Raw genomic sequence first — 123143 nt, 5'->3', positions numbered from 1 at the left:
TGGGAAAGTCCTTCTCACTCCACTCCAAGGTCAATTTGGCCAATCTTTCCAGGTTACCTGAGGCCAGCATGGTCATCTAGGGTGATGTGCTCTGCTCAGGCCTTCCTTCTCTTGGGTGTGGGCCAGTGGCAGTGGATGGGACGCAATGTAGCCAATGTCTCCTGGGACTGCTGCCGTCTGGCTCCTGATACTCTCGCATCAGGGCCTTTGGGGGGCCTGCTGTGTGTGGTGAGACAATGAAGTGAGGCCACATGAGAGGGAGGGGGGAAGAGACAGAAAGATGATAGAGACACACAGAGAGAAACAGAGAGAGGAGAGAAACAGAGAAAAGAAAGAGACACACAGAGAGAGACATAGAGAAAGAGATGGGAAGAGAGACAGAGAGATGAAAGAAACAGAGGGAGACAGAGAGAAACAGAGAGAAGAGAGAAACAGAAAGAGACAGGGAAAGAGAGAGGAGAGAGAGAAACAGAGAAAGAGATGGGAAGAGAGATGAAAGAGACAGAGGGAAACAGAAAAAAGGGAGAGAGGAGAGAATCAGAAAAAGAGACAAAGAGAGGAGAGAAACAGACAGAAATGGGGAGAAAAGATTAAAAAGACAGAAAGGGAGACAGAGAAAGAAAGAGAAGAGAAAACAGAAAGAGACAGAGACAGAAAGAGAGGAGAGGGAGAAAGAGAAGATAGAGACAGAGAAACAGAGAGGAAAGAAACAGAGATGTAGAGAGAAAGAGACAGTGAAAGAAAGAAGAGAAAGAGATGGGGAGACAGAGAGATGAAAGAGGCAGAGGGAGACAAAGAAACAGAGAGGAGAGAAACAGAAAAAGAGACAGAGAGACAGCAAAAGGGAGGGGAGGAAGAGAGAGACATAGAGAAAGAGATGGGAAAAGAGAGAGAAATGAAAAAGAGAGAAACAGAGAAACATAGAGAGAAAGAGATGGGGAGAGAGAAAGATGAAAGAGACAAAGAAAGACAGACGGGGGAGGAAAGAAACAAAGAGAGACAAAGATGACAGAGATGGAGAGACAGAGACAGAGACAGAAAGATGAAAGAGACGGGGTGGGGGAGACGAGAGAGGGGAGAGAGAGAGAAACAGAGACACACAGAGAGACAGAGACAGACCCTGGCTAGGTAAGGTAGCAAGAGCTGTGTCCCAGCATAGGAGTGGCCAGGAGCAATATGCTCTTTGGAGAGTTCTGGAAAAGCAGAGCCAGTTAATGAGAAACTAGGGATTTTATGCATGAGAAGAATATCTGCTGTGGCCATGCTCGCTGAGGGGCTTCGGTGCCAAATCCTGGCCCAGCATTTTGTCAGGCTTCGGCTAAATCTCGGGCAAAGGGATGTTGATTAGCTAATGTCCAATTGTTATGCTTGCCCTGGGATTCAAGGGCACTGCCTGGGACCTCCAGACTCTCTCTTCCCCGTGGCTTCTCTTCTGGTACTGCAGCAACAAAGTGAGTGGGGTGGAGGCTGCTGGGGGGCCTCTGCCTCCTCCGCCCTTGCCACTTTGGGCCTGGCTCTGCCCTTACTTCCCTGAGAGTACTCTTGTTTCCGTAACCAGTACAGGGTCCGGCATATTGTAGGTGCTTAATAAAAACTTCCTAATTAATTCCTCTGACTGGACCTTGGATAAGGCATAATAAAATTCTAGGCTCTCTTCCCACTGCTGGAGAAAAATATTCAGCCATTTACAGCGGTGGCGCAGACTTGGAGAAAAGCACTGGCTTCAGAGCCATACTTTGATGCTTCCTCTATGTGTGACCTTTCTCACTTCAGTCATTTCACTTCCTTGAGCTTGGTTTCCCCCTCACTCATTGTGACTGCTACTCTTAGAGAAGGATATGCCCTGGACTGTGCCTTAGCAACATGACCCAGGCTAGGGCTGAGGAGCAGGACTGGAGAAAGGAGGTCGAAGAGGTGGCTTCTGGGGGTTCACTAGCTAGAGAATCCCTTGTGGCCAGCTCCTGTGGTGTGCCGGCCGATCTGCCCCCATGAATCCTGCAGGCCTTCTCCCTATCTCCTTGGCTTTCTCTGTCTTTCTATTGGGATAAGACTCCTCGATGATTCATGTGGACATCAGGCTGAGCCTTGCCAAGAGAGAGAAGATGCAAATGAAGCCCGCAGCGGCTCCCTGAGACTCCAGGGAAGCCCAAACACTCCTCTGCAGAGGGCTGCTCTCGGCACTTCTGCTGCAATGCACGGCCAAGGTGGCTGTTCCCGAGCTAGCCGAAGGGTGGGCAGCTCTCGGCCCCGGGAGGGTCTGGGCGCCCTGAGCCGATGGCTTCATTTCCAAGCTGCCGGCAAACTTCCCAAATCCTGCCAACAGGGAGACAGATATCATGTGTCCAGGCCCTCCCTGGGAGCACCCGGCACGGATGTGGAGCCACGTCCCTGCCTTCTACTCACTTTTGTCTCCCAAGGTCCCATCAGCACAGTGGAGAGACAGGGCTGGACCAGAGTTGAATCCAGAAGACCTAGATTTGAATTCCAGTTCAGATGCTTCGTAGCCATGTGATTGTGGGGTCACCGGTTTAGCAATGGTAGGAATTATTGTCCATCTTTTCTAGCTGAAGAAGCTGAAAATCAAGAGGCCAGTGACTTAGCTGAGGTCATGCTGCAGGTTTATGAGCAAATCCACAAACCAGGCCTCTTGGCCCTTGGTTTAGGCCTGAAGTTCTTTACTTGGGGGGCTGGGAAGTTGTTTCTTTAAAATAAAAAACAACCCAGTATGTGACACATACACATATGAATGGGTGTGGGTGTGCCTATGTGTGGGGTGTGTGTGTGTGTGTGTGTGTGTGTGTGTGTGTGTATAGTTTGAAAACACTCCTAGAAGGGATGCTCCATCTTCACTAGAATATCCAGGGGGGGAGGGAACAGGTCACTGACACAGAAAAGGTTAAGAACAAGCTAGAGATTGTTCAACTCTGCTCTAGCTTGTTGCCCCGAGGCTTGAAAGGTGGTACTGGGTTGGAGGGTTACTTTGAGTGGAGTGGAAGGGTAGGGTGCCGAGGCTACTTTGACTCCGTCTATCCTCCTGGTCTTCCCATTGAACGTCGCTCATTTGCTCCACGGAGCCTCAGGAGACTTGACAGGCTCATGATCTGCCTGTCTCCAGGCTCAAAAAAGGCAGAATTGGCAGCTGCCACCTCGTGCCCTCCCTTGTCTCCTGTGGCTGCAGTTGAACTGCAGCTAAATGCTGACTGGTGCCTTGTGAATGATGGAATGAGCATTTAGGCAGTTAGCTGGCTGGCTGGCAGGGGTTCATACCATTCAGAGAAGCATAAAAAGGGGAGCCTGCATGTGAGTCAGGGCCCTTGCTGGGAGAAGGACCTCAGATTTCCCTGCGTGCCATTTCCAAAAAGACCCAAAGCATTCACTTAAATGCTTCCAGTTATCATAGCCATTAAATTAATCAGAGCCAGAGGTAGGCAACCACAGGAGGCAGAAGGGGTTCCAAGACACTTACAAAGGACTCATAGGCCCAGATATGTCTACCTACTAGTCTTCCAAGATGTTTGCTAGTGCCATCTTCTTCAGCATCGTTCCCGAGCTTCACGGCTCCTTTTGCAGAGCTCTGGGCTATCAGCATGTGAGAGCAAAAAGACCCCCGAATGATGAATTTCACTTTACAGCTTACCTGGGAGTTCTTGATTAGATATTGCTTATTTCTTTTGAAAACTTCCTGTTAATATCCTTTGGCCACTTATCTGTTGCAGACTAGACCTTGCTCTTCATTTATTTGAATTAATTCCCCATATGTCTTGGATATCAGACCTTTATCAGATAATTTTTCTGCTAATATGTTTCCCAGTTCCCTGTCTTTTAATTCTAACCGTATTGATTTTGCTTGTATAAAAGCTTTTCAATTTGATGTTATTGGGAGGGTCTAGTTTATCTTGTATGATGATCTGTGACCACGTTAAGAATTTTCCATGTTCAGAGATCTGAAAGGTGTTTTTTTTTCTTACTCCTCTAATTTATTTCTGATGTGACCGTTCGTGTCTAGGCCGCATATCCACGTAGAGGTCATCCCGGTATGTGGTGTTGCTTTAAACCTAATTTCTGCCGAAATACCATGCAGTGTTTCCAACTGTTTTTATTGAAAGGGACCCCTCACCCCAGTAGTTGCTATACCCAAGTACACTGAACACTGCTATTATGTTCACTTGTTTCTGATCTTGGTTACCTAATCTGTTCTATTGATTAACTTTTCTCTGTTTAATCAATATCAAAGAGTTTTTCTGATTACTGTTATTGTTGGAGATGTAGTACTTACAGACACCTTTTATTCTTCATTATCCCCCTATCATTTTCCTCAAGATTCTTAACCTTTTTCTCCCACCAGGAGAATTGTTGTTTTATCTAGTTCTGTAAAATAACCCTGTGGTACTTTAGTATGGCACTAAATCTGTAAATTAGTTTTAGGTAGCGGTGTCATTTTGATTATAGTAGCAGGGCCTACACATGAACAATCGATATCTCTTTGGTTATTTCAGTCTTGTTTTGTTTCTCTGCAGTGTCCTGAGTATGTCTTGCTAAGTGGACTCCTGGATGTTTTCTATATTTTGCAGTACTTTTGAATTGCATTTCTTTTTCTAATTCTTCCTGCTGGGTTTTCATAAGGCAGCTAAGTGATGTGGTGAATAGAATGCCGGACTTGGAAGCTGGAAGACCCCAGTTTAAAATTCCCATCTGGGACACTTACTTAGCTATATAATCCCAGGCAAGTCACTTTTACCTCTCTTCACCTCAGTTTCCTTATTTGTGAAATGAGGATAACTGTAGTCTCCCAGGATTGCTGTGAGGATCAAGTTGAGATTGCTATAGAAATGCTAACCTTAAAGCCCGATTTAAATGCTAGCTCTTTTTCTATACAGAAAAGCCCATCTTTTTGTGGGCTTATTTTTTTGTCCCGGTACTTGTTTCCACAAGAAAAATATGCGACGTGTCATATTTCTGAGAAATGTAGGTAACCTATATCTACCACATTTCCTCCATTCTACCAGTTTAGTAACCCTGTCAAAAAAGGAAATGAGGTTAGTCTGGCATGACCTGCTTCTGATGAAGCCAGACTGGCACTTGGTAATCCTTATTTCCTTTTCTAGATGTTCACTAGTCATCCCTTTAGTAATAAGTTGGAGAATTTTGCTCATGATTGAAACTCCAAGTCAGTGACTGGTAAGTTACAGACTCTATTCTCTTCCTTTAAAAAAAATCAGCCCTGTTTCAAACCCATGGGTCCTCTTTCATTCTCTGAGTACCAGATCACTTGATTAAAACTTAAGAGATAAAATTAGTTATAAAAGAGACTTGCATTGATTTTTTTAAAAGTTAGTTTTGTTTGTTTATTGGACCAGGTTTATGGTTCCACTGGTATTGGGAACTCCCAGGGAACAAACTCCCTTGACTAAAGCAGATATGCACCTGGGCACTTTAGAGACTTTAGAAAGTAGCCTGAGGTGCACTGGCTAAGGTTGTACAAGCAAGTATATCAGGGGCTGATCTCCAACTTAAGTCTTCCTCACTCTGTGGCTAGCTCTCTGGATCAATTCACTATCTTAAACTGCCTCTTGTTTTTATTATCTTGTTTTAAAATGGAATAAAAGCATATATGTATTTAAGGGTGAGATGCTTAGAAATTTTTTAATCCCTAAATGAGTATTTGGCCTAAATGAGATCGGCTAAGTTAACTGGTTTACAAATGCAATTGTTTTGATATGAAGCTCCAGATAGAAACACTTGGTAAGTACCTGGCACTCGGAGGCATTTAATAAATGCTTGTCGATTGAATGATTGAATGGATCTGTTTGGTTTCAAGGGATAATGTCGAGAGGAACAATATTTATCTCCTTATGAACAGGAGTCCTGCTTCTAGTCAGTTCCCTCTGGTTTATTCAGAGGCTCAGGATGCAAAGCCAAGAAGGGCCCAGACTGAGACCAACAGTCTTTTGTTCCCTGGACTTTTCAGCAGCCTGCTGAGTGGGATCGATGGCATTGAGGGGTGGGGTATAGAGATGACAACTGGTCCTGGGGCAATCTGATTCAGGATGGTAGGTTATGGTAGCTTGCGGCATTGCCCTACTGGACAGCCTCCTGCTGTAGGAGATGATACAGTAATAGCGACTATTACCTCAATAGCATCATCATATATATGCACTGGCCCCCCACTCCTCCAGAGCATATGATGATGCTATTGAGGTAATAGTCGCTACTAGCCAGCAAATGCTGGCTATGTTCCCAGGGGCAGCTAGGTGGTGCCATGGATAGATTGCCCATGCTGGAGTCAGGAAGATACAAGTTCAAATTTGGCCTCAGACACTCTCTACTTAAGCACCCTGAAGAGGTCACTTGATCCTGTTTGCCTCAGTTTTCTCATCTGACAAATGAAATGAAGGAAATGGCGAACCATTCCAGGATCTCTGCCAAGAAAACCCCAAATGTGTTCACGGAGTATCATACACGACTGAAACAACTGAACAGCAACAACTATGTTGCAATGGATTTTGTTTAAATAATCTCATTTGATCTTCACAAGGTTGGAAAACTAAGGCTGAGAGGTTCAGTGACTTGCTCGGGGTCATATAGCTTAGGAAGTGACTAAGGTCACATTTGAACTCAGGCTCCTTACAGAGGGCCCCTTGTTCAAAATAACCTAACAACATGATTTAGTGAAGAGAACATCATCACAGTTGGAGGCCCAGAATTTGAATCTCACATCTGCCATTTACTACTTCCCTGGATCTCAGTTTCCTCCTCTGCAAAATGGGAGAGTTGAATTTGATGGTCTTTGAGAGCCCTTCTAGCTAGCCATCACCCTATGGGAGACCTTGGACAAGTCATCCCTCAGCCTCAGTTTCCTACTCTGAAAAATTCAGGGTTGGACTAGATGAGTCTTTGAGATCACTTTTACCTCTAACTTCATATTCCTGCAATTCACAGGCTTAGAAAACTGTTGGATTTTGAATCAATGACTGTGCTTTTTGTCTTTCCTTACTTTTTGATTTCTTTGGTTTGGGGTGTGTGTGTGTGTGTGTGTGTGTGTGTGTGTGTGTGTGTGTGTGGTTTTCCATCAGTTTCCATTGATTCCTTAGAAACAGACTAAGCAAAGTAGTTTTGGGGGGAAAAGAAGGAGGAAGAAAATCTAAAAGGTGATTTAATGGAAGCCCAGGGTGTTCTGTTTGGTGGAGCCATGATTGTTTTTCTTTCAGGCCAAACATCAAAATGACCCAGGGTAGCCATTTTGCATTCAGATTTCATAAGCCATTTTATCAGAAAATTGGCATTTTTTTGCCTTTAAATGCATATTCTTCAAGTGTGTTTTTAAATTGTGTTCAGAAATTATATCTCGAGGCCAGGATTTTTCGCAGAAAAACAGTTTCTGCTTTTATCGTTAAAGGGAATAGAGAAAATAGTTTGTTCCTCAGAAATCTGAGTTCTAGAAAATGGTTCTAGAACCCATCTGTACCATCACCAAAGCTCAGAACTGGATTGAGGACTTGGAGGGTATCCTCAGTGACTGGAGACCCATGTCCTAGCCAGATTTCCTCAGCTTTCTTTTGGCAGCAGACAGTATTGTCAGAAACCTAATAGTCTACTAGGCAGCTGACAGTTGAGGCAGGGTTAGGCAGTGAGCCCTTCCTCGTGTATATAGCCTCCATCTGCTCTTGGAAGGAAGTAGGATTTAAGCTAAAGGGACCTCAGTTCTCTTTGAGAAACACTGAGATAGCACACCATTTTTTAAAAGAGCACTGATTGGTAGATTTTGTTTATGTGTTACCCAGTATAACCTTCCTCTTCCTTATAACCCAAAATAGAGAATCTGACAATGGATGTAGGATTCTATACCCATAGACCTCCATTTCTACAAAGTGGGATAGGGTGAAGGTAGATTTTCTCTTATCTTTCTTGGGATCAAATTTCTTGGTAATTATGATTAAATGACATTCAATTTTGGGTTTCTGTCATGACCATTGTGGTTTCTGTTTATATTGTTGTACTCATTGCTTGTTTGTTCTTTTTATTTCACAGAATCACAAAATTTCAGTGTTGGAAGAATTTCAGAATTTCAGCGGCCATCTAGTCCAACCCGTACCTGAAGAGAAACCCCACTATCTGTAAGTTTCTATGTTGTTGTTGATCATTCCCTCTCTGATTGTTGAAATGATCGTATATTTTCCCGATTTTGCGTCAGTTCATGAAAGTTTTCCCGAGCTTCTCCGCATTCCTCTTTTTCATCATTTCCTACGGTTTAATGCCATTTTGTGACATTCTAGCACCGTCATTTTTTCCATCATTCCCTAACGGATGAGGTACCCTCACTTAGTTTCCACTTTTTTGTAGGTGTGTCTGGAAATGCGTTTTTGCACTGGCCTGTGCTTTAAGTTGCCCGAGGCCTCGGCCGAGGAGAATTCTGAAGAGGGAGGCCATGATGATGTTGTGTCAAGAGGTTAGCGATTGCTATGCCTGAACAGAATGTCTGAGCCACTCTTTGTTTATTCTCCTACATATGCGTGTGTCCCAGGCCCGAAGCCTCTTGTGTTCTGATGGAGAAGGGGTCTTTGCCAGCCTGTCCGCAGCGTTTCCCTAGCCAGGCCGTCTCCTCCAGGGAGGTGTTGGCTTTTGTGTGTCCCCTTTTTCTGTGAAGGGGGCACGGCCTGGACTAGCAACAGATGCCAGGCAAGACTGGTACAGCAAGTGTTTCTGTAGTCCAGGTGTACCAGGCAATTAATAGGTGTTTGTTGAATTTAGTGGAATTAATTGAAGGCTGCCCAGGAGATAAACTCAAGAGAGGTATTGCAGAGAAATAGCCTAAGTATCAAGCATCCTCTCCAACCTAATGGCTGTGAGATGAAGCCAAAGAATTGCCTTAGTTTCCATTTTTCTAATTATCAGTGACTTGGAACTTTTTTTTTCCTGTAGGGGTATAGATTGCTTGGATTTCTTCCTGGAGAACCATCTGTTCATATCATTTAACCATGTGTAAACTGGGGAATGGCTCTTATTATAAATTTGAATCAGTACCTTATATATCTTGGAAATGAAGCTTTTATCAGAGAAATTTGCTGCAAGAATTTCTCCCCCGGCCCTAGTTTTTAATTGTTCTCTTCTAATATTAACTGCCTTGATTTGGAGCTGCAGTCATTATTATTCATTTTATGTCGTGTAATCCTGTTTATCCCTAAACTTCTCCTCAACCTAGAGGTGAAAGAGAATTTCTTTCTTGCACCTCTAATTTGAACCTTTTCTGTCTAGATCATGTATTAATTTGAATATATGGTGTGAAATGTTGGTCTGAATCCACTTTCTGCCAGACTCATGTCCATTTTTAGGAGAGATTTTTGGCAACGCATGAGTTCTTAACCCAGTAAGTGGAGTCCTTTGGGATATCAAACACTAGGCTACCGGTTCTTTTGCTTGGATGTGTTGTGTATTTAACCACTGAGGAACTTCTTGCTTTTTAAAATTGTTCTGATAATCGTTGCTTTGTAGAATAGTCTGAGATCCGGTGCTGCTGGAAACCCCTTGATTTCATAAATGTGGACATTTAGGCCCAGAGCTAGTAAAGGGCTCATCCAACTTCCCCTAATCTTTGGTTAAGGCCGGATGAAGGTCTCCCAAGGCCTATTGCATGATTTTTCCTCCTTTTCGGAAAAAGCTGGTCCATCCCACTCGGACTCCATTCCAGTTAACTGGCAGGAGGACTGTTTGTAAATGTCCATTCCCTTTCCTGGCCTAATGTTGATTTCTTCCACTGGGGCCGCATTTGCATAAATAAATGGAGACTGACATCTGTCATCGTTGCTATCTCAAGCCAGTATGTGGAATGGGAAGAGATACCTCTGGGCAAATACAGTGGATCTCCCAGTCTGCGGTGACAGTGTGAAATTGGGGCCAATTTGCCTGAGCTTATCAGGTTAATTACTGCCAGGGACTTGAAAATCCTTAAATTATTATGCAATTGGAATGTTCAGAGTCTCTTGCTATGAAAGTTGGCATGTAAGTTACCATGAATACTGTTAATCTGTTCACTCGGAGGTTAATTTGCAGCTTGGTGGATCCCATGTGGGCCCCCGAGCAAGACAATGGGCAGCAGCTGTGTGGCGGCGGCGTGTGGACATACATGTGGGGGGCAGGGCTTGGGGTTAGCCCTTCCAAGGGCTCCTGGGATTTTACTTTTGTCTCCTGGAAGATCCTGACACTTAGGGTGGGGGTTAACAGAACCGGAGAGAAGGCCAGTGATTCAATCATTTTCTGGCAAAGCTCCAGCTTAGGGCAGGAAGTGCTTGCTCTCCTGAGACACAGGAGTTGCTTGGGAATAGTCTGCCAGGCTTTTCTGACAGTCTCACTTGGCCTTGGAATGGCAATTAAATGGCATCATGGACAGAGGTTGGACTTGAAATCAGGAAGAGTACAGTTTGAATCTTGCCTCCTGTGCTCACTAGCTGTGTGATCCTGGGCGAGTCATTTGACAATGCTACCTAAATTTTCATCATCTGAAAAATGGGGATAACAATAGCTACATCACCATGTGATAATTCCATGTAAAATGCTTTGCAAACCTGAAAGGGGGGACCTCAGCCTGCGAAAGACCTAATGGAAAAGGACTTGAGCAGAGGAGAGGGGAGATCATTTGGATTATTGCAGCCCCTAAAAGAAGATCGCAAAATTTCCAGTTGGGGAGGCACTCAGTGGCCATCAAATTCTAAACATCTTGTACTTATGGTTGTCTAGCTTTTGCTTGGAAGCCACCAGTGTAGGAGACCCACTACCTAGGAGTGACCTGGAGGACCTGGATTCCAATTACATCTGGAACTTATTGCTTGTGTTTGACCCTAGGCCTCAGTTTCTTCCTCTGTAAAATGAGAGAATTGGAATCCCTCTATTTTTTTCCGCCTGCATTTTGGATTTCCTTCACAGGTTAATTGTACACTATTTCAAAGTCCAATTCTTTTTGTGCAGCAAAATAACTGTTTGGACATGTATACATATATTGTATTTAATTTCTACTTTAACATATTTAACATGTATTGGTCAACCTGCCATCTGGGGGAGGGGGTGGGGAGAAGGAGGGGAAAAATCAGAACAAAAGGTTTGGCAATTGTCAATGCTGTAAAATTACCTGTGGATATAACTTGTGAATAAAAAGCTATAATAAAAATAAAAAAATGAGAGGCTTGGGCTAGATAAGCTCTGATGTGATTCTTCACTCCTGGGTGAGTCACCTCAATTGCCAGGGAGTCGGGTCGCTTGATGTAAAATGCAGGGATCGGTTTAGATGGTCCTGAGGTCTCGCATACTGGTGCCCCTTTCATTTGGATTAGAGAAATCCTTTGCATTTAGGAAATGACCTTACATGTGTTTTGAATTGAATTTTCCATGTACCTGTTTGTCTTCGATAGAATATAAGTTTCTCGAGGGGAAGTGTTGCAGCCCGGCCCCATAGGTTGCAGAGTCAGAATCGAATCATTCCTTGCTGAATTGAATTGAATTGAGTTAGCTTTGGCCTGGCCTCGAATAGGAAAATGGGTGGGAAACTGTCGGAATCTTCCATTTGGGATTGTAGGACCTCTCAGTCAATCAGCAGCATTTATTGGGGACATTCTATGGGCCAGGCACGCTCTAGGTGAGTGGGGTTATTGAATCAAACTGGAAAGCCAGCATCACTCCAGTTCTCATTGTACAGAGATCTCTTATTCTTCAGAGAGATTAGATTTGAGGTTTGCCCGGCATCGCTGACCAGTGGGCTTCCGATCCCAGGACTCTTTCATTTTTGCAAATGTTCTCTGGCCCTCCCCATAATTTCATTCATTAGCCACCTACTATGTGCCAAGCACTGTGTAAAAATCAGACCCATACCCAGAAGCACATAAACCCTAAAAGTCAGTCAACTTTGCAACATGAGGTAAGGGCCTCAAGAGAACCAGCACCTTTACCCTTTGAAAATTTGGCCAAAAGGGGGCGCTGTTTCAGGGAAATCAGAAGTGTTGATGCCCGGGTATAGCCATTTGGACCTGTCACTGACCTTGGCAAAGCACCCGCCCTCCCACCCTGGGGTAGATACCTGCCCTGCTTCCTAAAGTGCTACTGGGGGAGGAAGCAAACTCATGTAGCTTTAGTTCAGAGCATTAGGAAAAGGCACAAAACACTCTACAAATCCAAAGCATTCTTCTTGTCGAGTTAAGGGGAGAGGGAGTGGGTGGTGAGAAAGTAGAAGCAGCGGGAAAGATATACACACAAAAAGCAAAGCCCAAATATTATAAAGCAACATTTTACAAACACCTGCAAGTTAATACACTCAGGGCTCAGGGAATCACAGCATGTTCTGGTTCCGCTTGGCCTTCCTCCCCCTTGCCAAGATCTGAGCCGCTTTAAAGCACAGAGTTGAAAGGAGCTCGGAGAGCCCACCTCTTCTCACCTCCTCATTTGCCATTTGAAATCGATGCCCTCGGAGTTGCAAATAGCAGAGCAGAAGGGCTGTGTAGCCCGGCCTTATCATGGAGAACTCGGGGAGGGAGTGAGGATGGCTCAGAGCTGTCTCTGCTCCATTTTATAGATGGAGAAGGTGAAATAGTTTGTTCAAGATCACACGACTGGTAGATCTGAGGTTTGAACCCAGAATTCTTTGAGTTCAAGTTTGCTGTTTTTGTGCCACAATTCGGCTTTCAGGTGTTTACAGTAAGGAACAAGCAGATCCTCATCATAAAGATTGAAGGCAAGCCGGGAGCCATGTGTGCCCGACTTCAGATTTCAGGGCCTCTGCTCAGTAGCTATGTGACTTTGGACAAGTCAGTCAATCACTTGATCAAAAAGTATTTATTAAGTGCTTACTGTATGCCAGGCACCATGCTAGGCACTGATGCTATAGATCCGGATGGTTAAATAATCCCTGCTCAATAGGAACAGACTTGTCTGAACTTCATTTTCCTTATGCATCAAAAGGCTTAGACTAGGTGATTCTGAAGGTGTCTTCTACTCTAAAATCCTGTGCCCCTAAGGGAGAGTGTCATCCATCCCGAATACTGAGTATTCCTGCTTCCATCTTGAGAATTCTTTGATTGATAGGGACACAGCTTGGTAATTGGGTCGCCATGTTTTATGTGAACTTGTGGCAGTGAGTTGGAAAGAGCTGAGTACAAGTGACCAATGCAATGTAAGCCATGGGAAATGGAAGTAGGGGACTTATACTAGCTGGCCACTAGGTAGCGCTGCAGTGAATAGAGCTCCAGGTATGGAGTCAGGAAGACTACTTATTTTGAGTTCCAATCTGGGCTCAGACATTAACCTAGGCAAGTTATTTAGCTTTGTTCGCCTCCGTTTCCTCACCTGTAAAATGAGGTAGAGAAAGAAATGGCAAAGCACTCCAGCATCTCTGCCCAAAAAAACCCCAATGGGGTCACTAACAGTAGGACATGATTGAAAAACAACTGAACATCAACTTTTGTCTGGAATGTACTCCGTGCTCACCTCTACCTCTTGTAATCTTTAGTTTCTTAAAGACTTCGTTCATGTGCCGCTTCCTTCTTAAACCCTCCCCCTCCCAGGTCTACCACCTATGAGCCACTGGGATAGCCCTTGGGTCTTGACCTTCACCATCACTTTTTTACTCCTTCCAGCTCCAAGTTCTGCCCACGACGGTAGGGCAGGACTGTGGGAGAGAGCAAGGGTCATTTGGAATTTTTTGAAGATGGGTCCCCCGCCCCCAGGTTGTGGCTGTCTTGGTCATGTTGATTCCTAAGCCCCAAAGCCATAACGTTGAAGGGGTGTCCCCTTGAATAGAGCAGTTTTTGCTCAGACAGATGGAGGTCACATCTATTGCTCGGGATTGGGGGTCAACTTCCAAGTTGAGAGTAGGATTTGGGGGAGTAGCCATTCATCACCGCAGAAGTAGAGCCTATCCATATGCTTACCTATGTGCCGTGCTGGGCATTCGGAGGGGGGGGATGCAGGCATAAAAAAGCAAAAATAAAATAGCCTGAAAATTGAATCCTGACTTATTAGCTCAGCCACCTAATACCCTGTCAGTATTTCTTCCGAGCTCTGTCTCCAGGACAAGAGAGAGATCCTCCCAAGTCAGAAAAAATCACTGCCATTTGTTTCATGACTTTGTGCTTTTCAAGGCATCTTCCCATCCATCCTCTTGCTTGATCCTCCCAACAGCCCTAGTATTTGGGCAGGGAGGGGATTATTGTCCCCACTTGAGAAAAAGGAGGCTTAGGAAGATTAGATGATGTACAGTCACAGAGCCAAGGCTAGCTTTCCAGCCAGGGGCTTAATGCCTAGGCAAGGATACCTCCCATTTCTCTAGGGAAGGTCATAGATTTCAAGCTGAAAGAGGCTTGGAAGGAAGGCCAGCTAATCCGCCCTAATTTTATAACGGAGAAAACTGAGGCCCAAGAAGGGGAAGTGAGCTGAAAGGGACCTCGGACGCCAATAAGCCAACCCCTTGTAAAATGGGGTCATTTGACTTAAGGGTGTCTAAGCTATATGATCCTGGGCAAGTCACTTATTCTTGATCGCCTCCAACCCCCTTCCCCATCCCAAACCCCAAATGATCATCCATCCGTGCTACACCTATGGAGACATTTTCCGATCCAAAGCAGCTCCTGTTTTTTTCTGTATTGTTATCATCCTCCTCCTTGTCATTATTATTTTGTAATTTCATCAGCGCAAGGTACTAAAGGCATAGAAATCTTCTCTACGAAGCTGGATCGCCATTTTGCCCGCACCTGGTCTTCGAGGCTTGCCCGGGACTTCTGAGAGGCCGTGACACCCCGGCCTCCACATCCTCCCCAGGTCTCAGTTTCTTATAATGAATTGAAATGTCCCCACATCAACTATCCAGCATCCTGTATCATAGACCAAGTCATCACCTGTCATGTCCATATAACTGAAATATAACAGGGTTTTTTCTGGGGTCTTGCATCTTGCAAAGCTCAAGGTACTTTGTGTGCAGGGCTCAGAAGAGTCTCATGAGGCAGGAGGTAGGAAGAGCATCTCTATTTTACAGATGAGGTGACTGAGGCTTTGAGAAGTGAAGGAGGAGTCCACAAGGGTGGCAGTTGTGTGACTGGAGGGAAGGTGACCAATGTGACATAAAGTGTGGAAGTGGAATGCTCACAGATGAGCCAGGGGGAGGCGTGAAGAATCTAGGGTGATTAAGTTTTGCTTTGAAGAATTACGATCCTTAGCTGACTTGGACAAGGAAACATACATGGGGGATCATGAGCTCTGATTTTGAGTGGATGGGAACCCCAGAGTACCTTGAACCTGGATCTGCTGTCTGGGGGAACTCCTGTGTTAATTGGACACTGGCTCTCAAGCTTTACTTTGAAATTATCCAGCAACAATAGTATGTAACCAGCTCTGTGTTGGGGGTGAGCACAAAGAGACAGATATTATCCCTGCTTAACCCTTAGACCTGCAACTCAAACCCACATTTATTGGTTTCATATACGACTGTTTCCAGATTGAAAATTTGCCATGTATGTAGCAAGATCTCTATTCTGGGAGTTGGTGTTTGGGGCTCTTGAGATAGATGCAGGGCCTGGGTGATGGAGGGAGGGGAGAGAGAGAGAGAGAGAGAGAGAGAGAGAGAGAGAGACAGACACAGAGAGAGAAAAGGAGAGAGGGGGAAAAAAGAAAGAGAGAAGGAGAGGAGGAAGAGAGAAAGAGAGACAGAGAGAAGGAGAAAAAATAAAAAGAGAGAGGAGAGAAGGAGGAAGAGAGAGAGACAGAGTGAGAGAGAAGGAGAGGAGAAAAAAAAGAGAGAGAGAGAGAAAGAGAGAGAGAGAGAGAGAGAGAGAGAGAGAGAGAGAGAGAGAGAGAGAAAGTGACTGCTGCATGTACCTTCCCTCTGCCCTAGCCCCAGCGTTGGGGCTGAGCCAGTCGTCTCCTTCTTTAAGATTCTGGTCACAGCAGATGCTAAATTTTCGAAGACTTAGCATGATCTTTCTCTTCATACACAGACACTGCTGCTGCCGCCGCTGCTGCTGGCAGAGCCCGAGGAGAAGGGTCAAGTGTCCACCCCAGGGCCCCAGCTAGAAGAGGGGACAGACAGTAAGTATTCTCCTCTCTTGTGCAGCTTATAAATAGACCAGTTTCAGGGGTTTGGGTTTGGGTTTGGATGTGAAGAATTCTGTTTCTCCCCCTCCTCCCCCCCACCTCCTGTGGGACAAGTGGAAAGGAGAAGGGAAAGAGTATGAGGAGAGGGGGACCAGAGAAGCTGGATTGGCTCCATCTTGGCCCCAAATCAGTCCCAAGATGACTGGGGTAAAATGAGCTTTGGAATGGCCTCCCTTGGGGTGGGGTGGGAGCTGTGTGTGTGGTAGTGGGAAGGATGCTCTCTGTGCTTATAGACTAGTGTCTAATCTAGTGGAGATGGCAACAACAGAGACAAGGGGGAGGGAGGGGGGAAAGGGAGAAGAAGAGGGAGAGGGAGAGGGAAAAGGGAGGGAGACAGAGACAAGGGAGTGAGGGAAGGAGAGAGACAGAGAGAAGGAGAGGAGAGAGAGGGAGAGGAAGAGGATGGAGGGAGACAGACAGAGAGAAGGGAGGAAGGGAAGGAGAGAGAGAGAGAGAGAGAGAGAGAGAGAACGAGAATGCTGCCATGCCCTGATTTAATGAATTGCTCTTCCAGGCAGCCCGGGGGCTGTGGAGGAACTAGGCTGCTTTAAGACCTTCCACAAAAGTGACCAGATGCTGGAAGTTTTACTGGAGTCTGAGTTGCCACAATACCATAGAGTGGGAGAGGGCTTGAAGGGGAGGGGGCCTGATGCTCATTCGGCCCCAGGCATCTTGTGTCTGACTCTCCCAGCTGTTTTTCCCTTTCCCAAGGCCCGGGCCTTGCCATTCAGTGTACCTGTGCCCCTGCCTCTCAGCCCCAGCCTGCCAGAGCATCTCCAGCTCCGGGACTGGAGGTTTCCTCACTTCAGGTATCTAGGGCTCCCCACGGAGCAGAGGATCAGGCTCCTGGGTCCCGCTCCTCTCCGTGCCAGGAAATGCAGGCAAACACAACCTCAGCACTCAGGAGGCCCAGCTGGGGCTCCTAAGAAATGCCATGTAATGAGAATTTGCATGAATGGGGAAAACATTGGCAGGAAGAATATGCAAACATATGCACATCACCTTTTCTTCTAGTGGCTCCAATTCAGGTGGCTTCTCCAGACAGCAGGGGGGCCCTTAGGCTTGTGTGCTGAGTCATGTGATGCTCCCCTGCCACCTTTGCCAGGTGGGGCTGGCTTTCTTGTCCTCCTCACGCCGACCGGGAGGCTCCCTCCTCACCCACTCCCACATATTCAGAAGCCACTTGTTGGAGCTGGGTATGACCCAACTGTTAGAATGAGTGTGCTGGGCCCCTCCTTTCCCCTTTTCTGCCTTCTCCTCTCCCTCCCCAGATGTTCTGGGACTTCCCGTGGTCCTGGGCCATCCAGACCTTCACTGTGTGCAGCCCTGCCCCGAACCTCAGACCCTTCTTGCTATGGAAAACGAATAGACCTCTGCACCCCCCCCGGATCTCTGAAGGAAAGGGGATTGGGGTGACGGTCTAGATGATGGCGGTGGGGTTATTTCTTCCCTCTTCCATTGTCGGCCCACCTCAGTTGACTCGGGGACAGAGCAGCCTCCCCTTGGGCTCAGGGACGGCGGATATAGAACTCAGACAGTGGGGAATGAATAATCCCGTCTCCAGACCTTGGGGACATGATGGGCTTCCAGGGGATCAAATCTTTTAAGGGCAGGAGATTGTCTGCACCTTGCTTCGTGGGAATTTATTACTCAGAGCAATCCTAAATCTCTCTTCATATTGGTCCTGGCTCTGCTATCACAAGGTCCTGAAAGGCAGGAATAGGCTGTCTGCCTCTCCCCGTGTCTCCTGTCTTCCCTAGAATTACTGCACATGCTTGATCCTCCCTGACAATATCAGCGAAGCAGCCAGAGGCACCCCCCAACTTGCCAGGTATGCCCCACTTCAGGTTCGAGGGACTCTGTGGGCATTTACTCCCCAATCTCCTCCCCTGCAGTGACTCGGACTGGTCAGCCAGAGCCCACCATTATTTCAAAGCAAAGAATTCCACAAAATGCCGTCGTAATAAAAGTAGTGAGAGCCGGGGCTCACTGGCCCATAACTATCGCCAGGGTCGGGGAGAGTACACGCAGGTTGTTATAGAGTCCTGGCTATTTCTCTGGGGTTTTCTTATCCAAATGGTTTTTACCATTTCCTTCTCCAGCTCATTTTACAGATGAGGAAACAGAGGTAACCAAGTGAAGTGACTGGCTTGGGGTCATATAGTTAGTTAATGTCCCAGATCAGATTTGGACTCAGAAAGAGTCTTCCTGACTCCAATCCCGGTGCTCTCGCGACTATAGCACCATAGGGAATATGGACCGCCGGGGCACATATGGAGGGGTCGCTCACACCCCCGACCCTGAAGGGCATACTGAGGGTGCCGGTAGATTGTTTCTGCTGGGCCTGTTCCCGGCCTGTCAGCCGTGTGGATGACGTTTCTTCTTATCAGGTTTTAGTCCCCGCTGCTCTGGTGTGACGGCTGTTTGTCACTCGTGGCTCCACCAGACATGAGCTTGTGGAACATCTGCTTCCATCTCTTCCCTTGGCTGGAGTCTTCGGCTTAGGTGCCGAAAGCCTCTTAAACTTAGAAAAAGGAGTGGGTTCCACCTTCTCTTTGAGCTGAGAGGCCGGGGAATGTCACGTGTTCAGCTTCAGACTGGGGCAAAACCTTTGGCTGCTTTTCTCTCTTTAGGAGAGTCTGACAGTTCCCAGAACCTTGGCTATGACAAGCTTTTCATCTGCAAAAGGAGAATCTTGTTTCTGGGAGACAAGCTTTGGGAATACAGAACAGCTAGTCGGCTCAGGAGCTTCCATAAGCCTTAAGTCTATTTTTAAATTTCTCTTTCTTGATCATCGCCAGGGTCTCTGGTCCAAACCTCTTAGCTGATTTAGGGTTGGAAAGTCTTTGGGGTTGGTCGTTCCTAACTGACAAATGGTGGGACATGATGAAATCTTGTGTCTTATTTTTTGAGAGGCAGCTAGCTGATATAGTGGCTGGATCACTGGATCAGGGGGACCTGAATTCAAATCCAGCCTCAGATACTTACAGCCATGGAACCCTGGGTGAATCATTTAACCTCTGTTTGCCTCAGTTTCCTCACCTGTAAAATGAGAATCATACTAGCACCATCTCTCCAGGTTGCTGTAAAGACAAATTTTGAAAAGTGTCTAGCATGGTAGTTGGGACATAGTAGGTGCTATATAAATGTCAGCTTTTCCCAGGTAACTGGGCTTTAGAAATCTGTCTGTTCCTTTCTCATACCTTCATCAAGGATGCCTGCAATGTGTATAAAGATAGGTAACCAGAGGCCTATGGGTCAATAGCAGTTGCCATTTCTCAGGTGCCTTTGTTGGGTCATCCGAAGGTCAGCAATTTTTCTCAAGTGTTTGATACCTTTCCGGTACCTGGGCGCCTAGACAGATGTCCCCTTTAGCCCAGATATCTTCTGGATAGCCTTGGGTGGGCCCAGTTGCCATCATTTGGGGTTCTTTAGTGGCATTTTTGCTTCCTCGTGCAGTACCACATATCCCAGATCAGGATATCAATTGCATTGGCCCAGTCTCCTGGGAAAACCTTCCCAGCCTATTTCTGTAGACCACTCCCCTTCCTTATCTGCTAAATGGAGATAACAGTAGCATCTGCCCCTCACACTTCTTTTGAGACCAAAATGAGATATTTACAAAACACTTTGGGAGCCTCACTTGAGGTAAGTTTTTAACCCTAAAGTACCATACAATAGGAACTCTTAGAGGATGGTGGATAACAAGTCAGTCTTGGAGTCCAAAAGGCTCCATTCAAAGCCTACCTTTGATCAGTGGATTGGCTGTGTCATCCTGGACAGGTCACTTGATTTTTCAGTGCCCTAGAGACTGTCCAAGACTATACATACATATATATACACACACACATATACATGTATATATATGTATATATATATATATATATATATACACACACACTATATATATGTATATATATATATACATATATATATGTATATATATATATATATATATATATATATATATATATATATATATATATACACACACATCAAGAAGGTACTGGCCTACATTGGTTGAGAACATGTATGGAGCAAGAACTTGTTGAACTGATGAAATCGCAGGCTTAGACCCATTTTTATCTATCTATTTGTATTCCTTCCTTCTGCAATGTACTTCTGGTTATAGACCCTTTTCACATTGCCCTTCTGGCTCCCTCCCTTGCCCTGCTGTCTTTCCTCGCTGCCTTTCTCTGTGTCTCTCTCCTCCTTCCCTATATCTGTCTCTCTTTGCCTCCCCCATAAAGACTCGGAATTGCATGCAGAACGGGGGTGTAGCTCATGTGGCATATGATCTGCATGTGCCTTCTAACTTCTAGAATGATTTCCTCAGCCCCTAATAGGAGGATGGGGTAGGGCCCAACTCCTCTGTTAGCCCTCACGGGCCCTGTGGCAGCCATGGGTGTGTGAAACTGTGTTCCCTTTTGATCTGTAAAATTAACACTCTGAAATTCTGTCCCCTTTGATTCTTGGCCTCCCAGACTCCAAAGAGGCTATGAGAGTATATTTCTCAGGCTGGTCCATTTCTAAGGCAAATCACCCCCACTGATAGCCAGATCCCCATTCAAAATTCAGGCTGAAAAAGCCTTCAAAGTAATTTCAATTGGGAGATCCTGGTCCGATCAGCCCAAACTGCCCCCAGCCCCCTGCCAAGATCTGCTCATAAAATAGGTTTCTGCTCACTCATTCTTTGCAGAATGGCCCAAGTAGTATGCTTTGCCTCTTTGGCATAGCTTCCAGGACCCTGCCCGCTGTAAAAACATTCTCTTCTCAGTGAAAATCCTTTTGTTATTTCTCTGTCAGGACTTTGCCACTGAAGAAGTCAGTCTTTCTAGCAAAGCTGGCTTTTCATCCAACAATAAGTTTCCCTTTTTGCCACCTAAAACTCTTCGGTTTGTGAATTCTTACATGAAGGACTGCGCCGACCAAAGATTCCCACCACTCTCTGGCTGCTACTAGAACCCCAGCAGCAGCAGTCACACCTTGTGACCCGAATGCTGTGAGACATCTGTGTCTCATCCGGCACAGGCCTCCCATCTGTCCCCATGCCGGAAGTCTGGTAATAGGGCTTTAAGAAAGTTTGTCCGCGTCTGTCAAATGTGTCTGGAGGGAAGGGGAAGGGCTAAAAATCTCCCTTGGGAGCGATTATGGATTGGCAGCTTGGTTGGTCCGTTCCTTTGGTGACACTGTGCCTCTGGGTGATTGCCAGAGGGCGTCTGGTTTGGAGACCTTTGCTTAGTTACTCCTCACCTGCTTGGACAGGTGCTTCACTCCTGGGCATTGTGCCTTCTAGGGATCATTCAGACAGTTGGCAAGAGACCAGACTACTGAGGCCTTTCCAGTAGCCACTCCCTCCCCTCTTAGATGAGAGAGTATCCAGGTACTCAGACAGGGGATTACCCCCAGGGAGTTGACAGAAATCTCTATTTCCCAAGATGACAGACACTATTGACAGTTACAGAGAATTTGAGATGTCAGGGGAAGGAAAAGGAGGGGACAAACATTTCTCAGCACCTATTGTGTGTTTGATCCTCACAACTCTGGCAGGTAGGTGCTATTGTGATCCTTATTTTACAGTTGAGGAAACCGAGTCAGACAGAAGTTAAGTGACCAAAGTCACACAGCTAGTAAATGCCTGAGACAGAATTTGAATTCAGTTCTTGACTCCAGACCCAGAAATCAATCCACTGGGCCACCTATCTGCCAGCTCTGGCTAGATCACACCATCAGAGAATTTGAGAGGGTAAAGAAAACAGAAGCAAAATAGATGCCAATAATGTGGCCTTCTGTCATTTCATTCATCTTTGCTCTGCAATTTCTACCCTCCTCTCCTCCCTCTGACTTGCTGAAGGTCACACAGCCATTAACACCCCTTGAAGTTGAGATTGAAACCTTTGTCCTCTAACTCTGAACTTGGGTTCTTCCAAATATAATTCTGAGGGAGAAATTAGCACCTATATTTCAATAGCAAGATTAGGTTAATGTTCTCCTTTGCATATAATGTCCTTTTTGCAAGGCCTGGACATAAACCTCAGAGTAATAAGTCTCTGATGGTGGGATTCAGGCACTGGAGAAGTCTGCCTCTGCCTACCAAGTGTGACTATCCCCCTGCCTCAGTGCTGAATTTTTCATTGCGAGAACCAGTCTGTTTTTGGCTACCAGGTGAGAGCAATCCTGCAGTCAGCAGGATTATTATCCTGGGATGGGCTAGGTTCCCTGATAGGAGTCTCCATTTCTATAGCAACTTGATAGTTCCAAATTTTCCTCTCCTTCCCCCCCCAAATGACAGGTAGTCCAATACATATTAAATATGTTAAAGTATATGTTAACTACAATCTATGTATCCGTATTTATACAGTTACCTTGCTGCACAAGAAAAATATGATCTAGAAAGAAAGAAAACACCTGAGAAGGAAAACAAAAATGCAAGCAAACAATAACAGAAAGAACCACATGTATTTTGAAACCCATTCTATAGAAGAGGCTTAAAACTGAGGCACAGATAGGTTAAACATGAGAAGACTATTCAGGAGCCAAACTCTGTGAAGGTAGTGGAATAAGTCACAAGGCCAGAAGTGGAGGGAAATGATGACTCTCTGACACTTGGGCTGTCACATCTCTGTCTACCTCCCCATAAACACAAAGGGGAATAGTCTTGGGTTGGAACCCAGCCAGCCAGCCTCACCTTGAATCATTGGTCACATCCTGCTTAGCAACAGTTGTTAGGTAGGACGATCTCAGGCTGCCTGTCCCCTCTTTGGGAAGTCACTGGAGCAAGAGAGGTCAAGCTGTAAGAAAAGAGGAGCTAGAGTGCAAAAGGGGAGCCCAGCTGTCTGAAGAGTTGTTCAGGACCTGCGCTTTGGTGGAGCTGTCCAAGGAGCGGGAGGTGCTGAAGAGGGAGGAGGTTCGAGGGTTGGGCCTGGGCTAAGCTGCCAAAGCTGAGGAAGGCAAAGGCCCTGCCCTCAGCCAGCCTAGTCAAGTTGGGCCAGTGACTTAGACTCAGAGAGCTAAAATGGGTAGCAGAATATGGTGGGAACATTACAAGGCGTGGTCCCTAATAAGAACTGCCATTCTTTTACCTACTTAGAGATTTTTAGACAGTGCTTTTCTCACCATATGCAGGGAAGGCGAGTAACACCAGTGTCCTTGTCCTTACATGTGGGAGCATGTAATGGACACTGATGTCAAACACAAGTCTTTTTGCTCCAAGGCAAAAGGCAAAGCGATTCCTAGAAGTGAAAGGGACATACTAAGCTGTGGTGACCTTGAGCAAACAGGTCACTTCTCTGCTGTAGGACTTGGTTTCCTCCTCTGTAAAATGAGGGGCCCGAGTTAGATAACTCCCAGGTCCCTTCTAGCTGTAGGGTACTGTATTAGAAAGAGTATTGAGAGACTTGGAGAGATAATGATAGTAGCACCCACCTTTTAGGGTTTTTTTGAGGATCGAATGAAGCAAGACTTAAAGTGCCATGGAATTGGGAACTCTTCTCACCACTCTCAGGTAGACTTCTTCCCTCCCCAGAGTTGTTTTTTGTGCCTGGTAACTGGCCTGTGCTTTAAGTTGCCCGAGGCCTTGGCCGAGGAGAATTCTGAAGAGGGAGGCCATGATGATGTTGTGTCAAGAGGTTAGCGATTGCTATGCCTGAACAGAATGTCTGAGCCCCTCTTTGTTTATTCTCCCTCCCACATATGCATGTGTCCCAAGCCCCAGGACCTCTGGCAGGGTGTGGTAAGGGAAGCCTCTTGTGTTCTGATGAAGAAGGGGTCTTTGCCAGCCTGTCTGCAGCGTTTCCCTGGCCAGACCGTCTCCTCCAGGGGGGTGTTGGCTTTTTGTGTCCCCCTTTTCTGTGAAGGGGGCACGGCACGGACAAGCAAAAGGTGCCAGGTAAGGCTGATATGGCAAGTTTTTCTTTTTTTTTTCTTTTTTTCTTTACCCCTAATTTTATTTTGAAATCTCCAAGTATCTTTCTTTTTATCTTAATAGTAGTTTTCCAAATACATGTAAAAATAATTTTCAACATTGACTTTTGTAAGACTTTGTGTTCCAGATTTTTCTCTCTTCCTCCCTTACCTTTTCCCTCCCCAAGATAGCAAGCAATACGATATAGCTTAAACATGTGCAATTCTTTTACACATATTTCCATATTTGTCATATTATGCAAGAAAAAATCGGACCAAAAGGGAAAAAACAGGAGAAAGAAAAAGCAAACATAAAAGGGGGGGAAATACTATGCTTTGATCCACATTCAGTCTCCATAGTTCTCTCTCTGAATGCAGATAGCATTTTGCATTCCAAGTCTATTGGAATTGTCTTAATTTGCCGCATTGCTGAGGAGAGCCAAGTCCATCACAGCTGATCATCACATAATGTCAGCAAGTGTTTCTGAAGCCCAGATGTACCAAGTTAAAGTCTTTCTTACCAGTAAATCAGCCCATTCAAACAATTTTTTTATATAGCTTTTTATTTACAAGTTATATGCATGGGTATATTTACAGTCAATTTACAATTACCAAACCTTTTGTTCCAATTTTTCCCCTCCTTCCCCCCACCCCCTCCCCTAGACGGCAGGATGACCAATACTTGTTAAATATGTTAAAATATAAATCAAATGCAATATTAGTTTACATGTCCAAGCAGTTATTTTGCTGTACAAAAAGAATCAGACTTTGAAATAGTGTACAATTAGCCTGTGAAGAAAATCAAAAATGCAGGCGGACAAAAATAGAGGGATTGGGAATTCTATGTAATGGTTCATAGTCATCTCCCAGAGATCTTTTGCTGGGCGTAGCTGGTTCAGTTCATTACTGCTGTATTGGAATTGATTTGGTTCATCTCATTGCTGAAGAGGTCCACGTCCATCAGAATTGATCATCATATAGTATTGTTGTTGAAGTATATAATGATCTCCTGGTCCTGCTCATTTCACTCAGCATCAGTTCCTATAAGTCTCTCCAGGCCTTTCTAAAATCCTCCTGTTGATCATCCAAATAATTTTTTAAAAAGAAAGGGGGGAAAAGTAGTTCTTCAGAAGCAACCAACATACGAGTAGTCTGATAGTGTGTGCAGTGCTCCATACCTATTGTTCCCTACCTCTGCAAAGACTATTCCATACCTAGTCCTTCACACCTTCCGAAAAAAATTTTAAGTTGCATTTTTCTTATCTTTGGGGCCAAACTTGGCCATTAAAATGATACAGAATCTGCTTTCTGTTTGGTTGTTTCTGTTTCTGTTCATTTTACTCTGCAGCAGTTTGTAAGCCTTCCGTGCTTCTCTGAATTCATTAGTTCTTCTGAAGATGTGATCATATTCTATTACGTTCATGTACCCCCATTTACTTGGCCACTTCCTAGTCAATGGGCACCAACTTTGCTTGCAATCCTTGATTACCACAAAAAGTGTTGCTAGGAATATTTTGTAACTTTCCGTCTTTGATCTCCTTGAGGGATATATCTGACAGTGGGATTTCTGTGTTATTGTTTGTCTAAGTTCTCTATATTTCCCTAGTTTTCATATCAGAACCATATTTGTCTCATTAAAGGAGTTTGTTATTGTTTTCTTTCTCAATTTTTAAAGATAATTTTTATAACTTAATTATTAATAGTTCTTGAATAGAATTCCCCTGTAAATCTATCTGGACCAGGGATTTTTTTCTTTGGTAGTTCCTTTATGGCTGTTTAATTTCATTTTCTAATTGGGTTGTTTATGATTTCTGCTTCATGTTTTGTTAATTTGGGAATTTCATATTTTTGTATTTCTTTTAAATTCTCTTTTGCTAGATTCTAATTGTGCTTAATGAGTTCTAATCATTTTTCCCTCTGTTGTGATTTTGCCTTATCCATTTATTATTTGGGTAATTAGATTTTCCTCCCTCTTTTTGATTGGGTCAGCTAAAGGTTTATCAACCTCATTAGTATTTTCCCAAAACCAGCTTTTAATTTTGTTTATCAATTCCACAGTCTTGTTTTTAGTGTTATCTATCTTCTAATTTTCAAGATATCCTTTTCTGTGCTAATTTTGTGGTCATTTATTTCCTAATTGTTCCTTCTAAATGTATACTTAGTTCATTAGTCCTCTCTTTTATTTTATTATTGAATGTTTTCTAAGATAACAATTTGTCTTCTGAAGAATGCTTTAGCCGGATCCCATATATTTTGGTATGTTGTCTCCCAATTATCTTTCAGTAATTAATTGTTTCTCTGATCTATTCTTTGACTCATTATTCAGAATGTCACTATTGGGCCTCCTTTTCAGACCGTATCTTTTGCTTCTGTTTTTAATATTAAATATAATTTTGTTGTATTATGGCCTGTATATTTCTACTTTTTGACATGGATTGATCATTTCTCTTTACTCAAGTACATGATATGTTTTTGTAAAACAATAAGAAATATGCCTATGAATATTCCCATTCTTAAATATAGGCAACTCCCAGCTAAAGAAGCTCTCTCAATATAGGTTGGCACATCCTGTGTCACTGACAATCTCAGCTGTTTATGCACTACAGCGACTTTCCCAAGGCTACACATACAGTATTTTAGACGTGGACTTGGGTCTTCCTGATTTCAAGGCCAGTCTTCTGACTCCTGTACATCTTTATCTGGCTCCCACTTAGAAAATTCCATAAATGATTCTGATTAACTTGTCTAGCACTTCATTCAGCTCTATATTTCCCTTTTTCTTTTCAATTTAATCTAGCTCTGGAAAGAACATTAAATCTCCCCAAGATGTAGTAATAATAATTGACTTTTTTCTGATTGAGTTAAGTTTTCCTTTATGAATTTAGACTCTATATCCATTAGTGGATGGCCACTTACTGTTGATATTATTCTAGTATCTATGGTTTGTTTAGGTGTGGTACATGTGCCCATACTCTCTCAGTGTTGAGAATCAATTTTTTTTGCTCTATACTATAGATAGCATTTTGATGGTCCTGGCTTTTTCTCCCCAACCTCAATTTCCTGCTTCATGGAAAATTTTGTTTCAGCCTCTCATTTCTATTTGGTCTATCTTAGATTTTCAGTTGTTCTCATCTGTGACAGTTTGGGGATCTCTTTCTTATCCGGTTAACTATTTGGGAGCTATCAAATCATTTAACCCATTCACATTTCAAGTTGGGATTTGCAGGCTCATGGCTTCCATATATTTTTATAGATTCATCTTCCTTTTGTACAGGTTTTTATCCATCCCATATTCTTTTCCTTTCTTTTATCTAATCCCTTCCCTCCATTGCTTTTAGAACCCATGCTGTTGTTGGGAGCATAAAGACATTTTTATGTCTTTCAATACCTACAAATTTTATAGGGTTGCATCTATAGCTTCCCCCTGACTCTTACTTCCTTGCTCCCTGTCTGCATTACTTCTCATTTTGATATTCTTATAAGAAATGGAGATTTATTTCGACAAAGCTTCAGGATGCAGTCGTTGGAGTATTAAATCATCCCTTTCTCCCACTCACTTTTCTTTTTTCTGATTATTCAACTTCCCCTTAAATCTTTAAACTTTAGGTCTTTTTTCTTCCTTTGTGATCCTTCTTTGTCCTTTAGTTTACTCTTAAGTTCAGGTCATTCACTGGCATATGTTGAATTTTAATATTTTTCCTTTGCTTCTTTTATGCCCACTTTTCTTTCACTTCTATATTTTTATATTCCAACTATGTCATTTTCTCTTTCAGAGTCTCTGATTCTATGGAAAGAATGTTCATCTTATCCTCTAAGTTTTGTATTCCATTATTGGCTTCTTTGAATTCTGTGTTAAAAGCTCTGGTTTCCCAACTAACTTAATTTTGAATGTTTTTAATATTTTTATTTCTTCTTTGAACCTCTTTTGTTTCACCTTTGAATCTTCTCCATTTCTAGAATGTCTTAGTAGTCTACAATCCCTGGGGAAGCTTCAGAATTCTCTTTTTGATCATGGAATTTTGATTGTTTTTTTTCAGTAAGTGTTTCGGCCTTTCTTTGATTTCTACTCATTCTTCCTTCTATTTTATGAGCATTCTGCTTATGAACTAGAGTTTTAGGGGGGGTTGGTTTTGAGGGTTTTGGGAAGGATCCTTCAGGATTCCTGTATTCCCTATCAATCAATTAAGAATTTATTAGGTTTTTCTTTCCCCTCTTTCCCACCGTTGCTCACATCCCAGAATATTATTAGCCTCTTCTCATTAGGTCCAGCCTGAGGGGAAGAAGACTAGACCCAGCTGGGTTTCCAGTTACCTTTTTCTCAGGCATAGAAGCTTTTTCCCTCTAATTGTCTCTGTATTGCCCTCATCTTTTCATCTCCTCTCCTCTAGTCTCTTACTCTCTTTTTTGTTACTTTTCAGGCATGTATATGCCTGGGTTTGGATTTTTTAAGTTTCTGAAGTTTGAGAAATTCCTAAAAGAATAACTACTCGGCTATCTGGTTAGTTGCAGGTTAAGTTTTGGATCAGCAAGGACACAAGGGATATCTTTCTATCTTGTGTACAGCTATCTATATAGATCTCTCGATAAATATAAGAGCTGTAGGTGGACAGCTAGGTGGTGCTGCAGTGGATCAAGTGCTGGACCTGGAGTCGGGAAGACTCATCTTCCCGATTCAGATTTAGCCTTGGACACTTATTAGCTGAGTGACTGTGAAAATGTCAATTAACCCCATTTGCTTCATTTTCCTCCTCTGTAAAATGAGTTGGAGAAGGAAATGGCAATCCATTCCAGGATCTCTCGAGAGAAAATCCCAAATGGGGTCACAAAGAGTCGGGTATGACAGATAGATCTAGGTATAGATTATTGGTTCAGACAGTCTTTATTCCAACCCACCTATACTTCCATAACCCATTCCTTCAGGACCTTACTCTCCACCAGGGAATGAAGAAACAAAATTGTGAGAACGAATTTATAGCTGTTTCTGGTTAGAGATTTCTACCTCCCAAATAACATTTTTTTATGATCTCACAAGTGAAGTCAGCAAGCATTTATTAAGCACCTACTATGTGCCGGGCATAGTGCTAGGACTGAGGAAACAAAGAAGAGCAAAAAGGTGTTCTCTTTTTGTCTAGATGCCAAGTGGGTGCTGAAGTAATGAATCTTCTAGAAATATATTTTGACCCCAAGAGGTAAGTCTATGACATTAAAAAGACTAGTTGGAGAGGGGATTTTGAACAGTAGCAAAATTCATCAAATAACATCCCAGATATAGTCATCTATTTTATGTTCGACTCTAGTGACAAAGACGCTTCCTCTCCGGGGCTCATTTTATCCCCTTCTACCAAAGGGGAACTTTGATTTCTCTCCAGCCTCATTGGACTCTCTGCAGCCATGGGATGAGGTATTTGTAAGGGCCTAAGGCTCCAGGCTATGCTCTGTCTGTTGAAAAGGCAGCCAGTACTGGGCCTGGTGCATTCAGTTGTTTATAACAGCTTTCGGCTAGCCAAAAGGAGGGTAGTGGGAGCACAAACTGGTGTGGCGGAAATGCCATGCATATATCGGAATCTGGAGGGTTCTAGAAAGTTCTGCCTTTGACCAGAGGGTATGGAGCAGGTCAAGGGAGGGAGAATAGTATTGAAGACAGAAAATCTCAGGTCGTTGTACCATTTTGAGGAGTTGACCCCAAATCTAGAGCTGGGAGAAGCCGTGGGCACCAGCTTGTCCAACCCACCTCATTTTACAGAGGAGGAAACTGAGACCTGGGAAGGAGAAGTGATTGGCTCAAGGTTACATATGTTAGAGCTAGGTAAGACTGTGGGACAGCAGAAAGTGCACAGGCCCAAGAGGCTGGAAGCCTGGGGGCCTTAGCCCCTGAGGAAAAGTTGTTTGACCAAACCCTACTACCCAGTCCCCAGCCTGGGTTCAGAGGGGGAGCAGTAGTATAAAACCCTAACATGGAGGCCTCCTCCACTGGGTTGGGAATGGACAGAAATGGTGAACCCATAGAATCTGTTAAATTCCCTTTGCCTACTGGGGACTCAGTCTTAAGCTTTGGCAGACTGAAGAGAGGGCCAGTTACGAATGAAAGGCCTAGGTGACTTGGGGCACAAATAATAAAGCTCAGACTATCTCCTGTTTGGGTTTAGCTCTACCATGGGAGCCCAAGAATGGACTGTGAGGTTATTTGTTGGAGTGTCCAGGACCAGGTCTCTCTGTTCTTGGCCCAAGGACCTGAAAGGCACTCGGGCTGATCAAACAAACTCCTTACAGAAGTGAAGCCTGAATGAACCATACTGTGTTTCAGGCTGTAGGAAATCTCCCAGAAAAGCAATTATGGTAGAACACGCCACAAAGTCTTCCTTCAAAAGTGGTGCTAAAGGCAAGTCACTGCTTGCGTCAAGGGGCCAGGCCCTGCAAGCAAGAGGGATTGGGGGGTAAACCGGGATACCAAAGGGACTGCTCTCACTCAGACCCCAAATGAGGCAACCTCCACTGGTCCCTGAATAAGGAAATCAGTTGCCTGCTACTAGGAGTCCTAGCACCATACTGGAGAGGACCTGAGAGATCATGTAGTCCATCTGGGCCCCTCATTTTTATAAGGGAGAAAACCGAGGCCAGGGAAGGGTAATTATGTCTTGTCATGTAGGTAACAAGTAGCAGAAGCAGAGTTCAAATCCTCTGACACCAAATCCCCTGTACCCAGGGAGAAGCTGAGTCAGTGCTTATTTGGGACACTGTTGAGGGGAAAATTTGAGAAGTTGGATTAGATGGGGTCCCTTCCCACTCTGAATCTATGATCTGTTCAAAGATTGGCCCCTGCTGTAGTACAGGCAGCCCACTGTTCACTGGTTGATTCTCACCGGGGCGGTGGGGAGGGTGGGGAAAGGCGCAATAACCCTAAGTGTAGCATAACCTCCACAAAGTCTCTGAACTTTCAGAGGAATGGGACAACGTGCATTGGCCTTTTATCTTTTAAGCATTTTTCGAAGTACCATCGCAGCTTTGCATTCAGATCATGTTTCCTTGAAGGGGGAGATGCACAGGTTGGACCCTCCAAAGCTGATGCATACAAGACACTTCTTTCCAGTTTGGGCTTCACAGGAACTGTGCATTAGATGGTTCAATTGAGTTTGAGTTAGTCTGGATCCAAGTTAGAAACCTTAGTAAAGGTTTTTTCCTTGAATGCCCTTGATAAGCATCAGTGACAATCCAACTTTATGACCACCCTATGAATCCATCTCCATTCTTGCTGTTTGTCCCTTTGAAGTATAACTGCCTCTCTAGAGTTGAGTGCTGAGCTAAGGCTGGTCCTCAATAACACTGTCTGATTATTTTCGGATCCCACTGTCCTTACAACTGAAGGACTTGATCTTGTTCTTTTCTCCTATGTCCCTTTCTGGGAATAGGTCTTGTGTCCCACTTCCTTTTCTTTGCTCTTCTTCCCATGAGGCCATTCTGAGCACAAGCTGACCCATGACCATGTTATTTGCTGTTCACAAGGAGGACTCCCAGAAGGAGCTGCACAGAACATGTCGGGTAACTAGAGCCCAATTGCCAGACATCTGTTGGTGCTGTCCACAGCTCCACCCATGGCAGTGAAATCTCTAGTCTCAAGCTGGAGTTCAGGCCCCATTAGTGCTCTCTGGGTTCCAGGGAACCCAATCACCATGGGTAATGACCCAGATAATGGAGCAATCCAACTGGACTTCAAGAGCTCCTGGGAGAGACCCATTCTATGTGTAAGAGCTATCTGGGCAACTCCTTCTTCTCCCATCCTCCCACCCCTGCTGAAAGTATACTTGGCATATGATGAATGCTCCTTGTCTTCTACTCGAGGCTTCACATGCACTCAGAGGCCTGTGATAGGCCTTTCTCAAATTATTAATCTTGAACCCAGAGCCCTAAGATGGATCAGGTTCACAGTGACTTTTTAGTTTGCCTGTGCTCACCTGCCTCCCCTACTGCTTGGAGATGTTTCCCTTAGCCCACAGGGGAGCATTGGGAGCCTTCAATCGATTTGAATCATTGGGAAATCCTAATCAACACTGCCAGCTCTACCCACCTGCCCAAAGAGCAAGCAAGGATCTCCCCTGTCCTTTTTGCTCCAAGTGAGCAGCTTTCCTTTCAAGCAATTGATAAACCCTTGTTGGCTGCCTGCTATGGGCCAGGCAGTTGCTGATGATCCCTAGCCTCAGGTTCCCAAAGAATGGTGGTCTTGGGCTTTCCTTCCTGCCAAAACTCTACGATCTTGGCCCGGCCAAGTAAATACCTCAGTCCCCACATACCAGCGGGAAAGGCCAACACGAGAGCCAAATCCTCTCCTTTGCTTTTGGATCTCTGCCTTTCTGAATGGGTATTCCACTTCCTGTCTAGCCACTGACCTACCTGGTTCTTCCAATTCTTGGCTCTGGCCAATCCTAGACTCCTGCTTAGAAGTCTTTGTTTATGTGTGATTATTTCTTTTGGTTCAAGATTTTCCCGACCAAAGTGAGAATATGAATGCCTTTGGGTTCTACCTGTTGTTACAGAGCTCCTGAGATTGCCAAGCTCTGTGGGCCTTTTGGAGCCCATCATTCCAACCCTTGACTTGACTTGATAGGTTTTTAGCCCACAGATACCGTAGTGTGTCCAAAATGGCCTTTAGCACTGGGAGGTCAGGGAACCCACTGTGTGTACTTGTGAAGTAACTGAGAAAAAGCTTCAGGAAAGCCCAACTCTGAAAACAGCTCTGAAGATGCTGGCTGCCATGATTGCTAAAGAATTGCCAATTTCCCCATTTCTTCCCTAAAGAATTTCCCAATAAATTGTGAAAACATTTTTACATCCAAAGGTTCCGATAAAGGCCTCGTTTCTAAAATGTATAGAAAACTGACTCAAACTCATAATAGTTCAAGCCATTCTCCAAGTGATAAATGGTCAGAGGATATGAACAGACAATTTTCAGATAAAGAAATTGAAAGCGTTTCTAGTCATATGAAAAGATGCTCCAAATCACTATTGATTAGAGAAATGCAAATTAAGACAACTCTGAGATACCACTGCACACCTGTCAGATTGGCTAAGATGAAAGGAAAAGATAATGATGAATATTGGAGGGGATGTGGGAAAATGGGGACATTGATACATTGTTGGTAGAATTGTGAATACATCCAGCCATTCTGGAGACCAATTGGAATTATGCTCAAAAAGTGATCAAACTGTACCCTTTGATCCAGCAGTGCTACTACTGGGCTTATATCCCAAAGAGAGTTTAAAGAAGGGAAAGGGACCTGTATGTGCAAGAATGTTTGTGGCAGCCCTCTTTGTAGTGGCCAGAAACTGGAAACTGAGGGGATGCCCATCAATTGGAGAATGGCTGAATAAATTGTGGTATATGAATATTATGGAATATTACTGTTCTGTAAGAAATGACCCACAGGATGATTTCAGAAAGGCCTGGAGAGACTTACACGAACTGATGCTGAGTGAAATGAGCAGGAATAGGAGATGATTATATACGTCAACAACAATCCTATATGATGATCAATTCTGATGGACCTGGCCATCTTCAACAATTAGAGGATTCAAACCATTTCCAGTTTTCAGTGATGAAGAGAGCCATCTACATCCAGAGAGAGGACTGTGGGAACTGAGTATGGTTCACAACATAGCATTTTCACCCTTTTTGTTGTTGTTTGATTTCATTTTATTTTGCTTCATTTTTTCTCTTGTGCGACATGATAATTGTATAAATATGTATGCATATATTGCATTTAACATATTTCTACCGTGTTTAACATAAAAAAGAATTGCCTTCCCTCTCTGTCAGCCTTCAGAAATTCTAGGCAAGAGGAGTAGAGCTTCCATGTGTCCCTGTGGAGTAAGGCCTGAGGCTGAGAGCAATGGGGAGGCATTTGTCATCCTCACTGTTCTTGACTCGGTAGTTGAACCCCTTCAATTTGACAAGTACCTACTGTGCGTGAGGCCTTGTGGTACGTGCTGGGTGTACAAAGACACAGGTCCCCAGGTCCCCATCCTCAAGATTCTTACTGTTCTCTCTATTCTTCACCTCTCCTTCTGCAGTCAAAACTTACGAGTCCTATGCCCTGTGCTTTCTGGGTTCTGCTAGATACCCCAAGCTAACTGACAGATTCATTATGCCAGCCCTCTCTGAAGAGCCCCCTTTGTGCAAGGTCCCATGTATTGTGGGAGTTCTTCTGAGAATGCAGATGTTAATGGGGTAATGAGATGCTCCTTTAAGGTGATTCTCTTTTGGTAGAAAGTCCCCTCCCTTCCTACAGCAAGATGGTAAGAGAGCAGACATTGAGGGGCATTGCCAGTGCCCCGCTAATTCTTCCCTACAATGTCTCTCTCTTCTGCCTGCATGTGTTCAGAGAAGCCCAAGCCAGGTTCAGTGCCCCCATCCAATAACAGCCCCCTTCAGAGTGCCCAGTTAAAGATCTTGGAGCCCGAGGGAATGGTGGTCCTGGGGGCAAGCCCGGATAAACGAGCCTTGCCAAGCCCAGCATTCAGGTCCCGGGACACTGAGCACAGACGATTGCTCTGAATGAAACTCCAACTTGCTGGTTGGCAGTGCTGAGTCCATATCAGGGACTCAGTTATGATTCCCCAGATTTGGGACATGGGTACGAGACTGGTAATTAACCACTGAACATGTACTGAGTGCACAGAGCATGGCCACCATTGTGCCCAGTGCTGGGCTGGGAAATAGGGAGGATGCAAAGTCAGAGAAACAAGGATGGAGGGACATAGGCATAAGACACCAGACCTGAAACCAGGATCCCAAAAGGGCTGGCTCTCCAAAGAAACAACAGCTGCCTACCTCGGCTCCCCTGGCCGGGAGAGGGAAGGCGGGGGGCAGCTTCACTCATCCACCTGGCTGCTTCCTTGCCTATTGGCTCACAGAGGGGCCCCAGAGGTACTTAGCAATTCCAAACCCCCGCTGCAAGCCAAAATCCATTTCAGCCAGAAAAAGACCTGTCGCCAAGCAGACTGCCAGCTGTTTAGATGAGCCCCATGGCCAGTGAGAGCTTGGGGAAGCCTGATCAATTAATCCATGTTGATGGCCTAGTACAGGCTGATGGCTCACTGGGCTTCTTTCCCTTCCCCAGTCAAATATTTGCTTTTTAATTAGAGCCTTCTGGAGACAGAATATTTTAACACTTTGAAGGCAAGGACCAAGCAGGATACATGACTTTATTTTTACTGACATAACTTGGTTTATCTGTCCCCTTCGTAAATAGAGCCTTTTTGGCCGTCTGACCCAGCCAACTATGTCCAAGGCAAGTTTAAACACACATACACACACACGTGCGCACACATGATACACATGTGTGTGCACACACGACATAGCACACACAGAGAGAAAGGGAAGAGAAAGGGCCTGAGGCTGGTGAAGAAAGCTTAGAGGAGCAAAAGGAGCTGGGCTTTTTTGTGACTGGCGCTGCCTTGGGAGGGAGTATGTATTTGATATGGTGCCAGCGCCAGGATGACCCTGATTTCTGAGGGCCTGCTTAGCCTGGTAGAGAGAGGCGAGACACATTATCACTGGAATGGTCGCTTGGTGATAAATTATTTGACCATGGCAACCCAGGAAACAAAGAAAGAGAGAAAATGGGCCTCGGTGCTCTGCCCCCTTCTGCTAATGCTTTTGTGATGACATTAGCAGGAGAGACAATTTTTAGACTCTTTTTAAGTGTGGATCTTGGTCACCTAAATGTGAGGTTTTTTTTTTTTTTTTTTTTTTTTTTTTTTTTTTTTTTTTTTTTGCAAAGACCTCCAAGCAGACAGAGAAGGCTGGAGGAGCTGCATATTAACCATCTTGAAAAGCTTGTTGTAAACAAAATTGGAAGACAGAAGGCAGTTCTGACTAAATGGAAAGAAGATGGCTTCCAGGTGCCCTTAGAGAGGCAAGCAGGGAGTTGGTGGAGTCGGGCCTAATATGAATCCTGAGGCAACACCAGAAAATCTCTTCCCAGGTTGGCTGGTTATCTCAGCTAGATGAGCACAAAGAGAAATACCCCACCTGGGGGGAGTATCGTTTACACACCAATGGTCGTGGTAGATGGAGAGGGCAGAGAAATTCTAGACTGAACTCAGTAAGACGTTCTCCCTTGACCCCATGAAATCAGCATATGTTTTGAACCACTCAAGTGGCTTTAGTGAAAATGGTGGGAGCAGTTGAGGATGGGGGAAAGTATTGGAAAGCCCAAGTCAGGAAGGAATGAGATCAGAGACTACTCAAAAAGCTCGAGCAGATACAACAGGAAAGCTTTTTCAAGAACAGAGTTGGAAAATGCTGGACGTGGTGAGCACTGAGGTGAAATTGATTCTATTTCAACAGACAAGAAATGGCTTGTTACTGATGTGGAGCCATTTTTGAAGCAGCTGGCTGTGTACAGTCAGACCACTGATATGCTACAGGAAAGATCGAAATCACTGCCAGCCAGGGGGAAGACGGGGAGAGGGGAGGGAAGGAAGGAGAGAGAGACAGAGAAAGCAGGCAGAGACAGAGTGTGTGAAGAGAGAAATGCAGGGAGGGAGAGACACAGAGACAGAGAGATATAGAGAGAGTGTGTGAGGGGAGATCAAAAGGGAGAGAAAGACAGAAGAAAAAGATGCAGGGAGAGAGAGACACAGAGACAGATATAGAGAGAGTGTGTGAGGGGAGATCAAAAGGGAGAGAAAGACAGAGAAGAGAGAGATGCAGGGAAAGAGAGATTTTAAGGGGAGAACAAGGGAGGTAGAAACACACATACACACACATTCACACACACACAGAGGGACAGGGTGGGGGGAGGGCGACGTGCACTTGAAAGAATGGGATGCCACCTGGTCCTAAAGACTAAATGAGAGAAAGCCCTCTTCTCAGATCCTGTGGCAGAAGGGGTTGTTGAGCACATGTATATCCAAACGTGTCGTTAGGCTGTAACAGCAGAAGGGGGAGGATGGGATAGACCAGCCATACCATGGAGTCGAATCTAAACTGTGACAGAGACAAACTAGGCCATGGACAAGTCATTTAACCTCTTGATCCTTGGTTTTGTTATCTGTAAAATGGGCATAATATTGCAGTACTTAGTGGACAGGGTTGGCTTAAGACTCAAGTCAAATAAAAGGCTTTGCAAAATGTCAGATGTGGGCAGGAATGACATCCTGGCTTATTTTTCATCATCCACCCATTTCCAGCTGAAATGTCCTTGAGACGACTCAGTTCAATCCAGTTCAGCCTCATCAATCAACAAGCACTTACCAAGAGCCTACTGTGTGCCAGGTTCCAGCAGGCACCTTGAGGGTTAGTCACGAGCAGCTGGGGGACCAGCAAAGACTTCATGTATAAATGTGACTTTTGAGTTAAGTCTTAATGGAAACCAGGGAATCTATAAGGAAGAGGGGAAGAGGCAAAAGATTTGGTGCACAGGGCAGCCTGTTCAAAGGCCTGGGAAGGGGAGACAAGCTGTCATCCTATCCCGAGTGGCAGGAAAGGCCAGTATGGATCGAGGGAGGGATGTGCAGGAAGATTGGAAATCTGGTATTGGAGGTAATAGAGAACAAGTGGAGAGTGGAGGGGCAACATAGTCAAACTTGGACTTCAGGCTGTTATGTTAAGTAAATATTTAGCAACTACCTCTCCGAGGTTTAATTTTATCCGAGTCATTACCATTTCCTTCATCACTTTCTTAAGTCTAGATAATTCACAAAACAATATGCTGAGCCCCGATTCGTGGTGTTTGCCGATATGTGTCCCCTGAACATTTAACAATCAGAAGGCAGTTTGAGCTGGTTCCAGTCCCTGAATTTTTGGAAACAATCACCGGCAGCTGGATTAAAAGGAGGCCTGGAGGCTAGGAGGCCAAGTGGAAAGCTATTGCAGTAGTCCAGGAGAGAGATAGTGATGGCCCGAATCATCACCTTGGTGGCTGTGGGAGTGGAGAGAAGAGATGGCACTCTGGGCAAGCCACTTCATTCTGTGAGCTCCGGTTTATTCATGTCTAAAATAGGGATTCAATGCTTAAGGGCTTTGTGAACCTTAGAGTACTATGGAAATGCACAGTTGGGGCTGTGGGAACATCTGTCAGTGGGCAAGGGAAAGACCCCGGGAACTTGATCTGACTGTAATATCCCTGAGGGCACTGGTAGTGTAGATGAGGAAGTTTATGGGGGGGCACAATATGCCTTCCCGACTCCTTAATTGAACCCCAGAAGGTACATGGGAAAAGCTTGGGGAAGATTATTGGCTCATTGAGCCTCCAGTTCATTTGGAGGGGTCTGGAGGAAGCCAAACAATCCTATACTGAATCTTTGGCCGTACTGAGACTCTGGCTCAGGGTATCAGAAACTATTCCCACCTCTTACCTGGACTATTCTGTGCCTCTCCCTGTGACTGCTGGCCAGTGCTTTATGCCTCTGAAGGCCATGGTCAGTATCTCGTGACTGCTTCATCCACTGGTGACCATTACAACTCACCCATGCTTTCTTCAGTCTTGTACAATCCGGGTCCATTTCTTCCAGAAGATCTCCCATGGAAGAGCCATTTTGGGCCTTGCAGACTTGGCTCTGTTTTTTCCAAGAGAGAATCGTGGCTGCTCACGCAGCAGTCAGGCTCTACCATCTATCATCGCTCACTTTCCCTAGCTGACCTTTTCGGATCACACATGCTTTTAATCATGTCTTTTTGCACAATCTCTCCTCCTGTGATAGTTGGTAATGTGCTGCAGCCTATGTCCACCCACTGTGCTCATTTCCGTTACCCTTTGGGTCCTGTGTAATTTGGATTCTCCAGGGATGTGGTGTTGTCTGATTTCCAAGCCCAGAATATCAGCAGAAGAATATTGCTGATGTTGTCGGAGGAAAGAAGGGGCCTTCGCGTTAGGGAGACCGATCGGGACTAAAACATTGTCCGGTCACCCCCAGTTTCTATAGCTTCTTTTCTATCCTGAGCCCCGGCTCACTTGTCCATCTGAGGTCTGGCTGCTGTAGGTCTCCTGTTCCCTTTGTACTTGAATGAATTGCTGGGCCGATTTTTCTTTTTAAAAAGCCATTGATATCTATTGACATTTTCTAGGGTTTTTACATCCCCTTTCTTTTTGATTGTTTACCTTCTCCTCCCCTCCTCATGCCAGCCTGCCCTTGTAACAAAGACTATAAAAGGGAAAAAAGTGGAGCAGAGGGAAGCAATTTAGCTAAAGTAGCCATCACATCGACCATGGCTGATAGTATTTTAGGCTAATTGCTTCAAATGGCCATCGATTTTGTTAAGGAGGTCTGGCGGATTATTACGGGGGTAGATTGCCGTCCCCAAACAGGAACATTTGGGGACCTTGCTTATCTCTTTCATTTGGATTCTGTATTTTATTTCCCTCTGATACATCCATCCCACAGCTGCCAAATTTATATTCCTAAAGCACAAGTCTGACCATATCACAGCCTGTTCAGAAGTCTTCAGAGGCTTCCTGTTGCTGCTAGGATTAAATACTAAATCCTCTATTTGGTATTTAAAGCCCTTAACAACTTGTCCCCAACCTACCTTCCAGAGTGATTTGAAATTCCATATACTGTTTTTCTGACCCAATAGTCCAGCTCTGGCCTCCACCTCTGCAGAGTCTGTCCTCCTGGACGGGATTGCTCTTTCTCTTCACTTATGTCCCTCTGTCCTCAGCACCCGTTATGGTGCCCGACACATACTGTGAAATTCATAAAATCTTTGCTTTGACAGGCAACAATAATGTAGAACCTATGTGTATGATGCCTCCCACTCTCTTGTGGTATAACTCAGGAAAAATCATTACCCAAGGCCAGACTTCTTCCACCTCTAAGCTAATATTGGCCCTGTACCTACCTCTCGGAACCAGTAGCGTGTGAAAGATGAATGGGGCAATACCCGGGAACTGCTTTGGTATTATTGCCTCTACACGAAACAAAAACCATCGTACAGATGAGCCAGGGTCTCCCCCCCCCATCCAAATCTAGCAGCAGATGCATTCATCATTGGGAGAGGATATTTGGTGGAGATCTTTGACTTGAGGAATTCGCTCTCATCCATGTGGGAAGAAATGGGATTCTTTGATGAATGGGAAGAAGTCAGAGAGGCGTTACGTTATACAGAACCCGAAAAACAATATACACAATGACTTTGACAATGGAAAGGAGAGCTGTGAACACTAGAAACCGAAGGCCGGGGAATTGCATGGACCCGACTTGGTCTCGGAGAGGATAAGGAAGAATATGTTCCCTCTTTTCTTTTCTCTCCCACCACTCTGCAAAGTGCCACTTGGCTGTGGAGCACTGGGGACGCTTAGTCGATGTGCTGATGACTTTGGCTGGACTGGTTTTAAGGGTTTTTTTTGGTTACAACACTAGGAAGGAGAGAAAAAGATTTATTTGGGGATGCAGGTATTATAACAATAAGCAATTCACACAAATGCTTTTATTCCACCAATCTCTAGTAAGTCACGTTTCCCCCAAGCACACAAAAATCGCTTAAATCTAGCACAGGGCCAGTAAGAGGTGTTCAATAAATACCTGCTGATCGGCCAATTGATTTTAAAAGACAGAATTGTCTCTAAGTCATCTGTGGCACGTGAAGGATATTGACAACCTAACCAATCCCTTGCTCTCTTTTCAGCCTCCGGAATCAGCCTTTCTCTTAGCAGCTGCTAAGAAAGCTGAGCGGAGGTCCAGTCCCGTAAAGGTCCAATTCTCAGAAGGTCACAGCGAGCAAAAAAGACCCAGTAAGTTCCATTTTGATTGAGCATCAGCTGCAGTTGCCTTTGAATGAAGATCGTAGCTTTTTAGCTCTTCCCTTTCCCCAGTCAGCTCTAGCTTGCCTCTGTCCTGTTCTTCCTCCTTTCTCTTCTTTCACCCCAACCCCATTTCTCCCTTGGAAACCTTGCCTCTCCTCTCTTTTCTCTATCCCTTCCCTGCTTTTTTCTCCAGGACATGTTGAAGAAAGAAGCCCTCCTCCTCATCCCCAATGTCTTGAAGGTATTCTTAGAGAATGGCCAGATCAAGTCCTTCACGTTTGATGGCCGAACAACAGTCAAGGTACGGGTTCTCCTTTTGTTTCAAAGCTAAAGGCAACTGGGTTGGGGGAGGGGTTGCAGAGAAAAAGAGGCAGGTCACTCTGGCTGGCTTCTAGGCACCCACTCTTTAGTCATGCCGGGGCAAGGAGTCTGGGATGGGATGGGTATGTGTACAAGGATACATGATGTCCCAGACCTAAAGCTGGAAGAGTGCTCAGAGGCCATCTCAACCAATCTCCTCATTCTACTGAGGGGAAATTGAAGCCCAGGGAAGAGAAGGGACTGGCCCAAGATCTGTTCTCTAACTCCAAATTGTGCCAAGCTGACCTACAAAAGAATGGTGTAGGACACTGTTGCCATGTGTGCACGTTGGGATGAGGGGATGGGCACTAAGCTGCTCCCAACAGAGTATACTTGGTCTCGAAGTCATGCTCATAATAATAATTATTAACAATAGTAGCTAGGATTTATATAATGCCTGGTTTTGTTTTTAAAATGAGAGTTGGGATTGGGACAAAGCAACAGATTAGAAGGATTGGGATGGCTGTTCCAAAGGGATAGCCCGGGGATTGCAGAAAGAATTCCTAGCTCTTACTTGGATTTTGTTTTCTCTGCCAAAGCGAATGACATTTGGATTAGAGAGAACAGCTCAAAGTGGCTAATAGAACATTGGAAACCAGGGTACGTGGGAAGGGAACAAGAGAAAAACTAGCTGCCTTTGCTGAATTTAAGAGTTCAGATGCAGGTAAATGGTGTCCACCATGCTGAAAGGCCTCCAGTCAGTGATGTTTGAAAGATCATAAGGAAAAAGAGGTGCCACAGGAACAGAGAAGGGTAAATGTTCATTGTTTGGATTTTCAAAAAGGGATTTTCTGCAAACTAGACCGGTGAGTTTGATTTTACCTGGCAAAACTGTAGAAAATATTTATTAAGGGAATGGTTGGGATCTGAAAATAAAGAAAGGAAAGGAAGAGTTGTACCCAACTATCCTTGTTTCCTTTTTTTCTTTTTGACCAATCAATGGAATCTTATAAATAGAATTTGCCTAGATTTTAGCATAGCGTTTGACAAGAGTCCTGTTCACAAGTTGGAGATATATGGGCTTAAGTAAACGTATAGCTGGATGGGTTCAAAACTGCTTGGATAAGTGGGACCCAAAGGGTAGTCATTGGTGGTGAAGATCATTTTGGAAAGAAGGCTCCAGGAGAGTGCCGCAGGGATCCGAGCTAATTCCATACAGCATATTTATCAAATTTTCCAGTGATGCAGAGCACAAAGTTAAGGGATAGACTCAGCACCAAAAAAGAGCTCAACAACAATTAGTATCTCGATAGACCAGAGAATTGATTTGAATCAAATAAATTGAAATTTGATGGGGATAAATATAGTTAACATTTTGCTAAGTGTTTTTAAAAGCACATCGTATAGAATGCTGGGCTCAGAGGCAGGAGGATATTAGTTAAACTCTGGCCTTGAACATTTGCTGGCTTTAGGACCCTGAGCAAATTATTTCACCTCTGTCTGCCTCAGTTTCCTCAATTGTAAAAAGATGATTATACTGGCACCTACCTGCCAGTGTTTTTTGTGAGGATCAGGTGAGTTAATATGTGTAAAAGTGCTCTGCACAGTGCCCACCACTTAGTAAGTGCTTTGTAAATAGTATTCTTTTCCCTCCATTTCCTTTTACGTGATTGAACATATGATTATTTGATTTTCACATCAACAGTAGGTGTTCTCATCTGCATTTTACAGATGAGGAAACTGACACCAAGAGAGCTGGTTTTTTGTTGGTTTTAGTGGATCACAAACTAAATAGGGCTCAACAGGATGATGCACATAGATACACACATTTGTGTGTATGTTTATATGTGTGTGTCTACGTGTATCATCCTGTTGAGCCCTATTTAGTTTGTGTGTGCATGTGTGTGTGTGTATATAATTAATATACAAATAACACTAATAATTAGTTTGTGTATATGTATATATGGCGGCAGCTAGGTGGTGCTGTAGTGGATAGAGCAGTGGGCTTGGAATCAGGAAGACTCTTCTTTCTGAGTTCAAATCTGGCCTCAGACATGTACTAGCTGTGTGACTCTGGCCAAGTCACTTCACCCTTTTTGCCTCAGGCTCCTCATCTGTAAAATGGGCTGGAGAAGGGGATGGCAAACCATTCCAGTATCTCTGCCAAGAAAATCTCAAATGGAGTCATGAAGGGTCAAACATGACTGAAATGACTGAATAACAACAATTATATGCATTTATGCATATATATTATATATAATATATACACATGTATAAACATAACTATGAGTTAACAGGATGATATACACATACACAAACACACACATAATATCTATATATTTGCATGTGTGTGTATCATCCTTTTGACATATTAATGTATAAATTAATATATATAAACTAATATTTCATATCTGTATATTAGTTTTTATAAATACAGAAGATTATTTTAAATATTAAGATATTGACTATATTATTATTGTTAATATTAAAATATTCATTTGAGGTTTTAAATTAAATATTAGTTTGTATATATACATAAATATGGATTGACGGTTGATATACACATACATAAACACACACACAATATCTGCATGTTTGCATGTGTGTGTGTCTCATCCTTTTGACTCATGTTAGTATAAAAAATTAATATATATAAGCCTAATATTTCATATTATTAGTTTTTATATATACACAGAAAATTATTTTAAATATTAATATATAGACTATATTATTGTTAATATTTATAAATTCACTTGAGGTTTTAAACGAAATATTAGTTTGTATATATACATAAATATGGATTAACAGGGTCACACACACACACACACACACACACACACACACACATCTTCCTGGATCCCCAGATGGGCACCAGGGCTGCAGTTTTTGTGGCACCCCTCATTGTGACCCGTGGCGGTCCTGCCTATCTGGAGAAACCTGGGGCAAGTGAAGGGATTTCAGGCCCTGTATATGTGAGCTCCTCTAGAACTCGTAACAGACAGATGAAATCAAGAGCAATCCAGAGAGCTTTAGGCCTAATTCTGGAAGCAGTAAAGGGAGGGGCAGTAGCTCCAGAACCAATCTGTGATTTCAGACCGACTCCCCGGCCTTTCCCACATCTAGGGATATGGGATAAAGCCTCCTCCACAGTTTTGTGACATCATTGTGACAGACATTGGATCAGTCTGCAGAAGAGGCCAAATAGTAGACAGCTTATTGAAGGGACACCAGTTCACTCCCAAGGTCAGGGTTCAGTTTGCATTTAATATCAAGTAGGAAGGGTCTCTGAGCTCCTTAGTTTCTGTTGCTTCATTTTCTTCCTCTGGAAAATGAAGAAGTTGACTAAACCCATGTAGAATCTTGAATAAGGACTCAGTTTCCTCCTATGTTAAAACAAGGGGGTTAGGGGCAGTGGATAGAACGCCAGCCCTGAAATCAGGAGGACCTGAGTTCAAATCTGGCCTCAGACACTTAAGACTTCCTAGCTCTGTGACCCTGGGCAAGTCATTTTATCCTAATTGCCTCTGAAAAACAAAACTCCAAGAGGGTTGATTCCATCCAGCTCTAGAGTTCTCAGTGTCGGTGTCTGCAAATATGCTCTTGGGTCTCAGTGGAGTTGGACGTTTCCTCCAGTGGCTGTAAGGCGTGGCCTCTGGCTATGACTCTGGCTCTGGCTCCATGGCGGCTACAGTTGGCGGCTACAGTTGGCTGCTCGTTGGCACTTTGACAGGCTGCCAAGGCACTTGTATCTGAGAGGTGCCTGGGTGAGCTGTGACAGCACGGCCCGGGAGCCATTAAGCTTGTAACTTTCGTTGGCAATGCTTGGCTTGGCTTGGCTTGGCTGTCTAGGTTCCCAGTGCTAAATGGGCTGAAAATCTCATCTGCCCCTGTCTGAGCTCCAGCAGCACCGACTCAGTTGTGATTTACCTGTATAATGATCTGCACCTGCGATTTCTTTGGACTAAGAGAGCTCCCGGTGAAGAAATTCCCTTTAGCAATTCCGAGCAGCACCTGCCCTGCAACCACTAATAGGAGATATTTTCCAGCATCTGCCCCGAGTGTTCAGTCGATTGAACAGCTCTCAGTGGGCAGCAAAGGAGATCTTTCAGCTCTTGGCCCTTTAGCTTGCCCAGAGCTCCTGTTTTTGTCTGGCACCCTCTTCCCAAGCTGCCTTTGTCACGCCTCTGAGTACCGCTCTATCCCTAGGCTTATGTGCTTGTCTAGAGCTCAGAGCACTTAGTGATGGGCAGAATCCTCAGCTGTTACAACCAAACAGCCAGGAGCAGCAGTTACAGCAGATCCCTAGCCAGATCCTGCTCCCTGGGGCCCGCTCTATCAGAGAAGGCCTTTTTGCCCCTCTCTAAAAATGATTGTATCTTTTTCTTGGACTTTTCTTTTCTTCCCTCCCTCCTTCCCTCCATCTTTCTCTCCCTCCCTCCTTTCCTTTTTCCCTTCCTTTCCTTTTTCCTTTCCTTTCCTTTCCTTTCCTTTCCTTTTTCCTTTCCTTTCCTTTTTCCTTTCCTTTTTCCTTTTTCCTTTTTCCTTTCCTTTTTCCTTTCCTTTTTCCTTTCCTTTTTCCTTTCCTTTTTCCTTTCCTTTTTCCTTTCCTTTTTCCTTTCCTTTTTCCTTTCCTTTTTCCTTTCCTTTTTCCTTTCCTTTTTCCTTTCCTTTTTCCTTTCCTTTTTCCTTTCCTTTTTCCTTTCCTTTTTCCTTTCCTTTTTCCTTTCCTTTTTCCTTTCCTTTTTCCTTTCCTTTTTCCTTTCCTTTTTCCTTTCCTTTTTCCTTTCCTTTTTCCTTTCCTTTTTCCTTTCCTTTTTCCTTTCCTTTTTCCTTTCCTTTTTCCTTTCCTTTTTCCTTTCCTTTTTCCTTTCCTTTTCCTTTCCTTTCCTTTTCCTTTCCTTTCCTTTTTCCTTTCCTTTCCTTTTTCCTTTCCTTTCCTTTTTCCTTTCCTTTCCTTTTTCCTTTCCTTTCCTTTTTCCTTTCCTTTCCTTTCCTTTCCTTTCCTTTTTCCTTTCCTTTCTTTTTCCTTTCCTTTTCTTTTCCTTTCCTTTCCTTTTCCTTTCCTTTCTTTTTCCTTTCCTTTTTCCTTTCCTTTTTCCTTTCCTTTTTCCTTTCCTTTTTCCTTTCCTTTTTCCTTTCCTTTTTCCTTTCCTTTTCTTTTTCTTTCCTTTTCTTTTTCCTTTCCTTTTCTTTTTCCTTTCCTTTTCCTTTTCTTTTTCCTTTCCTTTTTCCTTTCCTTTCCTTTTTCCTTTCCTTTTTCCTTTTTCCTTTCCTTTTTCCTTTTTCCTTTCCTTGAAATTTATTAGAATAGCAGAGTGAGTAAAAATCAGCCCCTCAAGTCCTTTATCTCCTCTTCCTCAGGATGTGATGGTGACATTGCAGGACCGCCTCTCCCTAAGATACATCGAACACTTCGCTCTCGTCCTGGAGTACGCAAGCCCAGAAGAGAGCCACAAGTTCCTGCTTCTCCAGGACAAGCAGCCCCTGGCCCATGTAAGTGACTCCTCTTGTGGTTTGATTAGAGTTTCTCCCGCAAAACGGGGCCTGAGGAGGTCAGCCAGGCTTGGAACTTTGTCCCTAAGCTCCATTGAACAGCCCATTGGTATCCCATCTGCCCTTAGAAGACTATAGAAATTCAGATCCCATTTTGGGTAGAGGTTTAGGGTGGATGTGGAAGTGGGATAGGGATGGACCTCAGGTATTCTCAGGGTCACCTAGGGAACCAGATAGGAAAGACTGGCATTTCTCTTATCTACCTACCTATGAAATTCCCTCAGCATGCTATGATATTTAGAATGGAAAAAAAAAAAAAAAACAACAAACTCTCAGTTGGCTCAAATGGCTCAGAAACCATCTAGTGCAGAGGTGACAAATACTTCACCCTCAGGCAACACTCCCTGTTGGGCCCAAGCCAGATTAAAATAGAATTGGAGAATATTTAATAAAATAAATGAAAATGCAATAGAACATAGATAATGTCAGTATGTAGTTTTCTAAGTCAACATGTGGCTACAGGGATGTTTTTCTAGGGTTTGCTATTTGAATTTGACACAACTGATCTAGTTCAGCTTAGAGTTGTACAAAAGTCCCTTCGACAACATTCGTAACAAGTACAAATGATATCAGAGAAGAAGCATTACCATCTGCCTTGCTGCCATATCCTAAGCCTCATGGGGCCTTCCCATATACTCTAGAGCCATGTAGCCCCCAAACTGGGCACAATTCTTGGCACACAATTAGTGCTTGACGAGAGCTTTTTTCATTCATTCAGGTGGTCCTCCAGCCTTTACTTTGAAGCCCACCGAAAGGTGGTCAATAACCTCTTATCCTAATGCAGCTCATTCTATTTCTTTGAATTCAGAAAATAATTTTTGTTGAGATCATTCCTAAATTAGCCTCTCTCAGCATACTCCTGCCACTGTTCCGTGCCCGCTGGGGCTAACCAGATTAAGTCTCATCTCTCCTCCCCTTCAGATACTTGAAGACCGTGATGTTGCCCTAAGTAAGCTTTCTTTTCTCCATGCTGCAATATCTTCTGTTTCTTCATCCTGTCCTGTAATAGCTCTTCACCATCCTTTCCTGTCTACTTCTGGATACTTTCAAGCTTCTCAACATCCTTCCTATTCGTTCTTATTGAGATTATGGCCCACTAGACTTTTTCTGTATGACTCGCTATGTGGCCCAGGATTTCTTAACTTTTTTCTACTTGAGATCCCTTTTCACCTGAGAACTTTTTATACGATCCTGAGTATATAAGTATATAAAATAGAAATAGAAATCAAATATTTACTGATTATAAATCATAATTTGCAACCCCCACATTCAGTTATGACACCCCATAGGAGGTCACAACTCACAGTTTAAGAAGCTTTGATTTAGCCCATATCTCCTCTGTCTGTTTACACATGGGAAATTAATTTTTTGACCCTAAGTATAAGACTTTGCATTTATCTCAGTTGAAGGTCATATTTTTGGTTTGATTCAGTGATCATTATTATTCAGTTTGATTATTTCAAAGACGTCGCCTGACATGTTAGTTATCCCCTGTCCCAGTTTTGGAACTTTTTTTTCAGTGAGCTTCATTGATGACTTTTGCTTTGACATCAGTCATTTTGGTTGTAATCGATTCCTCTCTTAAAGCGGCTCCAAGGCACCCCTGCCTGAGACCCCAAGGAGCTAGGGAAACAGCATGTCAGCTCTCCGGGCCCCCCCCCAGCTGTTCCACTGACTTTTTACTGACTCCTGCCTCCTCCTCACCCCTTTGCTCAGGTGGTTCAGCGGACGCACTACCAAGGTATGAGATGCCTCTTCCGGGTGAGCTTCTTCCCCAAAGACCCTGTGGAGCTTTTGCGCCAAGATCCTGCTGCCTTTGAGTATCTGTATATTCAGGTAAGAGAAGTAGTCTGGGGTCCTGGCAAGGGAGCGGACAGGGGCACAAGCAGAGAGGAAACACATGGACATAAGCAAGCGGGCAACGGCACGCTAGAACCGCACATCGGCCAAACAGGGCTGGCCCTCTCAGGCTTCTCCTCCGGGCATTCAGTGGGGCACAATGAGCTGCTTCAGTCCAAGAGGAGGGAGCTGCCGGTACCCAGGCTGCCTGGCACAAAGGAGGGAGAATCAGAGCTAGCCCATGGGGGAAGAAAGCTGCCCTTGGCTCCAGATTGGCCGCTCTCCTGCCTCCGACCCAGAGTCATTGGGACAGGGATTACAGATTGGTTTCCAAAATGAATGGCCCTGAAGTCTCTCAGTATCCCCCCTTGGATATTCTTGTTCTACGTGATATCCATAGTCTTAATTTAAGGCACCACGCTATTTTCATTATATTAGAAATGAGATAGGACAGAAGAAAAGAAATCTATTGCTCAGATACTGGAGTTTCTCCTCTAACCAAAGCCACTTTCTCCCTTGGATTATCATCAGTGTTGCCATCTCCCAGGCTGCCCCATTTCCTCCTGCGCACATCCTCACACACAGTTTTGCCTGCCCAATCCTGGATTATACTTTTCTGGACTAAAAGTCAGGAAGCCCTAGATTCAAGTTCCACCAGATGGCTCTGGGACCCTGGGCAAGGCCCTTATTCTCTCTGTACCGTGGGCAATGCTCTAAGATGCTTAAGTTGCAAAGGAGATACTAACCTGCAGTGGGAGAGGGAGCCTACTGTCCGGGAGGTTCCTGTGCCCACAAAACCAAAACAAAGCCCCAAAGCCGCCCTAACCAGAAGTGGTCTTTGTTGTGCAGCACTTCTCAAAGTCCCAGTCTTGGCCATTCGGCAGCAACTTCCCCTCTGCTTCCTTCTTTCCTTTTCCTGAGCCAATCCCTTTAGGTTCCAAGGTGGCCTCCTGGGCCCACGTGGGGGATTGGGGCACAGAGGCACAAGTCACAGATTTCAATTCTGTCCCACTTGAGCTTTATCTTTCAAGACGGGCCTTTTGCTGCCTTCCCGGCCCCGTTGTCACCTGAATAAAAAGCAGGAACTAAGCCGGTCAGCAGCTCATTCAGCAAACATCTGCTGCAGGTCCCTCCCTGCCAGGCTCTCTGGTAGGTACCAGGACAAAAATGAAACAAGTGCCCCCTTTCTTACGGTCTATGAGAAGAGGAAGGCTTGGAGCCAATAGGCCTCCTACTGGCTTTGTGCTGGCCTTGCCCTTGTTAAATGGGCAGCCATGAGCCCCCTTCAGGTTGGGGAAGAAGGGTAGTCCCTGCCCCCTCTCCCTATTCTCCACAGACCAGACTCTGGGCCAAGGCTTTTTGGAAAGGGTTTCTTTTCCTCCCAAGGGCTGGGTGGGTGGGTAGTTAGAACAGTTCCCAGGAAAATAGGGATATTGATGTCAGTTGGCAGATGGTCAGAGAGAAGGCCTCCATTTCCCCCGGATAAGAAAACTGGCCATCTAGGAAGGGAGCAATAAGTCGGACAAGATGTCCTTAGTGCGGGCTTTAAGGCTCTAAGGCTGACGTCTCCTAAGGCCTTTTCCCATTGTTCCGGGGGTCCAGTGGCCCTGGGCTGAAAGAGGGCAGTCGTGGCGACAGGACAGACCATCGCCAGCCTCTTCTCTGAGCAATGGATTCTAAAGTAAGAGTAGAAAGAACGTATATATTTGGAGCTAACCAAGTAGCATGAAAGGCAAAAAGGTTGTAACGAGGAGGAGGAGAAGAGCTGAAGGAGGGGAGGGAGCTTCCAGGCTGCCTTTGGTGCTAATCTCTGCAGGCCACAGCCATGGGAACTGAATGCTGAGCAGGAGAGGGGTTTGAGGGTAGAGTAGCCTATTTAGCTGCCAGATGAGATAAGAACACTTTCTGCTAGGAGATGCATGGGTGGAAACGGGAGGGAGGACACGGGCTAGGCTTGCTGAAATGCTGGGTAAAAGGAAACATTTATAAAAAAGTTCAAGAAAAAGCCACAGTTGCCTTGACCACTGGGCCACAATTTTACATCACAATAGATTTCCTCTAACGCTCACCCTTTTTCATTTCTAATACTTTAATAACAATGTGCTGCCTTAACTTGACTCTGAGCAAGCAGCCTTGACACTAGGGAGTCTGGGAAGGGAAAGCAACTTAAGCCAATGTTAGGAAGAGTTTGGAATTGTTTCCACTGGAGGTGGAAGGCTTGGGGTGGGGGGAGGGTAGAGGAACAGGGTTGGGCAAGGGCTTGATTTAAAGACCATCTTCACCTCTCTCCCAGAGCCGAAATGACGTCATCCGAGAACGCTTTGGAATGGACCCCAAGCCCGAGATGCTCTTAGGCCTTGCCGCACTCCACATTTACATCACCGTCTCCGCCGCACGCCCCAGCCAGAAGTTCTCCCTCAAGAATGTGGAGTGAGTTGTCCGGACAGGTCTTCAGGGAGTCGGGGGGGGATGGGATGTTGTATAAGATCAAGCAGGAATAGGGAAACAGCCCTCCAGAGAGCAGACCATCAGGTAGGGTGACTCTGAAAGAAACTAGGTCAACCTGGGCAGACTTTTTTTTCACATTACCTTCATTTCCTGTGCCCTCACCGCCATCATCACCCCCCCACACACCTAGTAATCTTGTAGCAAAGGAAAAAAACACAGCAAAACAATTAAGTGGAAACAATTGCAACAATAAATACAGTGCCCCCAGTATCTCACAGTCCTCCACTTTTAGCCAGAAAGGAGGGAGATGCTTTTTTCTCAACTCCTTTGCCAAGTTTCTCGACCAGAATAATTATCGGTGTTTCAGTACTACTGGTTTGCTGTTGTTTTTCTATTTTTCTACATTATTTTAATCATCCTGGGTCTTGCTTCCTTCCTCTCTTTTTTCATAATTCCCTCTATTTATTTTCCTTTGGGCATGGTAATATTCCATCCAGCTACCATCAGGGTCCCCTTCCCTGTCCCCCGGTGCCAGGGCAACCAGACTCCATTTCTGGGGCAACGTTCCCACTACATGGATGAGCTGGGAGACATCAACCACAATCTTTTCAGTGACATGGAGGACTTCCGGGCCTTGTCATTCGCCATCTGACCTGCCGATGCACCCCTAAAGGAAGCCCCGGACCTTGCCACCTGCCCTATTGCTGCATTAGGGCCTCTGGCCCTTTCCACCCACCCTGCAACTGAACTGATAAGCGATGTCTCCTCCTGTTAGATTGTGAGCTCCTGGAGAGCAGATCGTCCTGCTTTTTCTATCTGTATCCCCAGTGCTCGGCCCAGTACGCAACGCATAACTGTTTAATAAATGCTTTTTCATCCATTCATTTGTTCATTCATTCATTCACGACATTCATTCATTCATCGCATCCATGTCCCACAATTTGTTGCACCATCTATGATTTCTGTGAAATGGTGGGCGGTTGGACTTCCTCCCCTGTCCTGCCAGAGGCCCCCACAGGTATCACGCCACCTGCTAGGGTCAAGAACAAGAAGTGTGTGGAACTGACCCATCTTCAGAGGCTTCTCCCTTCCTGGGGCTCCCCTGCCATCAACTCTTCATTATCTCCCCAACAAAGAGCTTCCAGTCAACAGGAAGTAGCGTGACTGGGACCAAACAGCACTTAATCAGGAGGGAAGTTCCAGAATTTGAGTGAAACTCTAGCCATCACTGCTACCCCATTAACAGGCAGACAGACACTGTGTAAGAAGTCATAGGCTCTGGGTTCAAATCCTACCCTTAACAGCTATGACCTCGGCATATCACCTCATTTCATTGGGCTTCAGTTTTTTCATTTGTAAAATGAGGGAGTGGATGTACCCAACTTCTCCAACCATGAGACCTTGAACAGGTCACTTAGGTTTCTTCATTTGACAAATGCACATCATCATAAAAGGCAGATTAGTGGCTGGCTTTCTTGGGAGTCAAAAGACCATACCAGGCCCACAGTGGCCTTGACCCCGAACGGCCAATTTAAGCTCAGTGACCCAGGTAACCCCCTAAGTTCATAAGGTTCGAATCCAGTTTTGATCATTCTTTGTAAAAGGAGTTTCCTCACACCCACAACCTTCCCTCCCCCGAGGGATTGTTGTCAGTGTCTGGAAGACGGCCAAGTCTTATAAACCACAGAGCACTCAGCCTCACAAGGGGTCACTCTTGTCATTATTACTAATGTAAAGTGCCCATGCAGCGAGTGCCACAGACACTCAATGCTCTGAGTCAGGAGGAGAGTTGAGGGGGACGGGGTGGTGGCGAAGGTTCTGTGCCTGATCTCATCTGCAGCCCAACACTGGGCCTTAGAACATGGCCTTCCTTCTCCCTCTGTGCCCTCTGGCTTCTCTTATCTGTCTTACTTGCAGCCTTCTCCCCTCCCAACTTCTCTCCAGGGCTTTCATCCCACTTTTTTTTTAACCCGTGTGATCTTGGTCAAGTCCCTTCAAGACATCAGTTTCCTCATCTGTAAGATGAGGGGGTTGGACCAGATGATCTCTAGAGTAATGATCTTAAATGATTTCCCTCATGGGGCCTCAGTTTCCCCATCTGGAAAATGAGATTGGATTAGGTATGTGTCACTTTCCTTCCAAATCCTTTCACTTTCCTGGGCATCAGTTTTTTCAGCTGTAAAATGCAGAAGGATGGGTGAGATGGCCTCTGGAGATCCTTGCAGCTCTAGAGCTAGGACCTTATATTCCTCCTTCCTGCCCATCTAGCTTCTCTCTGTGTCTCTCTGTCTCTGTATTTCTCTGTCTCTGTCTCTCCTTTCTCTCTGTTTCTGTGTCTGTCTATCTTTCATCTCTCTGTCTTTCTCTCTCTCTCTGTCTCTGTCTCTTTTTGTCTGTTTTTCTCTCTGTCTCTGTCTCTCTCCCTTTTCTGTCTCATTGTTTTCCTCCTTTTCTGCTTTTAGGAAGGAGTGGGGCCTGGAACCCTTTCTTCCTCCCTCCCTCCTACAGAGCATCAAAGAGAAAAACCTTCGGAAATCACTCTCCCAACAACTGAAGGCACATCAAGCCCATCCCCCCAGCGGCACCAAGGTACCCAGGGCAGGCTGGCCTCAGAGGCCTCTGGGCTGCCAGGTGTGGCTTTGGAGGTGGACTTAGGGATGCTACTTCCCTGGGTGCATTTCCTTCAGGAGACACATTCGTTTGGCACAGTCACTCCAAAAAGCCAGGCCCCTGAAGCAAAGGGAATACCCATTTCTTCGGCGGTCTTGGCACAAAGAGAAGTCCCATAGGGCCTGGACAACTACAGGAAAGTGACCGGCCCTGCACCTGAGGCATATGGGGGAGAGGAGTTGGGTTGGAGGCAGAGAGCCCAGAATCCCGTCTGTTGGATAGCAGTGGCCCTTGGGGCGGGCAGGCCTGGCTGGGATACTCTGGCCATCAGGAAAGCACTGGGCACTAGAAGATGGAGGAGGAGATAGAAAAGCGGGAGAATGGGGCGTCGAGGGGCCGAAGAGACTTGGCCGGTTGCACTCTCTGCTCGGGAGCCTCGCGCCCCGCTTGGGCGAGGCTCATTTGCCCATCCCGCATTAACCTCCTCTTTCCCAAGGCCCAGCAGTCACGGGGCTTGTTATTCTGTAGGGTTCCCAGATGCAGGCAAAGCTTCAATATCTTCGGATTCTGAACGAACTTCCCACCTTCACAGGCGTCCTGTTCAACACTGTGGGCCTGGTGAGTGGGGGGCGAGGCTAGGGGTGGAGGGGGGTGTGTCGGGGGAGATGGCAAAAGGGATTTTCCCTCCCTCGTTCTGGGTGCCTCCATCCAGGCCCCAACAAGTCCGGGGTGGCCCCCTAAGAACGGAGCCCTTGCTGGCTGATGTTATACTACCTTCTATCTCATCTGGCACGCTGGGCTTGGGGGCTTGCCATGTACCCAGAGCGTGCTGGTTAGAGACCATTCAGCAAGGTGTCGACAGGAAGCTGATGATAATATATAGGAAAAGGCAGCAACATAAAGCTAGGCCTCGGTAGGTCCAGGAAGCCTTTAGCCGAAGTGACCTCTCCCAAGGCCGTGGCCCTATGCATCCCCTAAACAAGTGGCTACTGACCCGATCCCTCGCCCCCCAAAACATCCCCTGTACTAGGCTACCCTCAGTCAGTTCCGATTCAAGATACCCATAATTCTTTCAGAGAAGCAAATTTATCTGAGGGGCTGAGGTGGGGGGGGGATGGAACACATTAAGCCATGATCAGCCGTTACCTTCTCAGAACCGAGTTTAGCAGATTAGTTCCCAGCAGGGCCCTGAGGGATTGGGACTCAGGATGGGACAGGTAAGTTTGAATGGGGGGAAGTTCTGGATGGGTGATGCTGCATGGGAGGACGCAACCCCTGCCTAAGGGCACTAACAGGAGGGGGACCGGGTGGGCAGGGTGCCAAAGCAGAGGCGGGAGGGCCTGAAGACAGGCTTTGCCCCCTTCATTATTTGGCTCAGCCAGGCTGGGGGTCACTCCAGGTTTAAATGATTACAATCTCTGGAGCCACATTTCTGAGATCAAGGGAAGGAAGGGGCCAGGGAGACCTGAACGGTCTCGTGGAGAATATGAGGAGGGGCCTGGGACTTACTAGCTAGAATGGTCGAAGCAGCCCTTCTTCCCAGCTACCCCCTGGGCCTGGTAACAGAACCACTAGATTCGTCCCACTCGCCCTTCTCCAGCAGAGCTGCCCCACATCCCCTCTTCATGTCTCCTTCCTCTTCATGTCTTCCCCCTTCCTCCACCCCTTGCTGTGAATTATCTGAATGCATGTGCCTGGGGTCACCCGCCCGGCAGGACGAGAAACATTCTGCCACGACCCTCCTGGTGGGGCCCCGGCATGGGATCAGCCACGTGATTGATCTCAAGACCAACCTCACCACTGTGCTGTCGGAGTTCAGCAAAATCAGCAAGATCCAGCTGTTCCAGGAGAACCAAGGCGTAGCCCGGGTAGAGACCAGCATCTTGGACGCTAAGGTGAGCCCTCGGGAGGCGAAGCCACAAGCGCGTCAGCCTTCCGTTTGAATCAGGCCTTAGGGATCTGGTATCGCTCATAGAGGCAGCCCTAGGATGGCAGTTTCAGACTCCCTCCCCTGCCCTGACGGATGCCCCCACAAGGGTCGCAGCATTTGCTGGGGTCAGGGATGAGAAGCGTGAAATGTAAATGTACCATTTCACTAGGTAAAATGACCCGGTGACCCATCCTCAGAGGTCTCTCCTTTCCTGGGGCTCCCCTGCCATCAGCGCATTGCTCCCCCCACCCCTACATGTTAGGCACCATGTACAAAGAGCTTCCAGTCTCAACCAACTTAATTAGGAGGCACTTAATTAGAAGAGAAGCTTCCAGAACTTGAGTGGAACTCTATCCATCGCTGATTCACCATTGACTCATGGGAGGCAGACAGACACTGTGTTTGGAAGTCCCAGCGCTGTACCCAGATCAGCCTTTACATTCTCTAATACCGAGTCATTCAACAAGTGCCTACTATGTGCCAAGCTTTGTACAAAGGGGTTCAAAGACAAGAGGGAAATCATCCCCACCATTACCTACCATTTGGGGGGGGACACAACATATCCCTAAAAATTAAATATGAAATAGATCTAAAGTGATTTTCAGGGAGACTTCCCATAGGAAGTGAGCTCTGAAAGAAGCTAGTCTCCAATGAGCAAGGGTGAAGATGGAGCACGTTCTAGGCACAGGGGACAGCTTATGCAAAGGCCCTGAGGTGGGAAATGGAAGGTTGAGTCTAGTCTAGTTCTGCTAGCACTTATTAGATGTGAAGTAGATCTCTTTACAATTAGTCTGGAAAGTAAGCAGGAGTGGAAGAGTTACAAAAGTCAACAGGGACGTTGGATTTGATCTAGGAGGCAAGAGGGAGCCCTACAGCAGTTTGGGGGCAGACTCATGATGCAATCAGAGCTAAACTTCAGGAAGATCCCTTTGGGGGCTGGGCAGAGACGGGATTTTGGAGAAAGGACAAACTGGAGCCAGAGACACCTCTTAAGAAACCACTGTAATAACAGTCTGGGAGATAATGAGGTTCTGAACAAAATGGAGGCAGTGTTAGTGGAGAGAAGGGCGTGAATGCAATATGTATCCCGCTATGGGAGATGGGAGAATCCTGCTAAGAAGTGCTTAGCACAGTGCCTGGCACATAGGATGCACTATATAAATGCTAGGGGAAGTTAGGTGGTGTAGTGGTCCTGGAATCTGGAAGATGAGCTCAAAACCATCCTTAGAGCAGCTGTGAAACCCTGGGCAAGTCACTTCCCCTTTGCCTCAGTTTCTTCATCTGTAAAATGGAATCATAATAGTATTTTACCTCCCAAAGTTGTTGTGCAGATAAAATGACATGATAGTTGTAAAGAGCTCCTTTAAAGAAAAGCCACTTGATTTATCAGAGCAGAACACAGACTTAAAGGCTTTAATAAAAGAGACAAGAAGTATCTCCTATGTATAGACAAGATCTTGAGAGATTTCTTGACAAATACCTCAGCTACCATCTATCTGTGTGACTTTAGCTACACATCTGGGTTTGGCCTAGGTGGCTTCTGAAAGCCCTGCCAGCTCAGGATCCGGGATCTTTTGATCCCTTGCAGCCACAGAAATAACTTTGTTTAATGATTTATCAGCATATAGTAAGTGCTTAGTAAATGTCAACTGACTAATTATTCATAATAAGTGAGGCATAGAAACAGACAGACCTGCATGCCCCCCAAATCATGGAGAATGGCAGTATAAGGTCCAATGGAAAAGATTCCCCATAGACGACGAGGTCTTCCAGATGTCCCTTCAATGTTCTCGGCATGCTCGCAAACCCTAAAATCCATCTTGTGACACGTGAGGCCATTGTGTGTTACAAAGCTACCCAAGATATAGATCTGACCATGTGACTCTCCTCAGAAACCTTCAGTGGCTCCCTATTTCCCTAAGATCAAATACAATATCATTTTTGCCTCTAAAGCCCTTCTCAATCTAGCTTCTCCCTATGATTTCAGTCTTATCTCATGACTCCTCTTATTCATTCACTGTTCTAGTTAAACTAGCCTCCCATATCTTCCCTATAAATAACATTATACCTTCCCCCTCCACTCTTTTGCCTCTTAAAACCCCTGCCTTCCATGGTCCCTCCCAGCTGTCGGTCAAAATCACGCCTTTTATGCTCCAGGAGAATGTCAGCTCCTCCAAAACAGGCATTACTTCATCCTTGCACACAGTAGGCACTTACTACGTGTCTGTTCAGTGAGATTAAATGCTATCTCACCAAGAATCATGGAATAAAAATTGCCAGTTGCTGAATTGGATATCACATATCGAGCCTTCTCCCAAGCAGATTTTTTTCTCCACTGCTATTCCCCATCTTCCTGAGATGTTTTACATAGATTATATTCTAAATTGGTGTTTCACTTAAACTGTCATATGTAACTATTTGATAAGGAGATTTGAGTGGGCTCTTTTGGCCTTCTCATTGGCACAATGGCTTTCCGCTGATTAGACTTGTATAGGAAATGGTAACAATTGGAATCAGGTTTTTCTTTATCCATTTCCTATTTTTTCAGCATCAAAACCACAGCCCATTCTGGTTAACCCAAACAGCAATTCAGACACGCTCGGTGACAAGCGAAATTGACTCGTGCTCAAGAAATGACCTGAAGTAGAGCATTCTGGGAATATAGGACGAGGAAAGGAGATGAGTAGCGAGTAAGAATGAGCAAGGAAAAAAAGGAAACAAGCATTTATACAGTGCTTACTATATGCCAGCCACTGTGATAAGCGCTAGGGATACAATATAGGCAAAAAACCAGCCAGTACCTGACCCCGAGGAGCTTAGATTCAAATGGGGGAAAGCAACACACGCTCAAAAAAACCCTGAAAAGTGAGGAAAAGGGAAGAAATAAGGAAGGAAAGTATCTGGCACAGAGACAGAGTTTTGAGGTCCAGAAAGTCAGCTCTTTCTTCAGCCAAGTCACTTTTTCATTCAGTAGACATTGGCCAGGTAAGGCAGGAACACCGGATTTGAAGACAGAAGATCTAGACTTTGTCTTCTGGCAAGTCCACCGGATTCTCCTGGTTTTCACATCCTTGCACAAAGTGCCTCTACACACATAGTATCATCCTTATCTTGGAGATAATTTAGTCTTTTTTATTAAGTTTTTTTATTTTTCAAAACATATGCATTAGCCCTTGCAAAACCCTGTGTTCCAATCCCCCCCCCCCAATTCCTCCTGCCCTCCCCTAGATGGTAAATGGTCCCATACATGTTAAACGTGGTAGAAATAGATGTTAAATCCAATATATGGACATGATTCTATACAATTATCATGTCACACAAGAGAAAAAGTGAAGCAAAATAAAATGCAAGCAAACAACAAAAAGAATCTCTGCTTTTTGGAAGCAGAACAGTTTCCCTAAAGGCTTTTTAAAATAGCTTTTTATTTACAAGATATCTGCATGGGAACTGTCAATGCTGAAAAATTACCTATCCAGATATCTTGTAAATAAAAAGCTATAATAAAAAAAGAAATGGTGAGCAGGCAGATTTCAGAAATACCTGAAAAGATTTACATGAACTGATGCTGAGTGAAATAAGCAGAGCTTGGAGAATAGTAACAAGATTATATGATGATTGATTTGGCTTTTCTCAGCAATATAATGATCCAAGACAATTCCAAAGGAATCGTGATGGAAAATGTTATTCACATTCAGAGAAAGAGCAATAAAGTTTGAATGCAGATCAAAAAAAAAAAAGACATATGCCTGGGTAATTTTGCAGCCTTGACCCTTGCAAAGCCTTCTGTTCCAACTTTTCCCCTCCTTCCCCCCCCCCACCCCCTCCCGTAGATGGCAGGTAGACCCATACATGTTAAATATGTTAAAGTATGTGAATCATTTAGTGTTGGGCTATCTTCTTCCCAGCCTCTGGTACTGCTGATGGAATGGCCCGAAGCCACCAACTTCGCCTGCCTGATTGCGGGGTACTGCCGTCTCCTGTTGGATTCGAGGAAAATGATGTTCTCCAAGACTCCCAGCCAGCCTCCTCCATCTTCAATGAACAAGGCAGGTAGGGCTCAGCCTCCGTTTTACGTGTGCCATGGCGCGGATCCAATGGTATGGGGGCTGTGGCTGCCTCAGCGTCTTATAGTCATCTCCCTTTGTTTCCCACCCGTCAAAGATGGATTGCCCCGGTCCACCTGGACATAGCCTGGTGTCTTTGTTGAATGAAGTAGGCCCGCAGACCCTTTGGCCATCATTCTCTGGGGCTTCTGGGTCATGGTAATCTACATGTTACCTGCTGGGAAAATAGTCATTCAGCAATTGGATGAACCATGTTAAGAATGACATGAACCGATATGGAGTGAAGTGAGGAAACCAGAGGAATAACATATAATAATATACAATGACTACAATACTATTTGCCTAGGTATAAGAGATTATGTGGTGAAGTAGAAAGAGAACTACACTCGGAATCAGTTTCTTCATCTGTAAAATGGGTTAACAATGAGTTACTTACACAATCCACCTTGTGGTCTCGTTATAAATCCAAAACTTGTGATTTGTGATGTGCTATAGAAATTATCATTGCCATGCAACTGTGTGGGATGGGGAGGGATGATTTCTGGGGATGCCACCTTCTCAATCAACACATCAAAAGGAGGGACTGCAGCAAAGCAGCCAGGTTTCTAACCTGCCCATGAATGAGTTTGCTTCTTTGCAGGTGAACCTCCTCTAAACTGGCCGGCATACCCATTGAGCCCCAGCCATGCACACAACAACCCTGTGCAGAACTTAAGGTAGAAAGACATAGTCCTGCCCAGGAAAAGAGCATCTGACATTAACAAACCCACAAAACGCATGGCAAATCAGACAGGTACCAACAACCCCGTCACCCTCGTGAGTCCACTCGAGATAAAACCTTTCAAAGGAAAGTCCACACACCTAATCCGTGCCTCCAAACTGGGCCGGTGAAGCCGAACACTTAGATGAGCAATTGGTGGATTTGATTTGGGCTTTTGGGGATCTGATTCAGATTTCTAACAGGGGCCCAAACCAGGAATCCACACAGTCAGGGCCTGTGGAAAGCTAGGTTGGTGCGGCTAGGAATCGGTCCGACCCTTTTAGAAAACAATGTGGAACCCTACCCCAAAAGTCCCTGAACTCTTGGTAAGTTTGGACCCAGTGTTGCCACTACTGGCACGTATCCCCAAAGAGATCAAAAATGGAAGGGAAAGTTCAATCTACGCCAACATATTCGAAGCAGCACTTTTAAGGTAGTAAATTGAGTGCCCGTCACTGAGGATATCAATGACTGGACAAACTATGGTATATAAATATAGTGGAATATTATTATATAGTGAGAAATGCAGAGGAAGTTTCAGAGCAGGAAGTTCCACCTCCACTGGCTATGTGACCCTGGGTAAGTTATTTAACCCTTCAGTGACAATACATGGCAGAACCCATGCCGCCAGAAGTTCCTTACCCCAATGAAATCACAGATCTAGATCCAAGCAAGAAATGGTGAATGGGGGACTTTGGAGAACCATGTAAGAGTTATATGAACTGATGCAAAGTGAAGTGAGCAGAGCCAGGAGGATGATATATATTAGTATACAATGACAACAATGAGGTACAGAACATTATGGACAGAATATTCAATGGAAGCTGCACTCTGAGTAAGTGAAATTCCATCTTGATCCCAGAGCACAGAGAATGACTCCCTCTCGGTTTTTCTCCTCAGAAAGCTGAGGGATTTCAGGGTCATATGGACACCGTCAGAATCGGAATTGGGCATTAGTTGAATTGGATGTTCTTGCTGAATGTTTTCAATTTGTTCCAAAGTTGGGGTCAGTTCCAGGGAAGAGTTGGGGCATGGGAGGGAGGGCCAGGCTAAGAATCAGAATTGATTGTGATGGTAAAACAGGACATCAGGAAAGATAAGACAATCTTTCAAAAATGTAAGGAAATACACCTCTGAGTAGCCCGTGTCACCTTCTACATAAGCCACTGAAAAGTGGTCCCAAATTACTTAGGATCTGCACCGAATCCGCCTCTGGAGTTGACAAAGCCATCTTTTCCTAATCTTCCTCTGCCATGGAGACACCCACCATGGGGCACGATGCTAAAAATCATCGGCTTCCTTGGAAGTGGTCCATGGTATCTTGGCCTCCAGACAATTGTACTGATCCGTTTTCCTTCTCAAAGCCCAATAGTCTAGGTACAATCAGATATCTCTGGTCTTTTCCCTTTGAGGAAGGCAAGCCGAGCAGGGAACTCTTTGATGATGTTATTGACTGATGGTTGAGTTGGTTTTGAGTCTATAAAGGGCAGTCTCCTGAAGCTTCTCTAGCAAAAGCTGAGCATCTTCTCAGTGGCTTCTCTGTGTTGTTCCATTGGTCTAGCCTATGTCTCACTCATGCTGTGAGGGCCCTCCTGTCCTTGCACTTGGATCTTCTCAAGTTCATTGGAGAATCGTCAATGTTGTCTCTTTGGATCTTCCCTTGTGGTGCTGGGCAGGTTTGGTGCTTCCTCGCCACCTTCCGTACCAAGGTTGTGACGTGTCCCACTCTAATGCCTATGGGCTTTCCTAGGTGACGTCAAGTTCTCATCCATAAAACCCAAATGTGGTTGGGAGTAGGTACTTGTTGGCGCAGTACTCTTGAAGGGAGGAAGACTCAAGGTCAAGATCTGCCTGCGATACTAACGCTGTGAATCTGGGAAAGTTGCTTCTCCTCTCTCAACCTCAGTTTCCCTTCTGTAAAATGAGGTTAATAGTAGCATCCACCTCACATGGTGAGGATTCAATGAGAAATTATGTGTAAAATGTCACATAAAGCACTGTACAGCTGCTATTAGTTATTGTTACACGGGTGACTGTCACTCTACAGAGGCTTTAGACCCTGTACAAGCTATGGAAATACATGTCTCAGATGTCTTTTATAAAATGACTTGAGATACACTTTCCAGCATATCAGGACCCTCGATAGCCTCTATCTTTCCTGTCACTTCCACGTGAATTCCTGTGAATAAGTGGAAAGGCTATTGGCAAGGGATGGCTGAAGTTGTTCGGGGCCCAGCTGATGCGTGACAGCTCTGCCTCTAGTTCTCAATGCTGCTTTAGAAGATGACACTTTCTAATAGACTCAAGGCCAATGCTGCTCCTGTGTGCACTCAGCACATACTAGTCAGAAATCCAGCTAACCCACGTTCATAGTCGCTCGATGAGCATCTATTTGGGGCCTGCTGTATGCCAGGCACTGTGTAAGCACTGTGCTAAGTGCTTGGAACCCAATCCGGTTCAGTTCTCTGAGAGCCCTTTGCTGATGTTTGCTCTCCAACTCTCACCCTCACCCCCACTCGTGCCCCTCTGAGAGAAGCAATCCTGCCCATCGTTTCAGTCCTCGGCAACTGCAGAACTGGAATCTGTTATGCAAAGTAATCTCTCGGTTTCCCCCTGGGCCCTTTCAGAAGAAGCTGTCTCTTAGCCACTAAAGAATCATTTTTCTCTGGTCTCTAACTACCTCTCTCTCCACTGCCCTATCCTCAAAGACATCCACTGTCCTTAATAGTTCGTCATGTCCAAACCACGCTTCTCTCTGCTTAAGCATGCCCACGGATCCTCATTGGCCCCCGGTCTGCTTCGGTCGATTTGTTCATATACAGTCTCCGAGGCAGCTAATTGGCACAGGGGGATGGAGCACTGGACTTAGAGTTCAAATCCTGCCTCATAAGCTGTATGACCTTGGGCAAACTATTTCATCTTTCTTGCTTCAGTTTCCTCACCTGTCAGATGAGGGCATCGTGGCTTCTAAAACAGGTCTACTTAACCTTGGTAGTGTCAGAGCCCCCTTTGGCAGACTGGTGAAACCTGTGAAACATTTGTAAGAATTTTTAAAAATTCATAATTGAAGGAAATACCAAATTTAGATTATAATATAAAATAATAAGAGATTGGCAAAAACTTGGATGTACTTTTTTTCCTTCCCAAGCTCATGAATGCCTTGAAATCTATATACACAGATCTCCCACATTAAGAACCCCTGCCCTACAGGACGTTCCAATTCAAAATCTATGTTGTTGATGCTAGATTTGGAGGCAGGAAGACTGAGATTCAAATACCATCCCAGAGACATCCTAGGCAAATCACTTAAAGTTCCCTGGGCCTCAGTTTTCTCCTCTGGAAAATTGGACTGGATGGCCCCTAAGGTCCATTCCAGCTCTGGGTCTCAGATTCTCTGATCTGATGACGCTTTGGCCACAAGTCTCTGAAGCATCCTTTTCATACACAACTCAAATTCCCAGAAGGCCTCTTCTCCCTCCTGCTGCAAAGTATTGGTCAATTAGACATAAACTTACTGTACCACCTCCACTTTCCTAAATTGGGTACTTGATCATGTCATGATTCTGCAGTTTCAGGACACAAATAAACTCAAATATGGGGCTCCCGAGACTTTTCATTGGCTTCCTCCATTTTTTTATCGTCAGTCCTTTATTACCATCGCTGTATTACTCTAGTCTAGCGATGTGCCATATGCAGGACTCAAACGCTGCTCCCCAAAGAGTTAAGATTGTCCCCCCGAGAAGAATCTTGATTTTCCCTAGTGGATCTCTTGTATTTGCACCGACAGGTCTACAATCTTGTCTCCTTTCATTGATATCACCCATGCAGGTGCTACTCTTTCTCCTAGTCCACACTTTGTGATCTCTTCTGTCTCGGCTGGCTTCCCTCTTTGTTGCTGCATGCTAGGGGTGGAAGAGGAAAGTCAAGTAATTAATCCCCGGACATCTTCAATCTTTAAACTCTTTGAGGATTCTAAAATGTCCCCCTATTCCAAATTGCTAAGTTGGAGCCATTGTTCTGTCGTCCTTCCTGATCACTCTTGACAGTCCTTTTCATTATCTTCATCTCAGTAGCTCATAGATACCCCTAAAATGAAAGGTCCGTTAGCTAGTGCAGACCAATTTTCCAGCGGTTCCAGTGCGTAGCAATGGGTGCTATTTTAGCCCAGTCTCTATTGCCATGTATCATGGACGATCCAATAGTGTTTAACAAGAGCACGCTGCCATGGCAAGAGGGACACTGTGCACACATCATCTGCACTTTATAGCCATTGGATAAAAAGTTTAGGGAAACAGCAATTGGTCTGTTCAGTAAGAGCGCCATTGGGCAACAACCAACACTTGGACCTGTCAGTTGTATCTTAGAGAACAGAAAAAAGACAGAAAAAATCTTCAGGGGACCAGTAATGCCAAATGAACTAGGCTCAGTATGGCCTAATACTCAAATGGGCGATGGAGTAGAGAGAAAGAGACAGACACAGAGAGCGGGAGGGATAGAGAGAGAGACAAACACACATGGACAGAGACACAGAGAGAAAAACACACACAGAGGGATAAAGGGACACAGAGACAAAAAGGCAGAAAGAGAGACAGAGAAAGACAGAGAAACAGAAAGAGGCTGAGAGAGGAGACAGACAGAGGCAAAGACGGAGAGACAGAGAGACCAAAACAGAGACAGAAAGAGACAGAGAAAAAGAGGAGACACACAGAGAGAGACAGATACAGAGAGACAGAGGAGACACAAACACAGGCAGAGACGGAGAGACAAAAAGACAAAGAGGGTGGGGGGGGGGAGAGAGACAGAGACCCAGACAGATAGACATAGAGACTGAGACAGAGAAACAGAAAGAGGCTGAGAGAGGAGACACAGAGACAGAGACAAAGACGGAGAGACACAGAGAGACCAAAACAGAGGTAGAAAGAGACAGAGAAAGAGAGGAGACACACAGAGAGAGACAGATACAGAGAGACAGAGGAGACAAAAACACAGGCAGAGACGGAGAGACAAAAAGACAGAGAGAGAGAGAGAGAGACAGAGAGAGAGAGAGAGAGAGAGAGACAGAGAGAGACAGAGAGAGAGAGAGAGACAGAGAGACAGAGAGAGAGGAGAGAGGAGAGAGACAGAGACCCAGACAGACAGACATAGAGACTGAGACAGAGAAACAGAAAGAGGCTGAGAGAGGAGACACAGAGACAGAGACAAAGACGGAGAGACACAGAGAGACCAAAACAGAGATAGAAAGAGACAGAGAAAGAGAGGAGACACACAGAGAGAGACAGATACAGAGAGACAGAGGAGACACAAACACAGGCAGAGACGGAGAGACAAAAAGACAAAGAGACAAGGTGGGGGGGGAGAGAGACAGAGACCCAGACAGATAGACATAGAGACTGAGACAGAGAAACAGAAAGAGGCTGAGAGAGGAGACACAGAGACAAAGACAAAGACGGAGAGACACAGAGAGACCAAAACAGAGACAGAAAGAGACAGAGAAAGAGAGGAGACACACAGAGACAGATACAGAGAGACAGAGGAGACACACACACACACACACACACACACACACACACACAGACAAACAGAGATTCAGAGTCAGATTACTTTAGAGTCAGTAAAACCTGGCTGTATGTACCCTGGATAATTCACTTACTGGCTCAGTGCCCTAGGAAGCTGAGACTCAGAGTTGCAGGGCAAGTTCTGGCTTATACTGGTAAAGAGAGTTTTCTTCCTAGAAGTTTTCTGCACTAATGAAAAAACAAGGTTAATTTTTAAAGGTGATATATAATCTCCCCAAAATTAAAAAGAAATTATGCTAGATAAAGCCCCTACAAATGTAACATTCTGTAGGAGCTTATGGATAAACTCATTTCCTATTACTTTTAAGGCTACCTGAGGCCTGGATTCAAGATACTCTACATTATTTCAGTATGAAGGAGTAAATGAATGAATGATTTATTATTTACTATGTGCAAAGCATGGGCATATATAAAAAAGGCTCCTTGTCTGAGTTCATCCCACCTGGAAACTCCCTCCATTTGGATCCAGATGTTAATAAATCACCATTATAGCATAGAAACGGTTTAATCTCTCATGAAAAACATGGGAATATTCAGAATTATAAAAATGATACTCTAATATCTGGCCATCATGCCAGCCTCGTCCAGAATGAAGTTCAAAGCTCCTCTCCATTCCCAGCCCCTCAGCCTGCAATGTCATCTCTCCCTGTTTCCCATATCATTTCCTCAGCTCCCTCAAGGGGAAAAGAGCGGCTAGCTAAATGCTCTATGGTGCCCAAAGAACGCAGAGAGATCAACATACCGCAACGCCTGCTGCTAGGAGTTTACTTGGTTACATGAATTCTTTGACTTTCTTTACTATTGTAGATAGGATTGAATGCCTCATTTTCTCCCATTTCCCATATATAATCTTGTGATGACCAAGTATTTTTTTAAATTAATTAATTTATTTTAATAACTTTGTATTGCCAGAACCCATGCCAGGGTAATTTTTTACAACATTATCCCTTGCACTCACTTCTGTTCCTATTTTTCCCCTCCCTCCCTCCACCCCCTCCCCTAGATGGCAAGCAGTCCTATACATGTTAAATAGATTACAGTATATCCTAGATACAATATCTGTGTGCAGAACCAAACAGTTCTCTTGTTGCTCAGGGAGAATTGAATTCAGAAGGTAAAAATAACGCAGGAAGAAAAACCAAAATGCAAACAGTTTCCATTCATTTCCCAGTGTTCTTTCTTTGGCTGTAGCTGCCTCTGTCCATCACTGATCAATTGAAACTGAGTTAGATCTTCTCTTTGTCGAAGAAATCCACTTCCATCAGAATCCATCCTCATACAGTCTCCTGGTTCTGCTCATTTCACTCAGCATCAGTTCATGTCAGGCTCTCCAGGCCTTTCTGAAATCCTCCTGCTGGTCATTTCTTACAGAACAATAATATTCCATAACATTCATATACCACAGTTTACCCAACCATTCTCCAACGGATGGGCATCCATTCATTTTCCAGCTTCTGGCCACTACAAATAGGGCTGCCACAAACATTTTGGCGCATACAGGGATGACCATGTATTTTAAAATCAGCCAGAGTCAGGAATTCAGGTTAAGGGGAAATCGTCGATCTTTATTCTTTGTGGAGATAAAGGGGGATGGCGATAGGAAGTGTGTGCAGCCGCGACACGCACCCGGCCACCCACCAAAATCGTCTCTACGTCATTTCCTACACAACACATCAGGACTTGCACAAAGAGTGGGCGGGGGGGGGCATTCTTTCTCCAAGCATATATTAATAGAGTATCATCCAATTGCTATTTAGCCTCACGTGCTTGGGACCTCAGTGCATCAACTTGAGCTGCAGCCCATTACATAATCTGGTGCTAAGGCTCCTGATTTCCTCTTTGCAGCATCTCTTGGATATCCCCCCTTTTCTCCTCTGATAGTGCCCCCAGTACCACTCTGATCCAGGCCCTCAACATCTCATCCCTGGACTGTTGCAATAGCCTGCTTGGGGGGGAGGGGGGTCTGCCCACCTCAAGGCTCTCCCCACTCTATCCAGTACACTCTCCATTCATTCACCCAAGTGATTTTCCTAAGACCCAAATCTGATCACATTAGCTGCTGCTCTATAGATTCCGGATTTCCCCATTGCCTTCAGGAGCAAAGGCAGAATGCCCTCTTTGGCTTTGAAAGCCCTTTATCGTCCATTCCCCTCCTACCTTTCCGGGCATCTTCTACCTCTCCATCCCATACTCTTCCATCCGACGATCATGGTCTCCTGGACATCCCGCGAACAAGTCCCTCCATCTCTCAGCTCCAGGCTGTCCTCCATGACCGGAATACTCTGCCTCCTCTGTTCCCACTACTGACCTCTCTGACTTCCATTAAATTCCAACTAAAATCCTGCTTTCTACAGGCAACCTTTCCAGTCCCTCAATTCCAGGGCTTTCCCTCTTGTAATCGTTTCCTATCTGTCTTGTGGCTTTGTCGCTATATTTTCTGCATGTCGTCTCTCCCTTAGACCGAAAGCTCCTTGAGCGTGACGCTAAGCATTGAGCACTAAATAAGTGCTCGATAGACGTTTGCTGAATGCGATGGTGGCGGAGGTTGCTCAGAATCATCCTGGTTTTAGACACATCTACAAATATTGGCTCAGTTGTGGGTCCTCTAAACATGGCCAATGGATGGTCATAACTACTGGAGGAATTAATTCCCATGAGGCCTTACATTCCCGCAATAAATGAAATCTGAAAAGAGTCAGAAATGGCAGGGAAATGGAAGGATGGCTCATAGGTTCCCATTGCCATCTTGTGTGCAAAAACCATGAGAAACATTGGCATGGAACATCTGTCTGTTCCATATTGCAGTGCCCGTGGTAAGTATTTGCCCAAAAAACCTCTGAAAATAACGACATCTCACATTTCACCATTGATTGCAGAGGCCCAAGAAGTAGCTAAATTCAGTCAACATATACTTTGGTATGTGACATATACTGACTGAATGATCCTGGATGAGTCATTTCACTCCCCAATGCTCTAGGCAACTTTCCTTTAGATTGTAAGTAGCAGAGAAGGTGCCAGTGTGGATTGATTGAAGGAGTCTCCTCATCCAGCCTTTATTCCTATCCCTGTACTTTGAGACTCAGTGATCTATGCAAAGATTGGCGTAGGGGATGAGGGGAAACATACCAGAAGATGTGATTCAGAAGTAAGGAATGAGAGAAACATGGAGACCACCCAGAAGCCTTATGGCCAAGTGGCACAAATAACTGCTTCGAGAAAAGAATTGGGAGGCACCAGATTTCCAAATACTAAATGATAACGTAAAAAAAGAAAGTTAAAAAGAGAGCGATCGGGTTTTAACAGATATGAAAGGACTCGATAGAGAGGTGAGAATCATTCCTGTAGCAAGTATCTGTGGAGAGCCAGACCGCCAACTTGTCAGAGCCAAGGTAAAAACTAACCCCAAACTAGAACAGAGAATAAACACAGGGGAAGATACAGAATTGTTCTGAGGGGATTCGAGATTTCGCAAGAGAACCAGTTGACACAAATTTAAATGAAAGTAAAAGCGGTATCACTGAGGGAAAGTGGTTCATATAGGGAGGATCATCGGTAAAAAGTGAAAACAAAAGCAAAAGTCATCTTACCTAAAGGGCTAGCAGGGGTCCTCAAACTACGCCCGCGGGCCAGATGCGGCAGCTGAGGATGATTATCCCCCTCCCCCAGGGCTAGGAAGTTTCTTTATTTAAAGGCCCACAAAACAAAGCTTTTGTTTTTACTAGAGTCCGGCCCTCGACAGTCTGAGGGACAGTGAACTGGCCCCCTAGTTAAAAAGTTTGAGGACCCCTGGCCGCTAGAGAATGAAAAGGATATCGGCAAGTAAATGTACACATCACCAGGTCCTTAGGACAAGACCACCATCCGGGTCCTCGACTGGAGGATCTGGATTCTGGGAGATGCAATTGCTATTCTCCAAAAAATATATCACATATGCTGCTACATTGGCCAAGACTGCAGGACAGCCCTCTGTTGAAGGGCTGTTTCCCATTTATTTATACCGTTCCAGGTCTGTCATCTAGGCACTAGGTAATGTTAGACAACATAGACAATATCTAATGGTTTTTTTTTTTGGTTTTTTTTTTTTTTTTACGAGCAATGGTTATAAAAAAAATAGGGCATAACTTATGCGTGAGGCCTTTTTTTTCCTGTATGTACTATTCCAATTTGGTGGCAGATAGACTTGTGCCACTTTCTTGGTGAATATATTGGGATTTTTAACATAATACAGACATACTAGTAAGACAATTGCAAAGTGACCTAATGAGAAATGGATGAAGGAACAGACAGTAACATCGATTATATTACTTTACTATGTTGAATTCAAATAAATCAATGACCACTAACCGTGACACCAAAAGAGCCTGGAAATGACCTCAGCTGACAAACACTGATCTCCTCACTAGAGACAAGCAGAGCAAAGACAGCATTGCTTTAGAATACAAATTCATTTGTAAAATCTCACAGAGGCTGGTGGAAGATTATGAACAGTATCTGGTGGTCTACTGGTAGATGTTTAATCACTGGCTCACTGAAAAAAGTACACTCAATACGCTTTTCATTTTAGTCTACATTATTAACATTTTCTTCATCACTTTTTTAAGTCTAGACAATTAACAAAACAATAAATCAAGACTTGATTTGTAGTATTTGCTAATTTCTGAGCTGTAAAGGCTCATAGGGAAAACTTCACAATTGGTTCCAGAGTCAGTATGAGTTGTCTCCAGCATACTCCTGACACTTTCACTTCATAAAATAGTGAAAAGCAATGGAGGGGAAAACCAGTTTAAAGAAAGTTTGGTGAGAGATCCAAGTAAGCAAAATCATCTTGAGAGTATATGAGGATGAAGATGAAAGGACAATAAAGATAGGAAAGAGGAAAAGATCTGCCAAAAAATTTATAGTGCTTTTCACCATCAAAGACAGCGCAACTATTAGGATTCTAATATCAGCCTTGGATGTGCTTCTTGAGGAAATGACAGTGGCTCTGAACAATGATGCTCAAAGTGGCTGGATTAAATCATGTATAAATAAAGGTGATCCATGCTGAAGATGACACGGTTTTGAGGATCTTGAAGAATTAGTTCTAGGAAGGTACCTAGGGTGTATGTGAGAGGGCTAGGGGGAAGTCAACTGAGATATTATCAATCATCACTAACCAGTATGTACACTTTTCCATGTCTTTCCCTTTCATGTGTGAATAATTTACACTCCTCAACCAAGGGAAGAAAACAGGTAGGTTTCTATAGAAAATGGGCCACACCAAGCAACGTCTTTAGAATCCCTCCGAAGGGGCTAGAAAACATAATATTTCCCCCGTGCTCATTGGACTATAAAAATTGTTTTACTTAATAGGGCAAAACACCATCAAAACTTTCCTACAACAAAGTTTTTCCCATGTGTGTATATCAAAATCGTATAAGATTTCTTGAGAAATGTTACAGAAAATAGAACTTTGTTCCACAACTGATTACTAATACCACATGAGGTATAAAACACAGAATCACATGTTCACCCACAATTGCTCCCCACTGTCACGGAAGAAGTCCCATGCAGAGTCCAAGTAAATAAAGGATTCCCTATGGGTGTCGAGGTCCTGCAATTGCTCCTGTTTGGGATGACATGGTGCTGATTTTACCAGGCCCTGGAACACTTCAGTGCCTCCTACCTATGATCCATAATCACTCAAGAGAGTTTAGCCTAACTATCCAAACAGGGAAAACCAAGTGGATGAAGGATGCTCATGGTCCAGGCTGTGGTATGCAAGTGAACCGGCTACCCATAGAGCTTGTTCACTGGTATGTAGAGCTTGGACAGATGCTGCAAATGGACAAGGAGCTGGACCCAGAACTGAACAGGAAGGAGAGTGGAATGGATTGCTTTGGGGAAACAGCACAGCGCCTTGAATGACCCCCAACTTCTCCCTGAAACAAAGGCCTGTCTTTTTAGCACCCAATATTCTGGTGAGTTCCTATGACTGTGAGTCATCAGGTGACATAGTCTCCAAGGAACTAAAGATGAGGATAATCCAAAGGGCAAAGGAGAGGCACGTGGTGAAGGAGAGCAGGTTGCGACACATTACAAACAAGGACTTAACCAGGGAAAGTAGCATAGAGTCATCAAAGACTCCTATGACTAGAAAAAGCAAGCGTGAAGAATAATCAGTGAGCAGACCATGCACTCCACTGATGCCCATTCAGTGTCAAGAGATCTAGAAGACAACCATCAGCATGGTGAGTGGAGGCTCCATAACAGATTTAGGGGAGGATGTGGATGAGAGTCCCACAGGATAGATAGGTCTGGAGGGATGGTGATCTGAATTGTTGGAAGGAATACCCCCCATCGGTGAGATCACAGACCCACTGGAATTGGGCGGTGGGCGGGGGTGGGGGGGAGAAACAAATGCCCTCGTTTTTTCTATGTCCTATTTTTCAAAGAAAATAGCTTGCTTCTAGATTCATGAAGTATTAGAACTGCACGGGACCCTGGTACAAATTCAGTTCTCTCGTGGGAAGTCTGGGAAGGTTTCCTGGTGGAGATGGGATTCAGGTGATTCCTGAAATGAATGCATTTTCAAAGTGTTGGCTGGGGAAGAGAGAAAGAGAGGACTCTCTAACCACACGGGATAACCTAGGAGGAGGTTTAGAGACACACATGGAAAGAACAATGCAGTGGGTAAGGCAGTGGACCTGGAGTCGTGAAAACTTGGGTTCAAATCCCACCTCAGACACTTACTAGCTGTATGACCTCAGACAAGTCATTTACCCTCTCTCTGATTCTCTTTCGTCATCTGTAAAATGAAGGTACTGACATCTGAGGTTCCTTTCAGCCCTAGACTTATGAGCCAATGGGCACAGGACATCCCCTCATACAGAAGGCTCTCTCGCAGCATTGGCCAGAGAACTCGACCTGTCTTGTATAATTTTCTGCTACCGTCAGCCCTAGGATATGGTAAATTTGGCCAACTCTGCAGTGACCTGTACTTTAGGAGGCCCTGGCTGCTTCAAGAAGCAAGAAACTATCATAGGGATAGTGGGCCCGGGCACCTAGCAATAACATCCCCCTCCTCCCTTTTACTTATACCCTTTAGGCCACTCCTTTGGGACATCTTTTCTTGGCTTTGCCTTTTGCTTTCTCATGATTCTCAGCTTTCTTTCATTTTAACCAGATTTCACCTCTATTCAACGACAGGGAACGGTAGACATGACAAAATCCCATCTGCCTTAGCCGCAGATCTCCCTCCTCCCTTCCTCTCTCCGCAGGCCCCTACCCATTTATATATACAGAGGCTCAGCAGATAACCTCACCACAGTATGTCTCCTGAGCTTCCCACCTCCATACCTTAGAACTTTTTGGTCTCAAAGGATGAGACGGCAAGGTTAAGCCCTCCCACCTGACGCCTCATGTTAAGTTAGAAAGGTCTGCAAATAAGAATGATAACGCCGATACTTTTTGGCAAAGCATGTTCACGATACTAGTCATGCAGGTACTCCTCATTTTGCAGATGAGGAAACTGAGGCCTAACTTACTTGCCTATGGTCATATAGCTAATATGTATCCGAATTGAGATTTGATCTAGACTCCCGAGTCCAGAATTCTTACCAGTTCATTCCCCTACTTCTCTCTTAAAAGCCTATGGTTGGATCTCTTGCTGACTTCATCATCTCAGATGCCATTATTGCTTTTTCCCATTGTATCTTGGGTACAATCCGGATATGGCTTCATCATTATTACTAACAAGAATAACTTGCTATAAAATGCTGCCAGAGCTGTTCCATTCCTCATTTATTTGTTATCCTCTTTATAGATCCATCTGCAAAAGCTCTCGAATTTATCTAGTTCAGCTGGATCTCATGTTCAATGCTTCCAAATCTTGTTTTCTCTTCAATTGCACTGTGCTATCTTATGAACATAGTGTTTTACATATGAGCTTACACTCTAACCTTTGGCTACCATGTTATTCTGCCTAGGGGAAAAAATAATGAATGCTGATCAAGGGGGTGTCTGGGTGCTTAAAGTCTTATCGCAACAACTGTTTAGCATCAGTAAATTATGTCATAAGTCAACGCCTTCACATTTTTTTCCATTTTCCATTTTTCAAAATAAAAAGCTTGCTTATAGAGTAATAAAGTGGTAGAGCTGGAGGGGGCGTTAAAGGTCATCTATTACAACTCCTCTCATTTTTTTTAAGATGAGGAAACTGAGGGCCAAAGCGGTTAATGGACTTGCCCAGGGTCACACAGCTAGTTAGTGGAATGATTTGGAGCTACTATAATCTCATACAATATCTGCTCACCCAAGTGCAAATCTCCCCGCTTGTGATTTATTCCTTGGAGCTCCTTAATAAATCTTATTCTTTGAAAATGTAAATTTGAAAATGTAAACACTATTTTTATACCGTCTTAATGATTGATCAGATAGCTTTGCTCCTGACTATAGAGCCCCTAGACAGCATTTGAGTGTGGGTTCTATGGAGATGGGGTAGAGAGGGCTAATAAAGGGGAGTGAAAGAGAACTTTGCATACTTCACAAGTTCTTTAGATGTATCTATGTAGAAGAGTTCCAGTCGCGCCTGCCTTTCCTCATTTCAAGAGGCAACAGGCGTAGCAGCAGTTCCTATGGATGGCCACCACCCAGGATTCCTGAACTGCCACAGCTCACTTGCTTCAGTCCGAGGGCCCTTTCCTTTGGCTCTCTTTTCACCTCGTAGATGGATGGCTCAGAGCGAGGTGCTGGTGATACTAAGGGGACGTAGGACAGCCTTGCTCAGCAGCAATCCCGGGTGCTTGGTCTGACCCTTCCATTCTTTTTCTGGTTTAGATTACATGCAAAATGCCCACCACCCTGTCTCTGGGGGCCACCTGGGGAAGAAGGAGAGTAGTTTTGTGGGCGGCATGGTCTCCAGCCCTGGGAAGCCGTGCTCGCAGGGCCTCCCAGCTGCCAACTCAGAGCTTGTCAGTTTCTGCTACCTCCACATGCGGGAGCAGAGGAAGGAGAGGGAGAGCCAGACAGACATCAATGAGAATCTAATCTTCTTTGAGGAGACCAGACCCAGGACCAAGTCGGATCCAACATCCAAAAGCTCTGGCCAGGGTTATAGTGAGGCTGCCAACAACTATGACATGACCAGGCCGGTCCAGGTGCCCTGTACCAGCAGAGCCCGGGCCTATACCATAGATAATACCCTTGGGGCTGAGGCTCTGAACTTCTACTGCGACTCCTGCAAAGCCAAGCTCAAGAACCAGTTGGGCTCCCGGAAGAACAGGAGGCCTGGGACTTCCTGTGACAATATGGTGGATCTCATGTCCCTCCCTCCCCCTGGAAGTGAGGAAGAGGAAGAGGAGGAAGATGAGAGCACTTCCTTGCTGCCTGCCATTGCCGCCCCACCCCCAGGTTTCCGGGACAACAGTTCTGATGAGGATGATCCCAAGCGGCGAGTGGCCCAAAGCCAGGAGCAAGGGCGACCCTTGTGTGGAATCTTATACGATGAGATCCCGGTGACTCTGATCGACAGTGTACAGACCCGAACTGTCCGAGACCATGCCCAGGAACTAGACGATGCCCTGGTGTCCACCCTGCAAGCCTTGGAAGCTCTTGCAGCAGCAGAGGACTGTCCGCACCCCCCACCCCCACAGACAGCAGGTAATAAACTGTCCCTCTCTCCCTCTCTCTTTCTCTCGCCTTCTTTCCCTTCTCTCTAGGCTTCATCTCATGTGGATCCACTGTTCCCTGGATTATATCTAACCAGAGACTCTCCAACCGGGCATTTGGGTGATGCCCAGGCCAACAGCCCTGGGAAAGTGTTCCCGGGGCGGTGGCTCCAGCTGGAGCTCTCCCTGGCTCATTCTTAGTTTTATCCCCTAGAAATGTCCCTGACAGTGATCTTGATAATAGCTAACACAGATTGCTCTTGAGAGTTTGAGAGTCTTTATGATAAGAACTAGAATGTATATGGTGCTTTAAGCGTCACTAAGTGCTTCAAATATTATCCATTTGAGACTTCCCACACACAGATCAGCATGGTAAGTAAGCTGTCCCTCTCCCTCTCATCTCTCATCCTTTATAGACTGTCAACTTGGGATCCACTGTCTGGTAAGTACTTAACCCAGAGACTCTCACAAGCAGCAGTCGTGATGCCCAGGCATTAATTCAGGAAGTCTTCTCGAGGTGGCTCCAGGTGTTGTACTCACCCTAACTATTCTTAGTTTATCTAGAATTCCTGACATGATCCTGATAATAACTACACAGATGCTAGAGTTTGGAGTCTTTACTCATAAGACTGGAAGGTAGGGTTTAACTCAATAATGGCTTCATATTTGACCAATTTGATATTCACACATCCCTAGAATAGCTGTACGATTATCACTGCATTTTATAGAGAGAGACTATAGCATAAGGGTCCCAGTTGCTACCTAGTCACACATATAGAGTCGGGCCAGTTAATTCAGACTTCTCCTCGGGTCTCACATGTTTTTTGTCCTCAGTCAAATCCAAAGAGAGTGGGACTCCATAGATGAAAAGGAAACAATAGGATGGCTCTAATTTGGACAGATTCCTCCCAAAATACAGTAAATATTGTTATAAACCCAGATAGTCCATTCTCTCTTTGCCATATGTCCCAAACAAATCTCTGGGTCTCAGTTTCCTCTTCTTAAAATGAAGGGTAGGAACTCATGATTGCCTAGGTCCTCTTCTGGCTATAAATCCTAGCAATCTTGTGATACCCTGATAGTCATTCTCCCTATTCTTAATAATTCAGTCTCCTCTGGAAAGAGAACGAGAACGTAGGAGATGAGAGACTGGCAGACGATCTTGGCTAATGAGCAGTCAAAAAGAGAGTAGAGCATTTGAAGAGGAGAGAGAAGAGACAAGGACAGAGAGAGAAGAGAACAGAGAGAGAAGAAACAGAGAAGAGAGAGAAGAGAGAAAGAGAACGAGAGAGAGAGAGAAGAGAGAGAGAGAGAGAAGAGAGAGAGAGAGAGAGAGAGAGAGAGAGAGAGAGAGAGAGAGAGAGAGAATATGGTAGAAAGAGAGGAGGATCAGGGTTTGAATCTTAGAGGCTCCTCTCCTTTGTATGACTTTGGGCAAACTCCTTCCCCGATCTGAACTTCAGTTTCCTCATCTGTAAAATGAAGAGACTGAATTCTATAATGCCACCAACCCTAAATTCTATGAAATATGAACACATACAAAGACATATGCATGTACATGTAGAACAATGAGAGAAGGAGAAAAAATAAAAACGAACAAAACGGCATTATGGGAGAAAAGAAACATGAAGCCAAGGTACAGACTGGAGATGAAGGCTGAGGGGGAGGCGGGGAGAGCATGAATTATGAGCAAAAGAAGAAGGCAGAGGAAGGGAGAGTGTGGAAGGAGAGTGGCCAGCATCTGTTATTCCATCTTCAGTTGGCCCTATCCCCCCGAAATGCCCCTCAGGATAACAGGAAATAATCACTAGCACACACACACTCTGAGGTCTGCAAGGCACTTTGGGGGTTCCAAGGCAGTCAAGAGAGTTGATGTCATGATAGGTAGATGAGAAACAGAAGGGCTTCTCACCCCGCCCCCCCCCCCAACCCTAAGCTCCTCTTTTTAAGCTTCGAAGGGCCTCCAACAGTGTCCCAAGGCATGCCTTCATCCCAACTTGGCTAGAGTTGGCCATGCCTGAGCCTGAGGGACGGAGTGCGGAGAAGTGGCCTGGGAGTAATCAGCTAACCCACCCGGACCGTTTCAAGGATTCGGGTCTCCAGGCTGCACCCCGGAAGTGTGGGCCAGCTCAGCTAAGCCTCAGTGGCCCTCTTTGGGATAATCACCAGAAAGATGCCCAGCTCTTGAGTCCGAAAATGTGTGAATTAGCTACGTACTGTTTGGTGTGTAGCTAGCATGGTATAAAATATATTACAAACTGCCAAAGAACTCCACTCTTCTCTCCGGAGCCCCCCTTGCTCCCTTCCCACTTCCCCTTCCCGCCCTTCCCACTTCCCCTTCCCACCCTTCCCACGCCCTAGTCCTGCTTCTTTTACTTCATGACTCATATTTTACTCTTGTTCTTTTTTCTCCCAAGAAGACCTTACACTCTAGTATAATGGGAAGACCAGTGACCTGGGAGTCAGACCCCAATTCTACACCAATACAACATAAAGCGATCCCCAACATTAGCCCCGGGAGCCAATAAGACTTAAATCTGGAAAGAACCTTAGCGATCATCCAGTCCCGAGCTCTCATTTCACAGGGAAAATGCGGGTTAGTGGACTTGTAGTCAGGAAGCCCCGAGTTTGAATCAGGCCTCAGACACTCACCACTCGGCACTTCTCTCAGGTTCAGTTTCCTTGTCTGCCAGATGGGAATGACAGTAGCAATTCCCGGGCGGGATTAATGTGAGAAGCAAAGGAGAGAATAACCAGGGCAGCCTACACGGTGAGCTGTTATCATTCCAGATGGAAAACCTGAGTGTCAGAACAAAGAAGGGACTTGCCCAGGGTCACACTGGAGATCAGAAGAGCCGGGATGCAAGCTCGGCTCTTCTGCCGCCAAAGCTAACGCTCTTGCTTGTAGGCTGCCCCGTTTTCTGCATTTATTGAGTTCCTGCTGTGTGTGTACACACACCATCTTTGGCCTCGAGGAGCTTCCCGTGGAGAGGGGAGGGGAAGAGGAAAGGGAGGGAGCGCTATCTTGGGCAAAGGCTCGACCCAGCTCTTCCCCTAACTAGCTATGTGACCCTGTCTGAGTCACCTCACTTCAAGGAGCCTCAGTTTCCCCATCTGTGAAATGAGGAGACTTGCCGCTCTCTGGGCCCTCCAGCTCTGGTTCTCTGGTTTTTCATTGGTTTTGCCCGACTTTGGAAAAGCTGGGCTTTGGGCTCGGCTCACATCGGCCCTGCCTGGCCCCTCTGGGGTCTCTCCGGACCTTTGCCCTTGCCCGAAGTAACGAGCGCTGCGCTTTCCTCCTTGTCTGTCCAGGTCTGATTGTGCTGGCCACCATCACCCCCGAGTCGTCTCTGGACTCTGGCCACGAGACCAATTCGTCCGAGTTGACAGACATGTCCGAGATGGTGTCCGCCATGAAACAGCGCCAGAACGCCACCTACTTTCTGGCCCAGCACCTCAACAAGGAGGGCCTGGCGGCCCGCCAGGACCTGCCTTTCCAGATCCCGAGCTGCGTGGCGCCCTGCCCCGCGGGGGCGGCGGCGGCCCGCCCCGCGGCCCTCCCCGGCCAGGGCTCGGGCCCCCCGGGGGGCAGGAGAAGACTGGAGGCGGCCGAAGCTCCGCCGCCCCGCGAGCTCCCCCCGGCTCTCGCCGTGCACCCGGCGCTGGCCTCGCAGCTCGGCGGCGAGCCCCGGAGCCAAGGCCCGATGCCCTGGGGAGCCGAAGGCCAGGATCCCGAGCACCCGAAGGCCGCCCTGGAGCTGGCTCTGCGGGCCAGCCCCTCCGCCCCGGGGGCAGAGCAGGGCGCCGAGCTGAGGGAGAAGGCGCCCAAGGAAGTAAGGCCGAGTCCCCAGCTGCTCTTGGAGTCCAAGCGCAGCGCGACGCCGGCTGGCCTGTCGGCCGCCTTGCACCAAGTGGTCCACACTAAGGCCCTGGCGTCCCCGGGGGCAGCCCTGGACGGCACGCCCAGGGGAGAGGAAGCAGGGGCCCAGTGCGGGGAGCAGCGGCATCTGTAAGAATCTCAAAGCCAAGGGGAGCCCCACTCCTGCTGAGGTTGCGTTCGGCTATCAGCAGCCGGCAGCAGCCGCCGCCGCCGCCGCCGCCGCCGCCGCCGCAGGCAGCCGCAGCCGCCGCAGCCGCAGCCGGCCGCCGCCGCCGCCGCCGCCGCCGCAGCAGCAGCAGCAGCAGCAGCGGGGTAGGGGGCAGTTCAGCCCAGAGGCCTCTCCCAGAACCAAGGCCCCTTCTAGGATCCAGGCTGACCCCTTGCGCCTCTCTCTCATAGAGGAGGACAAGCTCTCCGCTCAGGGCTTCCCCGCCAAAAGCTACCTCCCCCAAAAGGCCCGGGAGCCCCTCGGGAAACAGGTCAGTGGGGAGGCGGGGAGCAGGGGCGGGGCCGAGGGAGCCGGCTCAGCCTCTAGGAAGCAGGGCTTTGCCGCGGGGCAAGGGGAGAGAGGGCAGCCGGAGAGCGGGCGGCCCGAGGACGGCGCCCGAGGCCCCCGAGCCGGCCACCCCGGCGCCTTCCAGAGCTCCGGCGGTCAGCCCAGAGGTCCCGGCTCCTTGGGGCTCTGGGCTAGCGGCCGGCAGGCCCACACCATGCCCTCCAGGAAACCCGCCAAGGCCCCGGAGGGGGGTCATCCCGACCCCGACGGGCCGGCCAAGCCCAAGGCTGCGAAGGCTCCTTTCCGCCTGAGGAACCTCTTCTCTGCCACCTTCCCCTCCTTGATGAAGAAGGAGACAGATGAACGGCAGGCCCAGCTCCAGAAGGTAAAGCAGTACGAGCTGGAATTCCTGGAAGAGCTCCTGAAGCCCCAGAGCAAGGGGGACCTCCCTGCCCCGGAGTACCTGCACCCCTCGGGCCCCGGCCGCTGTGGCTGCCAGCTGCGGAGCAGCCCCGTCCAGCAGGTGCCCGGCATCTCCCGGGAGCAGCGCCGCAGCTGCGACTGTAAGCGCATTTGCCGAGGAGGGAGACCGCAAGCGGCCCAGCTCCCCGCTCCCGAGCTGCTCCGGGGCAGAGAGAGAAACCGAGGCCTCCCCCTTCCGCAGCGCCCGGAGGCCCCCTCGGCTTTGAGCTTCAGCAGCCCCAGCGAGAGCTGCCGAGTTCGCTCCGCCAGCCTGGAGTCCCGGGATAGCCGATCAGAGCCCGAGAGTGGTGTGTCATGTCTGGCCACCTGTGCCTCTAGGGGGGAGTGCATGACGGCCCCGCACTATAGGAAGCTGCTGCGCCGCTCTAGTGTTAGCGAGCCGGACAAGAGCGACCGGGCCTCCGTGGCCTCTGACGCCTCCCGGCCCCCGCCCCTAGGGCTGCTGCCCGAGGAGGCGGACGCCGGCTTCCCCCAGAGTGTGGGTCCCAAGGGCGAGCCCCGGGAGCCGAGGTCCCTGGGGGGCCCCCCTCATGTCCGAGTCACTCCCGAGGGCAAAGGCCCCAAAGCAACAGCCCCATTTTCCCTTCCAGAAGAGGTGTATCCCGGCCCAGCTGACCTGGACGAGGACGGCGAAGGGGACAGGTGCTGCTCCATCCGCTACTGCTTCTATTACCGCAAGTGCGACGTGGCGGATGACGGCAGCGACGGCAAGGACGAGCTCTCCTACTCGATCCCCATGCAGTTCCTGCCGGGCGTGAAGCTGGACGAGCAGGTGGTGCCGGTGGTGAGCCACACCCTCCAGGTGTTAGACGCCACCACGTGCAGCAGCGGCAGCCCCGAAGCCCACCAGACCCAAGAGATCGACCTGAGGCTCTCGACCTTCGAGGGGAGCCTCGCTAAGATCAATGCCCTGCAGGGCCACGTCTACGCCCTGCCCGACGGCTTCCTGGCCGTGCGGCTGGACACCAACGAGCTGTTGGCGGTCCTGCGGCAGTGCGTGGTCAACCCTGAGGTCCGGGGCCCCAAGCCCCACACTTCCCAGCTCTCCCAGTATAAGCAGGAGCTGGCCCTCAAGTTCAAGGAGCTGCGGGCCTCCTGCCGCCGCGTGGCCGCCGTGGACAAGAGTCCCACCCACATGCTGGCGGCCATCACGGCCAGTTTCCAGGTGCTAAGTGGCCTCATCGAGACCTTCGTGCGGCTGGTGTACATCGTGCGCTCCGAGGCCCAACGTCAGGAGCTGCTGGTCAAGGTGGAAGAGGTCGTGAAGAACTACACCTTCCTGCTGCGAGCCGCGGAGGAGTCCACCGCTCGGACCCTGAACCAGCAGCAGACGGCCGCGGCGGCCGCGGCGGGACCAGCGGCGGAGCGCCCCCCGGTCACATCCGCGACTGTTATGAGCACATTCACGCGCTCCTTGAAGACCCTGATCAACAAGTAAACCTTCGCCCTCCGCCCCGCCCCGCCCCGCCCCGTCCCGTTCCGCCCCGCCCCGCCCCGCCCCCAACTCCACCTACTGAGCGGAGCCGTGCTGCTCGGCGTCCTCTGAGCCGCCTCACCGCCAGTTGAGAGTGTCAGGGAAATAAGATCTCGTTCCCCCTTTCGGTCAAGGCTTTTCCCGGAGCCTCCAGGCGGCTGCCGCCCGGGTGCCCTCTCCCCCCCCCCACCTTGCCCAGCTCCCCCCTCCCCGGTGAGGTCACTTTTGGAGAGGTGACGAACCCATCTCACTTCCTGCCCTTTATTTAAGCCTAATGGGGCCTTATCCTATGGGAAAGTGGGCTGGCTACTGACTTCCAGGCTCCCCACAAAAAAGTGCCCCACACCGCCCCCCCCCAACCGTGAACAACCCAGAGTCGAGGCATCTATAACTGCCATGGGGGATGGGAGCCGAGTGCCACCAAGCTGAGCACCGCGCAGGCCGGGCACCCACGTCACCACGTGGGGAGACCGCTGGGAAGACCTCCCGAGGTCACCGCGCCTCGGTGCCCGCCATAGCCAGACCACCGTGTGTGGTCCGGCCCCTTGAGGGCCCTTGGCTATTTGGTGCCCGCTTGCCCTCGAGCCAGAAGCCGAGCTTCCGGCCAGTAGGCGGAGGGAACCCTTCCGCCCAGGCTCCGGCGGGGGTGCCCAGCCCCTCCCCCTCCCGTTCCCCCCTTCCCCCCCCCCTCCTCCCGCAGGCCTGCATGCCGCCCGATGGCCGGACGGCCGGGCAGGGCAACTCCCAGGCCTTTAATGAGCTAACAGCTATCAATCTACTCCCTTACTCTGGCCAAGGCACCTGGTTCCAACGTCTGAATTCTCGGAGCTCCCTTCTCAGTCCCCCCAGAAGGGCCGGCCTCTACTGGTGGCCGAGATACCATCTCGCAACAGCTCCTTCAGACATAGTGCCCCGTAGGGTTTATCTAAGAGGGGGGGGACCCAGGGGGGATTTTTTTAAACTCCCGGGCGTTAGCATGAGAGCCCCTGAGGAACTGAGAGCCTTATCTGGTGCGTCCCCGCACCTCCCTCTCTCCAGGAAGACCTGGAGCAGACTTGACACTGTTCCGTGCCCTCCCCTCCAATGTATGCCCCAGATTCCCAGCCCTTTAGGAGTGGAACCCCAAAGTCCCCATGTCTCTCTACTACCGTAGGGATGAAACAGAGTGGCTTTATCCTCCTGCATAGATCAATTACTGTCCACCCACCCATCCATCCATCGCCATCGTCCACTTTTTTTTAAACACTTATTCTAGAAGCCCACAGAAAAATCCCCCATGGTTCCATGACTTTTCTAGAATGTACACTGTGCTTTAAACCAACCCCGATGCCCCTGTGCAATAAAATTCCCTGAGTGGTGAATATTTCTGGCCAAGGGCAAGAGGGCCAAATTCTACGGAAGGAGACCCCCCCTTGCTCCTTACCCGACCCCCAAGACCAAGTAGCCAAATGGATCGGAGAGGGCTTGCCAGCGGGGGACTCGTGGCCCCTGTGACCACAGAAGGCGAGAGCTGCTCTTCGTGGTCTCTGGTCTCTCCTCTTTCCCATGTTTTCATAGCCACAAATCCCCATTTGACTCCTCCTTCCACACCTGCCCCGTTCTGTGCCTGTTGCATTCCAGGTCCTCCTTTCATCTGCCTCTCATGCTCATAGAAGAACCATTTTTTAATGTCTGTATATAGTATATATACGAATAAGATCTATACATTATATATGCAACGTGTCTTGTTTTACAAATAAGAAAGAAAGATTAAATCTATTCATCTTACTATCCTAATTGGCCCTCGGCGTGACTTTTTTCTGCGTGGGAACGGGAACGTGGCCGTGACCGGGTTGGCGGTGGGGCAGCTCCCTTTTCCAGCTCCATGATCGCTGTCCCGGGTCCTCGCCCTCCCCATGGAGAGGGGAACCCCAAGGGAGCGACTGGAATGGCCAGGAATCCTTTGACTTCACTGCGATCACCATAATGAAATACCCCCTCTATACCAAGCGCTAGGGATCGCTAAAGAAAAACAAGAAGCTCACAGATACTAGGGGAGAAAAGACAGATAGAAATAAAAATCCTAATAACCACTAGCATTTATATAACAATTATGTAAGAAATATAAGATCTGTGAAGTGCTTTCCATGTGTTACCTCATAAGAGCTTCACAGCAAGTGACTTGTTCAGGGTCACACAGCTAGTCGACTTCTGAGACAAGACGCCAAGTCAGGTCTTCTTAATTAAGCTCTTGCACTTTATGCACTCTGCCACCTAAAAGGATTATAAAGCAGGAAAGGATGTAGCGGGGCCTCCCAAAGCAGCCCACACCACAGTGGAACCACAAAGTGGAATAACGTTGTTCTCACATCAAGCTTAAATCTGCCTCTTTGCTAGAGGCCAGATTGGGGAAGTGAAGCGCCTTTTAGAAGGAAGGCTGCAAGGGCAGTGACCCAGGCATCTGTTCTTTTTCAAACACGGTTTTATATAAAGGCACAAACATTGCAAGATAGACTCAAGATCCAAAAAGCTCTTGATGGGCCAGACCATTGGGTCAGATCTAAAAAGATAAAATTGAATAGAGATAAACCAAGTCAGGATATCAACTTTACAAGTACAAGATGATGGGAGAGGTATATGGCTAGAGCCTGAAAAAGGCTTGAGAGTCCTAGTGGACCGCAAACTCCACAAGATTCAACAGTGTAACGTGGCAGTGAACAAGAAATAAGGCTCTTCAATTGCATTAAGGGAGGCCTAGGATCCAGGACCAGGGGACTAATCCTGGTCTCCATTATGAGTGCTACATCTGGAGAGCATTCCAGGTCCTCCTTTCATCTACCTCATAGAAGAACCATTTTTAATGTCTGTATATAGTATATATACCTTAAGATCTATACATTATATATGCAATGTGTCTTGTTCTAAAAAGAGGAGAGAAAGGTCAAATCCATCATTCTGGGGAGGACAACCAGGGTGGGGAGGGGACTTAGTCCATCCTATCCTAGTGCGTTATTCTCCCAAGTCCCACTCTGGGTACCCAGGGAGTGACTGCTACATCCCCTTTCGGGGTTCTAGAGGATTCTGAGGGGCTAGAGAGTAGTTTCTAGGGGTCCCTCAGCGTTTGCTTCCTACCCCTTCCCATTATTGTTTGATTCAGTCCACCAGATTTAGTGTTTAGAAATTAATATTAACTATAGTTATATAGTTAGTAAATTATTTGCCTTGACCCTTCCCCCCAAAAGAAGAGCTTAAAGGAAGCCAGGAAAGGAATTAGGGGGCTTCCAAGGCAGCCCAACAACACAGGGGAAACGGGGATGGAAGCTGTCAAAAAAGGCTTTAAACGCTCTGTAGAGGGAAAGATTTAAAAAGGGAAAGATAAAGGGACCTTGAGGGGCCTTGCAAGAAAGAAGATTGTTTTTTAAAATAATTAAAGGGGACAATTGAAGATAACTCAAATCAAAGCTCCCTTGTCCCCGTGGGAGGTTCCAAAAGGGAGGGGTTTGATAAGAATTTCCCACCCTTCAAGAAAGATGATAATTACTGAGGTGAAAAGGCTGCCTGGAGAAAAAAAGATCAAAGGAAGGGAAACAAAATGGTTTCAATTGTTGGGAAAGCCAAGGAAAAAGGATAAAACCGACTCCAAGGGCAGGAAAAGTCCCAAACGGCAATGGGCTCCTCAACTAATGGGGCACTTTCCCTATTAGATTTCCAACAACAATTCATCCAAGGTGTCAAAAAGATTCTTTCGGAGCCACCTAGGGATTCCCTCACGCCCCATTCCCCGAAGTTTTCTCTGGCCGGGGGACTGTTCCCCTGGGGCACTTTGAGCAAGTTACCCAGGTGCCTTGGGGATTTTTGATTCCCAAGGTAGTGGGTTAAAATTTTAAAACTATTTTTAGAGGGAGTTTCCTTGGGACCCCCCCAAAAGAAGAGACAGCCCCTTTAGACCTTCCCTTCACCAACACCAGGCAGGAATGGGTGTACAAAAAGGGCTCCTGGCCATAGAAAAATTTTTATTTAAAAGAAGCAATAAGGGCAGGGACCTCAAGTAGAGGAGAGATGGGAAGTAATAAAACTTAAGGGCATGTAAAAAGACTAACAGCCCAGTACATCTGTCGAACAAAAGAAAAATTATCTTTCCAGAGACTTTATTCCTGAAATTGAAGTTGAAAGTCCCCAAGGGAAACACCAATTTTGTATTTTTTTTCTTCCTTTGTTTTAAAAATTGACCCTCCGCTCCAGGGATCGAAAAATTTAAACAAAACTAACGGATAATTTTCCCTTTACCCTTGCCAAATTTGTGTTCCAAATTTTTGTCTTTTACCCTCCCGAAAGACAATTTTTAAAACTCGCAACAAACTATTTCCATTTTTCTTCTGCCAGAAAACAGATTTAAAAAAGGGAAAAAAGAACAACCACAAAAGGTAAAAACGTGTTTGATCCCTAGTTTCAAGTTCCCTTCTGGGGGTGTCTCTTCATCCCAAGACCACTGGCTGCCCGATCTCTCCTTTAAAAAGAGGCCCAAATTGATATCTATAATTTGGTGTTGGTGAAAAATTTCCTTTCATTTTTCATAGTAACCCAGGCCCTTCTGAACTCCTGCTGGCCTTAAGAAAATAAAACCATAACTTTCAACAAAAGATTCCCATTTTGGGTTCCCCAACTTAGATCCCTCATTTGTTTACCACCCAAAAGGGCCCATACAACATTTTATGTGTGATTTTCTAAAACAAAACCCAAAGACCCGAAACTGCCCCACCCAAGTTTAAGTCTTATATTAAAGAATTTCCCCCACCTTTTGAAAATGATAGAAATTTTTTTCAAAAATTTAAGCCCTTCTTAGTTCTCCCAGCAACCCTTAGTTAACAGGCAATCTCTCCCTTTTGATAAGCTGAAATCAAGGAGGAAGGAGAGTCAGGTTTACCTGGTTTTATTAGTGCCCAGAAGGTTTCCCTTCCTGGTCATTTTTCCCATCGACCAACTGCCTTTATTTGGCGTAAAAAAATTTCCTATGTCATCTTAATCGGGATGTTTAATTTGTAGGATTTCCCTCCATAAGGTGAAAAAAGTGGCCTTAAAAATAATCCAAACCTTTTCGCACATTTCTTTTTCGCCACCCCCCCGAAAGAAATGTTAAATTAGCACAAAAACCCCTGAAAAATTTTAAAAAAGAGAAGAGGGCCAGCAGAAATTGAAAAAATAACAGGTGCTGGTTAAGCCCCTATTTTTAGAAGGTTCAAAAAAACTTACAACCAAGTCATTCTCCACGGTTTAAACGGCCAGTCTCTCCCCCTCCCCTATTAGCTAAAAAGGGGAAGGGTTAAAATTCCTTCCTGGCTTTTTTTTATACCATTTCATTTTCAAACGAAACTTTTCCCCCCACCAATGTCTCCTATTCAGGTGAATTATTAAGTAATGAACCCGGAAATCTGGGGTTCCCCTCCCTAGGAAAGGGCCAGATGGAAAAGTAGGAATTTCTTCAAAAGCTTTTTTTGGCTCGGGAAAGTTTCTCCACCTTTCCCTCTAAAGTTTGGGAAATGAATGGGCATTCTGAAAATTAGAGAAAAAACCTGGTCCCCACTGCCAGCTGATCACCAAAGGTCCATGGCTCCTATTCTCAAAGGGGCCCACCCAGTCTCCTCCCAGAGACCCTTAGCAAAAGGGACCCAAGTTAGGTCTAACATCAAATTCTAGGTCCTTTTTAAAGGCATCCCATTCCAAGCATCCCCGATTTGGGAAATTAATGATCTCAAAGGCATCCTGGGGTCTCAAACTTCAAGTCAAGATCATAAGAAAATAAATTCTCAGAAGCACCATAACTCGGGACATCCCACTTTCAAATTCCAAACATCCTTTCAGGGCCTCCATTTTCTCAACATCCACAAATCTCAAGATCCAAATTTGTCCCCTTTCCAGAAAACCACGGTCTCAGGGAAACCAGGGTCCCAAGCATCCCTTCTCAAAGCAATCTCCAGGGAATTTCTTAAGATTAAGTAATCCATTCTCAGAAACATCCACATCTCAGAGCATCCCGATCTAAACATCCACATTCCAAGATCCCGGTCTCCATCCAAATCGGAAGCATCCACTTCTCAAGGGCCCCATCTCAGAAACATCCACATTTCAAAAATCCCTTGAAACATCCTTCTCAGAATGTCCAGACATCACGTCTCAGGGCATCCACTTTAAGGCACCAATTCTCCAAAACTCCACGTCTCAAGAATCCAAGGTCTCTGATCTCAGAGCATCCCGTCTCAGACATCCACTTCAATATCCAGAAACATCCACTTTCCCACCACATCTCAGGGGCATCAATCTCAAGGCATCCCACTTCTCGGGATCCACTTCCAGGGCATCCCCAATCCAGGCATCCACGTCTCAAGGCATCCACTTATTGGAAGCATCCACGTCTCCCAAAGCATCCAGTCTTGAAATCAACGTTCAATAATCTCCATCTAAATCGGGCATCCAAGCTCAAGGGCATCACTTCTCAGATGATCTCAACATCCCTTCTCAAGGGCCCACTTCTCGGCATCCGTCTCAGAACATTCCTTCTCAAGGGTATCCAATTCTAAGATCCGGTCTCAGAATCCAGGGCATCCACGTTCTCAGAAGGCATCCCATTCCAGACTCTATCTCAAGCATCCACTTCCAAGGGCATCCCTTAAAGCATCCCGCAAATCCTCCAGATATTCAGACCATTCTCAAGGGCATCCCTTCTCGGGACTACATCTTCAGAAAACCCTTTCAAGTTCCCCTTCCAAGGCCCATCCGCTGGTCTCAATATCCAGACATCCACTTCTCAAAACATCCATGTTCTCAAAACATCCACTTCTGAGCCCCTTTCTCAAACATCCACATCTCAAAGGCATCACGTCTCAAGGGCATCCACTTCTCAGAAACTCCACAGTCTCAAGGCACCACTTTTACATCCAATTCTCGAAAATCCCCTTTTGGGAATCCCGTCTCAACATCCCGTCTTGGACATCCCGGTCTCAAATAATTTCAAAACATCCACGTCTCAGGCATCCCCTTTCAATAAATCTCAGGCATCCATTCTCAAAAATCCCTTTAGGCTCCTCTCAAAGACATTCCATTCTCAGGGCATCCAGTTAATAATCTCAAAATCCATTCTCCATCCATTTCTCAAACATCCACATTCTGGGGCATCCACAATCTCAAACATCCCTCTCAAAGGGCATCCATGTCTCAAGCATCCACTTCTCAAAGGAATCCACATTCTCAGGCATCTGATTGGAATTCCTTCTCAAGGCATCCACTTTAATATCTCAAACATCCACTTCTGGGATCCATTTTAAAACTCCACATTCTGGGAGCATCCACAGTTACATCCAAGTCTCAAGGCATCCCCTTGGTCTCACATCCACGGTTCAATATTAGAGCATCCACTTCTCAAAGGGCATCCCTTCTCAATAATCTAAAGGCATCCACTTCTCGACATCCAGTCTCAATATCTCCCATCCAAATCTCAAACATCCCAAACATCCACTTCTCAATATCTAAAAATCCCCTTCCAACATCCATTTCAACCCTCCCTTCTCAAACATCCCAATCCAACATCCAATTTCAATATCCAAGCATCCCATTCTCAAAAATCCCATTCTCAAAAGGGTATTCTCAATAATCAACATCCCTTCTCAGGCATCCCCTTCCAATAATCCGGGAAAATCCACTTCTCAAAGGCACCCTGGTTCAAACATCTCTCAATATCTCAACATCCTTACAAACATCCCTTTCTTAAAATCCACGATCTTAAACAGGTCTTCCCTCCCATATTCCCATCCCCGTCTCAGATGTCCGAGATCCCGTTCTCAAGCTTCCACATTCTCAAGGCATCATCCAACATTTTTAAACCCCAACTCTATCCGGTCTCGGGTGATTAGGGATATTCTCAAATCCCTTCTGGTTCCACGTTAGAGGCATCCACATTCTCTGGCCTCCGGGTCTCGGGCTCAAATTTAGGCCCCACGGTCCAAAGGCATCCACTTCCAATGATCTCAGGGCATCCACGTTCTCGAAGCATCACTTCTCAGGCTCCCGATCTCGGGATCCATTCTCGGAGCATCCACGGTCTGGGAGGCTCCATCTCAAGAATCCATTATCAAGCATCCACACTCAGGCCCAGGTTTAAATCCCGTCTCAGAGCATCCCTTCTCAAAAGGCATTCCATCCAAGGGCTCCTTTAGACATCCCGGTTAGGCTCCACAGTCTAGAGCATTCCTTATCGGACATCCACAGCGTCAGACATTACATCTCAGGGCATCCATGCTAAGGGATCCCGTTCCAGGCATCTACGTCTCAGAGGCATCCCTTTAGGGGCTCCCGTCCGAGCATCCACGTCCCTCCACGTTCGGAGCATCTCCTTCTTGGGCATCCTTTCTCAGAGGCATCCCCTCTTGGGCATCCCCAGACATCCTTATAAAACTCCACGTCTGACATCCCAAATGGGAACCCGTCTTGGAAGCAACGTCTCCCATATCCAAAGGACCATGGTCTCGGTCCAGGCTCCCTTCTCGATCCACGTCTCAGGCTCCACATTAAGCATCCACCCGGGGTCTACATCTGGGCATCCCTTTGGAGCATCCCTGTCTCAGAAAATCCACATTCTCAAAAGGCATCCAACTCGGCATAAATTCTCAGGTCCAGATTAAAGCACCCATTGGGGTCTCAAACATCCCAACTTCTCAGAAACACCCATCTCAAGCACCATGTCTCAAGCCCTTTAGTCTCAAGGCACCCACTTCTCAGATATCTCGAGGCATCCACGTTCTCAAAGCACCAGGTCTCAAACACCCTTTCAAATGAATCAGAATACGTCTCAAACTCCACATTCTCGGAGGCATCCAAGTTGAGCATCCCAGTCCAAGGCATCCCTTTCAGGCATCCCGTCGAGCTTACAGTCTCGACATCACATTTTAGGCATCCATTCTTAGGCTCACGTCTCGAGGCATCCCATTCTCAGGGGCATCCATCTCCTGGGCATCCGTTCGGACCCCCGGTTCGGGCATCCCGACTTGGGGCATCCACTTCTCAAGGCCTCCACGGTCCAGGCATCCACTTCTTGGCACCTTTGCGGGACATCCCGGTCTCAATGATCTAGAGCATACGTTCCCGGGACCACGGTCTCGGCATCACGTCTCAGATGATCTAGAGGCATCCACGTTCCCGACATACAGTCTGAGGCTCCACGCCAAGGCATCCACTTATGGGAGGGGCATCCACTCTCAAGGCATCCCCAACCAATCTTGGCACCCGTCTCAAGATCTAAGGCATCCAAGTCCGATATCTCGAGATCCACTTCAGGCATCCATTCTCAGGCATCCGTCTCAGGCATCCAGTCCCAAATCCCTTCTCCAAATCACGGTTCAAATCCCTCTGATGTCTCAGGCTCCCGTTCTCAAACATCCACGTTCGGGGCATCCACATCTTAAAGGCATCCATTCTAATCCCGTTCTCAGGGGAAATCCACAGTCTCGAAAATCCAATTAAGCATCCAATTCTAGGCATCCACATGTGGCATCCACTATTCAATGATCAAACATCACTTTAGGGTCCTTCGGGCATCCCGTTTCATCCACGTCTCAAAACATCCTTATCAAACATCCATTCCGGCATCCAATTTCAGGCTCCAAATCTCAACATCCACTTCTCAGGCATCCACGGTTCGCATCCAAATTCTAAACATCCATTCCAAACTACCATCCACAATCCATCCCACTCCTCCTTCTAATATCTCCTCCTTTTGAGGCATCCACTTCTGGCATCCACGTTCAGACATCCATCTCAGAAGATCTAGAGGCATCCACTTTCCCACCCTTTAGGCTCCAAAGCATCCACTCTCAAGGCATCCCGTTTCCCGGGGATCCACATTTAAACATCTAATCTTAAAAATCCAACATATTCAAAACCATTTTCCCCATCCCTTTTAAACATCCAAATCATCCCTTTCCATCCACCCAAAGGCACCACATTAAACAATCCCATCCCAATATCCCCACCCTCCACTCCCTTCTCCCTCCCATTTTAAACATCCCTTTACATCCCCATTTCCCACCCCTAACATCCACCCTTCCAAATCCCCAACATCCCATTCCCTCCATCTCAAAATCTCCCATCTCCCCCTTTTCTCAAAGCCCCATCTCCATCCACCCTTTCCCTCCCTCCCCATCCCCAATTTTCAAATCCATTTCTCCACCCCTTTAAAACATCATCCAAACATCCCTTTCCAAATCCCCTTTCCCAAACATCCCCTAAACAACTCCCCTTCTCCCCACTCCCCAATCCCTCTCCCTTCCATCCACATCCCAACACCACATCCCATTCCCATCCTTTCCCAACACCCCCTTTCTCCCCACCATTTCCCATTCTCCCAAATTTCCATTCTCCTCCCTTCTCCCTCCCCAATTCTCGAAACATCCACTTTTCTCACATCATTCTGGGCCCCCCATCGCATTTGCCCGCTCAACATCAGGCCCAAAAACCGGCATCCCCTCATCCCATTCCAAAACATCCTTAACATCCCAAATTAAAACATACCAAAACCCATTTCCACCATTTAAATTTCCCTTAATCCGGACCCATCCACTTCCCCGGCTTTACATCCCCCCCCCATCCCATCCCCAAATCCAAACATCCCTCCCCCCAATCCCGGTTTAAAACATCCATTTCCGCATCCCTTTCTCCCCAAATCACTCCCGCCCTCCCCTTTCCACATCCCCCTCCCCTCCCTTTTCCCATTCTTTCCCCTTCTTTCCCAATAAAACATCCCTTCCAACCCTTTCCAAAACCATCAAACACCACAATTCCCAAAAATCCCCGCTAGCTCCAATCTCCTTCCGCCAAACTAACATCCATTTGGGCCCCCACATTTACATCCATCCACTCCCACTTTTCCATCCTCCGGGGCATCCCGCTAACCACTCCCATTTCGGGCCACCGGGCACCGCCCTTTGGCTGTCCCATTCCGAAATCCGGTTTATTTCTAAGCTTTTTTGGAGGCCCGGTTTCCATCCAGTTAGGGGATGGCCAGAGGGGAGGCCCCTTTCCCGGGAACATTGGATGTCCCAAAAAGGGGCTTAGCTCAGGGCTCCTTTTGCCAAGGGGGTAGGGCCCCCTTTGTTGGAAAAGGCTTTTTTCGCCCTTTTGAGGGTGATTCCAATTTCCGGGTCCCGCGGTACGCCCCTCGGGCGTTTCCCCGGGGCCCCCCAGCATTTAAAGGCATAGGAACTCCAGAGGACCCGGGGCCCTTCAAAGCGGTTCCCCGGGAAAGCCCAGCTCCTTCCAGGGCCCACTTTCCGGGCACCCTTTTTAGGGGACAATTGGCTCCTCTGGTCCAGGTCTGACCCTTTCCCAGGGCCCCGGCCCCCCAAGGGGCCCCCCAGAAGCTCCATTCCACTCCTTCCTCAAATTTTAAACCCCTTCCGGCCTTTGGTTGGCTCCTTTAGTGCTCCGGGTCAACCCAACCTTTCCCCTTCCCTTCCTCCTTCCCATCCCCTTCCCCCCTTTCCTCCTTTGGGCTCCGATTTGGGTTTTCCCTGGTCTGGGTTTCTTCCCTCCAATTAAATCCTTCTTAGACCCTCTCCCTTTCCCATCTTTCCCCCTCTCCCCCTTTCAACTCCCTCTACTCCTCCCAGTCTCCTTTCTCCGGGCTCCCCTCCGGGTCCTCCTCCCCTCTTCCCCGTTATCCCTCCCACTTCTCCCACCCTTCTCTTTCTCCTTCTTTTTTAACCTTTAGGAAAATTTTTTAAGCTTTTTCAAAACTCTGGTTTGGGTAATTTTCAGAAATGTTTCAAGGGCAATTTTTCCCTCCCCTTCCCTTCCCTTCTCCCTTGGGATCCAAAATGTTTTTGGGGTTAAAATTTAAGATCCATTAGTAAACTAATTTTAAGGATCCTTTCTCGGGAAATTTGGGGAATTTTGGCCCTTGGGTTGCATGTAGGCCTCCGAATGGGATCCCCGCCCCAACCCAAACAATTTCTTCCCATTTTTGCTCCCCTTTTCCAAACATTTCAAAATAATTTTTCCTTCTCCCCCTCAAACCCCTTTCCCTCTTTTCCCTTTTCCCTCTTTTCCTTCCTTTCTCCTCCCTTTTTCCCCTCCCCATCTCCTCCCTCTTCTCCTCCCTCCTTTCTCCCTCCCTCCCTTTTTCTTTCCCTCTCCTTTCCTTTCTCCCTCTCAACCCCCTTCTTCCCTTCCTCTTCCTCTTTTCCTTTCCTTTTTTTTTTTTTTTTTTTCCACTGCCGGGGTTCTCCCTTTTTGTTTGAATTTTCCTTTCCCTCCCTCCCGTTTTTTCCGCCCCCCTTTTTTTTCCTATCCCCTCCCAGGCTTTTCCCTTTTTCCCTTTTTCCTTCCCTCCATTTTTTTTTTTCACCCTTTGGTTTCCTTTTTCCATTACCCATTGGTCTCTTTCCCCCCTATCTCCATTTTTTTATTTATTATTTCCCCTTCCCCCTTTCCTAAAGCCCTTTTCCTTCTTTAATTCTCTTTGGATTCCTTTTTTTTTTTTCCTTTTTAAAGTTTAACCTTTTTTTTTTTTTTTAAACTTTTTATTTTTTTTTTCCCCTTTTTTTTTCTTCCCTCCTTTTTTCTTTGATTTTAGATCCCTTTTTTGTTTTACTTTTGTTTTATTTTTTACTTTTTTTTTTTTTTCTACCGACATTTTTTTTTTCCCCTCCTTTATTTTCCTTTCATTCTTATTTTTCCCTTTTTTTTGGTGTTTCATTTTTTTTTTTTTGTTTTTTTTATTTCCCCGTCTTATTTTTTTTTGGGTTCTTTTTCCCTCCCCATCACTTCAATTGATTTTTTGTTTGGTTTTCCTTTTGAAATTTTACTTTTGTTTTTCCCCCTTTTACCCTTTTTCTCTCCCTTAAAGTGTTTATTTTTTTTCACTCTCTTTTCCATCTCCCCCTCTTTTACGCTCCCCGTCCCTCTTTCCCCCCTCTCTTTCTCTCCCCCCTTATTTCATCTTCCCCTCCACCCCCTTTTCCCTTTTCTTCCTTTCTCCCTCCCTCCCCTTTTCCCTTCCTTCCCTTCCTTTCTCCTTCCCTCCTTTCTTTCCCATCTCTCCCTTCCTTTTCCCTCTCTCCTTCCTTTCTCTGTCCCTCACTTCCTTTTGCCTCCCCTCCCTTCCTTTCTCCTTCCTACTTTCTAGGAATTGGTCTCCCTTTCTCTCCTTCCCTCCCTCCCTCTCTCCCCCATCTGTCTCTTTCTCTTTCCCTCCCCTCTGTTGTAGTTGTTCCCACTGGCCCCATCCTCCACTCACCCGAGAATTTTGTCTAAGCAGAAGGCAATGTCCTTGCGCCGGGTGCTCAGAGCACCCGGTCCTGCACCCCTGTTCTTGGAGATCCCCTGCTCTCAGTAAGCTTAGAACTTCTGGCCGGCTCTGCATCTTCCTGCTGATGCAAAGAACAGGCCTCTAGCTTGTGGTTTGGGCTCTTTTAACCCCTGCCTCGCACTATTTGGGGCCGCTTGATTTGGGCCTTGCTGTGCCCTGTGCCGCCACACCCCGTGCCGCCACGCAAAAATAAACGCTCTGAGAAATCTGAGCCAGTGTCCGTCCGTTAGATCTGAGCCAGTCCCGCTCACTGGGTTTCTCAGTCCACGTTTTGGAGGCCCCAGTGAGGGAGCAGCGTCCGTGTGAAGGCTGAGACTTCAGGACCTCAGCCAGGGATACTGGAAAGGCGACCCTGCTGAGACTCAGAGGGAAGCCGGCGCTCCTGAGACGTTCCCAGGCCCCCCAACTCAAGCAAGATCGTTCAAGAGACCATCTCAACTCTGATCCAGCCTAAATCTGGTCCCTGTGGGGCCTGCTGAGAAGTCTCTGTATTTCTTGGTGTGTGTAAAACCTCACTGGTTTAGGGAGTTTTGTTCTCCTCTAATTGTCTTCTAATTGACCTCTAATTGACCCAGGAGCTGGTGAAGTCCTCGATGGGATTTCTGAGGAATTCCTCACTAAGCTTTCTTCTTTTTCCTTAAGAAAGTCACGTCTTTAACACCCTAACATACCTCTGCATTTTCATTCTTTGTTGAGTTATTAAATGGGGGCGTCAGCTCGCTCCCCTAAGACCCCCTTGGGTTGCCTCACTAGTCCTCTCAGCGAGGCATGTGTGGAGGGAAACAACAATGAGATAAAACTAACCAAGGCTAACCTGATTTTGTTCTGTTGTGATGAGTGGCCAACCTGTGGGTTTGGAGTGGACCTGTGGAAGGTACTTTTAATACAGAAATTTTAAATGTGGTTTGGAGGAAAGTCACGGGGAACCCAGGGTACCCTGACCAGCTTCCTACATTGATTCTGGATAAACCTTGTCACCTTGAGTGCCGTATGATACCTATCGTACTTATACCCCCATAGACCCAGGGGCCCCTGAAACACCTGCGCTCTGACTGTGGCCTTTGTAGCCCAGTCCTCCCCAACATGTGGGAAAACTCCAGAAGCAGGAAGGGTTCAAAGGTATGAATATGTCCCAATTAAGATTGCTCAGAAAGTTTTTAATACCAGAGACTCCCCCAGTGACAGAAATGACAAACACCTTGCCAAGATCTGTCTTGGGGCACTCTGGGACTCGCCTGCCCACCACAGACCACAAAATAATCATGGCCTGTGGAAATCTAAACCCCCACCGGGTTTTGCAAGAGGGTGGGGCCCTGCAGCAGTGAATGCCCCGACAAGCTGAGCCGGGTTAAGGCTGTTGCAGTCCTGGCACTAGGTGCCGGAAAGGGCCCTGCTTCCTTTTCCCTTGACCCCCTGGAACCAAGGGTGAAAGCTAAAGTTGGGGCTCAAATAGTGGCTTTTCTGGTGGATATGGCTGCTGCTCATTGTGCTCTCACTAAACCCTTAGGGATTCGGTCTTCTCCAGCTACTCCTGTCCAGTCACAGGCCTGGTACCCATGTGCCCATGAGAGTCTAAACTGTCAACCTGGGCCCTGGGACCGTCACCCACTCCTTCCTCAGAATGCGTGACTACCCCCACCCCCTCCTAGGCAGGTGCCTTCTTTGAAAACTCCTGGTAACCATTTCCTTTGGAAATGGGGAGGCCTCCCTGAAGCTCCTGCTCACTTCTTCCCTACCCTGCAAGGTTCTACCACCCTTCCTCTGTCCTCTATGAGGCTTCTGTCCCTGGAACCCCCCCCCCCATCTTCCTGCTGTGTTGTCTCATTTTTTTGTCTGTATGGGCTGAATCCAACCCCCTGGGTCTTGCCTCACGCTGCCCCCCACCATGGTCCAGCTTAGCTTTCCTGTCTCTATCCATCAGCGTCCCACCGGAGATCACTCGCAAAGGGATCATGGTCCACGTCCAGTGCCTTGGGGAGCCCTGGCAATCCCCTTCCGGCTCGAAAGTGAGGCAGCTCTGATTCCAGGCCCCATCAGTATCCTGGCGGCCTAGAGGCTGCCGCCAACATCTGCACCCACAGCCGTAGGCCTCTGTGGCCGCTCATGTCTGCTCAGCCCTCTACGCCAGCCTCTTTGGGGGAGGCATTAACAAGGAGAAGACCCTTGCCCTCCTGACTGCCCTCTGGCCCCACTCTTCCCTAATCCTTCACCCCCCGCCCTTTGCCTCCACACTCTGCCTGCTCCTCCTCGCATAGTTCCTTCACCAAAACGAAAGGGAATAAAGAAGCAGGAAGCTTGGTGGATTTGCCCAGTGGGAGGACCCTCATCCCCAGAAGCACTTGGGAGACAGGGGGTAAAACACCTGCAGCAGACAACTCACCAGGGATGAAGAAAATGGCCCCCGGGGCCCATCCTAATCCCAGCTGGACGCCTCTTCTACACTTCACAAGGGTCTCAGGTAATGCAAAAAAAAGGAAAACAACCCCATAGGGATTGATGGGACAGCACCTGGGGGAAAGGGGAGGGGGACCACAAAGGGGTCAAACCTCCACCTTTAAATAAATTCTGGGTTTTTTGAACCTTTTGGGGGGGTTAAGAGGCCTTCCCCTCATGCCTTTGGGTGAAAAATCCTTGGGCCCCTTTAGTTGGGCTCATCAGACGGGGCAGGGTCGTGTCCAGCAAAAAGTGTCTCAGGGTTGGCCAGCCCTGGGTGTGTGGAAACCACCTGTCATCGGGCCAGGTAAAAGCCACTGGACCCGGGTCCTTATAGTGGTCAGAAACAAAGAAAATTGGGTGAAATCCCCTTCCCTGCAAAGTCAGGTGTACCCCAATCATATTGGACTCTCCCCTTTTGAAATCATGAATGGGTAGCCCCCCATCCTCTGGGAAGAATTACAGGCTGAAGCTATGAACCCTCCCTTAATTAGGTTCTTACAGGGGTTACGTCTTGCAACCCAGACGTAAAAAGCAAACTCCAGAAAATGGTTCCTGACACCTTCCCTGCCCCCCCCCCCCATCTTATCCTATCCATTCCTTTCAGCACGGGGACGCAGTCCCTGTCCACAATTCCTGTTTTTGAGGCACCCTGGTTCTCTCCCTGTGAATTCCATAGTGGGGTATCTGCCCCTTATCTCCATGGGGGATCCTCCCCTGATCCCAGACATCTTCAGGGTTCTTTGTCCCTGATTTCCATGGGAGGGTCTATGACACTAAGCGCCATGACAGGTCCCTGCACTTGATGTTCTTGGGGGATCTCTGCACGTGATCATGATGGCAAGCCTCTGGCCCTGATCTCCATAGTGGTTCTCTGCGCCTTAGGGTTCTTGGACCCTGAGCTCCGTGGAAGATCTCTGACCCTGATTTCCATAATGGGTCTCTGACACTGATCTACAGAGGGGTCTCTACCCTGAACACCTTTGCCTCTCAACAACATGGGGATCTACAGCCTTGATATTTATGGGGGCTCTGGGCCTCTAATCTCCATGAAGATATTTGGCCCTAAGAGATCAGACCCAGGACCAAGTCGGATCCAACATCAAACAAAGAGATCCCCATGGAGATCAAGGCAGATCCCCCATGGAGGTCAGGGACCCAGACCTTTCATGGAGATCAGTCAAAGACAACCAGGAGGCAGAGACCTTGAGTGGACATCAAGGACAGATTATTTCATTGTGATCAAATTCAGAGATCATCCATAAAAATCAGGGTCAAAGAACCCCAATGGAGATCAGGGTCAGAAATTCCCCCAGAAACAGAGACCCCCTGTGGATTTCAGCAGCTGAGCCCCCCCCCCCCATGGAGATAAGAGGCAGACCCCATGGAGATCAGGGCCAGAGACTCACTATGAAGTTCAGGGGCATAGACCCCCCAGAAGCTCAGGTGCAGGGACCCACCATGGAGATCATCAGCAGAGAAACCCCATGGAAATTAGTGGCAGAGACACCTCCCCCCTCCCCCGAGATCAGTGGCAGAGACCTCTCGTGGAGATAAATGTCAGAGATGACACATGAAGATTAATGTTGAAGACCCCCCATGGAAATCAAAGGCAGAGACCCCCCCCCACAATGGAGACTCTCCATTGGGGATCAAAGTCACAGAGTCCCCCTGCATATCAGAGGTAGAAACTCCCCATAAGATCATGGGTAGAGACTCAGAGACCACCCCCCCCCCACCATGGAGAAGAGTGTCAGTAACCCATTATGGAAAGCAAAGTCAGAAATTCCCCATAAACATCAGGGACAGAGACCCCAAATGGAGATCAGGGTCACAGAGTCATTATAGGTGTCTGGATCTGAGATCCCCCATGCAGATTAGGGTTCAAGACCCCTCAAGACAAAACCCCCTTATGGAGACTAGGAGCAGAGACCACACATGGAGATGAGAGTTGTAGAACCCTATGGAGATCAGTAGCAGAGATCCCCTATGGCAATCAGAATCAGAGATCCCCATGAAGATTAAGGCAGACCCCCATGGAGGGTCAGGGACACAGACCCTTCTTGGAGCTCAGGGACAGAGACAGCCCGGGGGCAGAGACCCTCCATGGACATCAAAGACAGAAATCCCCACGTAAATCATGGGGCGGATGGATGAAGACATGAGAGACAGAGAGCTGAAGACCAAGGAAAAAGAAGGGATGGTGGAAGGAGGGAGAAGTGTGTGTGGACACCAGGGGCAAAGATTCACAGGGAAATTAGGAGGGAAAGATCAGGTCATGAGGAAGGGGAGAGAAACGTGTAAGGAACAGAAGGTGGCAGGGTGATTGTGGCAGAGACCCCACTGAGACGATCAGAGACTGAACAACGGCCATGTAGATTAGGCACCAAGACCCCCCATGGAGATCAGGGACACAAGCTCTTCATTGAGATCAGGGTCACAGACACCCCAGGGGCAGAGACCCTCCATGGACATCAAGGACCAAAACCCCCACGTAGATCATGGGATGAGATGGAAGAAGACATGAGGGACAGAAAGCTGAAGACCAAAGAAAAAGAAGAGATGGTGGGAGGAGGGAGCAGAATGTGTGGAGATGAAAGGGAAAGATTTGCAGGGAAAATCAGGGGGGAAAGATCAGGTCATGAGGAAGGGGAGAGAAATGTGTAAATAGAAGGTGGCAGGGTGATTGTGGCAGAGACCCCACCGAGGAGCTCCTTCTTGGAGACCAAGGGCAGGGACCCCCCCCATGGAGATCAGGGTTCAAACCACCAAAGAGCAGAACCCCCTTATGGAGACCCAGGGCATAGACCTCTCCATGAAGATCATTAACAGAAACCTCCCATGGAGATCTGTGTCAGAGACCCATCATGGAGATCAGGGTCAAGGATACCCCATGGAAATCAGGTCCAGTACCCCCTGAGGCAGAACCCCCTTATGGATACTAAGAAAACCATGGAGATCAGAGGCAGCCCCCCATGGAGATCAGGATCAGAGAACTCCATGGAGATCAGGGGCACAAAAGCCCCATGCAAACCAGGGTAGAGACCCCTCATAGAGCTCATGGGTAGAGACCCCCCATGGAGATCAGGGACACGGACCCCCCATGAAGATCAAGGTCAGAGACCTCTATGGAGATCAATGTCAGTGACCCATTATGGAGATCAAGCTCAGAGACTCCAATGGAAAGCAGTCAGAGACCACCATGGAGATCTTATCAGAGATTCATTATAGAGATCTGACTCAGAGATCCTCCAGGGAGATCAGGGTTCAAGACCCTGCAAGGCCAGAGATTCCCATGGAGATTAGAGGCACAGAGCCCCCATAAAAACCAGGGCTAGAGACCCTGTGTACATGAGAGGTAGAGGGAGGGCTATGGACCTCCTATGGAGATTTGGGACAGAGACAGCCCATGGAGATTACAGTGAGAGATCCACTAAGAGATGAGGGACAGAGAGCTGAAGAGCAACAAGAAAGAAGAGATGGTGGAAGGGGGCAGCCGAGCATGTGGAGATGAGGGGCAGGGACCCGCCATGGGATTCAGAATCATAGAGCTCCCATGGAAACCAGGGGCAAAGACAGCCATGTTAGATGCCCCATAGTGATCAGGGCCTGAGCCCCGTCATGGACATCAGGGGCAGAGAAGCGTCCTAGAGATTAGGCCCCACAGGGGCAGGGAACCTTCATGAACATCAAGGACAGAGTTGGCCATTGAGATGATATTTAGAGACCACCCATAAAAATAATGGTCAAGAAACCCCAATGGAGATCAGGGTGAGAGACCCATTATAGAGATAAGTGTCAGAAACCCTCTCAGGGATAGATATCCCCAATGGAGATCAAGGCCAGAAACTCCCCATGAAGACCATAGCCATTAAGTCAGAAATCCCTCGTGGAGGTCAGGGTCCAAGACCGTGGGATAAAGTCCCCTTGTGGAAAACAAGGGGTACCGTGCACAAGTGGAGGTCAGGGCAGAGATGCCCATGGAAATCAAAAGGAAAGATCCCTCATTGAGATTAGAGACAGACCCCCTATGGAGATCAGGCTCAGAGACCTCCCCATTGAAATCAGGGTCGGAGACCTCCCGGAGAGCAGGACAGTGACCCCCCATGGATATCAAGGCAACTTGCCCCATGGAGATGATGGGTAGAGAACCCATATGGAGATCAGGGTCACAGACCCCCCTGGGAGCAAGGTCAGAGCCCTCCCGCGGAGATCAAGTGCAGAGACCAACCATCAAAATCAGGTCAGGGAACCCCCACGGAGATAAGGAACAGATCCCACATGGAGATCTGGGTCAGAGACTTATTATGGAGATCAGGGTCAGGGACCCCTCATGGAAATCAGAGTCCAATAACCCCTGAGGCAGAACCCCCATATAGAAATTAGGGGCAGAGATCCCACGTGGAGATGAGGGTTGTAGACCATTCCCATGGAGTTCATGGCAATCAGGGTCAGAAACCCCCTGTGGAGATCAAGGCAGCCCCCCCCCCACCTAGAGGTCAGAGATGCAGAGTCCCCACATGAAGATCCCATGAAGGACAGAGACACTCTGGGAGAAGAGACCCTCCATGGACGTCAAGGACAGAAACCTCTATGAAGAGCACAGAGTGAGAGGGGCGAAGAGATGAGGGACAGAGAGCTGAAGACCAAGGAAAAAGAAGACATGGTGGGAGGAGGGAGCAGAGTATGTGGAGACCAGGGGCAAAGATTCACAGGGAAATTAGGGGCAAAAGATCAGGTCATGAGGAAGGGAACAGAAACATGTAAGGAATAGAAGGGGGCAGGGTGATTGTAGCACAGATCCCACAAAAGAGATTAGGGTCAGAGACTCCCCATGGAGATCAGTGTGAGTGACCCCTCAGTGGAGATGAAGGCAGACCATCCTATAGAGATGAGGGTCAGAGACCCTCTATAGAGATCAGTATCAGAATGCCCCCCCAGGGGCAGAGAAACCCAACGAAGATCAGGGTCAGAGACTCCCCATGAAGATCAAAAGTGGGCTCTTATTGTAGAGCAGGTCAGAGACCCCCCACAGGGACCAGAGACAATCGCTTTATGGAAATCAGGGGCAGAGACCACACTTGGAAATCAAGGTCAGAAAAGCTTAATGGAGATCAGAGACAGAGTCTGTCAGGAGATCAGGGTCAGAGACCCCCACCATGAAGATCAAGGATAGCGATCTCACAGAGATCTGTGTCAGAGACTCATTATGGAGATCCGGGACAGAGATCCCAATGGGAAATTAATGTCAGAGATCCGCCAATGGAGATCAGTGTCAGAGACCCATTATGGAAATCTGGGTTAGAGATCTCACATGGAGATCAGAGGCAGACCTGCCATGGAGATTGGGGTCAAAGACCCATCATGAATATCAGAGAAAACTCCTCCATGGACATAAGGAGCAGAGACCCCCCCATGGAGATCAGGGTCCAAGAATCATAAAACACAAAGCACCCCTGTGGAGATCAGGGCTAGAAGCTCACCATTAGGAGCAGGGGCAGAGATCCCCCAAGAAGGTCGGTGCAGGAACCCATCATGGAGCTCAGTGTCATAGACCCCCCCATGGAAATTGGGGACAAAGATCTGCATGGAGATCAGAGGCAGTCCCCCCAAACATCAGGCTCAAAGACCCACCCGTGAAGATCAGGGAAGATTGCCCCATGGAAATAAGGTGTAGATAGCCCCCATGGAGATCAGAGTCACAAACACCCCCTTCAGATCAAGGCTCCCCATAAAGACCGGGGACACAGCCCCCTCATGTAGGTCAAGGTCAGAGACCCTCCATGGAGACCAGTGTCAGTAACCCATTATGGAGATCAGGGTCAGAGGTTCCTCATGGAGATTAGGGTTCAAGACCCCCCAGGGTCAGAGACCTCCATGGAGATTAGAGGCCCAGAGCCCCCATAAATATCCAGGTTATAGACCTCCATGTTGTTGAGAGGCAGAGGTGTGCAGGGTAGAGGCCTCTTGTGGAGATCAGTGTCACAGACCTCTTGTGGAAATCGGGGTCAGAGTTCTTCTATCGAGAAAGGGGTCCAAGAACCCAAGGCCCAGAGAACCCCTATGGAAATCAGGGCCAGAGACTCACCACCATGGTCAGAGGCAGAGATTCCCCAAGAACAGCAGGTCCAGGGACCCGTCATGGGGCTCAGTGTCATAGACCCCCCCCATGGAAATCAGGGACAAAGATCCTCATGGAGATCATAGGCAGACCCCACCCCTGCCATGATGATCAGTCAGAGAACCCCCATGGAGGTCATTGTCACAGAGCCATTATGGAGATCTGGCTGAGAGATCCCCATGGAGATCAGGGTCCAATATCTCAGGGCAGAGCCCTCTTGTAGCCACTGGTCAGAGACCACACATGGAGATCATAGTCAGAGACACCCCATGGAAATCAAGGGTAAAGACCCCCCATGGGTCTTGGGTCTTGGGTCTCTTGTCAGAGACAAACCCCCTATGGAGATAAGGAGCAGAGACCCCCCCCATAAAGATCAGGATCCAATATCCCATAGGGCAGAGTCCTTTTATGGAGAACAGGGGCTGAGACCACACATGGAGATCAGAGTCAGAGAGCCCCCCATGGAAATCAGGGGCAAAGAACCCCATGGAGATCAGAGAGAGACCACCTATGTTGCTCATGGTCAGACACCCCCTCATGGAACTCAAGGACAGATTCCCCCATGGAGATCATGGGCAAAGACCTTCCCAATGAGATCAGAGACAGACAGCCCATGGAAATCAGATTTAGAGATTCCCCATGGAGATCAGTGTCAGAAACACATTATGGAGATTTGGGTCAGAGATCTCCCATGGAGATTGCGGTCCAAGACCCTTAAGGGACAGAGAACCCCCGTGGAAATCACTGACAGAGAATTACCATGGAAATCAGGGGCAGAGATTCCCCCAGGAAAATCAGGTGCAGGGACCTGTCATGGAGCTCAATATCATAAAGCCCCCCTGGAAATCAGAGGCAAAGACCCCCTATGGAGAGCAGAGAGAGACCCCCCAAGTTGATCAGGGTCAGAGAACCCCCATGGAGACCAAGGCAGCCTGCCCCATGGAGATGGTGGCTAGAGAATCTTCATGGAGATCAGGGCCACAGATCCCCCCCAGGAACAGAGACCCTCCAAGGACATCAAGTCCCCCCATGGAGATCAAATGCAGAGACCAACCATCAAAATCAGGTTCAGAGGAACCCTATGGAGAAAAGGCACAGAAACCCCACATGGAGATCTGTGTCAGATCCATGATGGAGATGAGGGTTAGGCATCCTCCATGGTAATAAGGGTCCAATACCCCCTGAGGAAGAACCCCCACATGGAGACTACTTGCAGAGACCAGACGTGGAGATGAGTGTCATAGACCCCCCTACCATGGAGATCAGTGGCACAGACCACCCATGGCAATCAGGGGCAGGGACCCTCACAGAGATCAATAGATCCTCTGTGGAGGTCAGGGACATAGACACCCCGGGGCAGAGACCCTCCATGGACACCAACCTCAGAAACCCCCCCATGAAGAGCACGGAGTGAGATGGAGGAAGAGACGAGGGACAGAGGATCGAAGATGATGGAAAGACAAGAGACGGTGGGAGGGGACCGTAGAAGTGTGTAGAGATGTATAAGATTCACAGGAAAATTAGGGGGGAAAGATCAGGTCAAGAAGAAAAGTATAAGGAATAAAAGGCAGCAGGGTGATTGTGGCAGAGCCCCCACCAAAGAGATCAGAGGCAGAGATCCCAATGGACATCAGGGACAGAGACCCCACAGAGAGATCTTTGTCAGAGACATTATGGAGATTGGGGTCAGAGATCCCCTATGGAGATCAGTGTCCGGGAGCCCCAGGCACAGAGAAACTCTATGGAGATCAAGCCCAGAGACTCACTGTGAAAATCAGGGACAGACCCATCATCAAGATTAGGTTCAGGGAGGGACCTGCCAGGGAGTTCAGGGTTATAGACTGCACGGGAATCAGGGGCAAAGAACACCCTGGAGATCAGAGGCAGCCCCTTCATGGACAGTGGGGCAGAGGATCTGGGTGAGAGACCTCCATGGAGACGAAGGCAGACATCCCAAATACAAAGATCTTTCTTGGAGGTAAGGGACAGATCCCGGAGAAAGATCCATTAAGAGATTAGGGATAGAGAGCTGAAGACCAACAAAAAAGAAGAGATGGTAAATGGGGCAAGAAGAGGGGAGATGAAAGGCAAAGATTCACAGGGATATTGGGGGGAAAATATCAGGTCATGAAGAAGGGGAGAGAAACCTGTAAGGAATAAAAGGTGGTAGAGTTGTGGCAGAGACCCCACAAAGTAGGTCATAGGCAGAGACCCCCCATAGAGATCAGGGACAGAGTCCCCCCATGGAGATTTGTGTCAGGGACTCCTTAAGAAGATCTGGGTCAGAGATCTCCCATGGAGATCAGTGAGAGAGTCCCCCCATGGAGATCTGTGTCAGAGACCCTTTATGAAGATCTGGGTCAGAGATCTCCCATGGAGATCAGGGTCCAAGATATCGAAGGGGTAGAGAAGCCCTGTGTAGAGAAGGGACAGAGACTCCCCATGAAGATCAGGGGCACAGAACCCCCATGAGGATGAGGGGCAGGGACTAGTCATTCAGAATCCTAGAGCCCTCATGGAAATCAGGGGCAAAAATCCCATGAAAATCAGAGACAGACCCCGATGGAGAATAATGTCAGAGAACCCTTGTGGAGAACAAGGCAGATCAGCCCATGGAGATGAGTCACAGACCCCCTGGAGCAGAGACCTTCTATGGAAATCAACGACAGGTTCCTCCATGGAGATCAGATTCAGAGAATGACCATGAAAATCAGTCAGAGCCTCCCATGGAGATCAGGAACCGGGATTTCCCCACCCCCCCATCATCAGGATCCAAAACCAACCAGGACAGAGCCCCCTCATGAAGACCAAGGACACAGACCCCTGATGAAGTTCAGTATCAGAGACCATTGTGTAGATATAGGTAAGAGATCCCTCATGGATATCAGGGTCCAAGGGAGAGAAACCCTATGGAGATCAGGGCCAGAGATTCACCATGAAGATCAGGGGCATAGACCCTGAAGAACATGTTCAAGGAACCACCATGCAGTTCAGGGTCATAGACGCCCCCTCCCTCCCATGGAAGCAAAGATCTGCATGGAGATAAGAGGAAGCCTCCCCCTAGGAGATTGGGTTAGAGATCACACAGGGAGATTAGTATTGGAGACCCTCCATGGAGATCTGTGTTAGAGACCCACTATGGAGATCTGGGTAAGAGATAGCCCATGGAGATCAGGGTTCAGAACCCCCAAAGGGGCAGAGAATCCCTATGGAGATCATGGCCAAAGCCTCACCATGGAAATCAGGGACAGAGTCCCCACATGGAGATCTGTGTCAGAGACTTATTATGGACAGCTAGGTCAGAAATCCTCCACAGAGATCAGAGTCGAAGACCCCTCAGGGCAGAGAAACCCTATGGAGATCAGGGCCAGGAGCTCACCATAAAGATCAGGGGCATAGACCCACCCTGAAGACCAGATGTAGGGACCCACCATGGAGATCAGTGTCAGCCCCCTCATGGACTTCAGGGTCAGAGACTTCCCCATGGAGGTCAAGGACAACTGATCCCTCCTGTAACTCTGAGGTAGAGATACCCATGAAGATTTGGTGAAAGACCCCTGCCCCATTGAGATCTGAACAGAGACTCCCCCCCATGGAGATTAGGCTCTAAGACCAACCAGGGGCAGAGCCTATTTATGGAGATCAGTGACTCGGAACCCCTCAGAGATCAGGTGCAGGAATCAGCCATGGAGTTTCAGAGTCATAGACCCCCCCCCCTCCCCCATGGAGATCATGCTCAGTAAACCCCTGTGGAGATCAGGGCCAACTGCTCACCATGAAGAGCAGTGCAGAGAGCCCCAAGAAGATTTAGAGCAGGGACCCTCCATGGAGGTCAGCATCATAGACCACCCATGGAAATTAGGGGCAAAGATACGCATGGAGATCAAAGGCAGACCCACCATAAAGATAAGGGGCAGAGACCCCGCAATGGAAAGCAGGGTTAGAGTTCCCCAGTAGAGATCATGGCCAGAGACCCCCCATTGAGATCCGGGACATTGACCCCCCCAATCAATGTCAAGGTCAGAGACCCCAGGATATCAGTGTCAGTGACACATTATGGAGATCAGAGTCAGAGATCCCTCATGGAATTCAAGGAAAGAGACCCCCACACAGAGATCTCTGTCAGAGGCTCATTATAGACGTCTAAGTCAAAGATCCTCTATGGAGATCTGGATTCAATGCCCCATCCAAGGCCAGAGAGCCCCATGGAGATTAGAGGCACAGAACCCCCATAAAATCAAGGTTACAAACCCCCATGTAGCTGAGTTAGAGATATTAAGGGGGAATCTGGGACAGAGATTCTCCTTGGGAAATAGTGTAAAAGACGTCTTACTGGAGATTAGGGTCAGAGAGCCATTAAGAAGATCTGGCTCAGAGATCCACTATGGAGATCAGGGTTCCATACCCTATGGGGCAGAGCAGGGGCCAGTTCACTGTCCCTCAGACTGTTGGAGGGGGCCGGACTATAGTAAAAAAAAAAAAAAAAAAAAAAAAAAAAACCAACAACTTTGTTTTGTGGGCCTTTAGATAAACTTCCTAGCTGGTGAGGGGGATAATCGTCCTCAGCTGCCGCATCTGGCCCGCGGCCGTAGTTTGAGGACCCCTGGGTCAGAGTCTCCTTATAGAAACTAAGGTCAGAGACCAGACATGGAGATCAGGAGCAGAGACCCCTCCCCATAGAAATCAAAGGAAAGACACTTCATTGGGATCTGAGAAAGACCCCTATGAAGATCAGGATCAGAGACCTCCCTTAGAGATAGGGGGCAGAGATCCCCCATGGAGATCAGGGTCCAGTAGTCCATGGGGGCAGAGTCCCTTTATGGAGAAGAGTGGTAGATGTAAGGGTCGGACATTGATGCATTGTTGGTGGAGCTGTGAACGAATCCAACCATTTTGGAGAGTGGTTTGGAACTATGCTCAAAAAGTTATCAAACTGTGCATACCCTTTGATCCAGCAGTTACTACTGGCTTATATCCCAAAGAGATCAGAAAGAAGGGAAAGGGACCTGTAAGTGCACGAATGTTTGTGGCAGCCCTTTTTGTAGTGGCTAGAAACTGGAAACTGAGTGGATGTCCATCAGTTGGAGAATGGCTGAATAAATTGTGGTATATGAAAATTATGGAATATTACTGTTCTGTAAGAAATGACCAACAGGATGATTTCAGAAAGGCCTGGAGAGACTTACACGAACTGATGCTGAGTGAAATGAGCAGGACCAGGAGATCATTATATACTTCAACAACAATACTATATGATGACCAGTTCTGATGGATCAGGCCATCCTCAGCAACGAGATCAACCAAATCATTTCTAATGGAGCAGTAATGAACTGAACTAGCTATGCCCAGAAAAAGAAACTCTGGGAGATGACTCAAAACCATGACATTGAATTCCCAATCCCTATATTTATGCCCACCTGCATTTTTGATTTCCTTCACAAGCTAATTGTACAATATTTCAAAGTCTGGTTCTTTTTGTACAGCAAAATAACGGTTTGGTCATGTATACTTATTGTGTATCTAATTTATATTTTAATATATTTAATATCTACTGGTCATCCTGGCATCTGGGGGAGGGGGTGGGGGGTAAAAGGTGAAAAATTGGAACAAGAGGTTTGGCAATTGTCAATGCTGTAAAGTTACCCATGCATATATCCTGTAAATAAAAGGCTATTAAATTAAAAAAAAAAGATGTAAGGGTCGGAGCCTCACAAAGCATAAGGGGAAATAGAGGCCCTGAAGCCGGAGGCACCTGGATGTAACTTCTCTGGCCAGCAGGTACCCCTCTCAAGCAGGAACTCTGGTTGTATTGAGAACACATCATTGATGGAAGCCGGCCCCTTCCCTTGCTGGTTGTGCCCGTGACCTCATAAACCCTGTGTAAGCAGTGCAGACAGGAAGTGGGAGAAGTTCAAGGGAGTTCCCAAGGAGTCAGGAGGAGGTCAGTGATAGCACAGGAAGTGATTGCATGGAATAAAGACTTGTGCTTGCAAGCCTCTGGGGCCAGAGCGCTCTGGGGAACAAGAACCACCACTCAGCGAGGTAGCATGGCCAGAGACATCCAAGACCAGGGGTTTGATGAGCTGGTAATCAGCATCCTCTGGGGGAGGTTACAGGTGAAGACCGTACATGGAGATTAGTGGCAGAGACTCCTCATAAAGATCATGGTCAGAGATCCCCCATCGAAATAAAGGGAAAGATCATTGAGATCAGAGACAGATTCCCTATGGAAATCAAGGGAAGAGACCCCCCGTGGAGATCGGGGACAAAGAGCCTCCATTGAGATCAGACAAAGGTACCTTATGGAGATCATGGTCAGAGACCCAGGATGAAAATCAGGGCTTAAGAGTTCCCCTGGAGATCAGACCCCCCCATGGACATCAGGAGCAGAGACACCCCATGGAAGTCAAGGACACAGACCCTTCATGGAAATCTGAGGCAGAGAACCCCCATGGACCTCTGAGGCAAAGACCCTTCTTTGAAATTGGAAGAGAGACTCCCCATGGAGTTTGGGGCCAAGACCCCCAAGGGATAGAGAACCCCAATGGAGATCAAGGTCAGAGACTCCCCCATAACGATGAGGGGAAGAGATCCCCCAAGAAGAAAAGATACAGGGACCTGTCATGGAGCTCAGTCATAGGCCCCCCCCATGGAAATCAGGGACAAAGATCCACATGGAGATCAGATGCAGACCATCTGTGGAAATCATGATCACAGACCCCCATGCAGATCAGGGATAGAGACTCTCCATAAATATCACAACTAGAGACCTCCCATGGAGAGCAGGGACACAGACCCCACATGGAGATCAGCAGCAAAACTCTCTATGGAGATCAGGGACAGACATCCACCAAGAAGATTAGTGTTGGAGACCCTACAATGAAGATCAGGGTCAAAGACCCCCCCCCCCCATGGAGATCAGCAGCAGTGACAACTGAGGGAGGTTATGGTCACAGACCCATAGTGGACATCAAGCACAGGAACCACCATGGAGCTCACGGGGAGAGATGCACTAGGAGATGAGGGATAAAGAGCTGAAGACCAACAAGAAAGAAGAGATGCAATAGAGAGAGAGAGGAGATTCATGGTGAAATTAGGGGGAAAAGATCAGGTCATGAGGAAGGGAAGAGAAATTAGTGCAGAATAGAAGGTGGCAGGGTTCTTGTAGCAGAGACCCCACAAAAGAGATCAGTGTCAGAGACCTATTATAGAGATCAGGATCAAGGATCCCCCAGAGAGATCAGGGTCCAATACCCCCCAGGGCAGAGTGTCCTTATGGAGACCAGGGACAGACTCTCCATGAGGATCAGAGCACACCCCCTATAGAGATCAGGGCCAGAGACTCACTATGAAGATTGGGGCACAGACCCCCCCATCATGATCAGGTTTAGGGATTCCCCCATGGAGTTCAGAGTTATAGACCCCTTCTGGAAATCAGGGGTAAAGAGTATCATGGAGGTCAGAGGCAGACTCTTCATGGAGATTAGGGTAAGAGACTCCCCCCCCCCATGTTATCAGGGTCCAATACCCCCTGGGTAGACCCCCCTTACGGAGCCCGGGGGCTGAAATTTCACATGGTGATTAGTTTTGGAGACTCCCCCCACCATGGATGTCAGACACACCCCATGGGGATCGGGGCAGAGAACCCCATGGAGATCAAGGTCAGAGAAGACCATGGAAATCAGAGGCAAAGATATGGAGGGCCACAGACAGTGGGGATCCCTAGGAGACGTGTAAGGCCAGTTAGTCCAGTAAAAGAAACCCGCTGACATAGTCTGGGTCAGCTCCCTATCCCCCCAAGGCTCTCGGCTTTCCTGAGAAGTCGGGGAGGTGACAACCCGAGTTGTGATTGAAGCAGAGTGACAGCAGCTGGCAAAGAGACATCTACACACAACAGCAAGTCATGTGGTCCCACGTGAGTGGTATATGGTGAGTGCTTGTGCGGTGCACGTGAGGGTATCAGGGTATATAAAACTGAGAGAATCTGGAATGAACGGACTCCAAGCTTGACCATCCATATGAGTCCCACCTCTTCACTCCTCTCCCAAGATCAAGGACTCAGGCTGGGACCAAGATCTAGATCCAGAGAGCTAGTCCAGACAGTAGAGATCTCCATGGGGGTCCCTGACCCTGATCTCCATAATGGTGCTGTGACCCTGCTCTCCATGTGGATTTGGTGACCCTGAGCTCCACTGGGCGGTTGTTGACACCAACCATCATGGGAGGGTCTATGTCTCTAGGTGCGTTTTTGACACTGATTTCCATAGGGGGTCCAATGATCTCCATAAGGGGGGGGTCTACAACATTACTTTTTTGTGGTCTCTGCCCCTAGGCTCCATAAGGGGTTTCTGCCTCGGGGGATATTGGACCCTAATTTCCATGGGGGATCTCTGTCCCTGATCTCCATAACGGCTCTCTGACATAGATCTCCATATGGGTCTCTGTCCTTTATCTCTATAGAGGTCCTCTGACCCTGATTTTGATGCTCGGTCTCTGAATTTGATCTCCATTGTGGAAGGACTCTGTTTATGGAGAGTCTCTGCTCCTGGGGATCTGTGACCCTGATCTCCATGAGAGATCTCTGCACCTCATCTCGATGAGGCAGACTATCTTGATCTCCATGGGGATCTCTGACCCTGATCTCCATAGAGGGGTTTGTCTCTGATCTCAATGGGTGGCTCTTTGCTCATAATCATGGGGAGTCTCTCACCATGATCTCCATGTGAGGTCACTGCCCTTGATCTACATAAGGAGACTCTGCCCCATCAGTATTGGACCCTTATTTCCATGGGATGTCTCTGCCACTTATCTCCATGGGGGTCTCCGACCCTGACTTTGATGGTCAGTCCCTGAATTTGATCCCCATGGGTGGACTCTGTCCTTGATGTCCATGTAGGGTCACTGCTCCCGGGAGGTCTGTGACCCTGATCTGCATGGGGTGGTCTACTTGATCTTCACAGGTGGGGGGTCTCTGAAACTGATCTCCATGGGAGGTCTCTTTCCCTGATCCCCATAGGTGGTCTAGTTCTGATCTCAATGGGGGGTCTTTGCCTTTGATTTCCTTAGGGGATTTCTGACCATGATATCTATGAGGGGTCTCTGCCCCTGATCACCATGTGTTGTTTATTTCCCTGGTCTTCAAAAGGAGGCTCGGCCCTGTGGACTATTGGACCCTGATCAACATGGAGTTCTCTGAGCCAGTTCTCCAAAATGGCTCTCTGACCCTGATCTCCATGGGGGATCTCTGATCCTGATCTTCATTGGGGAGTCTCCTACACTAATCTCCCATGGGGGAATCTATGTCCTGGATTTCCTTGGGGGATCTCTTTTTCTAAATACCTCTGCCTCTCAACAACATGGGGATATGTGTCCTTGACTTTTATGGGGGCTCTCTAACTCTGATCTCCATGGGGGCTTTTGGCCCTGGTTGGTCTTGAATCCTGATCTCCATGGAGGAGCTCTGAGTCAGACTTCAATAATCAGTCCCTGACACTGATCTCCATGGGGGGTCTCTCACATTGACCTCCATAGGGGTCCATGTTTCTGATCTCCATGGGGAGTCTCTACCCATGATCCCTATGGGGGATCTTTAACCCTAATCTCCATGGGGGCATCTCTGTCCTTATACCTGATCTTCATAGTGAGTCTTTCACCCTGATCTCCACAGCTGGTCTGCCTCTGATCTCCATGCAGATCTTTGCCCTCAATGTCCATGGGTTGTCTATGATCTTGAACTCCAGAGTGGGTTCCTGCACCTGATCTCCATGGGGGTCTGAGTTCCTGGTCTCCATAAAGGGGCTCTGACCCTGGTGGGTCTTGAACCCTAATCTCTTTGGGGGAGGGTCTTTGCCCCAAATGTTCACTGGGATCATCGCTTTAGATTTGCATAAGGAGTCTGTATCCTTGACCTCCACAGGGGGTCTCTGACCCTGATGTCCACTGGGGTTCCTTGATGTTGTTCACAGTGGGGTCTGCCTCTGATCTCAGTGTGGTATCTCTGACCCAGTTCTCCAAGGGGGATCTCTGACCCGATGTCCATGTGGCATCTACCTTTGATCATCATGGGGAGTCTCTGGTTCTGATCTCCATTAGGGTTCTCTGCCCCTAGGGGGTCTTGCACCATAATCTCCATGGAGGGGTCTCTGCAACTGACCTACATTGGGGATTTCTTTCCCAGGGAAAGAGGGTTTCTCACACTGATCTTCATAGGGGGTTCTCTGACCCTGAATTTTATGGACAGTCTATGAATTTATTTTCCATGGGGTCGGGGGTCTCTACCCTTGATGTCCATGGAGTATCTGCCCCTGGTGGTTCTCTGATTCTGATCTCCATTGGGGAATTTCTGACCCTGACCTTTATGGTGGTCTGTCTCTAATCTTAATGATGGGACTTTGCCCTGATTTCTATGGGGGCTCTGACCCTCATCTCCACAGGGTTTTCTGCCCCTGATTTCCATGGAGGTGTCTCTGCCACTGACATCCATGTGGGGTCTCGAAAACTAATCTCTATGTAAAGTCTCTGTTCCTGGTCTCCATAAGGGGGCTCTGCTCTGGAGGGTATTGGACCTTGATCTCCATGGGAGGTCTCAAGTCCTGATCTCCATGGGGGTTCTCTTACCATGATCTCCATAGGAGGGGAGGTCTCTCTGATCACAATGTGGAGTCTTTGCTCCTGATTTCCATGGGGGGGCATTTTTCACTTTGATCTCCACGTGTGGTCTCTGTCCCTGGTCTCCATATGGAGGCTCTGCCCTTTAGGGTTTTGGACACTGATCTCCATGGGGCATCTCTGGGACTGTTTTCCATGTGGGGTCTATAACCCTGAACTCCATGGCAGGTCCCTGATCCTGATTTTGATAGGGTGTCTATGCCCCTCATCTTCCTAGTGAGTGTCTGGCTCTGATTTCCATCAGAGTTCTCTTCCCCTGAGGCGTCTTGGACCCTGTTCTCCATGGGGGATCTCTGACTTAGATCTCTATAATGAACCTCTGACAGAGATCTCCATGTGGAGTTTCCGTCCTTGCGCTCCATGGAGGGATCTCTGGGTTGATCTCCACAATGGGCCCCTGAAAAGCTCTGTCCTTGATTAAGCTGATTTTGCCATAAAAAGAAAACGCATGGTCCACTTTGGGCATTTTATTAAAAAAAAATAAAGGTGCCAGCTGGAATTCACTGTGTGGTTAATGGAGGCTAATCAGAATGAGGTGGCCCCACGCCAACGCTCCTGCAAATCTGCAGGCAGTGAGGGAAGAGGCCCTGGGGATTCAGCTCCCCGCAGTGCCTTTTAGAGATGACGCCCTGTAATTTCACAGGGCAATTTAGATTACTTTGCAGATTGAAGAGAAATACATTTGGAACATGAATGCCAAAGGTGTCAGAGTTTCCTTTTTGGATCCCGTGGAGCTAATTGTAGGGTGGCTCTATTTAACAAGGAATTGGGTATTGATTGAGTGCTGCCATTGGTGGAGCATAAGAGCCGAGTTGTTAGGTAAAGTGGGGATTTTTTTTGGATCAAGAAATACCATGATGTCTTGTCCCAACTGGAGAACAAGACAAATGTAGACCAAGATTGAGCCCGTCAGATGGCCAAGTGTGCAAATCCAACTTGCCCTGCAACATCCCCCAGGGTCTTGCTATCTCCTGACTGACAACTGACACAGATCTCTATGGGGGAGGTCTCTGACTCTGATTTTTATGGGGGCCTCTGAACTTGTCCTCCTTGGGCGTCTGTGTCTCTGACCTCCATGGGATGTCTCTACCCAAGGTCTCTATGGAGGGTCTCTAACCCTGATCTGCATGTGGGATCTGTGACCCTGATCTCCATGTGGCATCTCTGCCCCTCATCTCCTGGAGGATCTTCCCTGATGTTCATTGGTGCTGATGTCCATAGTGGGTCTGCCTCTGATCTCCATGGAGAGCTTTGTCCCTGTTTTCCATGGCAGGTCTCCGCTCCATAATGAGTTCCTGCACCTGATCTTCTTGGGGGATCTATGCCCCTGATCATGACGTTGAGTCTCTGGCCCTGATCTTCATAAAGGTTCTCTGCCCTTGGGGCTCTTGGACCCTGAACTCCATGGGAGATCTCTGACCCCAATCTTCATAATAAGTCTGTGACACTGATCTTCATGGGGGGGGTCTTTGTCCCTGATTTCAATTGGAGGTCTTTGCCCCAGATGTCCACTGAGGGTCTTTGCCCCCTTTCTGTCTGGGTCCTTCACCTTCATAAGGGGTCCTTGCCTCTGATTTCCATGGGGGGGTCTATGACCCTGAACTCCATCGTGGGTCCCTGAACCCAATCTTCATGGCCCTCATCTCCAGGGGTGGGGGGGGGAGGGAGGTCTCTGCCCCTGATCTCCTTGGTGGGTTCTCTCCCATAATCACCCTGTCACCTTTATTCCTTACAGGTTTCTCTTCCCTTCCTTATCACCTGATCTTTCCCCCCTACATTCCCTGTGAAGCTTTGCCACTCATCTCCACACACTGTGCTGCTCCTTTCCACCATCTCCTCTTTTTCATTGGTCTTCACATGAGGATCTCTTCATCCATCTCACCCTGTGAACTACATGTGGGTCCCTGCTCCCGGGGTATCTGTGACCCTGATCTCCATGGGGGATTTATCTTGATTTCCATGGGGGACAGTGTCCCTATTTCCTTTTTAAAATTTTCTTCTTTTTTTAGACTTTTTGTTTTCAAAACATATGGACGGATCATTTTTCAACATTGCCACTTGCATGGCCTTGTGTTCCAAATTTTCCCCTCCTTCCCCCACCCCCTCCCCTAGATGGCAAGCAATCCAATATGTGTTATACATGTTAAAATATATATTAAATCCACCAGCAATATGTATAACAATATGTATGAACATTTATACAATTTTCTTGCTGCATAAGAAAAATCAGATCAAAAAGGAAAGAAAATGAGTAAGAAAACAAAATGCAAATGAACAACAACAACAAGACTGAAAATGCTATGTTGTGTTTCACACTCAGTCCCCACGGGTCTCTATCTCGGTGTAGATGGCTCTCTTCATCACAAGATCATTGGAACTGGCATCAATCGTCTCATTGTTGGAAAGAGTCACATTCATCAGAATTGATCATCATCTAGTATTGTTGTTGAAGTATATAATGATCTCCTGGTCCTGCTCATTTCACTCAGCATCAGTTCGTGTAAGCCTCTCCAGGCCTCTCTGAAATCATCCTGCTGATTGTTTCTTACAAAACAATAGTATTCCATAACAGTCATGTACCACAATTTACCCAACATTCTCCAACTGATGAGAATCCATTCAGTTTCCAGTTTCTAGCAACTAGAAAAAAGGCTGCCACAAACACTTTTGCAAAGTGGGTCCCTTTCCCTTTTTTAAGACCTCTTTGGGGTATAAGCCCAGTAGAAACACTGCTGGGTCAAAGGGTGTATGCACAGTTTGATAACTTTTTGAGCACAGTTCCAAATTGCTCTCCAGAATGGCTGGATCCACTTACAGTTCCCCCAACAATGTATCAGTGTCCTAATTTTCCGACATTCCCTCCAACATTCACCATTATCTTTTCCTGTCATTGTAGCCAATCTGAGAGGTGTGAGGTGGTACCTCAGAATTATCTTAATTTACATTTCTCTGTTCAATAGTGATTTAGAGCACCTTCTCATATGATTAGAAATGGTTTTAATTTCTTCACCTGAAAATTGTATGTTCATATCCTTTCACTATTTATCAATTGAAGAATGGCTTGAATTCTTATAACTTTGAGTCGATTCTCTATATATTTTAGAAATGAGAGTGCCCCCGATTTCCATGGGGGGGGGTTGCCACTGATCTCTATGGGGAGTCTATAACATTAGTCTCCATGTCTGATCTCTGCCCCTGGTCTACATAAGGGGTCTCTGCCCTGGGGATATTGGACCCTGATCTCCATGAGGGTTCCCTAACCCAGAACACATCTGTGTCACCTCAACATGGGGGTCTCTAGCCCTGATTTTTATGGGGGCTCTATGCCTCTAATTTCCATGGCGGGTATCTGACCCTGGTGTGTTTTCAACCCTGATCTCTATTAGGGGGAATCTCAGCTGTTGAATTCCAAGGGGGTCTCCATCCCTGGGAGGGTTGACACTGGGGGTGGGGGTGACACTGATCTCCATAGGGGTTCTCTGACTCTGGTGTCCATTTGGGGGTTTTAGACATTTATTTTCCATGGCATGTCTCTGTCCCAGATCTCTATGAGTCTCTGACAAAGATCCCTCTGTAGGGTCTCTGTCCTTGAGCCCCATGGGGCATCTCTGACCTTGATCTCCATTGGGGGAGTCTCTGACCCTGATTTCCCTGTGTGTCTCTGACCTTGATCTCCATGGGGGGCCTTTTGTCCCTGATCTCCATGTCGGTTCTCTATCCATGATCTCTATGAGGAGTCTCTGCCCCTATCTGCATATGTGGTCTGTGACCCTGATATTTATGGGGGGGTATCTGCCCCTTATCTTCATGGGGGATCTTCCCTGATCTTCATTGAGGAGCTTTGACCCTGATTTCCATGTGGATCTTTGCCTCTGATTTTCATGGGGGGTTGATGACACTGAACTCCATGACAGGTCCCTGCACCTGATGTTCTTGGAGGACCTCTGCTCCTGATGTTCATAGTGAGTCTCTGGCCCTGATTTCCATAGGGTTTCTCTGGCCCCTTGGGGTCTTGGACAATGATCTTTATATGAATTCTTTGCTCCTGGTCTCCATAATGGAGTTCTACCCCGTGGGGTATTGGCCCAGATCTCCTTGGGGGATTTCTGACCTAGATCTCCAAAATGGCTATCTAATACTGATCTTCAGTGGGGGTCTCTGACAATGATCACCACGGTGAGGTCTCTGTCCTTGATCTCCATGGGAGGTCTCTGACCTTGATCTCCATAAAGGGTCTGTTTCTGATGCCCATGGAGTTCTTTGCCTTTTATTTCCATGGGGGGTCTCTGACCATGATCTTCATGGGGGTCTCTATCTCTGATGTTCATAGGGGATCTATGAATCTTATCTGTGGGGGGTCTGCCTCTGATCTCCATGGGGGGGTCTCTGCTCCTGATTTCCATGGGAGGTCTATGAACTTAAACTCCATGATGGGTCCCTGTACTTGATCTCTAGAGTGGGGGTCTATGCCCCTGATCTTCATGGTGAGTCTCTTACCCTGATCTCCATATCGGTTCTCTGCCCCCCGGGTGTCTTGGCCCCTGATCTCCATGAGGGACCTCTTACCTAGATCTCTATAATGGGTCTCTGACACTGATTTCCAAGAGGAGTCTCTGACCCTGGTCTCCATTGTGGGGTCTCTGACACTAATCTCCATGGGGTGTCTGTATCTCTGGTCTCCATAAGAGGGCTCTGCCCTTGGTGGTGGGTCTTTAGACACTGATCTCCATGGGGGGGGTCTCTTTCCTGATCTCCATGGGAGGTCTCTTACCCTGATCTCTAGAGAGGTCTTCCCCTGATCTCCAAAATGGGTCCCTAATCTCCTTAGGGGTTCTCTGACTATGATTTTGATGGTCAGTCTCTGAAATTGATCTCCATGGGAGAACTTTGTCCTTGATGTTCATGGAGGAGAACCCAGAGGGGTTCTGTGACCATTATCACCATGGGGATCTGCCCTGATCTCCATGGGGTTCTCTGAGCCTGATCTTCATTGGGGTTCTATGTCCCTGATTTCTATAGGTGGTCTCTGAATTTGATCGCAATGGGAGTACTCTGTCCTTGATGTCCATGAAGGTTCTTGGCCCTAGGTGGTCTGTGACCCTGATCTCTATGGGGCTTCTCTTGCCCTGATCTCCATAGGAATCTGCCCTGTTCTCCATGGTTCTCCATGGGGGTTCTCCTTCTGATGTCCATATTTAGCTTTGCCCCTGATTTCTATGGGGGTGTCTCTGACCATGATTTCCATGGAAGGTCTCTGTTCCTGATCTCCATAGGTGTTCTCTGCCACAAATTTCCATGGGGGAATCTCTGACCCTTATCTCCATAGGGGGTGATCTCTATAGGAGGTCTTTTCTTTTGATATCCATGGGGGGATCTGCCTTGATCTCCATGATCTCCAGTGTCTCTGGCCCTGATCACCATGAAGTGTCTGCCCCTGATCTTTACATGTGGTCTGTACCCTTAGTCTTTATAAGGGGTCTCTGTCCCGTGGGGAATCTTGGACCAGATCTCCATAATGGCTTTCTGACCCTGATCTCCATTGGGGGTTCTCCAATACTTATCTCCATGGGGGTTCTGTGAACCTTATCTCCATGGGGGGTTTGTTTCTGATCTCAATGGAGGGTCTTTCCTTTTAATTTCCATGGGGGTCTGCCCTGATCTCAACAGAGTGCAACAATCACTCTGCCACCTTTTATTCCTTACACTTTTCTTTTCCTCATGACCTGATCTTTCCCCTCTAATTTTCCTGTGAATCTTACAATCTCCACACACTCTGCTACCCCCTTCTACCATCTCTTCTTTTTTCAGACCTCCATGGGGGCGGCGCTGCTTTGAGCTCCATGGGGGTCTCTGCCACTGATCTCCATAACTGTTCACTGCCAAGGGTCTTGGACGTTGATCTCCTTAATGAGTCTCTGGCAAAGATCTCCATGCCAGGCGTCTTCCTTGAATTCTATGGGGGTCACTGGCCCTGATTTCCATGGGTGGTTTCTGCCACCAAACTCTTTTGGGGGTCTACAACACTAATCTCCATGTGTGTTCTCTGCCTCTAGTCTCCATAAGGGGTCTCTGCCTCAGGAGGTATTGGACCCTGAACTCCTTTAGGGAATCCCTGACCCTGATCTCCATAATAGGTCTCTGACACTGATCTTCATGGAAGATTTCTCACCCTAATTTCCATAATGGGTTTCTTACACAGATATCTAGGAGGGGTCTCTACCCCTCAACACCTTTGCCTTTCAACATGGGGGTCTATAGCCTTTATATTTATGGAGGCTCTGTGCCTCTAATCTCCATGGAGGTCTCTGGCCCTGGGGGAGGGAGGGTCTTGATCCCTGATCCCCATCGACATCCTGACCAACATCTGTATAATGAGTCTCTAATACAGATCTGCATGTGGGATATCTGTCCTTGAGCTCCATGGGGGATCTCTAATCCTGATCTTCATAATAGGTCAATGACCTATTTCCATGGGTGATCTCTGACCTAGATCTCCATGGAGGGTCTCTCCCCATGATCTTTCTGGGGGGTCTCTAGCTCTGATCTCCATAGGGGGGTATGTCCCCTTTATCTCCATGGGGGATCTTCCCTGATCTTCATGCAAGGGAGGTCTTTGACCCTGATCTCCATAGGGGGTCTCCCTGTGATCTCCATGTGGCTCTTTATCCCTCATTTCCATGGTGGGTTTTATGATACTGAACTCTATGACAGGTTCCTGCACCTGATCTTTTTGGGGAATTTCTGCCCCTGATCATGATGGTGAATCTCTGGCCCTGATCTCCATCAGGATTCTCTGCCCCTGGGGAGGGGTCTTAGATGCTGATTTCCACGGGAGATCTCTGACCTAGATTTTTATAATGGTTCTCTAACCCTGATCTCCTTGGTTGGTTACTGCTGCTGATCTTTTTGAGGAGTCTTTGCTTTTGATTTCCATAAGGGAGTCTCTGACCATGATCTCTATGGGCAATCCTTTACCCCTGGTTTCCATAAGGGGATTGCCCACTGGGATATTGGACCCTCATCTCTATGGCACATCTCTGACCCTGTTCTCCATATTGGCTCTCTGACACTAATCTCCATGGGGGTTCTCTTAATCTTGATCTCCACTGGGGGTTCTCCTACACTAATCTCCCATGGGGAATCTCTGTCCCGGATCTCCATGGGGGATCTCTACCTCTGAATACCTCTGCCTCTGAACAACATGGGGATCTATAGCCTTGATTCTTAGGGGGGCTCTGTGCCTCTATTGTCCATGCCTCTGACCCCAGGGGGTTCTTGAACTCTGATTTCCATGGGGAATCTCTGACTCAGATCATTATAATGAGTCTCTGACTGAAAGCTTCATTTAGGTTCTCTGTCATTGAGCTCTTTGGGGGATCTCTGACCTGAGCTCCATGTGTCTCAGTGTCTCAGTGTCTGTGACACTGGTTTCTTCAGTAGTCTCTGACCTTGACCTCCCTGAGGGTTCTGTGTCCCTGATCTCCATAGTAAGTTTATCCATGATCTCTATGTGGGATTTGTATGTGGGATTTATGATCCTGATCTCCATGGGGGGGGGGGGCCTCCTCTGGCCCTAATCTACATGTAGGTCTTTGTCCCCGATTTCCATGAGGGCTCTTTGAGCTCTAACACGGGTCCCTCTACCTGATGTTCTTGGGGGATCTCTGCCCCTAATCTTCATGGTGAATCTCTGGCCCTCATCTCCATAGGGGGAGGTCTTGGACCTTGATGTTCGTGGGGGATCTCTGACCCAAGTCTCCATAATGGGTCTCTGATGGTGATCTCTATGGAGAGTCTCTGCCCCAATGTGGATCTCAGTGGAGGGAGGGTTTGCCACAGATCTCCATGGAGGGTCTTGACCTCAGATTTGCATGGGGGGGGGTCTCTGACCCTGCTTTCCAAAATGGGGTCTATGATACTGAACACCATGGTGGGTCCCTGCATTTAATCTTCATGGGGGAGGTCTATGCCCCTGATCTTCATGGTGACTCTCTGACCCTGATCTCCATAGTGTTTCTCTGCCACTGGGGGGAGTCTAGATCCCTTATCTCCATGGGAGGTCTCTCTAACCCTGATCTTCATAGAGGGGTCCTGTCCCTGCGCTCCATGGGGGGGGGGTCTCTGGATCTCTATGGGGTTCTCTACCCCTGATTGCCATGGGAGGGGGTCTCTGCCACTGATCTCCATGGGAAGGGTCTACAACACTAATCTCCAAGCGTGGTCTCTACCCCTAGTCTCCATAAGAGCGTTTTGCCTCAGGAGGTATTAGGCCCTGATTTCCATGGGGGATTCCTGATTATTCTGACCATAGGACACAGGCCTCTGGAAGTTTAAATTAGAGAATCCCTGTTACTGATATGTTTATACCTTAGTCTAAATTATTGGGGCTTGCTAGTTCACATTCTTGATATATGGAAATCCGTGGTTCGTTTTCTATGATTAGTGTAAATATCTAGAGAATATTCACATATATATATATGATATTCTAAAAATGTATAAAGATATACATTGTGTTTATACAAAATTAAAACCCTGGTTCTCGAAGCAAATTAGTTAGAATGGGACTCTGGGATTAACACCTGCTTGGATGTTCTCTAAATTTCTTTGGTTTCTACATGAATCCTTTCTAGTTCCCTTTAACTGATAGAATCTCTTCCCTCCCACCCCAGAGCCCCCCAATAAAACTTCCTCATGTATCTATTTATCGTCTCCCTCGGCTAGATAATAAGTTCTTTGAAAGCCTTTACCCTTACTGCCACATC

The 123143-nt window shown here is 47.1% G+C and overlaps 1 protein-coding gene across 1 annotated transcript; it reads left to right on the top strand.

Annotated features, from left to right (window-relative positions):
* The first annotated feature begins 8027 nt into the window (after window positions 1-8027).
* FRMPD3 (FERM and PDZ domain containing 3) lies at window positions 8028-83596 on the top strand. Its single transcript, XM_031945270.1, is given in 15 exon segments — window positions 8028-8114; window positions 15966-16056; window positions 40649-40754; window positions 40960-41067; window positions 46428-46559; window positions 48336-48455; window positions 50752-50888; window positions 53369-53495; window positions 54045-54134; window positions 55232-55411; window positions 59352-59496; window positions 74664-75485; window positions 78806-79457; window positions 79459-79563; window positions 79633-83596. Coding segments are annotated over 12 exon segments (4773 nt in total). The 5' UTR covers window positions 8028-8114; window positions 15966-16056; window positions 40649-40754; window positions 40960-40962; the 3' UTR covers window positions 81791-83596.
* The last annotated feature ends 39547 nt before the right edge of the window (window positions 83597-123143 follow it).

The sequence above is a fragment of the Sarcophilus harrisii genome, chromosome X, assembly GCF_902635505.1.
Source record: "Sarcophilus harrisii chromosome X, mSarHar1.11, whole genome shotgun sequence".
NCBI classification, from domain to species: Eukaryota; Metazoa; Chordata; class Mammalia; order Dasyuromorphia; family Dasyuridae; genus Sarcophilus; species Sarcophilus harrisii.
This window is presented reverse-complemented; position numbering and strand designations above follow the sequence as displayed.